Source organism: Necator americanus, chromosome V, assembly GCF_031761385.1.
Source record: "Necator americanus strain Aroian chromosome V, whole genome shotgun sequence".
Taxonomy (NCBI): Eukaryota; Metazoa; Nematoda; class Chromadorea; order Rhabditida; family Ancylostomatidae; genus Necator; species Necator americanus.
This window is the reverse complement of record NC_087375.1, coordinates 2368445-2497935: the sequence shown is the minus strand read 5'-3', so window position 1 is coordinate 2497935 and position 129491 is coordinate 2368445. Positions and strand designations below refer to the sequence as shown.

Here is a 129491-nt window from a genome sequence, read left to right as displayed (position 1 = left end):
TAATATTGTACACTTTATTTCAAACTCATTTCCATCATGTTTCCCATCCGTGTATCACTCTAATGATGTCGTCTAACTTCCACGTGTTTCACCAGACAAATGTTATTGATACACAAGCTCAGCATTCTTCCAGTTTTTCCAAAATAAATGCCATTGCGCGCCATGCACTCTAAGAGTGCATGTCATCCAGTCATTAATATCGAGTTAGGCTTGGTCCACTTCTTGGGGAGCACTTCTTTGCAGTATTTGGGTAACTTTTCCCATATAACTGTGCAAAATTTGTACTACGATATTTTTTTTTTGCAATATTTGGACGAATTTCGTCATAAAACTGTACGAGCATATAGCTTGCACGTGCCCAGAGCGTAGCATCTGAAAAGACTTAGTGCATTTAGTACCAGAAGGGTCGTCGCAATCAGGTGGCAATCAGAATCATATGCGCAGACCCATGCGATTCTCTGCGTAGAAGAGAAAAGATCAAATTTCTTGCGTTAGTCAATCCGCTTGGGATGCGCCAACGCGTTTTACTGCAATTCGTAATCGTTGAGGCTCTGGAGCAGGTGTTGGCCTAAACAATTTGCGGGTGCTAGCCGATGTATATAAGTCAGTGTTTCTATCCTCCCAGACAAGTCTTGTGCCAATTTATTGGCGCCTAAGGGATTAAACGTTTGGCTGTCACTAGGACGGTTTCGAACCGTCGATCAATCGTGCAGTCACAGCAGAACCTCCTACCGATTGCGCTACACCGGCCTCGGTTCTATGCATATAGAGGATTTTGTTCGGCTAAGGTTCCAAACGTGTTTCCTCAGCATCTTTTTACCTTCACCTTATTTCAGTATGCTTGCACCTTGGATGCACTTAAGGAACCGTTCTTGAGAGAAATGAAAGCATGTAGACGAAATCGAAACCCATCTTGTAGGTCATTTGTTCATCATCTTGAAGATATATTTTTGGAATCAAAGGTTCAAACCAACAAAAGACGTTAAATATTGTATACATACACGTGCATCGTACAGATACAGAGGTATTTGTGACTGAATAACATGTTTGTGTTGTTTTACACTGATATTTAGAAGCCTTGGATATGCTTTTATGAGGTTCCCCACGATAATGGTAAAGGATTGTGGTATATAGTAACGGGCTTATTCTGTCACGTGTGTGTGTTAGTCACGAAATTCGAAAAGGGGGATGCGACAGGTCTCGCGGCGTTGGCCTGGTGCGCCGGTGCCAGGTACCTATAGAAGAGGTTGCGAGGTCCACTGGCGTCGAGTTGGTGCGCCGCATCGCGTATCGCGCAGTAAATTCGTGTGCATGTCGCAAAAGCTAAATGGGACCTTGCGAACGTTTCATAGTCGTATCCACTTTCTCCGTTCCTTTTCACCTCTATGGCTCTTCCGTTCTTCAGAAAGTGGAAACACGAATGCTAAATACTGCTTATATAGTAACCACCTGTTTACATGATCTGATATGGACCGGTATCTTTATCAGTACGATGATGTCGTTCACTTCATTTCATGTGAAACATCATTCTGTGATAACGGTTAGGGGAAACAAGAGGAGATCCTACTCTTTGAGTAATGATTCCAAGTCGTGTCTATATTACAATGGCATCGAAGGAGTGCTTAAAGGTTAAGTTTGAATGTTCTCCAAATGTAGAACTGACGCGTTTACAAAGAAAACTATGAAATCTTCAGGCAAAATTTCCTTTCAGAAAAAGAAGAAAACGTTAGGAAAACGCAATTCTAATTTCACAGGAAATGTCACTATTATTAATTTATTTTTATTAATCAGCTATGGCAAGCGGAGCGAACACCACAGCGAGTCTGAGGTTCGGCTTTAGCCGGACGCTCAGACTGCTAAAATAATAAAGTATCTAGGGTTAATCAATCCACTTGGGATGCGCCAGAGCGTTTTACTGCAATTCGTAATCGTTGAAGTTTTTGGAGCAGGTGTTGGCCTAAACAATGACTTGCGGGGGTTGGCCAGCTGTATCAAGTCAGTGCATTTATCCTCCTAGACAAGTCTGGTACCAATTTATCGACGTCAAAGTGATTTAAGGATTGGTCGGCATCAGGTCGGTCTCGAACCATTGATCGTCCGTACAGTCACAGCGGAACCTCTTACCGATTGCGCTACGCCCGTCAACGCAAACAGGGAGAAAAAGAAGGAAATTAATGTAAAGATTAATTCAATGGATTTTTTGCTTGTGTATGACATCATACTATCGACCGAAAAATTCCTGCAACGATCCAAAAGGATGGAATGCCGACATTTGTTGACTGAGAGAGGAAATTATGAAATGCGAGCCGTACTATTCTAGCAAGGCTATATTTTACTTGCTAATAATAGAACAAGCAGCAGCGTTCAAATAATTCCTTTTCTGAAAGAAGCGGAAAAAAAAACGAGGAAATTCCAATGATGTAGGTGGAACCAGCATTATTCGCCTGCTCGTCTTACAATTTGAATTTTTCTGGTTTTCCACAATTCTCAAATCTTTTCAGCACTCGCGCTTTTAAGTTGATGAGAAATTTTGGGGTTTTGAATTTGAGTTTTTTTCCTACCGAATAGGGCTGTCATTTAGATGAATAGATGAGGATACTGAAGATTATTTTATGGTTTTCACTTCTAATTCCCTCCTACCTAACAAAAAGTTCACTGTGGATGTAGGATAAGAGGATTATCAGTAATATTTAGTCAGACCACTACCTGATATCTCAGTTTCATAGTCCAAAAAGTATAGGAATCATTTTGGTAGCCGACATTGCTTGAATATGGTAGAAAATATTAGTTCTCCAAGGTTTTTATATTTTTTTCACAAAGAAAAAGATTTTTCTGGTTTTCCACAATTCCCAAATCTTTTTACTATACACTTCTGAGTTAGCAAGAAAATTTTAAAAATTAGTCGCTAACTTTTTCCTATCTAGTAGAGTTGTCGAGTTGTCATTTAGGGTGATAGATGAGAAGATTGAAAATTATCTAAATGGATGATTTTCGTTTCTATTTTTCCCATTCCCAGCAAGAAGTTCATTAAAGGCGTCACCCCACGAATCTGGAGTTGTACGGATTTCCGGTGCTGTATTCGTATACGGGATTTTAGATTATTGAGAGAAGGATGATTTCGTCCATTTCTTCCCAATTGCCGTAAAAAAACGGCCCGGAAGATGCGGCGCAGCACAAGGCTGGCGCGCTCCAATCGAACTCGTCTTGGAAAAAGCGCGCCGGATCGCTCGAAGCCATTTCGTCGCCGTTTTTTACGGCTATTAGGAAGAAATCAATTAGGAAAACCCTCTCTCCATAATTTACGATCCCGTTTACGAATACTCCACCTGAAATTTGTACCACCTCAGATTCGTGGGGTAATGCCTTTAAGGATGTAAGGTGAAAGGATTACCAGTAATATTTAGCTAGTCTGGTACTAGATATCTCCTGTTCATAGTCCAAGAAGTACATGGATCAACTTCCAGTACAACTTTTTAAGCCGAGTAACTAGTCGATTCGACCAGCCAATATTTGTTTGTTTATATTAGGCTTTGTTTACTCTCAGATTATGCAGTTTTCTTCACCAGCTAGCTACTTTCACTACTAATATCATCATTAACATACATATTCTCACATACTTGATGTGATGTATGTAAGATAGCACCGGTGTGGATCATTAAAAATTTATGAGGTTAAATTATTGGTTTCCCCTCGCAAATAAGCGCGAAGAAGAGCTATGTTATTCACATCCAAATTGTCCCTTCAGGCGATGTCTAGACCACTCGTCAACGTTGGCTCCGCTTTTTTTTTCTTCAAGGAATTCTTCGCAAATAACAAATCTGACTATTTTTCCTATGAACCAGATAATTTTGAATCGCAAACTCTCTGATCGTCTCTTCTAATTTGTTCTTCTAATTTAAAAAAGAACCGTGTATGCTTCCGCTCCTTTTGCTTCTTTAGAAATAGAATTTGATCCAGAAATCTATATTTTTATCTTATCTGTACCTCCATTTTTGTTATATTTATGTAGTGCATTAGCATTTTTTTCAAAAGAGTTCTGTAGAAATACCTTTTAGAGCATTAAAACGACTCACTGTGAATATTTCAGTGCAATAATAGATGATTGACATCTAATAGAGGAACATTTAAAAAAAAAAAACCTTAAGTCATGAGGTAAATTAATGCCTACAAAGCGACCTATCGCTTTTCAATCGTCTACGAGTGGCTTTCTTCTATCGCTGCACTGGTGGCAACATTCATCCGGGGAGAGAAATTAAAGGCATCACCCCACGAATCTGAGGTGGTACGGATTTCCGGTGGAGTGTTCGTATACGGATCGTAGATTATTGAGAGAAGGGTGATTCCGTCCATTTCTTCCTAATTCCCGTGAAAAAACGGCCCGGAACATACCGGTTCGAGCGTTCCGGCGCGCTATTTTCCACAAGGAGTTCGATTGGAGCGCGCCAGCCTTGTGCACGCGCCGCATCTTCCGGACCGTTTTTTTTAAACGGGAATTAGGAAGAAATGGAAGGAATCACCCACCTCTCCATAATCTACGATCCCGTATACGAATACTCCACCTGAAATCCGTACCACCTCAGATTCGTGGGGTGATGCCTTTAACAAGCGTATGTGAAAATACTACAACGACAACGCGACAGCGCGTCCATTTCAACTCAGAAACGTTTCAGGTTTACATGAAACGTTTAGTTGACACAGAGGCGGTTTCGAACCATCAATCGATTGTGCAGTCGCTGTGAAACTGCTTACCGCTAAACCCACCCATTCTTAGGTTACGGATCCTTTTCTCGTTGAGCACAACTCGATGATGGCTACATAAGGTGCTCGCAGAGGGGGTGTACTTTGAAGATCCAGGGGGAGGGGAGGTGGGGGGAGAGAAAGTCCGTTTTGCTTCCGTTCACCTATAGATCTGTTTGAAATCTGTTCTCTGGATTTCTACTACCTAGACAGCCTTATCTAGACGTGTCCATTAAATGAGCCCTCAGTTTTTCTAAATCTACGTGTGTAAGTCAACGAGATGCACATTTGCAAGCTCCAGGACTGCTCAAGGTGTCCCGTATAAGCCAATAATTCGATATTTTCATATATTTGTTTACAAAACTGATCACGGAGGGACCATGTAAGGTGAAAAGCACTGGCTATTTGTTTGTGATCTGCTCCCTCATCTCTCTGTGGGTTTCTCCGACATCCGAGAACGTAAGGAGCTCAACAAAATCCAATCAATATAAAGAATTCCTTGAAATTGTGAAGAGATGAAGGATTGATGGATTCGTTTTTCTTTTTCTAACAAATTCAACTTCTCGAAAGCGTATTGATTTGGTTTCTCGAGTTGGTAATTTTGTAACTGAATTCTGTGCCCGAATTTGAATTTCTGGACCCGTTTTTTTATTGGAAATTTTTGTCTTTCTTTTTTTGAACGAGAGTGATAGCTTCAAAAAAAAGCTCGAATCACTCGTTGAAAGTGAACCACATGCTTGTTTATACCTATTGTGTAGAGCTTGGGATTCGCGAATGCGTTCGAATTCAATTTAAGACGTTACGTTTAAGGTTAATGAACGCTTACGTATACATATATATATATATATATATATATATATATATATATATATATATATATATATATATATATATATATATATGTATATATATATATATATATATATGTATATATATATATATATATATATACAAAGTGTCCTGCGAGCTGATGTTGTATGTTTTCTGTAGTTTTATTGTTATTTTTCAAATCATTACATCATCCATTAATTAAATCGTTACCTTCGTTAGTTTTTTGTAATAAGCAAGTAAATTTTTCATTAGCGACAAAATTTTTTTTTGCTGAAAAAAAGGAATCAATAAAACCTAAAATTTAAAATTAAAAATAGAATAAAATAAATGAAATTGCAAAGGAAGAGAAAAATTTTATTCTATAGTAAAAATTTACATAAAATGTCACTATTTTAATTTCCATTGATCAGTGAAGGCGAGCGACGGGCCCGCCACATCATGTGTGATGCCGGCGGTAAGCCAGAGGTTCGGACTGATATATATATTTGAGTGGATCTATAAACAATTTCCAAGGAATGGAGTTCTATGGAAATGTGGAATCAGATCCTTTCCAAATGCCATTAAAAACTTTGAATTCTCAAGCGGAAATTCCCTTATAAACCAGGAAATCTCTGTAATGCATGTGAACCACTTCTTTTCATTCATTTTCTTGCAAAAACTTTGACTAAACTCTGAGGTAACGAGATTTTTTAGTGCTGAACGCATTAGCGAATCTATTCTGGTACATCTGTTCCTGAAAATTTAACTGACTTATTTTTTTCTGTCATTTCCGGAGGGTTTGGGAAAATTTATCCTCAATCGATTTTATCCTGTACTTTCAGATACACATAACTTATATTTACAACCAAAAAAATAAAGTCTTCTCTACTCTGAGCTTAGAAGTAAACAAATAAATAGAAATATCTCCTTATCCCATGTGCTCTCTGTTATTCCTATGTTATTAGAAATATCTCCTTATCCTATGCTCTAATACGTTCAATCCTCAAAATCCTCTGTTATTCGTTCATCTAGATCCAATTTTTAAGAATAGCACTTTTTTTCTGATATCATGCCCCTCGTATGATGAGAAAATGCTATCACTAAGCAGAGTCGATCACATTTTTTTTTATTTCCATAGGTATACCATGCTGTTTTCTCCACGCCTACGCTTCTTGTGTAAACATTTCATCTACTTTCAATATGTGCGCATAGGCAACGCGTCTCATGGCAATCTTATTAATATCTGCTCATATTGGACTGGATTCGTTGATCTGAATAGGGGTGTAAGCAAATCTGTGAGTTTTGTAAACGTTTACAGTCGGATATGAAAAAACTCGCTTCCAAACTACTGTAAAATCTTTCCCAACAAGGGATCTGGACATTTTCTGAACCTCGATCGATTAGATCGAGCAAGCAAAACAAAATCAATTCTAGTTGATTGTTCTGATTGAAGAAATGCAAATAGCTGAGGAGCAATCCTTTTCTGTTAAAGACATCGCTCCACGAATCTGAGGTGGTACGGATTTCACGGTGGAGTATTCGTATACGGGGTTGTAGATTATGGGGAGGAGGGTGATCCCGTCCATTTCTTCCTAATTGCCGTAGAAAACGGCCCGGAAGATACGGTTTCGGGCGTTCCGGCGCGCTATTTTCTACAGCGAGTTCGATTGGAGCGCGCCGGCCGCGTGCACCCGCCGCATCTTCTGGGCCGTTTTTTTACGGCAATTAGGAAGAAATGGATGGAATCACCCCCTCTCCATAATCTACTATCCCGTATGCGAATACTCCACCGTGAAATCCGTACCCACCTCAGATTCGTGGGGTGATACCTTCAATTTCTCAATGATGTAGATTTTATTGCTGAATGCTTTACAGGCAAAGGAGATAAAGCTGAAGGGACACAATATCTATGCAGTAATTAACAGAAATTCAGTGTAATTTGAGTAACAATAACTACGGAGCACAAAAATTACATTATAAAAACCGTCTGATCCTACTATTTGAAGGAAAAGTTTTTGTTCAGTACTCGGATAAAAAATAGGATTCGGTAACGGTTGGCGGTATGTCCATTCATGGATTGTTCAACATTCATTCAACAACTAAACTTATGGAGTAGAACAAGTTTTCTGGCTTGTTAGGAGGATTATTAGAAAAAAGATGCGTTGGAAACAAAAAAAAGCACGCACCGACGAGATACCCATCCATCTGCACAGCGAGGAACTCGTCACGAGCTTTGTCATACATGCACCGTAATCTTCTTACTACTTCTACTGGGAAGCTGCGGTCTTAGGCAGTATAGAGGATAGAGGATAAAGAATCCGGCACTAATCAATCCGCTTAGGATGCGCCACCGTGTACTCGCTTCAATTCAGAATCGTTTGAGGTTCACGAACCTGTAACTGGCCTATGCAGTGGCTTGCGAGGGCTAGCCGATGTATCAAGTCAGTATGTTTTCCCAGACAATTCCGATACCAATTTAGGATTTGACATCCCTAAGGGAGGAAAAGCTCGGTTGGCACTAGGGCGGATTCGAACCATCTATCGATCGTGCACTCACAGCAGAAGCTCTTACCGATTGCGCCATACCGAACCCCAAATCACGTGCTATTGAAACTAAAAGGGAAGGAAAACTAGTAGCACTCTCCCATTGCCTAATTAATGTTTTTCATAGCGGAAATTTACATTTCTATGAGAATTTGTGATAATTATAGGTTCAATTTTTTTTCTTTTTTTTTTAAATTATGCATGCCATTCCATTCATCGGCCGAACGGGCTTCTGAATGCTTTGTTTTTTCTTGATACTGAATGCTGTTGTTGTTGTTATTTCAGCCAATATTGATTCTCTCGTGAACATATTAAATCTGCATGGGAACAGTTGTTTTCCGTCAATCTATACTTACTGTATTCCATTAACAAGTTCTGTAGAGTAAAGATCTTAACCAGAATTGAAAAAACGTTCGATAAAGGAAAGCCGTACGAGCAAGCAGGATATCGAAGAGGGTTTACGCTGCCCGCAGAGGTCACAACCGCGCAAGAGCAACCTTAGAATTGGTAGAAGAAGATTTAGATGTGGATACTAAGTAGCAGTGAAAGAATGTTTGATAAAGGAGAGCCGTACGGGCAAGCAGGATTCCAAAAAGAATTTAGACGTGGTAGAAGAAGGCTTAAAACCGTATATGGTTATATATAAGAGAGAGGTGTTGTAGCGCAGTCGGTAAAAAGTTCCGCTGTAGCTGCGCAGCATCGATCGATCGGAGGTTCAATTCCGCCAAAGTGCTGAGCAAGCTTTTCATACCTTCGAGCTCGATAAGTTCGAGACCAGACTTTTCAGGGAGGACAAAACCACTGACTTGATACTTCGGTTAGCCGTCGCAAGTCATTGTGTAGAGAAGACACGCGTTCGGAAACCTCAAACTATTCCGAATTGAGGCGACGGAGGTAGTGCATCCTAAGCGAATTGATTAACGCCCCAGAACACTTTAGCCTTCATGTATGACAGAGCTTGTGATGAGTTCCTCCGGAGATTAGTCGATGTGCCAAGCCAGTATTTTTGTCGTCCCATATAGGTCTGGACCCATCTATCGACTGAGAAGGAGGAGAATGAATAGTTTGGTTGGCTTTGGTACGGTTTCGAACCAACAATCGACCCTGCGGTCACAGTAGAACCTCTTACAGGCTGCGCTACCTCCGCCCAAGTGATGTGTACCTCATTGATTTCTCAATGATTCATCTCCCATTACAAAAACTAAATTAATATGGGGTAATAAATTAATACGGGGTGGTAATTAATATGGGGTTCTTTCCGCCAATGCCTCGCCTGTAAACGTAGCCTAATCTCACTGGGTTAGACTTGAAAAATAGTGTAAGCGTGTGTGTTTTGGTTTTTAAAGATAATGAATCCCTCAGAACCCACTTAATTTTGGCCACATTTTCCTTTTCTTTCCTATCCTTTTACTAATTCCGTGTTTTTTGCTGAATTTTTCTTCTTTAGAACTTTTGTAAAGGTTCAGGAACGCATATGTGACATGTAAAATAACGAAAATGATCTGGAAAAGTCATTCGATGTAAATTAATTTAACTTACGATCACTACACTCGACTTTTCTGAATTGGAATTAGTTCCTACTGATGATTTCAGCAATCCCGATGAAAATTTTCCAATCTAGAATCCTAAGGATTACTTGAATCTGGTTGGTAACGAGTATTAACCCTAAATACTGTTGGTTCTTGCACTCTTCCACTATACGGTTTTATCGCAGGGAGCTTTAATTGCAAAAAATGGACCACTCAGCTGATCCTAATCTCGGCAGCGTTCGGGGGAACATTCGAATTTTGTTGAGCAGCACTTTCCAATATTAGGATTGGTCCATGATGTAGTTTCTTTTAGCGGAGAGAATGAAGAAAAACAACAACAGACATAGAAATCAAAAGCCTTTGGAAGAACCGAGGGATTTCCTCGGTCTTCCAGGATATGAGGAGTAGTTTGTACGTTGAGTAGCTATCCCATTCTGATTTGATGATTTTGAAGCCGTTGACAAATCGTGGATTTGTATGTTTTTATTATTATTTATTTTTGATCCTTTTGTGATTTATTTATTGTTTATTTGGATGTTTTTCAAGTTCTTCTTTCTCAGAGTGTTTAGTTTGTCAAAGGATGTGTTTAGGCAGAACCGCTCCTACTTGACACCACTCATTTACCTTTTGTTCGGTTTTTCTCAGAAAGTGAAGATTTAATGGGAAAGGAATAATAGACTGGAATCTTTTCAGATGAATCTCTCCACCACAGGCCATGTAGAACAATGGCAGCATAGTGTGATCAGAGCTACAAACACCTATGTTTTATTCTGCCAAATATGTTTCGGTTGTACGGGAAATGTATTGAATCTCAACGTGCTCCTATCCAGAAACATGAGATCGAGGACCAATCTTGTACGTTTTCGTTTTCTTGTCACTGTTTTCCACCGCAAAACGAAGACACAGATGCTTTTTTTCAGATATTTGCTGTCATGGCCTTTGCTGATCTCTTCTTCTTGTTTACGCATATACCTCAGTTCCTATTCTTCTGCGTACGTGTGTTTATTTTTGGGTACTTTTTTCAAATTAAAACCAACTTTGACCCCCTCATATGAGCGGACTTTTCTGGTAAAACAATCATCTGACCAGAAACTTCAAGGAAAGCGATCAAGTAAACTGCTGGGTATATAGCTAGGCAATATGACGTCAAATAATTAGTAAAGCGCACCACACCAATAAGTGAAACAAGTGCTGAAGAAAAAGAAGAATGAAAATAGCTTCACGAAAATATAGGAGAAATACATAGATAAGAAGAAAACCAGCAATAGGATAAAAGAAGCAAAATAACTATCAGAAAAGAACCAATTATAAGATTTGAAGAAAAAAAAACCATAGATCAGATAGGGTCTCATATCGCTGAGGAATTGTAGGTGCTAAGATCGAATCAGAGTCGGAGGTGTGAATAGAAAAAAAAGAGAAAAAGAACGGTTCCATATCCTACATCAAGCGCTGTTGTTCAGATGCAGAGTTGACAACGGATGCAGAAACTATCGAGCAGGGACCAGTTAATAGATACCGTAACCGATGCGTAATTGTTTGAGGCAGACAGTGATTATTTCTCCAGCATTTTAAAGGCATCACCCCACGAATCACAGATTGCAGATTTCAGGTGAAGTATTCGTATACGGGATGAGAGACTATGAAGAGGGGGGGGGGGGATGATTCCGTCCATTTCTTCCTGATTGCCGTAAAAAACGACCCGGAAGATACGGTTTCGGGTGTTCCGGCGCGCCATTTCCACAAGAAATTCGATTGGAGCGCGCCAGCCTCGTGCACACGCCAGCATCTTCCGGGCCGTTTTTTACGGCAATTAGGAAGAAATGGACAGAATCACCTTCCTCTCCATAATCTACTATCCCTTATAAGAATACTCCACCTGAAATCTGCACCACCTCAGATTCGTGGGGTGATGCCTTTGACAAGCCTATGTGAAAATAATATCAACATAAAATATTCAGCATAACACTTATAGTATTGTATTATAGAACTAATCTAGCAATTCTATTGAAAAACACTAAATCTAGTTATTGACATTCAGGGAGTTCTTCACTCGAGTCAACGATATCGAAATTCTATACATTTGATCAAAGGCGTGCAAAACTGGTTTAGCGCTATCTCCATATGGTATGTTTGTCCTAAATGTCATTTCATTATAAGCGGTGCTAATGCCAATACAAAACCTTTAGAAATATTTTTTCAGCAAAATTCTAACAGTCTGGAGCTTTACCCGCATTAATTTCATCCCATTCTAGGTGCATGATGTATGCAACTATCGAGCGGGTTCAAGTATTGCGCAGTCCATTCCGAACATCACGTCGATCAGTATCACCACGATTTATTGCAGTTATTACTATAATCGTCATAGGAGCTCTTGCTGTCACCGCATTACAGTTCCTGCCACCATCACAAAATATTCCATCTCATGTGGCTGAAACACTTTTAGTGAGTGGTATTTGTTCGTTTTTTTTTTCTTCCAACTACGGAAATTCGTCAGTCCAAGTGTTTTCATTCACAATGCTACATGAAGATCTTTAACCACAACAACAATTATTATTAGTATTTTCGGCATGGATTCAAAGTCTCTTCAGCAATTTTCGAGCTAACCCTTCTGATTCGTGAGCCGAAATTTGAACCCTGATTTCAAAATTGGCGCCGTCGCGTTTTCGTGTTCTAGGGACGCCTAAATGCACTAAATGACTCATTAAACCGCAATAGTGAATATCCGTCTACGTATAACAGTCTAAGAATTAACACAATTAATAACAGGGATAACTAAGAACACTATAGGAGGGAAACTAATGACACGAAATGAACAAGAAAATGTGCAGTTAAAACTTTAAAATAACGAAAAATTCGAAGCAAAATACCTCGAAAACAAGAAAAAAATACCTTTTACTTTCACTATTCTAATGTTCATTTTAGTGCTCCTATTGTTTTTCCCTACCAAATGAGTTGCACTTAGGTTTAAATTTCAAATACGTTTCGTATTAGTTGCAACAACATACCATTATTTGCCTTATTACCAATTTGTTTGTATTGATAGTTTTTTTAATGAAAAGTGAACTTCTCAGAACGTGAGACCTTCTTATATCAAAATAATGCAGGGGTTACATGTCGTCAGCGTCGTATTTGTTCCTTTCGTGGTGCTTACGCTGCTGAGTACACTCTTGGTGTTGGCCCTGAAGAAAAACACGATGCCTGTACACATGCTTAAGGATTCACAAACACAACAGACACTTCTTGTTGCAAGAAATAAGACGGAAAGGAAGGTAACTCTACTAACATCTATCGTATAATACTCTTAAACTTTGTTTAAAGCTACCCTCTAATGTTCATTACAGGTTACAATAATGGTGACAGTGATAATAATTAGCTTCATCATATGCAATGCACCCGGAGCTATTCTATCTTTTCAAAGCAAATTTCAAAAGATCAGAGGTTCCGAAAGGTCAAAGGTTAGTTGTCGCTTATCACGCTTGCCTCAAACATCTAGCATGCGTTTATAGTCGGGTCGAAACGACATGAAGCATGGTGCAGTTGCGGTAAGCGGCTGCGGCGCGGTGGAGGTTGGAGTCGAGGTGGAACCATCGCGAATCGCTGCAATGAACGACGATAGGAAGGGATCCTCACTCGATCCTAACCGCTACGCTCCACCGCACCGCTTCGTGCGCTACTGCTTACGCAGTTGCACCGTGCTTCATGTCGTTTTGATTATACTACATGTGTTTCAGTTGATCAACAACTAATCAACTGTTTATTTAGGATGTCACAATCGCAATGATCAGTTCAATTTCGAATTCACTAGTAATAACTGGCAAGGTATGAAACAGATTTCACATTAATTTCAGGGTAAATGTGAGCTGAAATGACGCAGCCGGAACTTGGGAAATATTGCACAGTGCCTTTACGAAGCTTAAATACCACCATATACAGAAAATATCCAGAGTTCTCTGACACATGGACGCCTAATAGATGAAGGAAATCATTTGTAGATATGAAAAAAGAAAAGGAGAAGGACTGAAAATCAGAAAGTTCGCGAAAGTTCCGACTAGGCGTCAGATATGTTGTTGCGTGTGGTGACTACATACACCGTGCAACCATTTACTTATATTTTCGTATTAGTTTTTATTTCTCCATGTTCTCGATTTTCCAGAACCCTTTAAGTAGGTTTTCTTTCTTGTGATTTCTTTGGTTAAAAGGTTCATATTTTTGTCTCTTATATCCTCGTACTGAGCGCATCTACAGCATATCTGTTGATACACCCTAATCGGAACTTTCGGGAATTCTAGGTAAAAGTGGCTGCGCTTGAAGCGGTGCGGTGGAGCGTAGCGGTTAAGATCGAAGGGGACCTTCGTTAACAGCATTCTTCGCTGCAGTTCGCGATTCGGTCCCACCTCGATTCCATCCGCTACCGCACCGCTTCGAGCGCAGCCGTTTACGCAGCTGCAGCGCATTTATTTATTTCGTTTAACTCTACTATAGTTCTTAACATTATGTTATGATGTCGGATTGGAAGATTTGCTGGACTTTATTCATAAATTTGGTCTTAATGGATTCGTATTCATTTCTCCGCAATGGAATTGTTTCAGGTTCTGAACTTCGTCCTATTTTGTATGTCATCGGAACATTTTCGAGCACTTCTACGTTCACAACTAGTTTCTGCTTTTGATTGCTCCAATATCACTAGAAGGAGCAGTTGTCGATCCGCGACTAAAACATACAGCATTCCATTGCATGATCTATGATCTCCCCCTCGTTTATCGATCCTCATCTTCTGTATTTAGCTGTTTAAATGGAATTATGCACGGAAAATTCAGTCGATCCCTTCATAAGGCTAAGATATGGCTGATCTTACTCGAATTTCTGGAAGAAAATTGTCCTGCCATCAATTATTTCTCGGCAGTTATTAGAAGTCGTTGCTGATGTTTTTTTTTTCCACGTAACATCGGTGGTGTTATCGGTAAAGAGATTTCTTAAAGTCATCACCCCACGAATCTGGAGTGCTACGGATTTCCGGTGGAATATTCGTATACGGAATAGTAGATTATGGAGAGGGGGGTGACTCCGTCCATTTCTTCCTAATTGCCGTAGAAAAAGGGCCCGGAAGATATGTACAGCTTCGAGCGTTCCGGCGCGCTGCTTTCTACAACGAGTTCGATTGGAGCGCGCCAGTCTTGTACGGCGCCGCATCTTCAGGGCCGTTTTTTACGGCATTTAGGAAGAAATGGACGGAATCACCCTTCTTCCCATAAGCTATGATCACGTATACAAATACTCCACCTGATGTTCATAATCGTTGCCGTGACGTCTTACCATATCCCATTCCTCTTTTTACAGTATTTCAATAGTCGATAAAATAAAATCCCTCATTCTCCTTTGCCCCTTCCAGACGTCGAAAAAAATACATCCCTTTCCGAATTAAAACTAGCAGATTAACTTTTACGTCACAATGTCCCATTTCTATTCTTTTTTCTATCTTCGTTTGAAAATGGCTTCCGAATTTGCACTGTGTTCTCCTTTTTTGAAAATCTCACTCCTTCTCGAACATCATGTGGGATCAAGAAATGACAACAAAGAAAAGAAAAGCAGGATCAAGAAAGATTTGAGAGCTTAGAAAGAGATAGAAAGCCGTAAAAGTGACAGAAAAACATGAGAAATGTATTCCGTCGTTTTTTTTTTCTTCGTTAGTGTGGAAAAAAAAATGAACGAGGAGGCGCCATGACTGGGAGTATTTTGGTAGCGGTGACTGAGTGTTTCTTCAGATTGATGGCATAAAATCAAACATTAAAGTGGTCCGGACGAAAAAGTTGTGGAAAAATATTACCAAAGGGCTAAATGAACTAAATAATAGGTTCATAAAATGTTTAAAAATTGCATCATAGCTTAGATAATAGCTTTCTGCTTCCCTAATTGGATATGAAAAACTTATCGCCATTTATACGGGGGAGGGGGTCCTGTCTGGATCATCCGTTGTTAGAACAAATTGAAGTGTAGAAAAGGTGAACCTCGTCCGACATTTTAGACGTTTGATCGGTTCAAAAGATGGGTGACTTAGGATTAACATTTTTATTCCAGAAAAAGAATTTTTTTTTCCAGAATTTTAACACTGTATTTTAAAAATTAATTGGAAAACATCAGCAACAATACAGGAATCTTTGATGGACAGGTATAACGGTTATTAGCAGCAGTTATTTCGTTCTTAGGATCTCGAAAATTGCCTATTTCTCATTAATTTCTTGAGAAAATTCTATATAATCAAGTTGAGTCCATGTCTCATCAATTTCTAGAGAAAATTCTATATAATCAAGATGATTACCAGGTCATATAATCTCTACTTGTTTGAAAAAAAAATGGAGAATACTAATTTATTAACCTGTTTATACGTTCTATTGCGAATTTTCATTCGATTGCTTTATGTATGCATACAGATAGCAGATATTCAAAAATTATTACTTATATATTGTAATAATTAATAATATCGAGGAAAAAAGTAGACAATGTACACTCCTTTATCATACAAACATTCACTTCTCATTCTTAACAATTTATTCATTTTTAAATAATTAAATTAGTGCCATCGGCTTGGGTATTGTTGGCTTCGTCAAGCCTAAATAACAGTATTTATATTAAACAAAACAGGGATGTGTAGACTTTCAATCTGGAATAAATTTACTATTTGACGAATTAACGGAATGTTTTAGTAGTTAGTTAATTCTTTTTTAATTTTTTTTTCTGCACATGACACCAACATTTACATATCTCCGGAACTGCGAGTTTGTTATTGTCTAGCTTTACTTTTTTTTGGCTGTATAGAGTTTGTGTGTGATTTTGTATTGATGTGTATGGCCCGTTAACTTCTGGAATTTCAATAAATCATTGAATATTCGCCTGTTTTTTTTAATGGAAATTTGAGGAAATTAAAGATTTTTGCCTATACTACACTGGAAACACGCAACTTTGAGCGATATGGGCACCAAGAGAACGAAGACAAATCTACAGGTGTCGCAAAACTCTATTTTGAGCCATACCGATCGTTAAGGGGTGAGTGTAGCGCAGTCGGTAAGAGGTTCCGCTGCCTGCACGATCGATAGGAGGTTCGAATCCGCCCCGGTGCTCACCAAGTCTTTCATCCCTTCGAAGTCGATAAATTGGTATCCGAGACTTGTCTGGGAGGATAAAAACACTGACTTGACTTATTGGTTGGCCACCGCAAGTCATTGTGTAGGCCAGATACACGTTCGTAAACCTCAAACGATTCTGAATTGAAGTGAACGTGGTGGGGGATCCCGAGCGGATTGATTAACGCCAGACACCTTATCCTTTATCCTTTACCGATCGTCGCTAAGACGCTGATATGGGCTATCTACCGTCTATTCATTATATTTAAAATGAATCTATGATCTTTGTTCAAGAAGAAGTCAAGGGGGAGACCTTCGAAACTGTAACCCCATAGATCGTGAGAGGGAACCGTGGCAAGAAGGCGCCAATGATCCCACGCCACCTTCCGAAGGGTCCCGAAGGGATCAGGCTGTAACAGAGGGTTAGGAGGACTGTCGACGAACTATGGTATGATATCCTTTACATCATCTTCCTCAATGTGCTCCCATATAATGCTCAGGATTTGAGAGTGAACTAAAAGTGGAACGTGAAACAAACCTTGTGTTAAAAAGAAACAGCACTCCTATGAATACAATATTTAAGAGTTTTTGAGTTAGTTTTTGATTCTTGAAACTGAAATAAAATAAGGTTTCTAAATAAATGATCCGAGACTGGAAAACGAAATCAAAAACCTTCCCATGCTTTTGTAGCTTTTTATTTGTTCACATTTATTCTTGATGACGTCACTGTAGCCTGAAATGTGAAATTAATTAAAAACGTAAAGAAACAACTCGAGACTTTTTACGTCTTAGAATACAGAGGTTCCCATTTTTTCTACAATTTTCAATTTTTCGTTTCCTATTTTGCGTTTAGTATTTTCTCTGAGAGAAAATTGCCATGGAACTATTTTTCAGTTACTTTTTAGTTGCTTTTTCTTTTCTTTATGCTCTTCAAAACTGTGCAGACCAAGATCCGAACATCAAATAACAATAGTCATGAAGTAGAAATCAAATCATAGTTGCTTACTCTATCTTAAATTTCATTAGTCTGACCTTCCTTGACCTTGAAATTGAGTTTCTACGAAACTTTTTTTTATCATAATATACACTATGTCAACTAATGCTTAACACTCCAAACTCACTCTCGTACGCGTTTCGTCAGCGTCTTGAGAAACTTCCGTCTTTTTTGGTCGTTCGTAGTTTTTATTCTTTCTTCGCAAACTTGCAAACGCACGATGTTTTTCGTTTGAGAGAGAAGTTTTTACCATAGACTTATTAGTCGATTTCAGTTTCGGGTCCTGAATAAAATTTACTGAGATTAAGATTACAATTAATCCATGCATAGAATACTCCTTGTCAGCGGGTTGCTTTCATATGAAAATTTGTGCAGAACCGACTGCCAACTGCGAACGATATTTTAGTCAATGAATACTTCTTTACGTCTTCTTTTTGAATGGAAATACGCCCTGTACTCTATAGTGTATAAAAAGTAATCTTGAATGGATCCCAGAACAGTTAAGTTCTAAAAAATTTAAGGTCATTGAGAATGCGATGGGGTGGAAAGGTGTAAGCTGTTGATTTGTTTTCGAAAACAGCTTTTGCGAACCACCTAGAACGTCTGCTCCAAGCAGTCAAAGCCGAACATTTAAAGAACCTAAAAGTTTAAAGACACTCAACAAACAACAATGCACTAGCGAAGCTCCGGGGCGCTATCTCTTGGAATACAAAAATCCCAAGCAGTGGAAGACCAGGAGGTTGTTGTACTGTACAAGAAAGGGGACCCGTAGTAACCGATAGATAGTACACCATCTCCTTGTTGCCTCTCATCTACAAGCTCCTTATAAAAGTGATAATGAGCAGGGTTGAAAAAGAAATATTATGATGAAGTACAGCCAGCAACCAAAGTATCCAGAAAAGTTCTGTACGATTGAAGACTCTTTTCGAATTCGACATCGACTCAAAAACGTGGTAATAGTTTAGGTATCGAGAAAATGAAAACAAAGGTTTAAAGCATCGACTAAGATGATAAGACCATCAAAGTATTTTCACGTTACCTTGGGAGTGCTAAAATCAACATTATCTTTTTGATTTGCAGCAAGACCAGAATATTGTTCGAGCCAATCGACGATCTAAAATCGAATATCGCCTCATATGTGCAAACGGGGAAAGATTTGATCAGTTAAATGTAAATCACTAAACAGAACTTGAAGAAGTTTCAAAAAATCAAAATTTTAGCTGCTTTTTAAATGAAAGAGCAAAAACTTGTTCCTATTATAATAAAAACTACAGCAAGAGGAAAACTAAACGTGCGCTTACTTTCTCCATGTCCGCTCTCTTATCAGGTTCTTTATGCCACATTTTCTCCTTCACAAAATCAACCACCTCCTTAGGCGTCTCCTTAGGAAAATTGTTCGTTTCGCCTTCAATGATCTAGAATGATAGTCAAAGGCATCACTCCACGAATCTGAGGTGGCACGGATTTCAGGTGGAGTATTCGTATACGGGATGGGAGACTATGCAGAGGGGGGTGATTCCGTTGATTTCTTCCTAATTGCCGTAAAAACGGCCCGGAAGATACGGCTTCACTCGGCGTTTTGGCGCACTATTTTCTACAGGGAGTTCGACTGGAGCGCGCCAGCCTTGCGCATCACATGCGCAGTATACGAATACTCCACCTGAAATCTGCATCACCTCAGATTCGTGGGGTGATGCCTTTAATGTGACCGTGGTAGCTGATTCGTGGGTTACGGTGTCTGCGTTCTGTAGTTTAGTTTCCTGCAGTTCCTTCACACCTTTCAAGTCTCCTAATTCCACATTTTCCAAAATTCGCTCCACATTTTTTTTAGGAAACATTAGAACTTCGAAGGTTTGTCTGAGTTGCATTAGTCCGGAATCATAATCCGGACTAGTCAAGTAACAGAGAAGCTAAGCACGGAAGAAGCTGCTGTTTTTTTTTGTTAGAGGACGGATATATAAATGATGACGTCTTCTTTCTAAAATGGAGACTTGTAGCATTCCTTGTACTGTAATAAAGGTGCATTGTCGGATATTATTATTGACCATTGTTGCAAGTGCCAGTAGAGAAAACCAGGCTGAACTATTTTGCACCTCCTGTACTACGTACAAGAAAGAGTGCAAACGGGAATGGATTCTGGCGTCGTGCCAGAACAATAACAAACAGAAGACCAGAAATTCGATGCTGCACTCCTCCGAACCCTGCACCCACCTTTTTCCGGGCCACTGCAGCTGCAACTTCTCCGTATGGGTCCTGAGCAGAAAATATCTCGTAAACAAGTACCTAAATGCCAATAGTCAACTGGAGACTCGTGAAAACAAATAGGAAAGAAGAGTACGGTGGTATAATCTAGCGAAGATCACGAAAAAGGATTAGCGTATAATTTTACGCGAAGAAATCTTACTGCGACACTTTAAAGGCAGCGTATCAGGAAACCGACCAGGTTGGAAAATCTGTGGGAAGTTATGGAGTTTAGTACAGATTACGGCTATGAGCGAGTCCATTCAATCCCCGCCCCCAATCATCCTGAAAAACAACGTGGGAAACGGGGTTTTTTTTCCTACGAGGAACGTGTAAACGCCCTACTCTTTTGCACGCGTCAACGATCGAGCGGTCGAAGATCAGTAATTTCTTCTCACCAACCTATTCATGTGAAAACAATGATTTGACTGCTGAGACATAGACCGGTGCACGTGCAAGAGGCGCGTTCCAACGTAACTCGTAGGAACAAATACCGTTCCCACGCCATTTTTCAGGACGATTAGGAAAAATTGAGTGGGACAACGCTCATAATTGTAATCTACACTCCACACTATATATTTTCCCACGTGTTTCCCAACAATCCGTCATGATATGATCTTTTTCATCATTTTCATGATATGATGCCTTTAATTTCGAGAGATGTATGCGTGATACATGGAATGATGGGCAACAATAGAGTTATTGGTCTGTAAATTCACTCCGAACGAGTACACGTCGCTCTTTTGAGAGAAATTGTACGTTGTTATGCTCTCGGGAGCCATCCAGCGGACAGGCATTTTCTTTGCGGACTTCATTTTGTAAACGACGCCATTACGTGAAAGCCCGAAGTCGGATATTTTCACCTAAAAAGTAATAACATATGTTTGGGAGTAGAATCATAGGTTTGAAGGCAGCATATCGCGAATCTGGGGTGGGACGGATTTCAGATGGAGTATCCGTATACGGGGTCGTAGATTATGGAGACCAGGGTGGTTCCGCTCGGCTCTCCCTGAATCACTGCAAGCAGCCGCTCTCTGTTTTGTACTATGCCTTCCATGGCAGCGCGCCACCTTTGCGCACGTAGCGTCCCTTGTTGCCTATCGGGGCAGTCCGAATTGATTTCCGACGAATCGCAGGGCGGAGGCGGCGCAAGGGGTGGAGCGATGCAATAGATGGTGTCGTACAAAACAGCATTCTGGAGGCGGCTGTTTGCAGTGATTCAGGGAGAGATGAGCGGAACTGCCCCCGTCTCCATATTCTACGACACCGTCTACGGATATTCCACCTGAAATCCGCACCACCTCAGATTCATGGTATGCTGCGTTTAAAAGTAGCAATAATACCGCAGAGTCGTGATCATAGAGACAATTTCTGGCAGCTATATCTCTGTGCAGTATCTTCGCCTTGTGTAAGTAATCTATCCCCCATGCTGCTCCAAGAGCCATTTGAACCCTTTCATCTATGCTGATTGATTGCTTGTTTTTCTTCAGATAAGTTTTTAGAGATCCTCCTAAAAAGTGGATCTTACACGTGCCAGTCAATCTTAAGAATCAAATAATGTTGCAACTTCGATTACCAGCAACGTATTCTAGAAGTATATAAAGGGGACGTTCAAGCACTCCTACTCCATAAAGTTTTACCACATTTGGATGACGAAGACCCCGCATAAGCCTAGCTTCTTTCATCACTTCTTTTATTATCTCTTTCGAAATTTCAGCGTCCGTTTTGATCTGAAGCAGTTTATTAGGTTTTGAATGTATGAATTCGTACGTGAAAGCGTACTACTTGGTACACGAAACGACATCGCAGACAAACTTTCAACCGCCTCTGAAAAATTGTATCGACATCGGCTCAGGGGCAGCACACCAAAAAATTGACAACGTTGGGATCTCTAGACGAACAGAAAGAGCTGGGAAAGCAGGCCATGATTATGAGCGCCATCACGCTGTTCCTGATTTTCTTCAGAAATATCATGAGAAACGGCCTTGCCGATCGAATTTTCCTATAGGGCGCATTTGCGAGCGTAAGCATACGCGCAACGTCCAGCAACAAGCGGTGGAGACAGCATCACCAGCCCAATTACTCTCTGTTTGCTCACGGACGTCACTGTGTCACAGGATTATTTCTAATGCCTTTTCTGATGATAATTGGAGGGAATTACGTATGATCTCGCTCAGACTAGGAATCTGCACTCTGAACCTTGCCCTTTTGTTGAGAGGTCCCAACGCAGCCAATCCCGTTGTACACTGCCTCTAAAATGTTTAGACGTCCAGATTTATTGTGCTAGTCAGTAGAGTTTTGAAAGATAGGTTGCAGTTAATAAATAAACAGTGTAATAAACGGCTTCCTACGAACTAGCACCGCATCGGGTTTTCGAGGAGAAGCTTCTCATGAATGTTTCAGTGAATAATGTCTGTAATTCTTTGTCTTAAATGATTAATGTGCTTATGTGTATATAAGTTTATGTGCTTTTTGAAATTACTAAATTGTCCTCTGCTTTACTGTTCGCTTGACTCATCCCTGCTTATTCTCATTCTACTCTTCTCGTTGCTGGATTTTCTATTGTTTATTTGTATTCATTCCTCGCCTCTTACTCTGGGTACGCCTTTGAGCGTAATAAATAAATAAATAAATAAATGTCGTTGATACGTGATACGTTGCTTCACATAACCCCACAAGTAAAAGTCTAAGTTGATCGTGCTGGCCAGGGGTTGACAGAACCCCTGCCTACCTACCACTGGGGGAATGTTGTATCCGGAAGTTCACGGGCAGTGGCGTAGTGTGGAGGCGCACGTCATCTTAAAAGATGACACTTCCTGGTAGTTCTCACGTATAGCCTCCACAGTCTCGTCACTTACCGATAGCCTACCAAAACGGAATTTCTCCATCAAACTGCCGGTATCCTTCAACTGCTTATCTCCCTTAATAATATTATTCCTACGCGGTTGGTGGCGGTTCGTTGTACGCGATATTCACGTTGTATTTTGGTCCCGGACTCAAACTTTGCAAGCCACAGAACACACTGGACGTTCCTACCGCTCACATTTCGACTGGCACGGACGAGTGGTGATCCGCAGTTCGTGGTGTTGCGTCGTCACCTGTGTGCGCGCACGCTTGCGCATCACACTGCGAAAACTACGAAGGTCTTCTTCCTAATTGGTAAAGATTTCACATTTTCACTTTTCTATCTTGTTTCGTTGCTTTCATGTGATAGTTTAGAAGTGCACCATGACTTTACGGACATCCTCTATAAGTTGATGGATCATAAAAGGCGACCTGGGCGGAAGTGGATGGCGTGGAATATAATGTTGTGTCCGCCCAGGTCGCCTTTTATACGCTTGTGTATAAGATAGTAGCAGTCATTTTTCAAACTATATTTTACATTCCCACATAGTAGCTCATAAATGTTATGAATGCTGTTTGCGTTTTACCTGCTTAGGACAGATATTTCTTAAGTATGTATATAATTTTCAGCATAATTAGCATAACATGCTTAGCATAACTTCACAAACCGATTTGACTGCAGCATTAACGACATTTCCGTTTTTTAGTGTAAGTTTTGCTCTCTTCACCTCTCCATATTGTCCTCTTCCGATGCTTTTTCCAACTTTTACATTCTTGTGTTGAAATTCCCAATTCGTTAAACCGATACCACGAGTCAGTATTAATTCCTAATTGAAATAAGTGGATTAAACTTGAAATAAAACGATTTAAATCTAATCAACCTTATCGTTAACAGTGAAAGTGTTCTTCTGATGATGTTCAAACATATCGGCAACAGATTCAAACTTATGCTTTGGATCAACGTACGTTTTGCCCGATTTCACATGAATCATGAGGTTTCGAATCTAAAAAGTTGGTATAAATACAACGGAATATCTGTAATTCTCAGGAGTTTAGATGTAGGTACGTACAATGTTGGACAAAAGTCGAACGTATTTTACTTCTCCATGTTTCTGCTCTGATATCTCCATTTTTTATATAGTATTTTCATATTTTATATCATATTTTTTTAATATTTTTTACTTATTTTTTGTATATGTATTTGTTATATATTTAGGATATTTGGTTGAGAGTGATGTAAAATGTGCAACTTTGTTAAAGAAAAGACGAATCCGCATAGAAAAAACTTGACGATCCGGACTTATCGATAATATCGTGGATAAAAGTTCAACAATTTCTCGGTTTTTGTGTCGTTTTTATTACTTGAGCCCCCTGTTTTTGCTCTTTTATCATTTATTTATTATTCATCGCTTTCATACCAAATTTCTTTGTTTCATGTATGGGTAAAAGACTCTTAAAGTGGAAGAACTAGTTATCAAAGCTGTTTCTTGGTGTCCAATGAAGAAAGAAGTTAATGGTACGGGTATAGACTACAGAAAGAAAATTTGCAATTTGGAAAAACTTGAAAGTCTGGTTTTGGTTTGTGGAAAGTTTGATGAAGTTATAATATTCATTCAAGCGTTGTCGCTACAATTTGTCAGCGTTTCTAGAAGTAGGAAGTTATTGAAGAAAGTTATCGAAGTTGAAGATTTCTGATAGCAACCGGCTAAAGAAAACCGCTGAAAGTATTCGTGTCTTCCAGAACCGTCCAAAGTTGTTCATTTGGTAGAGGAGTGTTTGCTGGGAGAAAGTCTCGTAAGGGTCCCTTGAGCATCTCACGCTGGATCTAAGAGATCCTCCTAGTATTATCTCCCCGTACTGATACCGTTATATTCGAAAACAAACATTCCAGACAGATATATAATTGGGTCAAAACGACATGGAGCACGGACATCTGCGTAAGCGGCTGCGCTTGTCAGCGGTGCGGTGGAGCGCAGCGGTTGAAATCGAGGTGGGACAATGGTGAACCGCAGAGATGGGTGGCGGTAGTGAGGATCCTCACTCGATCCCAACCGCTACGCTCCACCGCACCGCTTCCAGCGCAACCGCTTACGCAACTCTTCGTGCTTCATGTCGTTTTCATCCAACTGTAGTTAGTATTTATAAGACTCTGATAGAATCACCATTACCATTTCAAGTCGTTCGGACTCTGTCGCTTTCGTGTACGAATCATCTGGATCGAACATTACACAAATTATTGGGGAGATCTTCCGTCGCACTTCGTTTGACTTTGTAGTGTAAAATGTCTGAAATAAAACCATTTATGGCATACATATACATTACGTTACCGTCTATGAAGTTTTTTCTGTAGACTAAAGCACTCTAGCTATAAGAAGATCGCTATTTTACGGTACGATTCGCGTCGAGTCGAAAATGTCTCGTTTTGAATAACATGGGAAGGTGAAAAGGTGGATAAATAAGCGCTGCAAGATGCAAAAAGATCAGAGAAATCGTTTTCTCGGGGTCTTCTTTGTGTTTATTTTGTTCAATAAAAACTACAGTCAACTAGAACGAATTATAACATGCGACAGAAATTCGATCCACAAAGATTATCGTAGATCCATTAAGAGGGGGGGGGGGGAGACCCGAAGCGCCCCAAAATGAATTTTTACAGACCTTTTTTTTTTGAACAGAAGGGTTACGCTGACCCAATGTGTCTTGTTTTGATTTGAGTCATACAGGAGATTGGATCTGACAGAGGACCATTACTTTTGTGATGGTTCCTTTGCACATATAAATTGATCCGCAAAATATTTTAAAGAATTGATCAGGAACATATACTACATTCTACAATCGGTTAAAAGCGGTGAAACCAATGGAGATTTTCAGAAATTTTCATTGGTATCACGAACAGAAAAAAAATTGGAAAAAAATCCAGATAGTTTTCCCAAAGGCAACAAATGGAATATGGATTAACGCTTTACTATGGATTCTGTACATGATGCCACTTCTTTTTTGCATTTTTCTTTTCTTTTTCTCCTTGTTTTCTTTTTTTTGCCGGTCTAAGCTGCTTTTTTATTTAGTGAAACATTATTTTTTTACCTCAGTCGATCGCACTAAAAAATCTCCATGTTTTGTCAATATCGACGGGATGTCTTCACGTGGTAGATATCCATGATAATAGTGCTGCGAAGCAATCCATGGGTCTATTTTATTCTAAATTCAATTGTTCTAGCTGTTTAACTTTGAAAATTCTACTAATTCCGCATTCCGCTTGCCTTCTCTGCTATTGATGATTCTGAATGTGCTGTAGTGGCTGCACGTGGTGAGGTCCCTTCAGCGGAGACGTTTTTGGTGCTTTCCGCCATCGGGTCGAGTCTTGTAGAAATGAACGTCTCCATAATGGTTAGTATCTCCTTTGTTTACGAATTATTGATAACGTCAAAAGCGGAATGGCTGGAGGTGTTGATAGAGTAGTTTCAGAACTAAAATACCTTCCAAGCAGCCTTTAAAGGCAGCATACCACGAATCTGGGGTGGTACGGATTTCAGGTGGAGTATCCGTATACGGGGTCGTAGATTACGGAGACCGGGGTGGTTCCGCTCATCTCTCCCTGAATCACTGCAAGCAGCCGGCCCCTGAATACTGTTTTTGTGCAATGCCTTCTATTGCAGCGCGCCACCCTTGCACACGTAGCGTCCCTTGCTGCCTATCGGGGCAGTCCGAATTGATTTTCGACGAATCGCAGGGCGGAGGCGGCGCAAGGGGTGGAGCGTTGCAATAGATGGCGTCGTACAAAACAGCATTCTGGAGCCGGCTGCTTGCAGTGATGCAGGGAGAGATGAGCGGAACCACCTCGGTCTCCATAATCTACGACACCGTATCCGGATACTCCACCTGAAATCCGTACCACTCCAGATTCGTGGTATGCTGCCTTTAATCCAAAAAATTTTACTTTGAAACCATCTTTACTCGCTTACGTGAATTAATCGGTGGATTGGTACTATTCCCTAGTGGCAAACGTGGTTCCCCGCAGTCGTACTTGAGCACATCTCTACCCAAACCTCAATCTAAAGCATCGGCTAAGAAAGAATCCATCCATTTCTCACTCTCTCATATTCTGCGGGGCTTGACGTCTCGCGTGAACTGCCTATCGACGCTGATTGACCAAGTACCTAGGTCGACAATATCGGGAGCGTAACGAAACGAAAAGGTGTTACCAAAGATTCCCTCCAGGCATTTGACCTATTTGGCCTGGATTTTGGTGCTGTGCTGGAGAACAGCACTTTTTTAACGATAAAATATAAAAAGTCACTGGCGTACCAATCCACTTGGGATACGCCAACTCGTTTTACTGTAATTCGTAATCGTTGAGGTTTTGGAACCCTTGTAGCCTTACTAAATGACTTGCAGGTGCCAACGGATAATCAATTCAGTGTTTCTATCCTCCCAGACGAATCTGGTACCAATTTATCGACCCCGGAAGGATAACAGGCTTGGTTTGCTGTAGGGCGGTTTTGAACCATCGACCGTGTGGATCTCTAACCAAGTGCGCTACACCCGCCATTTTTTTTTAACGATATCTAGGTGAATTTTGTCATATTACCGTGAAAGTTAGTAACTTTACTCAGATGCCTGGTTGCATTTATTATAAGCACAGCCACCGTGAGCTGGTGCCAATCAGACTCGTCTACGCGGCTCCAGACCATCCATATTTTTTTCAGCAAGTTTTGATGACTGCCTTTAATGCGAATTCATATATTGCTCAAATTTAAACTTTTGATTATGCGAGCCTTATTATAGCTGGACCTATTGCTGCTTTTCTTAAAATAAGACATATGCAAAAATTCTAAATCCGACGTTTTGTGGAATCGTCCCTTCAAAGTTTGAGACAGGATGATATCGTCTATAGTTTATTCGAACAAACACAAAGTCTGTTACGAAGATATCTGAGCATATTTTCTTTCCGGAGTAATGTCTCCGTAAATACGAATCTTTACCTTTGGGAGTTATTCGTAGACAGCATGGGGGAGCTCTGGATGTATGTATGATCACAAAGGTGTAAATTAGGTGATGACGTCCTCAGGTGAAGACAAAGGAGAACCTCTCGCGATGATCAACCTCCCGTGCATTTTGCAGCGAATTCAAAGTGCTCTCGATGTTTTGCGAACCTGAGCATCTCGAGGAATGAATGGATGCCTTTTTCTCTAGTATATTTTGGGTATTACCTGACCTTTGCCTTTGCATAAGAAAATTACTTTGAGTAGAATGAATATACACTCCTAAAAGCATACCATTGAGGAATGTCAAAGCTTTCTACGGTTTCCATGAGTGTTTCCGTCTCAACCACAGCGTGAAGAACGGTGCAGTTACGTAAGCGGTTGCGCTCGAAGCGATGCTATGGAGTGTAGCGGTCATGGTGGAACCCTTGCTAGCACTATTCCTCGCGATGGTCCCACCTTGATCCCAACCGCTACGCTCCACCGCGTCGCTTTGAGCGCAGCAGCTTACGCAACCGCACTGCGCTTCATGTCGTTTTGGCCCGACTATAGCATCTTTTCTCTACTGCGATAATTGAATGAGTTTTGAAAAAATGTGCGAGTCATCAGTCCTACTCCGGACTTAGATAAAGGTACTTACACTTGATTATTCTGATCAATGTGCACCTCATACATACTTATCTGTATGGTCATTTCCGTGGTATAGTCTGAGAAATGGCAACATAATTTGTAATTTTTATAATTACTAGAAAAAAAGAATGAAAGAAGAAACAAGAAGAAGCATGGTGTAGTGAAATCGAATTCAAAAGCGAAAAAATAGGCGAAAGAACGTGAAAAAAAGTCATTTAAAAAATAGCCACTAATAGGATAACCTGCATGTTGCTGCCTATTCATGCATTCATAACTACCCGTTCCGAAATATCACATAGATTTGAAGAAGAAATTTTAAAAAAATGGAATGAAAGCGTTTAAAGCGTTAGGAGAATAAAATCTACATCTAAATTTTGAGGTAGAAAATAGAAACCCAAGCTAGAAAAAAATACACATCCCTCTTTCTAGAAGTTTTTAGAAATGTCCTTCAAGAGCTTCTATCTCTATATCTTCAGTGGCCATACCCCATTCATTAATAAAAAGATCTGAAACATTATTCGAAGTGAATACGGAGCACCAGAATAAGCAGAACGACCAGGTGATTGTTTCAAACACATGGTTCACCTGGAAAAAAAAGAATTTCAACTCATCTCACTTGTGCCTGTCCTACTGTATCTGTTCTGTTATCCTCAAGAAATGAGAAAAATCCAAGAACCCACCAAAACATAGTTACGAATTGAATCATCACCGATATGAGCTACTAATAGTACAATTGTACACAAGAACGTAAGCGTAAGACCAGTAAGGTTGAAGGCCATTTCCTTAACAAACTACGTAAAGGATTAAGGATAAAGGATAAAGTGTCTGGCGTTAATCAATCCGCTTGGGACCAGCCATCACCTTCACTTCAATTCAGAATTGTTTGAGGTTTACGAACGTGTAATTGGCCTATACAATGACGTGCGGAGGCTACCCGATGTGTCATATCAGTGTTTTTATCCTCCCAGACAAGTCTGATACCAATTTATCGACCCCGAAGGCTTGGTTGGCACTGGGCGGGGTCGAACCTCTGATCGATCGTGCAGGTAGCGGAACCTAACTCCTTATTATTGGACTTTATCGAAATAAAACGAATTCCTAGAGCCTTATGAGTCACTGATTTGTGATTGCAATGAACTGATAACCATAGAGAAATTATTCTATTCAAAGGAATGCGCAGTCCTGCCTACATCTCAAAAAAACTTTAAAATTAAAAATTAAAATTGGAAATCAAAGAAAGAGCTAGGTGTTCGAAGGAAAATCTTGGAATCTCAAGCGATAAACAGTTGCGAAGCATCAGTTGTTCTCATTAAAATACTAAATTAAATAATTAATTGACGTACTATGTTAAATAATATTAATACTATATTGAAAAATAATTGAAGTACCATATTAAATAGTAAATGACGAGAATATATAACACAAGACGCCTTAAAGCGGTAAGAGAGTCCAGTGGCCCTGGATAAAGCTTGAGCATTTGATTTTTACTTCATAATAGCAATAATCAATAAGATCAATCGTAATCAATAAGATAAGTACAATAAATAAGATTTATTAGAAGAGCAGTTAAAGTCGAACCCTCCTTCCCCCAGCGCATCCCTACAGGGATTGATCAACGCCGTACACTTCATACTTTATAAATAATGAATATATTTATTTTTAAATAATAAAATAATAAGTAATAAATAGTAATAAAATGACGTTTCATTTCATTTGTTTTTCATTTTCACTTTTATTCTTTACTTCATCTTCATTTCTAGTAAATTTTCATTGATTTTCTAACAAACATACCACTTTTTTCCAATAAAATTTCTGTACCATAAACCAAAGCGAGATCGATGCAGCTGCACAACCCAATAGATTAAATATGGGAATAACAAAGAGCACGATACCAATATTGTCTGGATGATGCTTCCATTGCCATACAAATACCGTTAAACTGCTAATAATCTGAAATTACAAAGAAAATAATAAAGAAAAGATCAATTTTTTGTTCATTTAAAGCGAGTTTTGCTTAGTTACTTAATTTTAACTAATAAATAACTTACTAAAATATACGCTTTAGCCACTGATAGCACAGAAAATGGATAATAAATAAGATACTTCAATGGTTGACGACTGGACGGCATTTCATATTCTGTAAAATATTCAAATAAAATCCAAGCGACCCTGTTCTTCCGGAATCTCATAATCAATAATTCGTTGAGAGAATAGGTTAGATTCAAAGAGGTCTTCAGATATGTACACACTATGTTGGATCTTTCTTCTAATAAAATATAAAACCTGCTAAAAACTTACAGTTCACTATCATATTATTGTTTAAAGTGTTTTAGATTTGCTTTTTTCGTTTTTTTTTTTTGTAACTACAGCTATAAAATTGAAAAGAAAGATGATTGATTTAAAGATTTAAAAAGAAAAAGATTTAATTGCAGACATGAAAAATTTAGTTGGAATTAGTTGGAATTTAGTTGAAAAAATTTAGCCTTACCGCTGCGAATGGGACTATAGTCGGCTCAAAACGGCATGAAGCACGGTGCAGTTATGTGGGCGGCCTGCTATCGAGGTGGGACCATCGCAGGCTACACCGATGAGTGGTGCTACCGAAGGTCCCACCAACGATCCTAACCGTCATGCTCCACCGTTCCGCTTCGAGTGCAACCGCCTACGCAACTGCACCGCGCTTCATGTCGTTTTAACCTAACTATTATTATTTTTTATATATTATGTCCTTATATGAAGCGTATAGAATCTATAAAAACTATAAAAACGCGATCCATAACAACGGTTGGATTAGATGAAGCCAATATTTTTAAAGGATTAGGTAAATGTTTCTAAAGGCTTGTACTGGAAAACAAGATAGAATAATAAAATAATAATAATTAATAATAATAATTAATATTTAAATAAGACTTCTCTTCATTTTCTGATGATTCTTTTCATGTCACTTTATTCGTTTTCTGCTGCTGTTGTTAAAAGTTGTTTGCAGCACTCCTCAATGTGTGGATTTTGCAACACAAAAAAGGCAAAAAGTCCAAAATCGGATTCCTCAAAATAAAAATATGGAACTCTAACCATTTGCAATACTACTGAGTAATACTACTTGCATTCCATAAACAAATTATGTTCCATTGCTTTTAAGCTCCTGTTTTTTTTTCTGTTTTTCTTCTCTTTTGTTTTTTTCTTCTCTCTTTTGTTTCTGTACACACCCGTACCGCGTTGTGCTCATCCAATTCGCTGCAGGACCGACGCTCGCCGGTCTCGGAATGTTGTTGCACGTTTAGTCAAAGCATGTATTGGCAAATGTCTATCCTAACAAATTTATGTCCATGTTTACGAGGCAGCTTTCTGCTGCTTCTTTCGTCGAGAAGGACTGCAATGTTTTTTTTTTCCTAACCATTTCCTAACCACCCTTTTCTGCCTCTGTCGAAAAAAAAAAACAAAATCGATTTCACTGGTAGTGTTCCAAAATTTCGGTCTTTCAGTTTTGAGTAACATAATTTAAAGGGAAATTTATGAGTTCCTATTCGGATATGCCACCTAATCGGATTTGCATCGAAAATATCGATCCCAAAAAAGTGGTCTAAAATCGCATTAAGATCATCTAACTCTCATTTTGGGGTGCTATCCTCGTTCAACCTACCTATTCCACCCCGTAATCCTGGCTAATATTTTCTGTAGTCTGTAGTCCAATGAATACAAGCTTCCCAAAAACTTTCGGAGGGGAATGGGGTAAAAATTCCAGTTTGGGAAAATCTTCCATGTTACAGAAAACCTGCTCTTAGTTTACGTTGTAATACTATGCTCTTGAGTGGGATTCCAAAAAAAAAAAGAAATGGTTTAAAATTAGAAAATAAAGAAATTTTAACATAGCCTAGGACAAATTGAATTCATTTTTCCCTTTTTTAAATTTTTCTTAGATAAAACTAGATGCCAAAATAAAATGCTCCTTCTTTCTGGATAACTGCTATCGGATGAATCCGAAATTGTTGCTCGTAGAATTTTCTGGAAGGATCTTGTATAATAACATCATTTTCACTTAATTACAATTATTTTATTATTTTACAAAACGATTATTTTACAAAATGCTGAGGCACTGAACACCGAAAACGAGATTGAAATTTAAAATTTGTCATTTAAAAAAAATCAGACGGCCATAACTATAAATTATGATCCTAATTTACTTCTTTGTAGTTGAACTGTAATTGAACTGTAATTAGGAGGAATTAATAAAAAAAAAACGAAATACAGAAATTTTAGATTAAAAGTAGCTAATAAAGTTAGCATGAACAAAAAAAACTCTCAGATTATTGTGCTTTTCTAAGAAGACATGTTCTCAAAGAAAATGCTTTTGAAAAGGGGAAAATGTGACATTTATGTAAATATTTACGAAATGAGTCAAAATACATTCATCGTTAATGTAAGAGCCTAGAAAATGTAGGCATGCGTCACTACGATTAGAACACGTTTCACTTCACAGAGGTAGCTGAAAAAGAGGTGTTGGAGGACAAAATTTGGAGGAGGTCAAACTCTTTGAGTCGCACAGCAATTGTGCAATTACGGAATAATTCAATGATCCGAGACGATGATCCGCCCAGAGGTTTAAAGACCATGACAAGAAATTGTTTAAAATATTTTAATTCCTTTTGGGGTGACGTAGACGTGGGGTTTTAGGCCTGCCCGTATCCTAAACGAGAGGAAGTGAGAGTTAGGGGAGGGAAATAGCGAAATATGGCAGAGACAACTACAAAAAAAATAAGGTGGAAGAGAGCGAAACAGGTTCCAACTAAGTGTGGATGTTTTTTTTTCACACCAATCTAGTTATTTATATTAGATGCACTTCCGTTTTTCTCACTCCTCGACTCACGAATTGAGGAAATTATTGCACTTTTCTCGCTCATCCTTATCTAAACACTTGGATTGGAAGCTTTGAATCTTTAATAACCGAAATAAATTTTAAAAGAAATCAAATATGATCCAAAATTACACGGGAACGTTCAAAACGGAGGCGAAATCCTTAGAATATTCCGGAGTAGAGGCTTTGCATCTTTAATAACTGAAGTAAATTAACGAAAAATCAAATATGATCTGAAATTATATGGGAGCATTTGAAACGGAAGAGAAATCCTCAGAGTATTCCTTAGTAGAAGCTTTGCATCCTTAATAACTGAAGTAAATTACTGAAAAATCAAATATTATCCAAAATTAAGTAGCAGCGTGTAAAACGAATGAGAAATCCTCAGAATTTTCCGGAATAGAGGCTTTGGATAATTAATAACCGAAGTAATTTGATGAAAAATCAAATATGATCTAAAATTATATGGGAACATTTAAAACGAAGGCGGAGATCCTCAGAATATTCTGGAGTAGAGGCTTTGCATCCTTAATAACTGAAGTAAATTAACGAGAAGTAAATATGGTTTAAAATTAAATGGCAACGACCAAAATGAATGAGAAATCCTCAGAATATTCTGGAATAGAGGCTTTGGATCTATAATAACCGAAGTAGATTAACGAGAAGCTAAATGTGGTTTAAAATTAAATGACAACGATTAAAATGAATGAGAAATCCTCAAAATATTTTTTAGTAGAGGCCTTGCATCCTTGATAACTGAAGTAAATTAAGGAGAAATCAAATATGATCCGAAATTAAATAGCAGTGATTAAAATGAATGAGAAATCCTCAGAATTTTTCGGAATAGAGGTTTTGGATCTTTAATAATCGAAGCAAATTAACGAGAAATCAAATATGATCTAAAATTATATGGGAGCATTTAAAACGGAGGCGAAATCCTTAGAATATTCCGGAGTAGAGGCGTTGCATCTCTAATAACTGAAGTAAATTAACGAAAAATCAAATACGATCTGAAATTAAATGGCAACGATTAAATTGAATGAGAAATCCTCAATATATTCTTTAGTAGAGGTCTTGCATCCTTGATAACTGAAGTAAATTAAGGAAAAATCAAATATTATCCGATTTTAAATGGCAGCGATTAAAATGAATGAGAAATCCTCAAACTATTCTGGAATAGAGAGAGTTGGAAGAGACGAGAAATACTGGGAACGAATGGATGAGCAAGTCGTTCATGTGCAATTCGCCAGGCAATCGGAAATCAGATTTGCCTGCGACAAGCCCTGAAGAGGCCAATGGTTGCTAGTGTCGGGTCTGTTATATTGCTGCCAGCGCACATCCATAATCAGACATGCAAGAAAACTCCTCCGAGACTCAAACAATCGGTCAGTTAGATGTCGCCGAATATGTGGGGAGAGAGAGATTTCGCCATTCGTTGTGATGTTTATTAAAAATTAATATATAAGAGAAAAGTTCTAATTGCAATGACGCAGATTTTTTACGATGGGTTTTTCTAAAACAATGATCTTAAAGAGGCTGAGTCACGGGAATTTATTGCTTTAGTAACAATCTAAAAGTTACAAAAAATACAAACGTATTAAAGAAAACACCAACGTATCTCGCATAACGAAAAAAATCGCAGAAAAATTAAAATTTAAAAAAAAATTCAAAAATTCAAAAATTAAAATTAAAAAATCAAAATTGAATCGAACTGTTGGAACTCGATCCGTAGATTTGAATGGAACTGGGACTTTCGATCGAGATACTACAATCAAAGAACCTAGTTTGAAGATATCGAGAAAAATGAGAGTTTACTACATGAGAAAATGAGAAAATGTAGCAAATTAATACGAGATTAAATCCTTACAAAAAGTAAAAGAATATTACGTGAATTCAAAATAGCTGATCACAGAATTTTCTTCAGAGATAAGAGACAAAACCCACTTAAAGGCATCACCCCACGAATCTGAGGTGGTGCAGATTTCAGGTGGAGTATTCGTATACAGGATGGGAGACTACGGAGAGGGAGGTGATTCCGTTCATTTCTTGCTAATTGCCGTAAAAAAACGGCCCGGAAGATGCGGCGCCGCACAAGACTGCCGCGCTCCAATCGAACCTCTTTTACAAAATGGTGCGCCAAAACGAATGAAGCCGTATCTTCCGGGCCGTTTTTTACGGCAGTTAGGAAGAAATGGACGGAATCACCCCCCTCTTTTACGGCAGTTAGGAAGAAATGGACGGAATCACCCCCCTCTCCGTAGTCTCCCATCCTGTATACGAATACTCCACCTGAAATCTGCACCACCTCAGATTCGTGGGGTGATGTCTTTAATTGATCCTCTAGCAGCCACTTTCTGTTTGTTTGGGTCCCGTGGTGATTTTCTTTTTATCATGATCAATTCCAGAAGTTTGCGTTTTTATATTGAGAACAAATTGAATGTGAAAGTGCTAGTAATTGAGTGCGATGTGTTATCGCAAAGTGAAAATCTAATGGAAGTCCAATACATTTCCAGCAAATTTCTTGTGAGGAATATCCTTCCATCAGCTCCGTTATATGTACTGCCCTTTTCTAAGCCCTTGTGAGGTCTTAAACAGATCCGAGAAATCCTAAATCTGTACACTGACACCCAAATGGGAATGTTGAAAGAAATCTGGAACAATAAAATTCCCAGCAGCAAATTTGATCTGTGGCCGTGTGAAAAACTTACAAATTTCCAAGAAAAAAATCACTACGAACGCTTATGAAAGTACAGAAACAAGACGTTATCTAAAGTTTTGCAACTGTTTTCTCTGATATTTGTAAATTCCTCTTTCATTCGTTTTTTTGACTGAGAAATCCGTTTTTGTAAGAGTTACGGCGTCAACTGTGCACTGCTACGGCTCTATACATTATCACTCATCCTCTGGAGGGGTTAGGTAGAGCTTACTGTTCGGTTACTATTTTTCCCTGTTCACTAGTTTCAAATACATATATAGATTAAAGGCAGCGTAAAATCATGAAATTGACAAGGTACGGAAAAACCCGGGAAAAACGTAGAGTTCGCAGTTGTAGATTATGGAAACAACCGTGACTCCTCTTTTCTCATCTTTTCCTAGTCGTCGTAAAAATAGTAAGGAAATTGGGCGTTCTTTCCTACGAAATCAACTGTGCCGTGTGTACGTTCTGTACGCGCTACTTTCATGAGAGAGCAGTCAAAGATTACCGTGGTCTCCTCAAAATGAAACAAATGAATAGGTTGCTGAGTGGATCGGGAAATACAATAAATAATAATAATAATAATAATAATAATAATAATAATAATAATAATAATAATAATAATAATAATAATAATAATAATAATAATACGTACAATGGTGAGCGTTCTAACGTTAATCGTAGGAAAAAAAAAGCGATTCTCACGCCGTTTATAGGCTGAACAGGGAGATTTGTGCACGATCCACGCTCATTTCCGTAATCTTCAAACTGACCTCTACGTTTTCTCTGCGCTTACCATAAAAGGTCAAATTCGTGGGACGCTGCCATTAAGTTAGTTAAATGAAAATTAAAATAAAAATTATTAATTAAATAAGAGAAATTAAAACAATCAGTTAGTTAAATGTTTTCAATAAATAGGTATTTATCTTTAAGGACGATTTGGCTGAACGATGACGTTTTATTGTCCCAAGGAAGATAAGAGGATGAAGTAAGCTTAGTCTTACTAAGCCTACGAAGGGAACTTTATGAAAACCAACAAATCGATGAGGACAATAGCTTCGAGTAAAGCAGTGGTTAAATTCAGAAGCGTAAAATTATGGATTCGTATTTAAGGAAGATCGTAGCTTTCGACCTTCCTTAAATCTTGGTATAATAACTTCTCGGCTGTTGAAGATAACCAAGAGCCAAAATTTTTAATGCTCTTTCGGCGTCGTTATTTTCGTCAGAGCCAGAAATGAACAGAACATTTGTCACATATCCTCTCAAGCCTACCTTTATTCAGAAAAAACTCTCCTCAACGCTTAAATTTCTACATTAAAACCAAAAAAGTACGAACTGTAGCATGAAACAAAAAAGCACGGACCGAAGTATGAAACAAAAAAAAGCTCAAATCGTTGTGCTTATCTAAGAAGACGCGTTGTTATAATGTTAGCGGACCTCCTTATCATGGGAATGTTCTTGCGATGATAAGAATACTAATTAGGATGCGACCCGAATATGACCACGAAGGTCTTGATAGAGAGCCAGCTCGTTGCTCACGGCCAAGCACTCTTTCTTACTATTCAATTCTGGACCATTAGCGTTTATCCAAGACTCTTAAGATCCGCGAGACACATCTTTGGATTTATACGATGGAAGAAGAGGGATCACTTTGTGTTCGAATGAGAAAACATCTAAAAGGAATGAAGCACACAAACACATTGACCCCTCTCAGAGTTCATTGCTGATAATGTTAAAGGCATCACTCCACGAATCTGAGGTGATGCAGATTTCAGGTGGAGTATTCTTATAAGGGATAGTAGATTATGGACAGGAGGGCGATTCCGTCCATTTCTTCCTAATTGCCGTAAAAAACGGCTCGAAAGATGCGGCGCTGCAAAAGGATGGCGCGCTCCAGTCGAACTTCCTGTAGAAAATAGTGCGCCAGAACGCCTGAAGCCGTATCTTCCGAGCCATTTTTCACGGCAATTAGGAAGAAATGGACGGAATCAACTCCCTCCCCCCTCTCCATCTGCATAGTCTCCCATCCCGTAGTATACGAATACTCCACCTGAAACCCGTACCACCTCAGATTCGTGGAGTGATGCCTTTAAGTGCTTGTTTCTGCATATCTGCCACGGTCCTATCGTATGAACTCCAAATTGTGGCTAGCATAACTTTGGAGAGATCTTGGATAAGCGTTAATGGTCCAGAAATGAATAGGGAAGGAGGAGTGCATATCTGTGACCAACGAGCAAACTCTGCATCAAGAACTTTCGGGGGTTTTGAGTTAAAGGCATCACCCCATGAATCTGAGGTGGTACGAGTTTCAGGTGGGTTATGCGTACACGGGGTCGTAGATTATGGGAAGGAGGGTGATTCCGTCCATTTCTTCCTAATTGACGTAAAAAAACAGCCCGGAGGATGCGGCGCGTGCACAAGGCTGGCTCGCTCCAATCGAACTCGTTGTAGGAAATAGCGCGCCGCAACGCCCGAAGCCGTATCTTGCGGGCCGTTTTTTACGGCAATTAGGAAGAAGTAGGCGGAATCACCTTCTTCTCCACAATCTACGGTCCAGGATATTCGTATACGAATACTCCAATTGAAATTGGAGTATTCGTATACGAATATCCTGAATATCCTGAAATCCGCACCACCTCAGAGTCGTAGGGTGATGCCTTTAAGTCGCATCCTAGCTGGTGTCAGTGCAGCACCTCAACCCGCTTCAGGACCGTTAATAACGGCAACGCGGCCTTTCAGATACCACTCTTCTGATTCTTCTGGTTCCGGATGTTTTATCTTACAGGATAATAACTTGTTCTGGATGGAGCATTTCATGGGATATATTGCAAATGTTCTGACTTTCTAGACTCTTACGAAGGCGACGGCACCGAAACGTTTGCCGTCATGAAGAGTTTTAACTATCTTGACTCCGCTTCACATTTGAAACCAACAAGTTGTATATTATTTATTTATTTATTTACTTATTCACATACACCAATGGTGCACCAGAAAAGAAAGATAAAGAAAATGGAACACACTTTGTTTGAGTCAGAGAATCTTAGGAACAAAAAGAAACTACAAACGTTATTATTATAAGTAATTTTTATATTTATGATTTTTTTTACTATTTTTTAAATGCCAAAACCCAGACATTGGCTGGGGGATTTGGAAAAGCGATCTCTAAGGATCAAATCCCAATCTGGATCTTCGATGACGATGGTACAGGAACGAAATGACTGAAAAAAATGTGTGTTCAGTGGAGACGGGCCATCTAACTATCAAAGTTAATATTTGAATAAAAAGCAAGACCAAGTCAATAAAATCGATATAATCGATGAACACGCATTTCAATGAAAAAAGTAGAAGTAGTTCATAACATGAACTCTTCCTCAAAGTGCCAGCGTGCAATGTTTGCGGACGTAATCGGACAAAGGGATTTTGTGGCCTTAAAATTTTTTCTGAGAATATCCACATCACGCGGTGAAGAAGATTATTTGGATTTTGCTTTGTCAGATTTCATTTTACAGTATCACAATATAGAAAAAATTGAAAATTGAACAAAGCTTTACCTTTTTTTCTTTCTTTAAATGCTGGAAAGACACACAACATTTAAATTTTTCCTTTTCTTTCTTTTTTATTTCCTATGTTTTCTTATTCGTAATCATCGACATTTAAAAGATCAGTTGACAAGGTTTCAGTCGCAAGCGAAGGAAAAAATGCATAGAAATCTTGTGTCGGAGAAACTGAAGAGAATTTTCGCCTAACCTGGTTGTCATATTTGAAATCTTTAAATGTTTAAATCTTTGAATTTAATTTCTAAATGCTATAAAGTTGGTGGAATTACTGTAGTACAAAAGTTTTGTCGCTTTTGGACTGCGAACTTCAAATCATCATTGACTGGGCTCAAACACATCATTATTGATCCGGGTAAGAACCATCACATGCACCATAATTTTCGCAACAATAAACCAGTTTGTTTATTTCAGTACAGTTGAAATCCATGATTTTGTCGACGACGCATTCTTGAAAGACGTATTCTGGATACTGGTGGTTTGTTGAAGTTTTCCTTAGAAGATGTCCAAAAGTTTGAAAAGAAGTGGCTTGGAAAAAAAGTTAAAGTGAGAACGAAGCAAAATTGGAGGGGCAGAAGAAAAAAAAGGAAAACAAAAAGAAAAACGGGCAAAAGGCAGTTGAAAATTTATAGCTCCAGTTTGTTTAATTTTTCTTTATGCAAAATGTGGTTAGACGTTGCGGTTGAACTGGGAGGATTGAGGATTGGACTCTAGGATTGAGGATTGGGGCCCTAATATTGGACAAGGATTGGGCTCTATCTGCTGACCATAGCCGGCCGTAGGTGTACAGTTTTTGGCCGGTTTAAATTTGTTGACCCTACTTCTCTGCCGTAGTATTTTCACCCGATTTCAGGAAGCTGCAGCAACAGCAGACTATCCAAGGGACAAGTGCCGCGATGTTTTTTTTTTGCGAGTTTGATTTTTGGATATTTTTGAAGGCTCAGTCACCTCCGAACTTATAGATGCCTGTTCCCTGTTATGCAATCCACTTTTCATCACACATAACAATCCGATCGATTACTGTTGCGCTCATTTCTGTTGCGTAGAGGATGAAAAGAGGACAATCGGATGAGATAATTTTTTTTCCTCAAACTTTTAGTAAGCTTATCAGCCACCTCACTATCGAGCTTTTTCGCCTTTTCATCTTCTCCGTTTTTCCTCAGATGCCAAACGACCGTAAAATGATGACTTCCAGTATTTATAAAAGAATCCGCTTCGATAAAAGAATAAAACGATTAATCAATCCGCTTGGGACCTGCGCCACCACGGTCACTTCAATCCAGAATCGTTTGAGGTTTACGAACGTGTAACTGGCCTATACAATGACTTACGAGGTCAGCAGATAGGTAATGTCAGTGTTTTTATCCGCTCAGACAAGACTGGTACCAATTTATCGATCCCAAAGAGATGAAGGAAGAATTTCAATTGAAAATCGAGCAATTTCTCATTTTTTTATTTTGATAAAGTGAAATAAGAATCAAAAGACAAAGTGAGGACACATTTGTTTAGGAGTGAAAACTCATAGAAAAGGAATAGCCCTATCCTCCTTTACTCCTACATACACATGGATTATAGTTTTTTATTATACATGCATTTATATTTTATTATTTCTATATCAAACAAACCGCTAGTTCTTTGCTTAGTATCAGGGAGGAATTTGAAAAAAAAGATTTCTTTCAAATTTTCTATTTACTTGAGCTTAACGATCTCCGATCTTAGGATTTGATAGAGTTTGAACGTGAAATCTATCAAAATTACATCCACCCTTATAGAGATTGAAACGAAATCATAAAACTAGCATACTACGTTTTTTGTTACGGAAAAGTTTCCTTAAAGAATGAAGTATAAAGTGCCTGGGGTTAATCAACCAGCTTGCGCCCCCACGTTCACTTCAATCCAGAATCGTTTCAGGTTTACGAACGTGTAACTGGCCTATACGATGACTTGGCTGGGGGCTAGCCGATGTATCAAAAAAAAAAGTCAAAAATGAACAAGAAAGAAGCTGAAATTAAAAAGATGGGTCGTTTTCCCTCAAGTCAGTGTTTTTATCCTCCCAGACAAGTCTGGTACCAATTTATCGACCCCGGCATGAAAGGCTTGGTGATGAGCACTAGGGCGGATTCGATCCTCCGATCGATCGTGCAGGCAGAAGTCAGCGAGATCACTAACAAAATGTGTCCCTACGAACTCAATGGAAAAGAAATTGCCCCTCCATTCCAATGATCACGAAAATCACGAAAATCAAAGAAAAAATCGAAAAAAACACGAAAAAAGTCTTCTCAAAAATTTTGCGTTTAAAAATGACTACTTTTATGATCCGAATAGCCATGAATTCTCGATAGCAACGTTCCTCATTCTTTAAACCGCATCTATGAGCTGAGAAAGAAGTTATGGTGTGAGGTCAGTGCTTGTTTTCTCTACAAAAAAAAAGTAAAAAAAAAGCTGCTGAAATGAAGGCTGAAAAAGAAAAGAAATTGGGAAGAGGGTGAGTGGATTCAAGGAAAAGTAATTTTGTGATTTTTAAAAATTTTTGAAAAAAATCTGCGAAGCATACGTGTCTAACGTCAGCAGCATAAGCACCACCAAAATAGGACTGTGTGAATGGCGATCGGCGGTGACGTGTGGACTATTTCGATTCCATAACAGGGAACAAATCGATAGCGATGTTTGGCAGAATGCGTGCCTAACACCAGCCAGTGGATTCTTCCACATACTAGGCAACGTTCCAATGGTGTATAATCAATTCTCGATATGGATAAAAGATAAATAATAAAGGATAAAGTGTCTGGCGCCAATCAATCCGCTCGGGATCCGTCACCACGTTCACTTCAATTCAGAATCGTTTAAGATTTACGAAGGTGTGACCGACCTATACAATGACTTGCGGTGGCTAGCCGATAGGTCAAATCAGTTATCCTCCCAGGCAAGTCTCTTACCAATCTTTCGACCCCGGATGGATGAAGGACTTTATGACCACTATGGTGGATTCGAACCTCCGATCGATCGTGCAGACACAACGTAACCTCTTATCGACTTCGCTGAAATCGCACATAAAGTACAGTGATAAATAACTAACAAGCTTTATTTAGGCAAAAATCTTAGCAACAGAGAAAATATTAGTTTACAGTCGACTTGATTATGTCTTTCACGGAATATGCAAGATTTAATTTCAATAGTTTCTCGATTACTTTTATTATAAAAGAAGAAGAAGAAGAAGAAGAAGAAGAAGAAGAAGAAGAAGAGGAACCAGCTTACAACTTGCAATGTTAAGGCGGCGATAGTCCTCAAGAGTCAAAATTTATTTTTAGCTCTGCTTGAGAAATCCGATGAAGTTTGGGAAAGTTGTAGTGATCAGCTACCGTTCAAAAGACTACCCGTAGCTAGATGTAGCTGTAACAGTTCGACTCTGGAAGCATCTTCACAGCACCACTAGGAGCTAAACTAGGATCCTATATACACATTGAACAAACCTCATTTCTTCAGAGAAAACCTTTAAAACCATCCACTTTGATTAAGGGTACTGTACATTTAGGTGGTGCAAGAAAATGCACAGATGTATATGTGTACATGAAAAAAATGGATTAATTTCCTTTCCGGTGAAGAAATACCATGAAAAAATCGTAAAATTCCCGATACAAGACTCAAAATCAAATCTTCCAGGAGTTTCAAGAATGAATACGTGGTAAATTTCCACTTGAGGTCCCTATATATTTTCATCCAGAGGGTCTCCAACGAACTCGCTCTGGATCAAACCTTGTCATCCAAACCCTGATAGCTGTCATTGAATCGTTGCGTCCTGGTTTTGAGAAAAGGACCTCGTGTGAGCTGTTCTAACCTGCTGGGTCAGGACTTTATCCTTGCAACACATGGCACGAAAGTGTTCAAAAAATCATTTAATTATTATTTATTTATTTGTTTATTTTATTTATCACCATTATGTCATTCATTTATTCAAAATTCCAAATTCAATTTATTTCATTTATTAATTTATTAATTTTAGTTGTCCCTGTTTCATTTTGTTTCTGTTCATAGTGCTTCTCCGTCTTTTTTTTCGAATGAACAAACAATAAATAAAACACAAATTGTCTTAAAATAATGTACACGAGAGTAAAGAATGACAGTACACAGCCTTTCCTTATTTTTCCACGGATATTTCCTAGTGCCATACAAACCGAAAAACTCAGATTCAACAATTTATTGAAAAGTCATGTGACGTCCCGCTTGAAGACGACATTTAACAATTTACAAAATCACATTAGTAGGAAAAAATACAGCAAGCAAGAAGAATCGCATCGTAAAAATACGAATGTACATAGATTCATTTTTTTTCTGCAAACGATACAGTAAGTACAGTATAAAGCATCAGAATGGTTTATGCCCTAATTTTAACAGAACCTATACCTACAATAATGTTTAAAATCATGAAAAAAAAACACAAACGTAGGCAAGAAAAAATCTGCTCAAAAAACACGAATTCGATCGTTATGAGATCTTCTGCGATACGTACGTGAAAAAATTGGCTCTATCAGCACTATTAGCGAATATTTTCATAAATATTGGGCATTATTGAAATGATAGAAAAAGATTATCGTATGTACCATGTAGTCTACTGTAATGGACTTTTTTTCATTTCATTTTTTCATTCAATCATCCTTTTTCTTATCATTTCCCTATTTTCTCTTCTCAATCGTGCTACATGAAAAAAGAAATAATCGACACACGCTTCAAATCACCTTAAAAATAGATGTTAAACATAAAAGTACAGTACTCTTCCGACTACAGTATAATATCTCGCGACACGATTTCCGGACAGATACGTCACGTCAACAGAACATAGATCACCTTGGAAAACTTGATGAAAAAAGAAGAGACAGAATTTGAAAAAAAGAGAAAGAAAAAATGGAATGATTCTAGCCAGTAATAATTTAAGTTGGCATAAAGAACAGCAGATAATGTGACAATCAGAAGGCATAGTAACATATATTGCAATAAATCGATACCATAGGATTTTTCCCCAAAAGAGATAAAGTACAAAGTGGTGTGAGATCGTATGCAAACGAGCGAGAAAAATCACATAAAAGTAAGTAAAGCAGTAGAAGTTAGTTAGTAAATAACTTGCTTGATAAAAAGCTGATACTGTACAGACGTTTTTTTTATATGTAGTTTTTCTCCACAAACGGAAAGCGCTAGAAAGCTCACGGAAGAAATCAACTTCCAGGATGGCAAAAAAGAAAAGAAAAAAATGCGGTCTGGCATGCCACAGTGCCGCTCACGTACAGTTCAAAACTATCACAATACGTTGTCGCTTTCCTGATCGATCCTTCATCATATGTGTTATGGATCGATAAAATTTTAAAAAGAGGTTTACTGATCTCGTTGATGAGTTGATGATGTCTGTTCACGATTTTAAAGTTTACCTATGAATCCTCTATTGAATTTCTATGTAAAAATTCTGTATTTCTCTTAAAATTACTCATTTATTTCTATTTCTTATTTCTTATTTTTTAAAATTAATTTTTAATTTCAATTTCATATTTTCCATTTCTTATTTCTTATTATTTCTTATTTCTTCTAAATTCATCTAAAAAAAATCCGAAAAATGTCGAGAAAACACAGATTGTCATTTTTGTGTTCTGATTTAAATATTTGTATACAGTTCTAATCGATATCCTGATCCTGATACAGTTACATCAGTAGATGACCATTTCGTGAACAGATTTCATTCATCGCCATATTTTTCATTAAAAAAGAATTAAATTTGTGAAAAAGAGATTTCTTATCGAAAACAACGTCTACAATGGGATTAATAGCATCTTAATTTCACAAAAGTAGACTTTTCAGGATCTAGGGAAACGAATGAACGTATTTTTCAGGTTGGTACTACTATGAACTCACATTTTCATTTTATTTTCATAAACTCTTCGAACTTTCGTACGTGGCTCAACCAGACCAGGTCAGGCTTAACATTTTCTTAGGATTTTGGTAATTGGCTATTATTGTTGTAACGAAGATGTGCGGATCCATAAATTTTTTTCTCTCCTTTCTACAGTATTTTTCTTATGAATTCAACTTCAGACGATTGTTCTAATAACGATTCCTGATGTGGCTGAAAAAAAAAATCAATTATATGTAGGTAAATAGCAATCTCGAAACGAGTACTGTAAGAAATCGAAGGGATTTTTGTGGACTTAAGGTAGAAACTTACTACTTCTCGTCGGTTAGAAATCTTATCACATCGGCACATCGGTGGATCACAACATGGTGTTAGCTGAAAAATTGTGGGAGTGAGGGAAAAACGAGGAGAAAATCAAATTCTCTCGATCGCTTACGGTTTTATCAAAATGACCAAGTTGACTCGTTACTGGAATCAACGTTTCACGATGATTTCGTAGAACTTCAGCGGCAAGAGATCTCATCTGAATGAATTTTAAGAACTTCAGGATTTTTAAACGTTAACTTTTATTTTTCTAAGATTTGCTAAGATAAGATTAATATTACTAACATTTTCAAATGTGAAGATTTTATTAAACAATATTTTATTTTTTAGTCAGAAACTGAGAAAGTTGACCATTCGGAAGAGTTCAAAATTCAAATATTAACTTTCTTGTTTAAAAAAAATCAGGAACGTGTTAAAAATATTATAAAATTGACGAGAATTTGTAGACTTGATAATTGGTTGAGTGATTGATTGATTGATTGATTGATTGATTGAATTGATAACTGATTTGAATTGACGATATTGGAATCCCATAGCTTCACAAATATGAACGTAATCCTGCACAATCACCAGTAGTAATCCAGGAAGAGGCGAGTGAAACAGCCTTGGTTTCAATGGTCCCCAAGATAATGCAATTTTTAATTTTTTAATTTTTTTAAAAAAATAAAACGATGGCAATCCACAAACCGTCCATGATTGAGGACGTTAAAGAGTTTGTGCTATTTATTTGAATGACACTATTTTAATCGCAGACATTGGACGTGGACGACAATAGAATTGCTTGCGTTTATTTGCGTTGCAAGTTGTATCGTAGGGGAGACGTGTGCAACCAAGGCTGTTCATCTCATCTTTTTCATGATTATCTGGGGGAATTAAGCGTGATCACGTTCCGTTACGTGAACTGGACCCTTATCTCTTTGTGGAAGGATTCCAACACCGTAATATAATAATAATATAATAGTCGTAATATACTGCTTTTTGACCACTCTTCTATGGAAAATTTAATTTGTTAGTTCTACAAAAAATGTGTTTCCAATGAGAATAGGTATAAATATAAAAATAATTTCAGGAAAATAGCTGTATAGAAGATCATGGTCTGAATGACGTGAAAATCACTACAAGAATGTGGTGCCAAATTTGCAAGTTGTTGATTTTCCAGGAAACAAACGGTAAACAAAGAGGCAGTCCGTTGCTGTTTTGCATTTTTCCCGTTAAAGACAGCACACCACGAACATCTGACATGGTCTGGATTTCCCATGGAAAGCTTCTATACAGGATCGTAGACTGCAGAAAACCAGGTGGTTCCGCCCATCTCACCGTAATCGCTATAAAAAACGAACCGAAAGCTGCTGAATTTTTTTACGACGATTTGCATTGCAACGCGCCACCCTTGCGTACGCGCCGCATCAACGAGCGAGCCGTCGAGGATTAATAACGTCTCTTCACCAACCTATTCAGATTAAATTAGTAAATAGACTCCTGCGGGGGATAGAACATGTACATAGAGACATAGAGGCGCGTTCTAACGGACTTCGTAGGATTTAAAGCGATTCCCATGTCGCTTATTACGACAATCACGGAGAGATGAGCGGAACTACGTGGTTTTCTGCAGTCTACGACTTCGTATAGAAGCTTTCCGCGAGAAATCCATGACTAATCAGATCTATGGCATGGTCCTTTTAAAAGAAAAGGTTTATCAAGTTGTAAAAGTCACCTGAAGAACGAAATCGCTTCCTTCAAGAGCAAAGCGCTCGTACGGATCTTTGATCAAGTTGAAAACAAGTGGTGGATTGTGCACTGTTAGATGTTCGTCTGGACAAACTTGGGACACGTACCTAAAGCAAATTTTGGAGGAGTCATGGAGTACATGAAAATATGTGCGAAATCCACGACTAGAACAACCTACCAGTCTGCTCTTGGCTTCCCATTGGGACAAAAGTGGGAAAGATTTGGATCAATCGAATTGTTTAGGAAAATTGGTGAAGTTTTGTAGTGTATCTAAAACAATCTATTTAAAATAGGTTTCAACTGCAATGATATAAAGTCCGTAGGTTTTTTTTTCAACAAGAAGAGAAATTTTTCGTTGTATTGTTTTCTTTGTAGTAAACACGGTTTCAGTTTTAGTTTGCTATCACCATCGTGGGAAACGTGAAACACACCCAAAATCGAAGAAACACACCCAAAATCGAGCGCCTGACTGATCAATTTATTCGACGAAACTACTCTGTACACCGCAGTTCATCAAGCTTGGAGAATAGAAGTTAACCTGTGGAGTCAAAAAATGTTTTATATTGAATGTTTTATGTTTTTATTCTACAGTTAGTAGATCAGAGAGGTCCACATCACTCTGAATCTTAAAAGAATTTCTTATAAAGACAGGTCACTTTCAGTGCTAAGCGTGCTTGTTCCATCATCTTCCTCATCTCACTATGTACATCATCTAAACTAGGACTAATTCTGCGGGTGGTAATTTTTATAACTTGAATAAATTCAAAATAACTTGTTTTGAGGATTTTACAGCGGATAACTAATCGATGTTAAATGTCTTGTGTGGTTTAAACTCTAAGGAGAATATTACCTTTATGTTTCCAATTCGAACTGCCATTAGTTTTGTGTTGCAATAATAGATGATCGGTCTTCTCCTTCCCAAATATCCAGGTGGTTCATCACTTATTCCGAGAAGTTCATCCAGTATATTCGTTCCATCTAGATGCAGCTGTGGTTTAGCCTTAAGAAAAGAAAAATTCAACGTTCTCTACTAAAAAAAAAGCTAATTATTGATCTAGCCACATTTTCCGTGCTTTACAGTATCATCATGTTCTGTACGTACGGATTTGTTTTTGTGTACGCGTTCATCCGTCTGTATGCTACGAAGGTGTACGGTTTCATGTAGTGGAACAGTGGCTACATCAGCGCACCGGGGACAGAAATTTGGCACTCGGTCGTTTTGATTGCAGCAGCGCAAATAGGCGTAATCAGAAGATAAGCGAAGATGTGAAGGATCCGTTTAAAGGCATCACCCCACGAATCTGGGTTGGTATGGATTTCCGATGGCTAAGGACTATACGGGACCGAAGATTGCAGAAACGGGTGGGATAACGCTCGTTCCTTCCTAATTGCGGTAGAAAAAACGGCCAGGAAGATGCGACTTAAACACAAGGCTAGCGCGCTCCAATAGAACTCGTCGTAGGAAACAGGGTCCCGGAACGCTCGAAGTTCTATTGGAGCGCGCCATCTCTGTGCACGCGTCGCATCTTTCGGGCTGTTTTCACGACAATTAAGAAGAAATGAGGGTTATCTCACCCGTTTCAGCAATCTAAGATCCCGTAGAGTCATTAGCCATCGAAAATCCATACGATCCCAGATTCGTGGGATGATGCCTTTAATATTAGCGCTGCGTCATAAAGTGTGAACAATTAGTTAAGATTTCAAACTTCGGCATATGTTTTGTTTGTTGCCAAAGATTCCATGTTTCCCTCAGAGATTCGACGGTTCAGGGTATGGGCTCTGGCTCTCTGCTGCTGGACACAACAGCACATTTTGCAGTGTATGGGAACCCTTTGCCACAAAACACTCTAGCCAGTCTGCCACATAACAGTTATATACATAGCTCGTACGCTCCCAAGGCGTATATTCAAGTGCCTGATTGCGGTTAGTAAAAGCAGCGCCACCACTTTGCCCCACAAAATCACTTCAAAATCATTTGGGAGAAAAAATGAGACGTCAATGCATGATTGCGGTTTTAATCGTTTGCTTCTAATATTTAAATTGGAAGACTTGAAATAAATTTCAAATTAATAACTTTTTTCAGTACTACATTAATTTCAAATTTAATTATTCCTATCTTCATATTACATCCTATTCCCTTCCAATTTCCCTAAGCATTTCTATTGCTATTTTGTCATGGTTCTGTTGAAGCGCATTATTTATTCGGCCTACCTTATTTCACTTTCTTTGGTGAATGCTAGGACGTCTCTGATCTTCGATCGATGACAAAGGACTGAACTTCGAATCCCTCCTTCAATTGCGTGAAGGGATACTCTTAGCAACACCTTTTTAGCTGAGCGTTCTAAACCGCTCTTTACTGCTTGTTCGCCTCCGGGATCAGGTCATTCATCATGTTAATTTCTCGACCTGGATGTGTATAGCTGGAAATTTATGCATGAATAGGGCATCAAAGATCCATCCAAACGTCGTCTTGTGCTAAATGAGCTGGAGCACGATCAGATACACGTTTCATGAAATTCGACCAGCATTCTTTGCATCTGATTGATGCTTGATGTTATCAGAACGATGTCATCAGTGAATGAAAGATGGTGTGAATGTAACTGTATCCTTATGCATAGAGTGAAGACCCCTAGATTTCTAGGATCTTCATCATAGTTTCCATCTCAATTAATTTGAATTCGTCCTTATTAAAGTCGACCAAAGTAAGACACATCGGCACTTTTAGTTTCGCTATATTTCTGAGAGTTTTAAAACGTGTGTATCCGCCCTGGCCCCGTGCCCTTCCTCTTGAGGTCCCCCCACTCGGTTCGCCCAGGTTCCCTGACGGATTCTTCCATTCTGGGTTAAGCTCGTCATCCAAAACCTGGTGTCCGTTTGTTTACTGTAGCGTTCTGGGTTTGGGAAAAGGATCTTGCGTGAGGATCTCCCACCTTCTATAGCAGGAGAATGACCTGCTAACCCACCACACGTTATGCTGTGAAGGGCTAACCTTGCTGTGTGAAACTTAGGCGAACTGAGCTCTGTTCCGCCTTGTTTTTTTTATGGGACACTTGTAGGTGTTTGTTTTCAAATAAATAAATAATTAAATAAATATGGTCGTCAACTTTTCGAAACCCTGCTTGTTCGCATAGCTGTCATCCATCTATTTTCTTCCGATCCTATCTTCATTTTCGGATTGGATCAAAGATGAAACTTACTTCTGGTGAAGTCTAATGCAGAGATGATCTGCTAAATCAAATCTAAGCTAACAAATAATATTATTATCTAATATTTACATTCTAATTGTATATTATTATATTCTATTTATATTCTATTCTATATAATTATATTCTATTTGTATTCTATTATTATTTTATATATATATATGTAATATTTCTTCCGTATCAATCACTTATTTTATTCCGTAGAACAGTAGTACAAGGGAAAAAAGCGAACGTACTACCTGGAACTTGCAGTTCTGCATATCCCGGAATGTACGGTAAAGATCCATGCTTGAAATGACTTCATTAGAGACTCGTCCTGCCTTTACAGTTCCAGGTTGCCATGCGATAAAAGGAATACGAAATCCTCCTTCGTATGAGTTGGATTTTCCGCCTATAAAACATAACAAACATAAGATTTAAGCGTATTCATACTGCTAAACGAAGGTAACAGGTTAACTGTCGAAAATTTACGCAGCTTCTGAGAAAAAACGACATTTACAATTTTTCTCCTGTTCTATGTGAAAAAATCCCTTGAACCTTCCAAGAAATTTTATAAAATTTTTTTAGTGTAAATTTAATAAAATTCTCTGTGTAAAGCACAGTTTCTGCTTTCTTTCTCTCTTCTTTTCAGCTTCGCAGATCTATGACTTGATCTTACGTACTGAAATTTAGTAGGACGTTTATTAATTAATCCGTTAATCGGTACTACAAGGCATAGCATCAGCGAAACCTTACCTTCCACAGAACGCTGATCTTAACGGTAATGATGTTTTATTTTTTTATTTGATTGATTTTTGTTTTCTAAAATCATAAAGTGGACCCATAAAATGGACAAAATGGAGCACCTTTTATTTCCTTCTTTTCGACACCTTTTATTTCCTGCCCTCTGATTGAAATGATGAGGTCAATGCGGGTGCTTGTGAAATCCTCAGAGGCAGTTTCAACGCTCTTATCGCTTTAATTAAGTGCAAAAAAAAGACAGAAATTGTCCTGTCTCTGCTCATTGCAATGGCGTTGCAATTTACTTGATTAAAAAAAAAGAAGAAAGGAAATTAGTGGAACACTTAGAAGATCAAAAATCCAGCAGCCAACGAAACCAAATTCTCCGTTAAGAGAATAACATTTTTATAATGTTTTTTATTTCCATATAAATTCTGAAAAAGCTACAAATTCTAATAAAAAAACGCTCACAACTTCTTCCACAATACAATGCTTCGTGCAGTGAGACAATTTATACTTGACGCATTCATCCAGAAATGGATTCCACCATGCCAGACTAGTACAACTACCTCCACAAGGCTGTGAGTTGTCCTCCGATACGGTCCCAGATTGGTTCACGAAAAGCAGAAAACTACGAGAAAGGCAACTATGGTGCCAGAGTTGTTCCAGCTCAAGAAAACACTGATACGGGGTCAGTATCAGTGTTTTCTTGAGCCTTAGACTTGATACATCCTTCTAAGGTAAGAAAGATAGGAGAGAAGAAAGAAGATAAGAAAAAAAGAAAGAAAGATGGAGGTAAGAAGAACGAGACGAGGTGAGACGGGCAGGTGCTAGTCAGAAGCGAGTACAAAGTGTCAGATTAAAGCACTGATGCTTGGAAGTAATAAGATGATAAATAAATTAATTAATAGATAAACAAATAGATAAATAAATAAATAAATAAATTGCGATGGAAAACAATTAAATGAATTTATTACGAATTCCAGTAAAAAGCGTTGGCGTAGGAGGATTGGTAAGCCAGAGCTTTTTTCCTCCTTATATAGATAGACCAGCCTGAACGTCCGGCTAAAGCCGGCTAAAGCCGGACGTTCAGGCTTTTTTTGGTGTTCACTTCGTCTTCACCGATCAATAAGAAATAACAGTAGCGACATTTTTTGTAAAATTAGAATTGCTTCTTTCTATCAACGCTTTCTTCAATCTTTTTACCCGAAATTTTAAGCATAGATGAAAGATTTTATGGTTTCTCCTGTCAGTTCAATATTAGGAGAACAATTATTCTATATTAAGAGAACAATCAAACTTGATTTTACATTTATGTTTCTCTTAAACCTCCACAATTTGGGAACATTATTCGAAGTATGAATTTCCTTCGTTCTCAACTCTCAGCAAAGAACGATGAATACGTGAATATCACTATCGTAATACGATGTTAGCAGCATCATGGAGACATGCTGGGAAATAGATATGCGAAGGAACCATAGAAATCCATTCTACTGTGTTGGGGCTCCCGCGCACCAATCCGACATAGTGGGAACCGTCTCTCCTCATTCTATAACTTTCTGGCACCGGCGCACCATTCCGACCCTATGGGACCTGTCGCACCCCATTTTACAGCTAACTGGCTCCGGGGCACGAATTCGTCGCCGTAGGACCCGTCTCCTTCTCTTTCTGAAATTTCTTGACTGAGACACACATACAAAGACGCACACACTTGACTGAATAAGCCCGTTATTTTACAGCATGATAGTTAGCAAATTTGGAAGCACATATTCATATAAAAATTTATTTACCATCACTAACATATGAGAGAAACTATTTACCATCACTAACATATGAGAGAAACTAACTTGCCCTTATCAAAGCCAACATACATACGTCTATCGCTTTGGACAATGGTGAAAAGGTAGAGTGCTCGCCTATCAGGTGCATGGGAATGGTTTGACACCTCACCGATGCAGCGTTTTGCATCTTTGAGGAGTATTTTCGTGACACACAGACAAACACACACGGACTAAGCGCGTTATTATATAGCATGATTATATAAAGTTTTCGTGCCTTATTTTTTAGTTTTCTCACTTTTCCACGTGACTGCGTCGAATCCTAAACCTACGTTTCAGCGACCATCACTAGAGCCGTATCAGCTAGAGGAAATAATCGGACTTTTCCTACTTTTATCAAGGAACTGCCAATATTTTAAATTTCGAGGAAAACAACTGCTTTTTAACATTTGAAATCGTAGAGTAGTGATGTACTGGTAGAGAACGGTGATTATCGACGAGATTCTAAAAAGAAACATAAACTCCTACCCTTAAGGCCAGCCGTAGAACCACCATTTAAGCACAGTTCAATATGTGGTCCATGATCCGACATAAGAATTACGAGTGTGTTCTCGGCGATCCCTGCGTTCACAAGACTATCCAGAACCTGGCTAACTGCCCATGACATTTCATTGATTGAATCGCCATAAATTCCTGAAATATTAGTATAATACCTCTCTGAGAACCAGAAGAGAACCAGATAAGTAAATAAGTAGAGATGAATTTATTTTTGCATCTATTTGAGAGGATGATTAAGATCGCTGTTAATAGCAAGATTAAAAAGCAATAACCACAACGAGGGAAATCCTGGAGACTCAATAAAAAAATAAACCAAAATAAAATGATTTCCTGGTGAAAATAAAAAATGAATTTTCGATAAAAATAAAATGATTTCTTGGAGAATAAAAAATAAATTTTCCGTTAAAATAAAATGAATTCCTGATGGTGGATTATGGGAACTTTCCTTCTTTGAAACCCATAGGATGTCCCAAGTTGCGGAAGAGTTCCATGGAATTAAAAAAAGAGGCGTTTAAAAAAAATTGTAACTTAATTGGAGTTGACTTATTAGTTCCAGCAAAACAAATTAGCCTAAACACTACACAAATCACAATGGTTCTTGTCCTAACCAGAATTTGAAGATGAATATTTAAAGAAGAACCTGCCCTCAACACACATTTTCCACAACTTTTAGGATAAATAAGGGCCAAACCTACTCCATGTTTATCCGCGGTTTTTTTTTTGTCTTGCGCTAAAAAAAAATAGTGTTTGTCAGTGGTTCAAAAATTTCGCTTTAAAGGAAATTTGTGTAAGAACCAATATCCAGGGAAGTCTTGGCTTAGTGTGCTTTATTTGCTACAAAAAGTACCAAGAAAAGTACAAAAAGTACAAAAAGTGTCACCAACAAACGACATAAATAACGTTAACGGGACAAATTTTGATTTATTTGATTATTTATTTTTTGTATGTTGTATGTTTTTTTGAGGTTTCTGCTAATTTTAATGCTCTTCGAGTTAGAAAAAAATATCCAAGAGAAAAAAAAACAGGGAGCGGGATATCCTTCGAAGTTTGCTTGGGGATAAAGTGAAGTGGTTCTCTGGTAGAAAAGTTTGATTCCAATTAATTGATTTGTTCTCTTATTTTTTAATGATTTATTCCAATATTATCCAGTAATACAATATCCAGTAATAAATATTCCAATATCTTGTAGAGGAACATAATGCAAACGTTCGCTTGAACTAAAGAAGCTTAACTTCAATTCTATCCGGAAATACGGTTAAGGATCAAATATGAATTGATTTTCTACATACCTCGAACAGATGTCCCAAGAAAATTAGGACTCGCAAATTGTGTGCTGTGCACTTGAGGAAAGGAGAAGTAGAAGAAAAAAGGTCGTTCCTTTTGATCCTAGAAGAATTTCCGTGTTTTTGTGTACATAGATTTTTTTCTTTCGAGTTTTTTTCTAATTTCTAGAAAAAAAAATCATATTCGCTTACTAGCTGCATTCTCATTCGTAAAAATCGTCTCCAGTCGTGCACAAGATTTTCCGTCATCCATTCAAAACGTATTGGTTGTTGAACGATTTCATCGCCATCGTATAGAAAACACATTGAAGGATCCGGTCCATTTGTATAGTATTCCTGTAACTGGTATCCTAAGATTTTGTTCATTAGTTCTACTTTCTTACGGTAGATTTATTTTTAGAAGAACTCCAAAAGCTGTTGTTGATATTGGTTCACGTGCATCTTGTAACTTATTAACAGTTATAACTGTAACTGTAAACTGTAACTTATTTTTCTTTATCCTTAAACTTTAACTCATTATCTAAAATGCAATTATTAAGGTACTAGGTACTAAGTATAATTTATTCTTCGTTAACTTTTAACTGTAACTTATTGACTGAAATGCAATTTTTGCTATTTATATTATATTCATATTATGTTATATTAAAATTTTTCACGTGAATAATTTATGCAAATAAATATGCTTTACATTGTCGGTACGAATTCAATTGTATTTATACAAAAAAATCACTTAGTTTAAAAAGGTCAAGGAAAGCTCGCTTTTCCTCCAGACAAAACTGATCACTACAGCTTGGAAGGTCACAACTGTAAATGTATAAAATGTTCTGTTTTCTTAGTAGTTATGCGCTGGGTGTTTACTTATTTATTTATAATATTTATAATAAAGCACGGGTTTCATTGCCAGTTGTGGCGGTGATTCAAGAGCAGCTTCTGCTAAGCGCGGATGTTGATCCGCGGTCCCGGCTATGAATAGGAATTAGCTTGTAGTGTAAGTAAGAGCTTCTTCTAGTGGCTACTCATACTTGTTGTCTTGTTTACCTTCATTCAATGCCGCTTGTGATTAGCATCGCAAGCGGCATCGAAGCCGTTGAAGATCATACAACGTTATTCCCGTGTCCGTGTCCGTGTCCGTGTCCGTCTTGCAAAACACATAAACGCGTGTTTATTCATAATTAAGGCCGGGGACGGAGGAACGTGTAGCGTAGTGGATATGTAATGCAAGGAGGAGGAGGAGGAGGAGGAGGAGGAGAGAAACGACGTCGGCGACCACGGTGCCGACGGTGACGATGACGATGACGTCAGGATGAAGCAGTTCGTGGATTGATTATTCATAGATTGTTGCTGGAGCTCTCCGAGGATTTGCTCTGACTCTGGTTCAGCTAGCTAGCTAGCTCTAGTAGAACCTAACCAAGAGCACGTGACGGTAACGTGACTTGTACGTACGGTAATGTGACGTGTACGTACGGTAACGTGACGTGCACGTAACTGATCGCATGCTTATCCGGATGATTGAAGAAGATTCCCGAGGGGAGATTTTAAAATGAAGCGAGTAATAAAATTTTTTTAAAGGATCATCGATCATTAATTATGAAATGGAAAGTCTATTTATGTATCTATGACGAAGCGGTGGAGTTTGATCATTAAGAACTTGATTTAGGACGCCATTCATTCACTCATTCATCCACTCATTCATTCACTGATTATTGGCGCCAATGATGCGTGTAAATAGCAAAAAATTCGTATTTTGTACACCTCACCTGTGTCGTATCACATTGCCATGCGTTAGTGAACGGTAAATTAAGACCGACAAAATCAAATCCTCTTCGTGATGGCAGGTGGGCACCATCCGTGCGATTATGTTCGTTAATACCTAGATGCCATTTCCCAACCATTCCAGTTACGTAACCTAAAAAAAAAGCACCAAATATTCTGGAAGGAAGCCTAGCAGGGCGTGCAGATGATGTCCTTGTTTATGCATGAAATATGATCTATGATTCGTTCACTGAAAATTTTCCAAGAAAAAAGTCCATAAATGTGCAGCATAAAAATCAAGTAAACTGTCCTGAATAACGTGCTTATGTGCTTTGGAATCCGATAATTTTAAATGTGAAATTTTAGCTTAGGATTCGTGCCGCTTCGCGAAAAAATAAACTGAACGTCATTGAAGCTTCGTTTTGTTTGAAAAGGACCCAGGATTTCCATAGTTCCATTTAAAATGTAAGCCTATACTTCATTCATCGTGCGCTTAGGATTTCTTCTCCTAATGGCCCACTATGATGTCATATCTTCTTTAACCGACATTGAAGACAGCGCGCATTTTTTTTGGGGGGGGGGAGGAGGAGGAATCCGGTGCGTGGGACAAACAAAACGATTTTAATGTGCTATATTCGTATCATATTCGAAGACAATGAATCCGTTAGGTATTAAAAAAAAACTCTTAAAAATTAAGGAGTCAAAAAATGGCAGTTGAAAGGGTCCCGCTGTGTCCCACGATACCTACAAAAAAGCACGGTTCAAAGTTGAGCCGCGCTGTCGCCAAATCTGGTTCCTAAAACTCGACTCCAACAAATTTTTACACAAAAATTCCACACTTTTTAATTTTTTTTTTCTTCAATTTCTTTTTTCATTTGAAATATATTAGTTAGAGATCGTCGCCATCGTATTCCTAATAATTAAATATTAAAAATTATAGAATTTTTAATACGACAATGACAAAGAAAAAAAATGCACGAAGAAGGAAGATCCTAAGCTTATTATCGGAATTTCTTACTTTCTGTGAACTCCAACAATTATTTTAGTCATTTTTCTAAACTTCTTTAGTATTAATTTTTAATATAATTATTACTTATTACTACTATTACTTGTTATTATATAGTGTTATTACATTATATATTAAATTATATTATAATTATTCTATATTATATTATATTACCATATTATATTATCACCTATCTATTATTTTAATTAATTTTATTTATTTATTTCCACTTATTTAGCATTACTTATTAGTATTAGTGTCATTATTACCTGTTACTACTATTACTTACTATTAGTATTACCTATTTATTATTTTATTTATTTTCTTGCTTATTTATTATTATTTATTAGTATTAGCATTAGTATTACTTATTCCAACTAGTAACTTATTATTACTAGTATCACCTGTCTATTATTTTTAGTAATCCTTTTTAGCTTATTTAGCACTACTTATTAGTACTAGTATCAATATTACATATTACTAATATTACTTATTATTGGTGTTGCCTACTTATTATTTTACTCATTATTATTTTTTGTTTATTTAATATTACTCATTAGTAATAACCAATTGGTACAAATTATTATTGCTACTAATTATTAGTGTTACATGCCTACTATTATTTTAATTCTTAGTGATTTTTGCTTTATTTACTATTTATTTACAAACCTATTTCACTACCATTTCGCTAATCTCCCTTAGAATATGAATTAGGGAGAAAAATTCATTCTTACTTATTTTTACTTTATTTACTACTTATTTACAAACCTATTTCACTAACATTTCGCTAATCTCCCTCCTTAGAATTTGAATTAGGTTCCTTGACGTACATACATAGAATCTCCATATAATACCGTATTTTCTCAAGCTGAAAAACATGGCATTATGTTTGTTTTCGTCACAATTAACGTCAATACAGAGGTGTTTGAAATGTTGTGGAAAGCTCTGGAAATCGGAAATTGGTAATCAAAACTACGAATAACCAGGACGATTCCGTCTAATCCGTGAAAAAGAATCCAGATGAGAAAATGTGGAAATTTGAAGGCGCGGAACTAAATATTTCTTATGATTCCTCTTTTCTTTAGTATGTATTTATTTTATTTATTTACTTTAGGATTTTTAGGATTTTTAGGATTTTTGGGATTTTTCAGGACTTAATATCCGAGTACAAAATCTTCCTAGAAGTTCCAGAAATTTGCAGAAATTCTCCAAGCAATATAATATGTAAAGTTTTCGCAGGAAATCTTCTAAAAAGATCGTAGAATTTGCAGAATTTTTGCAGAAATGTTGCAGAACGTTTCCGGAATTCTCCAATCGACTAGAGTCCATTATTCTCTGCAAAAAGTATCTAGTTATACCCCCCGCGTGTTTGTTGTTTACAGTTGAATTTTCTTCACTGCAATCTGAGTGATTTATGATACGAATGCTAACAAAGACATTCTTCCGTCTCCACACATCCGCGGCTACAAATTATGGGAACGAATCCGATGTATAGCAAATTATCCGTGACTCCTATTACTACGGATATGTGGAACCGAACAAAATTAATGCAAATACGAAGTTCGATCTGTTTTTTTTTTCGTGTCATCAAAGAAAAATAAACAGTTATACAAATTACAATTGTAAAATAATATAATTATAAAATAGCAAAATAATAAAATAAAATAAAAACAGTGATCCTGAAAATCCTTGCAGTTTTCTATGATCTATGGACATAGGACAACGAAAAACGTGCTGCAAAGATATCATCGTATATGCGATTACAAACTAGTTCACGAATGGCTGATCTTGTTGTTGTTGTTGTTGTTGTTTTGTTTTCACGGTCAAAACAATGCTGATACGTTGGCGTTGTCATTCTAATCTCTTTGATAAAAAAAAATGGTCACAATATTCCGTTGATGTGAGTGGAAACAGGTCCATTAGTGTGTCATAGCACGACAAATAGAATTTTTTTTCTCCAAAAAGAGGCGAGCTATAGAATTTTTTTCTACAAATTTGTGTAATATAAAGGATAAAGTCCTGGGCGAATTAATCTAATTGGGATCCGCCAACACGTTTTTACTGTAATTCGTAAACGCTGAGGTTTTGCGACGCGTATTGGCCTAAAAAGGAACTTCCGAGGTCCGTCGATGGGTCTGGTCAGTATTTTTCCCCTTCCAGACAGGCCTGGTACCAATTTATTGACGCCGGAGGACACCCGCGCTTTTTCTTTTTCTTTAAGCTGTAATAAAAAAGTTTTTTTTCTGGTATGGTTGGCCCCGGGGCGGTTTCGAACTATCGATTATGAGATAATAGTGGAACTCTTACCGACAGCACTATACCCACCCTTACTTGTATATTTATATATATTTTTATAGTTCTATTTTTATTTTGAATGTTTTTATTATTTATTTATTCATATTTTATTCTTTTATTTCTATTTTATTGTTCTATTTATATTTTTTATTTTGCATATTTTTCGATGTATTTTTTACTTATATTTTGTAATAGATTTGTATAATTTTTTTTATAAAACCAATCAAAGAAAAAACTGTTTTTTCTTTAGGCTGCAACCAAAAATTAATTTTTTTTCTTTTACCTGCTTCTTTCAACATTTCAGCCATAGTGGTTTCATGTTTCGGGAGACCACCAATATCATAAGGCATGAATACTCGACGTCCACCGGTCACTCCAAGACGAATCGGAAGTCGTCCTGTGGAAATTAAACGAATGACCCAAAAAAACTCTTCAAAATCCGTGGAATCATGAAAAAACTTTTTAAAATCCGTGAATAATGTGGAATGTATTCGCTTTATAAACTTTGAAAAAATAACTTAAACTAGTATTTTTCTTATTTACCGGTCATCATTCCGGCTCTACTTGGGCTACACATACTATCCGCCGAATAGGCCTGTGTGAATCTTGTGCCTTCATTCGCCATTCGATCGAGGGATGTGTGTTCTTGTGTCGGATGTCCATAGGATGCAATGTCTCCAAAACCTGTAATATTTCTGTCAAATTCATAGCGTTTCAGTTAAAACATTAAAATTACATTATAGTTACATTGCAATTAATTAAAAAATCCGTCAGTTCATTTCACTAGTTATTTTTCTTGTTATTCTTCCTTTTCTTTGCATTTCTCATTATTTTTATTCTTTTTTTCGTAATCGTTACTTTAGTTCTTTTAGCAAAAAAAGAGCAAGAAAACGGGGAAAAAGAAGAGGAGGAGAAAGAAGATGAAGGAGAAGAGGAGAAGGACGAGGAGGAGGAAGAAGAAGAAGAGTAAGAAAAAGAAAAGAAGAAAAAGTTTAGCTGAGATGCTTCTAAGCCAGAAACTTAAACGTTGAAGTTTCTTGGTGGTAGAAATCGAAAGAAAGATCGAACAATGAGAAAGGAGAAACAGAAAAGAGAGAAGAGAAAAGAGAGAAATTGGGGTTTTTTTCATTGAGACATAAAAATATTCAAAGGTATTTTTTAATTTTAACACTATAATGCTTCCTTCCGTGCATTTCTCTCTGTAGTTAAAGCTTACTGTGAATACTGTACTGTTATACAGTAATACCACTCACCCAAGTCGTCAACCATTAATATCACGATATTCGGGTGCGATGGAGACGGTGGTTGTACACAGGATCGTACCGTACGCAATAACACCAACACCAACAATCCTTTCATCCTCATCCGAGCTCAGATATGGTATTCGAGCCCTTTAGATTGTGTCTTTCCTGTAGAAAATGAAAGAATGACGCACAGCAACGAAAAAAAATCACGAAATTCCCGAACGATGGCGAGATTTACGATCAGAATTTAAGCAAAAATCCAAGGACCATATTTTCGAGCATACGCTTAGGTTTCTGGCTAACTCTGCGTGTTATAAAACGTTCCCTGAAGGACCTGAAGGTGAATGGAAAGAGAAAGGAGCCAAGAATCCGTGACGATTGGAAAATCCAAGAAAATCAGAAAAAGAAGGAAATCCAAGTTTTGCAGGGCACACCTAATAAACTCATTTCGAAAAAAATAAATATTGAAAACATATTGAAAAGAAATATTGAAAAATTCAGAAAAAAAAACTCATTTGTGGTCATTATCACGTTTCATGAAAATCGCTACTCTTTCACAAATTTGGAAATTTATATTAGTATGTAGTAATTATGTATGTAATCATGAATTATTAATATATATAAGGGTAAAAATAAATTTATTGGATATTAAAATAATATATTTATTACATATATATGAATTATTTATTATGCGTATTAGACTTTGCAGCTTCGAAGAAAGCGACATCTTCAAGAACGCTAGGAACCCTGTTGTACTTCCTGACTTTTGAAGATATTTTGAAGATATATCTACTTTTATAGATTTTATAGTTTTTCTATTCAGAAAAAAAAATTGTTGAGGGAATTTTTCAAACGGGAACGGAAAAAAATTCATAGAATTTCTTCGAATTCGATTTAAAAAAATTCCATAAAATTCCATAAAAGGACAAAATTAAAACAACGAAATTGGGAAGACGTGCAAGTCATAAAGAATTTAAAACAAATATAAAACTGCTAAAAAAAATAATATATAAAACATAAAAATAAACTATAAATATAAAATATAAAACATAAAAATAAACTAAATATAAAACTGCTATAAAATTTAAAAAAAGAGAATAACCTCTGAAACAACGCAGTGAGCTCCTTGAGTTTCCGGAAAAAACGATTTCGGAATCATTTTTCACTAGCAAAACTCCAATTTCTATGCTAACTCCTCATTTCATCGAAAGTTTCATGGATAATCACCCTTCATATTCAAAAAAACTTCCTTGTATATGTGCAGAGTACAATTTACTACCCTATTTTCATTAACAAAACTCTAATTTTTAGGATAACACCTCGTTTCATCGAAAGTTTCATGGATAATTCTAATTCATGGACAATTCATGGATAGTTGAATTCTTCTCTATTCAGAGAAAAAAAAAACTTCCTGGTCTATGCATAATACAATTTACTGCCCTAATTAATTTGATTAGCAAGCGGCAGGTGTAACAGCTTTAATTAATTTCTAGCCGTAAGGCCGTACTGACGTGAAGCCGGTGAATGACAGCGAGTAAAAGAACGGGAGTTTTCTCTCTCGTCTGCCTTTTGAATTCATTTTGAATCTCGAGGACGAAAACAGGAGGGTGCGAAAAACATCATCATCATCACCCTAACATGGAAAAACATTAAAAAGACCTCTAAGGTTCTCTTTTATTTTTTTTGGTTCTATTTTATCTTACTATTATTATCTTATCTTTATTTTTACAGCTTATCAAAATCAGTACAATGCCTTATTCTAGCTTTTTCTTTTTGTTTTTATTAAATTCGCCTAAATACCTTTTCATAAATTTACGTTCCTCGTTCACTTTCAGTAAAATTTTAAAAAATATTTCAAATATTGATAATAATAATATAATATAATATAATATAAAATAATTATAATAATAATGGTGAATATCTCAAAAAAAAGGAAAATGGCTCCATTTTTCTTGTAAAGAAGTGGAGAAAATGAAGAAAATTAGCAAAAAAAAGGGGGAGGAGGTGATGATGGTGGTGGATGAGAGGCATCATTGAGTGTTCTGTGAAAAGACAAAAACGATCCATCATGCCCCGTTAAGTGGAATGGGGGGAGGGACGGCGTTAATCGGGGTGTTGATGTTTAATCCCTTAATGTACAATGTACTAGTAGACGGCTAATTTTACCTCGAAGATGCGATGCGGGCGAATTGATGCAAAAGCAAGGATAACATTTAATATTCCATAATCCGGAAAGGAAAATTGGGAAAATCCTCAATAAGACGGCAAATTTAGTATTTGTGCAGTTTGAGAATGCTGTGTCAGAATTCGTATGAGCGTATTCTAATTCCAAAATCAATAGGATGTTTTTTTCTAATTTTTTGTTTTTTGTTTTTTCTTTTCTTTCTCTTCTAAAGTTCTGATCTTGAATAAAAACATAAAAAAAAACAGTAAACGCGAAAAAAAAAGGAAAAGAAGCTAACTGAAGAAAAAAGAAATTAAGGAAAACGTATAAGAGTGCTATTGTTTAAAGAAATGCTTAGCAGAATAGAAAAAAAGGAAATGCAAGCAAAACAAAACTACATTTTCGTGACGATAGAATTTTTTTAGATTTTTTTATAATTAATTTCTAATTATTAAGTTTTGTGATTGTTTGTCACAATGCATCATTTTATTTTTTTCACCAATTTTTCTATATTATTTTATTTTAGTCATTACTATTAAACTAATAAAATAACGTTTATAAATTGGAAGGAGATTATCCTGGATATTCTCATTATTACTTCTTATTTTATGTCATTTTCCTCCGATTTTCTGGCTTTATTTGAGAGCAAAAAAATTATTCTTTATCAACTCCTCATCGTTCCTGGAAACAGTGTTCTTATGTGAATTTAATCCGCTATTAAATGTATGAGGATCCAAAATGAGAGAAAAGATGAGCAGAAACTCACAATGAGTTTGGCTATTAGAATTTTTTTGTGAATAATGGAGTAGATGAGTCGAAATATGCAAAAAAAAGCTTCAAAAAAAAAACAACAAAGTACAGATGTTTATTTCCTCTTGCAAAATTTGGTTCAAGATTTAATTCTAAAATTCTGTAAATTTTGGAGGGCACTCTTATTGAAGGGAAAATTCACAACAAAAAAAAATCTTTCGTTTTTTGTTGTTGTCATCGTTATGTCTCGAAACTGAATTCGAGCAAACCGAACTATTTCAGAAGCTTTTGAGAATGCTTGGATTGAATATTCGTGTCATAAATAACCATGAAAACGAGCAGAGTCGTTGACGCATCATCATCGCGAATGAACGAAGCACCGCCAGTGACGAGGAAGCCAGCCATTCATGCATTTTGTCGACTATTTGAGATTAAATTCGCATATACATAGAGATCCTTCCTGGATGCATTGGTCGATGATTCTTGTTTTGTTTTTTTTTTTATTTTGCTTGCAGCAGCTGCAGATATTTATTTTCTCCCGCAAAATTTGGCTAAAAAATTTAATCCAGAAATCAAAACTACATGTTTTTAGCGTTGGTAACGGTCTTGAACCAATCCCAAAATGCATAGATTTAGAGCAAAACTTGGACCCCCCTTGGACGCCAAATGACCGCCTTTTTCAATTTTTTTTTCAATTTTTTCTCAGTGTGAATGAGCCGGAAATGGACGTGAAGAACGAATGAACACTTATTATTAATTATTGTTAGAAGGTTAAAGTTAAAAAATTGCTATTAGCTTGAGACATTTTTTTTTATTATTTTTTTATTTAGCGAAAGCCTGGAATTCTCTATTTTCAAAATCAACTGTCACCTTCAGTTCGCTCGGCAACAAAACCAGGTTTCCGGTTCATACTTGAGGAATCTATGGATAAAGCCCATTCCCTTCAATTATTTTCAGGAATTGCTGCAAGCGAAGCTTCTGGTCAGAAAAGCCATCCATGTACATGTGTGGGTTAAGATCCGAAAGAGTTTCCGGAATGACATGCGTGAAAAGTCCGCTCGCTCGGCTACTCTTGAAAAATGTCAAATAAATTATTCACAAGCTCAAGCAATGACCGGAAGCGAAAATGTTGTGAACTCGAAGATCGACGTCATGCTGGAACTGCAAAAAATTTGATTGCAAAACCACTTACAAATAAATTTGTGGAGAAAAAGTAAGCAATAAATAAATGAAATAAATGTTCACCTAGGCGCCAGATATAAAAAACTAGCAAAGAGAAAACAATAAACAAATTTTGAAAAAAAAACACACAGTAGATCTAGTAGAAGGCAAAAAGTTTCAAATCCTTTGTGCTGCTATTTTGAATACGATTTCTAATCGTCGAAATTTTGTTTGCATTTTAGAATGGCACTTAATTCCTCGAAGAGGAAGAAACCATACGGTATTTGAATATTTTTTCAAGAATAAATTTCTGTTTTCCCAAGTAAATAGCAATTTGAAAAAAATAGGAGCAGTAATTTGGTTACAACGGATGGTTATGATCAAAGTTCTAAGGTGTAAATAACTATTATTATGCTTTTCTTTTTTTTCTCTTTCTCTCCTACGCTTTTTTTCTTCGCTTTTTCTTTCTTTTTTCTGAAACTCGTTTTCTCGTCTCAGAAACACAATGTAATTTTTTTATATTTAGAAAACCAATCAAGAGCTTTAAAAGATCAAAGATTAATTAAAATTATTAAAAAATTAAGAATAAAAGAAGAAAAAGAAAATTAAGAATTTGAAATTTGAAATTTATATTTAGAAAAAATTAAGTCTCAGTTAGGAACTGAAGTAATTTGCTGAAGGCACACGTCATAACTGTCAAAAATCATTATTCTGCTGCACCACCTGGTGATTGATAGGGTATTGATTGATCGGTTACAGTAACCACTTAGCAAAAATGATGTGCATAACGTGGTTCTGGCAGGCGAACGCCTTCCGATGTACTCAATCCAGCGGTTTTATTTGAACCACGTACTTGAACTCATTGTGTACGTACATACGGCCAATTACTCCATGTTTCGTCCTATAAATCCCATAAATCTGCCATATATAATCCAATAAAAAGGAATTGTTACATATATATTGCTGTTAAATGACCCATTCGTAGATTTCCACTTAGCATTATTAAATTCTAAACCTTAAAGCATTATTAAATTCTAAACCTTAAAGTCTGATTGAAAAAAAACAGCGGTAATAGACATTATATAGTTTTAATATTAAAGAGAAACAAAAAAATAACTGTAACCGATGGTTTTTTTCAAATTCTAATTCATAGCTCTCTAATAGGGTTGGGGTAGCGCAGTTGGGAAGAGGTCCGACTATGGCCACACAATAGATCGGCGGTTCGAATCCGCCCTAGTGTCAACCAAGCCTTTCATTTCACCGGGAACGAATAAATTGGGTACCGGACTTGATTGGGAGGAAAAAAAACGCTGAGTTGGCACAAGAAACTGAAAGTTACTGTTTAGGCTAGTCAGAAGTTCGTAAATTTTAAATTATTCTGAATTGACGCAGAACGCGTTGGGAACAATCCTGAGCGGATTGTTAAGCCGGAGATTTTATCCTTTATCCCTTTATCTTGTAGGTAACATCTTTCCCCAAATTTGAGCTCAAAATAGAGATATTTGATCGTTTTATGATACAATTTCAAGTGTTTCACGATTACAAGTATTAATTTTAAAATTAGTAAATTAAATCAAACATTAGTATCATATTATCACCAGATTAAATAATTAAATTTAGTAAATTTTTGCTTGTAATTTTACAAGTGAAATAAGCGCTTATTAAAACGATGTAAACTGCTCACGTAGATTGACCGATAGTCAACTTAGAATCGCTATAAACTCACAAAAGTAATAAAATTTAACATAAATATAACTTCACAAACAATTTTACTTCCGCAGCTTAACATCTTTTAATTTTTAACAGTTTTACTCCTAAATTATTTGTACGGTAAATGCAGAACGTCACTAAAACTGCGACAGCTCTTCAAATCACTTTTTTTTGGGGAATATTTTTAAGCATAAGACAAAAGTGAAGAAAATAATAAACAAAATTATTCTCTATGAAATTGTGCGTTGAAATCCAGACTCTTCTGACTGACTGGAGTTGCTATCATTTTCTTTCTTCATTTTTTCCAGTAATTTTTCTAGTAATTACCATTCGAATCCGCCTTGAGGCTCACCAAAACTATCATGTGAGAATCATTCGCGGCTGTGCTACTCATAACCGTTACTGTAGATCGATAAGGACGTGGATAATCGATGGTGGTAATTTTTTTTTTTAAATAAACGCAACTACAATGTAGTGTATTCATTTGTTTTTATTTTAAATTTTTATAATTTTATTATTTTTATTTTTACTAGTTTATTTTTATTAATATTTATTTAAAATATATTTATCTATATTTATTATTTAAAATTGTCATCTCCTTATGCTCACAGTAGAAATCCTAATTCACCGTCATGTTTTCCAGGCATTAAAACAAAGTTTGAAGTCTAAACAAAATGGGGAACAACAATAATATGCATAAATAATATGCATAACAAATAAATAATAATATGTATAACAAAAATATGAAGTTTTTGAAATAAATAAGGTTTTTAGAAGGGTATTCTAAGATTATACGAGCGGAAGCATACAGAGAAATTATTTCGAGTTTTTTTGTCATTTCTTAGTGTATTGAGAAAAAAAATTGAACTCAAAAATATTGCTAGAAAAATTCATGGTCGGGTAAATGTCAGCCCGAATTTACTTTAGTTCCAAAAAATGAAGTTCCAAATCATTTTCGATCTCTTCTTACCGTTGTTGTCGGGTGACTTCAGTCGACATTCAACAGATATCACAACTTTTAGTAATTATAGAGGATTTTAGCAGTGTACTACGAAATTAGCTGAGTTGAGATCATTTCATTGAGGAAATGATAAGAAAAAAGAAAAGAAAAGAGGTCTAGTAGTGTAGATTGAGAGTATGACCGTATTTACGCTCGATTCTTCCGAATTGTCCTCATAAATTGTTTTTCCGGGCGCTTTTTTTTTCTCTTACAGAGCTCATTATAACGCCATTTCAATGAACATCAGCTCCTCCGCAACCTATCTATTGGTTTTACTTGAGTAGGCTGTTAGGAAAGCTCACTAATTGTCGTCCGCTTGCACGTAAACGCGGCGCGTGTACGAGTGTGGCACGTTTTAGGTTGACTTGGAGGGGATTTCGTACACGAACGCCGTTTCCCATGCTGTATTTAAGTAAGGTTAGGGGAATTGTTCGTAGTCACGCTCATACTCTTAACTTACACCCCTAACTATATTTTTCCCTGAAGATATCCCAACATCGTCGATTTCGTCGCATGCTGTTCTTAAGTGAGGCATGAAACATATTGTTTTCTTCATTTTTCGGCCTTATTTGCATGATCATCACCACACATGGTCCAGACATCCACAAGAGGGGACCTTCATGATTATGGACTTCACATCAAACTTTAAATTAGTTAACATAATGGGAAGAAAACTTTAAAATTGTTTTTATGCTGTTTTTGGAATTAGCCGTTGTGCCTGCGCACGACATTCCCAGCGCGACGACGGGAAAATCGCCGCAGGCACAGTTTTACGGTAGCATTCGCGCGCCAGCCGGCCTATGCAAAGGCCGTCTCCCAGTGCTCTTAAAGGCATCACCCCACGAACCTGAGGTGGTGCAGATTTCAGGTGGAGTATTCGTATACGGGATGGGAGAATACTGAGAGGGGGGTGATTCCGTCCATTTCTTCCTAATTGCCGTAAAAAACGACCCGGAAGATATGTCTTCATTCGTTTTGGCGCACTATTTTGTACAAGAGGTTCGATTGGAGCGCGCCACTCTTGTGCGGCGCCGCATTTTCCGGGCCATTTTTTACGGCAATTGGGAAGAAATGGGCGGAATCACCTCCCTCTCCGTAGTCTCCCATCCCGTATACGAATACTCCACCTGAAATCTGCACCACCTCAGATTCGTGGTGTGATGCCTTTAATGCCGGTTATTTCATCGACAACTTTGCGTGTTACCCTTTCTCTTGTTCCGCGTTTTTGAGCATTACGCCGCATTTAAATTTTATCTGCCTGTCGAATTTGAATCATTGGTTTTAATGTCATTCAAAAACTTATCACTTTAACACTGGCCGGCCGCACTCCACAGGACAGGATCCGGTAGTCAATTATCCACTTCTCAGCCGAGGGCTACTCTACCACTTGATCACTTGATCAGTATGATCCCCTGCATGTATTGCGTATTTCACTTGCATGCATCCATATATTGCGTTAATCCCATACTAGCTCCCATACTTGTATTGATACTGTTAGGATAAACCACTTCTGTTATCGATCGTATTTCGCAGTGTATCTGCAAACCACTGAGGATAGCGCTGGAACGTTTAGAATAGGGGCAGGTGCGAGGTCCTCGAAAAGGGAGTCGGTGCAGGAGATGCGACCCTAGGCGCGTGCACGCACAATTCCCGAAGGCTAGGCATCCATGCGGTGTCTTAACCCATCGCAGGCCTCTCCGGATCCGGGCACTCTTAACCAGATCCTACCTAGTGATGACCGCTGGTCCTTCTCGGAGTATATACACATATACATATACAGTTAGTCCTCTGACAACTACATAGCTACACCTACAAGGTTGTTTTGTGAGTACGCTGAATACGGACTTAAACACTCAACGAGTGAACTTTTCCTTGTTAAATGTATCAGAGTAGATACTGCATAGCCGAAGTCTCAGCGAGTTATTGGCAAAAATTTGCAGGAATTTTTTTTCAATGCTTACTTGCCTAACGAAACTAACTTTTAAACTAAATTTGATTCCAAGGAGTACCCTGGTATTCATTTAAGTTGTGAATGATGTTTTATGGACTGGCCTTGCGTCAAGCTGGTTTTTTGGTCTCAATAACAGACACATTTTACAAATAGTTGAGGGGTCACAAATGTACGTTAATGGTGAAGGAGACGTTCTTGAAATTTCTTCGTAGCACCTAATGAAACAATATGAAATGTCTAATGGGAAAAGTTATTTATAGCGTTCATGTGGAAGACCGGTTGTAGTGAATTTTGCTCGCTTCGTGTTCAAAGAACGTGAATAATAAGAAAAGATTGAAGACCGTGTCATCGAGATTCCGTTACCAACAATGTCATTTGTTGAGATGAAAAGTAGGCTTACGTTATTTCTAATCAAGGAAAAAAATGAGTGCGAATCTGATGAAGGTAGTGCTTAGAAAAATGCGAACTGTAAAAAAAGGAGAGTATATCCTGTTTCAACTCCCTCAGTCACATCTACCGTCACCATGAAGTTACAAATTACGTTACGAAACGAAGATGTCTACATTTCATTTGTGAGTCCCTAAATGGTAACTTTCACACTAAGTGGAGGAGATGAAGAGCCTCAGCTTTCGCACACGAAGTTAAAGGCATCACTCCACGAATCTGGTATGGTACGGATTTCAATTGGAGTATTCGTATACGGCATAGTAGATTATGGAGAGGGGGTGGTTCCGTCCATTTCTTCCTAATTTCCGTAAGAAACGGCACGGGAGACACGGCTTCGGGCGTTCCGGCGCACAAGGAGTCCACAAGGAGTTCGATTTGAGCGCGCCAGCCTTGTGCGTTGTTTAAGTGAATACTCTCCGCATAAACTATTCAAATAAAAAAAAACACGTAATATGGCATATGTTATACTATTGATACTGTTAATTTCTTTCTGATGAGTTGCAACGAAAAATGGTTCTTCAGAAATTTTTAAGTTCACTGCATATTCTGAATAACAAGGAACGTTCAACGTAGCAATAATGATAATCTGAACAGAAGCTCTGTGCTAAGTGCCACGAGTGACACGAGTGACACGAGTCTCATGAGAGGTATTAGTTGTCGTATATTCACAATTAAAGGATAAAGGACATAATGTCTGGCGTTAATCAATCTGCTTTGGATGTGTCCATGCTTTCACTTCTATTCAGGATCGTTGGAGATCTACCAATGAGTCTGCAGCCTCTAGAATTATTTTCGGGGGCTAGCCGGTGTGTCAAATCAGTGTTCTTCGAAACATCGACGGTGGAATTCGCAGCCACATCTATTTTTTAGTACGGTACAACCGCAGAATGTTCACAATTAATAAAATAACGTTATTGGGGAATTTAAAGTGTGTGGATAAAGTTTCTAGCGGAAATCAATCCGCTTGGGATCCGCCACCACGTTCAATTTAGAACTCAGAATCGTTTGAAGTTCACGAACGTGTAGCTGGCCTAAACAATGATTTGCAGGGGCTAACCGATGGGCCAAATCGGTGTTTTTATCCTCCCCAGACAAGTCTGGTACCGATTTATCGATTCCGGATGGATGAAAGGCTTGGAGAGCACTAGGGCGGATTCGAACCCCCGATCGAACGTGCAGGAAGCGAAACCTCTAACAGCTACACTACACTCGAACTTTTATTGGGGAATTTACAATTCTCTAATGTTGCCTCGTTGGGAAATAATGGGTGCACTGTTTCAAGGATGCCGTTAAATGTAGAGCATACTTGATGGATCACCGATGCTGGGAAAGGCTTGCGATGCTGTACAACATTAAAAATGATGAAAAAAAAGGAAACGAGAAATGAGATGAGAAAATGCTTTCTCGGCTATTCTAGCCAGACAATAAAAGTTCCTGTGATTCATCTTACAACTATGATAATATTGCTTAGATGCTAGGATACCAGGATAGATAAAGAGATCCTAGTACAAATACTAGGATTTCTTTTCCTGACTTTAGAATGCTTATCATTTGGAATGAAGCTTTGATTTCCGCATGTTTCTGTGCCACAGAAATAGTTTAATACACGGTGATAAATTCAGAATTATCAAATTGAAGTGCCGCAGAAGAAAAAAACTGGGAGACAAGTCTAACAAACGTCACAATAGTCCGATGACGTTGAAAATGAATAAGAATGGGACACAGACACGTCCTATTGTGCTATGACACAATAGGACTATAGTGGTTGAAAAACAAATGCGTAAGGCAATTAATATTGTCTCATTGTTCTGTTGATGTCATCCGTAATCCTGCAATACTATGCTCCTCCTCTTAAAGGCATCACCCCACGAATCGGAGGTGATACGGATTTCAGGTGGAGTATTCGTATACGGGATAGTAGACTATGGAGAGGGGAGTGATTCCGTCCATTTCTTCCTAATTGCCGTAAAAAAACGGCTCGGAAGATGCGGCGCGTGCACAAGGCTGGCGCGCTCCAATCCAACTCCTTGTAGAAAGTAGCGCGCCGGAGCGCCCGAAGCCGTATCTTCTGGGTCATTTTTACGGGAATTAGGAAGAAATGGACGGGATCAACCTTCTCTTCATAATCTACGATCCCGTATACGAATACTCCACCGGAAATCCGTACCACCTCAGATTCGTGGGGTGATAGAAAAACTTGCGCCCAAGCACATGGTACCTATTGTTTTTGTTTACGCATAAAATGAGTAAAACAAACAAAGGATTTTTGTCACGCGTTGCACAAGCAGAACTGTTCGGTTCTATATAGTCCTTCGACAGCAGTTACTTAACGCATCTTAATTTTCTTAATGGTTTACAATTTTTAAATGTCATGTACAGATCCATTCCCTCTCTACAGTAGTTTCCATAATAGCAATCAATAATCGTAATTAATCATTCGTAATTGTAATCATAATTTTGAAAAAAAAATATGTTCTATTTAATTCAACAATTTCGAAAATCACTTGTATTTTTTTTCGTCACAGTTTTTTGCTACGTCCTCGCACTTATATAGAAGAAGAGCATCTAGGATATTTATGTGACACGGATAACATCCAGGGTACCATAGTAAAAATCTATCTTAATTATATCTATATATAATATATGAATGAAAAAATGTTTAAAAAATAAATAAATAATAAATAAATAATAAATAATGGAATAAAAATAATAAGAATAATAAATAAAAAATAAAATATAAACATCTAGTAAAAATATAAAATATATAACAATAATAATATAATGAAATAAAATATATAAAATATAAATATCTAATAAATATAAATAAAATATAAATATCTAAATAATATCTTAATCTTATCCCAATAAATATTCACAGAAATCGAAAGCAACCATGGGTACAGTTCTCGGGAGGAAACGAAAAAGATGTCGTGGCGTTCGACAAACGGGAAGGCGGTGATCTTTGACGCTTTCCACCTGTAGTGGAAACAAACGGAACACAAACGATCGCTGTGTGAAGTCTAGACAGCTTTTTAAGGTTAAGTTAACAGCAACAAGCAATTTTTTTACGAGACGATTAAATTTTAACAGGAATTTTTTGGTGGATTTTATCGATTTTATTTGGTGCAAAAATTTCTCGTCCTAAAAAAAAGTGCTGTTTCTTTTTTTTTCTTTGAAATCCACTTCCACTTTGTCTTTTTTTCGGGTTGTTAAAATGAAGTGCCAAGTTGTCAAAGCGGGTTCCATTTGTTTTTTTTTTGTTTGCAATACAATTTGTTCTTTTCAACTGGGACAAAAACGCTGTTAAAGCTGCTTTTTTGAGATTTGTGTGGTGTTAGAGGATGAGGTGTAGAATCTTAAGAAAAAATAACTAGAAAAAGGAAGGAAAACATGGAGAAAAAGGAAGAAAAGTTAAAATACATAAAAATATGAAAAAATAATTTTGTATTAAAGTTGATTGTTAAGTTATTAAGAAGATGTTAATTTGAAAACGGAGCAGATTTTCCACACCTTCAGATTTTTCAATTAATCGAGGTGTTGGACATAGAAGCATCGAATAAAACATGAAAATCTCAGAAAAGAACAAGGAACAGGAAACGACGACTGATCAACCGGTAAGAAGATGGAAAGAACGAAAAAAAAAACATGAAAAAACAATAAAAAGTATCGAAAATACCTATTGAACGATAAAAAGAAAAAAGATGTGTCGATAAGAGGATGAACAGTGAAGAGTGTAATGATGACCAGTTTTTTTTAAGTTTTTTTTTTCTCGTTCAAGATACTGGAAAAAAAGGATTCCTTCCCCGTCAACGACGACTGATCAACCGGTATGTGTGTCAAGGTGAAAAACCACCTTTTTCGGGTGTGCAGAGCTCAAGACTATTTTATTTCTTTTTTTTTAATTTATTCTATTATATTTTTAGTATTTTTTCAAGAATTGCTCTTTTCCACGCGCAGAACTGATCTTAATTTAAACAGCAGACTTATTTTTTCAATTAAATCAATTAAATCCAAAAAAAATCGAAAATTAGCCGTTTTGTGCCCTTGATACTCTTTTTTTTTCAAAACAATTCGAATAAACAAAAATCAATAGAATTAAATCAATAGAATCGATCCAGCACCATCCTGCACAGCGAGAGATCGCTTATCAAATACATAATGTATAGCATTCTGCTTATATCTCTTATTTTTATCTACATTTATGTCTTTATTATTATTATCCTCATTTATTAAATAACGAGTTTTGAAAGGAACGGACACCAATTACAGTAATAGGCAGTAGTAGTTACAGTAGTAGACACGGTAACTCTCCACCATAAAATGAATAAAAATGCAAACATTTCTTGCTTTTTCCTTTTTTCCACCGTAGCTTGATTTATTTTGCTCTAAATCACTACATGTGGACATCAATCGATTCGTGATGATCTGATGAGTCGAGATCTCTTTATCCAGGAAGTTTTGAACTTGAAAAACTTTAAACAAAGCACTTATTTTCTAAATTTAATTAAAATTCGAAATAATTCCGCCATCAGGATATATGAGATCTGGTGTCAAAAAAAAAATGCTAGAAAATTTAAGTCATAGTTAAATAGAAATAAATAAATATAAATAAATAAAGTATGAAGTTTTCATGAAAATCTTGACAACATATTCGCATGAAAAATGAATCAGGTTACTGTGAAAAAAAAAACAAAAAAAAAACTATCGAATAAAAACTATTTTTATTCGTTTTCTGCTGAAGAATTCCCGTGACGTCGTGACCGTTTTTTTTTTCAAGAAGAGATAATACTCGTGTGTATATGAGAAAATTCTAAGACTTCCAGAACTTCGAGAACTTTGTGAACTGCAAATACGAAACTCAATTTTACCAAAGAAAAAAGAGGTTGAAAAGAAAAGAAATATTCTGAAAAGACAAAAAAAACATGGAAACAGAAACATACATTCAGCTGTACTTGAACAAAAATGACAAAAGTGACAGACAAGAAAATTTACCGGTGATTTTTCCACGAACCATTTTTCATTGCAAGTAGAAATATCCTTGAAACCTTTATGACTTAACGTAGTTAACGTCGTTAAATATGTTATATTAACGTCTAAAAGGTGTACTATGTGTAACATGAGCTTGTTTATACTTTATTAGATATATTCTCACTTAGTTCTCAATGAATCACTAAAACTTTAACTTTAACCACACTACATCGTACGTTTAACTCCACTACATCGTTTTATGGCTCCTCCTGTAACAGTGATGATCTATTTTCTGACGAAAATAGCTGAATCTTAAATGTAAACGAGAGAGAACAGCATTTTTATAGCAAGTGATAAACCAAACTACTCGTAAAAATCTTCAAAAGTATCCTTGGATTGGTAGGCAGTAATACTTGCACTTATTCCTGATCTGGACCCTGGAATTGGAAACCTGGAATTGTTGAATGACTTCTCCTATCTAACCCGAAACCCGATAAAGGGCTGAAAGAATGTGAAATTTTAAGATGTTGTGAAGGAAAAAAAGCGAAAAATACGTGTACATCCTGCTTTCTTAGAGGATTCACTCCCTAATGGCCACTATCTGGCAATCAACAGTCATCGTTAAGGCGCATCACGAGTCAGCCCCGCATCAAATCCTTTTTTTTTGCTGTTCTTCTCATAAAATTTGCCAAAATTTCCCTAGTCGTAGGGGGTGTTGACGTGGAAAAGTGCAAAAGTGCGTCCAGCGTTTCTGGCGCACGCAGCTGGAAACGAACGGAAAAGGTGATGGTGAAAGACGTCGAAACGGAGATGTTAAAGAGTTTACAAGAGTTTAGAAGAATTACTGTGTCTACTACTATAACTACTAGTGCCTATTATTGTAATTGGTGTAAAAGAAGAATTTTTTTAGATTAGATTTTTTTTTAGATTTTTTAAATTTTTTTTTAGATCTTTTAAAGACTTTTTAAGATTTTTTTTTTGGAATTTTTTTGGCTTCCTTCATCACATTACCCATTTTAATGGATAATGTGATGAAGGAAGCCAAAAAAAATTCCGAAAAAAAATCCTCATCCTTGATTGATCTCCGAATTGCTCTTTTCCGACTGCTCAACTCTAGATCGTACATATATTTGCAGACATGGATCCAGAACATGCTTGGAGTAAAGCAGACGCTGGACTGTTCTCGAATCTTGGCATGATTTATTTATTTATTTATGATTTAATATGTACTACTTTAATATTTGATTAACTTGCTTGAATAAAGAAGTTAACAAAGGATAAATAGATAAAGAGTCAGGCGTTAACAAATCCGCTTGGGACCTGCGCCACCACGTTCGCTTCAATTCAGAATCATTTGTGGTTCACGAAGGTGTAACTGGCCTATACAGTGACTTGCGGAGGCTAGCCGATGTGTAAAGTCAGGGTTTTTGTCCTCTCAGACAAGTCTGGTACCAATTTATCGACCTGGGAGGGATCAAAGGCTTGGTGTGCACTAGCGAGGTTTCGAACCATCGACCATGTGGCTACAGCGTAGCTCTAACCAATTGCGCCAACCAACCGTCTCTATTTTTATTGAATGTACCAAAATATAGGGATCGGTACAGTGTTTTATTTGAGAAAATATGAAGTACAAATTATTATTATTAATTATTTTGTTAGTAAGCCCCTCTAGAGCGGGTGGTCTCGGAGAAAATTTCAACAGATGAAATTGTGATCTTTTTACCAGCAAGTAGAACATGGCATCACCTTTTTCCTGGATTTGTGGAGGACAGTACGTGTCTAAACTGTAATGATTAAAAATGAGATTCCAACCTTAAAAATTACCACAAAATGTAATATTAGCACAAATTTATCGAAAGAATAAATAGTTAAATAGTTATTTTAATGTGGTAACAGTGCGCCGGTAATGGACAATAAAGGTGATTTTATAGTTTTAAAAAATGAGTCGCAAAATGACGAATATTAGATTTTTCTGCAATTTCACAATAAGGTTTTCCGTGATTACCGATTTAAGAAATTATAAAGAGCATTGTAAACATAAATAACTCGAAATAACTAGAACATAGGCATTCAGAACAGAGTTGGACTCATTTTAACAATAGAGTCATCAGAATCCAGTGTACATATGAATAATCTTCCAAAGAAGATCGTAACATAACAAAAAAACATCTTATAAGCTCTTCATTAAAAAAAAAAACATTTTCTGGAACCTATTGAAACATTTCCTGGACCTGAATTGAAAGCTGATACCTCATTGGTTGGATTTTGAAAAAATTCAAAAATAAAAAAAAGGAATAAAAATTTCAATCTCGAGATCTCTAGCAGGTTTCTCGTGGTACATAGGCCACTAGGAGACTATGAGACCAATTTGTACTGAAAGCATCAGCTCCTTCTCTCTCTCTTCAAAATTATATAAAACAAGGATAGAGGCTAAAGTATAAAAAATGTGGATCGTTTCTCCTCTTCTGAAGACGATTCACTTCTAGATTAGTCTGTCTGGAGGATCCTCAGTGTGCGGAAAAGGAGGTAGTAATCCAAAAACAAAATATTTAATAGTATGTAATAGTAAGAAAAAGTAGGAATGAAGAGATATCAAGATGAAATGAAGAGATGAGTCAGTAAGAAAAAAGGAATGAAAATGATGTGCAGTGAAAATTAATGGTTTTTTTTTCAAATTTAAGACAAAATGTGAAAACATTGGCGACGTTTACAGGCTCTTCGAAGTGCTAAGGAACCAACTTAAAGGCAGCGTACCACGAATCTGAAGTGGTGCGGATTTCAGGTGGAGTATTCGTAAACGGGGTGATGGATTACGGAGACGAGGGTACATAGTTCCGCTGATCTCTCCCTGCATCAATGCAAGCAGCCGGCTCCAGAATGCTCTTTTGTACGACGACATCTGTTGCAACGCTCCGCCCCTTGCGCCGCCTCCGTCCTGCGATTCGTCGAAAATCAATTCGGACCGCCCCGATAGGCAGCAAGGGACGCTACGCGTGCAAAGGTGGCGCGCTGCAATAGAAGGCATCGTACAAAACAGAATTCTGGAGGCGGCTGCCAGGGAGAGATTAGGGGAATCACCCCAGGCTCCGTAATCTACGACCCCGTATATACGGATACTCCACCTCAAATCCGTATCACCTCAGATTCACGGGGTGATGCCTTTAAAGTCCAAATAACACGCTGCGCTATTTTTAGAAAAAAATATCACTAAACTACATGGTTGAGCCTGAAGGTTGTATGGACGTAGTACAACGTCCCGAGATAATCATCGGTGGGCAATTAATCCTAGGAGAGAAATGAAAGGGAACCGCTCAGCGCAGCGATGAATAGAAATGTGATGCACCACATAAGGATATTTGCATTCATCTAATAACTTGAAAAACATGTTGAGAAGTAGGCAGGTTTTAATCAACGATCAGCTCCGCCTCTATATCCATACGATAGGAATAGAACTTTGCCGGATCGGATGAAAAACAGGGAATTATGTGGGTGCAGAAAAATTGTAGCGAGATAGAAATAGAAATATACGTAATTTTTCTAAAATTGAAATTGCACATTTATGGTGGTGATTTTCGAATAGTGCCCTTTCTGGGTACAGCCAACCTTTATTTAGCAACCGACCACGTCAAACAGGTACCAAGAATTCGAAGTACTTTTTCATTTATACGAAATTGATGCTTCCGATTGTGTTATTACGTCAATCCGATAAATTATCCAAGCGAACGAGTCGAAGTATGTAACGCGAATGCACCTAGTACAATAGCAAGGTTGAGAGCTTATAGCCCTGCAAAACTTATAGTAAACTTCATAATTTTTACCGAACTATAGATGTACACTATTGCTTGAAATTCAGGGTGGTAGCAACAGTATTGGTAACAGCAACAGAATTGCAAGTAAACTATATGTTACTGTAATAATATGAATGGAATTTTTGAAAAATATTCTAGCCTTCTACAAAGTTTTTTTCTTTTTTTTCCCCGCAAAACTTGTATTACATTAAACTTCATAAATTATTTTGAATCATAGATGGAAACTGCTGCCTGAAAGTCAGGGTCGTACCAATAGTAGAACTGCAAGTAAGCAATGTGTTACTGTAGTATTATGTATAGAATTTTTGAAAAATATTCTGCCTTACACAAGGTGTTCCTTCTTTTTTCTTTTGGATTTATATTTCTTTCATAGATTTCTTCCATAGATATATGTGAATAAATAAAAATAAACAAATTTCTGGATCAAACTGGCAAGCTTTGGCCATGGGGCCTGGAAAAAATGACAGAGCATTTAAGCATTGATAAGCATTTCATACAACAAAAACCTCCACCAAACCGAAGCGCTAGTCAGAATAAAATTTTGAAAAAAATCCTAGATTTTAGCAGGAACAATTATTTATTTGTTTATTTATTATTCATTAATTATTTAACTACATATTGTTAACTAACTAATTATTTATTTATTATTTAGCTATTTTCAAACGCAGGAACATTTTTCAGGCGTTTTCAGGAACAAAGAAGAGCGTCAGTTTTAGAAAAAAAAACCTGTTTTGACTTAAGAAATGCTTACTGATATATTTTGTATTTGGGTATAAATTTGAATTCTGTTTAGTAGCAAAAAACAAAATTTAAAAAATAAGAAATAAATCTCCAATAAATGGAGATGAGAAGCAAATAAAAAGTAAAATAATAAGCAAATAAAAAGCAAAATAAAAAGTAATAAATAGTAATAAGTATTATAATATTATAGTATAATTACATTATAATAATAAAATAATGTAATAATATAATAATACAGTGATACAAAAATACAATAATACAATAATATAATGTTATAACAATATAATAACATATAATCATAATAATAAAATGAGAAATAGGGTATAAACGGAAATGGTATATAATAAGCAAATGCAAAATAAGCAAAAATAAAATAGAAAGTAATAAATAGTATAATTATATCATAGTAATATAATAATATAATGATATAGTAATATAATGGTATAATAATACATAACCATAATAATAAGTAATAATGATGAAATAATAAATTAATAAAAATTTTAAATAATAATGATGAAATAATAGAATAATGAGAATTGTTTTGATTTTGTTTGAAAGTAGAAGAGCTTCTATGCATTGTATTGCGGTAAAATATCCGATAATTATTATTCAAGCCAACTGTTGTTGTTGACATATGAGCATGAGCATCCATTAGAGAAGATTTGTGATTCCCTACCACCTTACTCATTCAACGGATTACTGTAATAATCGTGTAGAAGCATAATAAAGATGAATCATACGATCGAATACGTAGTGAATTTAAATCATTGATCATTCCACGAATCTGAGGATACGTTCAAGGATAGCAAAGTTAGTGAATCTGTTTGACCAAAGCCCTTAAATGCATCACCCCAAGAATCTGGGGGTTAAGATTATGGAGAGGGGGTGATTCCGTCCATTTCTTCCTGATTCCCGTAGAAAACGGCCCGGAAGAAACAGCTTCGAGCGTTCCGGCGCGCTGCTTTCTACAACGAGTTGGATTGGAGCGCGATAGCGATAGCCTTGTGCACGCGCTGCATTTTCCGGGTCATTTTTCACGGGAATTAGGAAGAAATGGACGTAATCACCCACTTCTCCATAATCTACTATCCCGTATTCACGAATACTCCACTTGAAATCCGTACCACCTCAGATTCGTGGGCTGATGCCTTTAACGGAAAGCTTTTGAAGACGTTGTTCAGCGACGTGAGCTTGATTTTATATACACTTTCCCTATTTACGTTCAACGGTGGTTTCGACGACGAAACTGTTGATTTCGTTGACAAACTTCAGCCCCCGGAAACCGGACCCGAGGTTTTTGCAGCAGAGGAATTTAGAATTTCTGGACTTTTTTGTTGGAAGTGCTCAGGTGTTACGGTTTACTGTTCGGGAACGTAACAAGCAGGTGGGAACCTCTTGAACCGATGTGTCTTTTTCAAGGAGAAAATCCCGTCCTGTTGACAGTAATGTATGTTTTTTTCTATACTTCGTTTTTGATTTTATTTTGTAAACCACAAAATGGCAAACATTTCGCCTACACATTTAATCCGATCTTTGACGTTCGACGAAGTGGAAGTGGATTTGCACCGTTCCACATCTATGTGGCACCGTTTCCTTCTACCAAAAAAAAAACAACAACAACACTTCGTTACTTTTTTTAGAGTTTAATAGTTCAAATATTCTTGGGACCTTGGGACCTGTTCCCTAAGACCTACTAATACAAAAAAAGAGGCCTAAACAACAGTTTTATTGAGGTCCCATCGAAAAAACTTCGTAAGCACCATAATGGAGAACATAGCTCAGTTTAATGTGTTTAATTCGTTGATGTTTTACTTTGTCGCATGAGGTGATAAATAAATAAATAAATAATACGTTGATCTCGAGGATCACAGGATTTTTGACCTTATCTCAGCTGCTGTTAAGGAATGAAGTTGAACTTAAATTCACAAGAGTTCCAAAGACATACTAAGACTCTATAAAGGTAAATGTCGCTTAAAAGACTATATCCATTTGTTTGCTAAAATGACCTATCCTGAATGGGACCATCCGGAAATCAGTGGGATGGTTCAGGATCCCTTGAAAAATCCTGCTTTCATCTTAGTGCTGGATTCCATATAAGAACAAAAGCCTCTTTGGTGGTTTTGTTTTATTACTATCCGTAGTGTCCAACTGATAGCTGAGATTTGCCTCTGGCATAGAAATATGCATCCACGACGTCAACTGATGAAGAGAAAGAATTGATTTGGTTCCTGTTCCATGATGGATTTAAAGGATAAAGTTTCTGGCGTTAATCAATCCGCTTGGGACCTCCGCCACCACTTTACTTCAATTCAGAATCGTTTGAGGTTTACGGACGTGTAACTAGCCTATACAGTGACTTGCAGGGGCTAGCCGATGTGTCAAGTCACTGTTTTTATCGTCCCAGACAAGTCTAGCACCAATTTATCAACTCCGGAGGGATATAGGGCTTGGTTTGCCCTGCGGCGGATTCAAACCTCTGATCGATCATAGACTCGCAGCGGAACCTCTTACCGATTGCGCTACAGCGCTCTATAATAATACACTACTGATATATTATTATTATTAGGGCGGATGTAACGCAGTCGGTACGAGGTCCGCTGTATCCACACACGCGATCATCATACTCGTCCATTTAGTCAGCGCTAGACAACCGGGAGAGGGGTTTTACTAGTTTCCCTTACCTTTTAATATCAATAACATGTGATTTGCGGCTGCTATGGCGCAGTCGGTAAGAGATTCCGCTGTGACTGCACGATCGATCGATGGTTCGATACCGGCCTAGTGCCTACCAAGCGTTTCATCTCTTCATAGTCGATAAAATGATACCAAACTTGTCTGGTAGGATAAAAAAAAAATAAGCCAACACAAAAAAAAACCTTTCTTCCAAAACTTTCCAAAACCTCAACGATTACGAATTGCAGTAAAAACTCGTTGGCGCATCCCAAGTGGGTACACGATAGTGGCTTTTAATAAATATATACATATATATTACAGGATATACGTACATATGTAAACAAATAAACAAATAACATATGAATAACATTTGAATTAACATAACATAACATGCGAATTTATGATTTTTATCTAATTTTTCTCTATTTTTTTTAATTTATAATTTTTATAAGATATGAATTTATGAGAGAGAGACGTCAAAAGGAAGTAGTGACACATGAGCGTTGGAGTTAATGTGCGTAGCAACCAGACCAGATGATCTCCGGTTAGTTATATCCTTGAACATCCGACATATATATAGCAGAGCTAAGCAGTTGGCGATACCGTAGGACCTGGTTGTTTTAATGACCAACTGCAGACATCCCTACAGTATTCTGGTCGTTTTCTGTGCACATCCAGACGTAGAAAAACTAGGGAGCAATTTAGACACAAGCGATTCTCTGTGGAGCTCTTGCTAATGCATTTCTGCGCACTCGAAAAAAATTGTTCTAGGATGAACAGAAAAAAAAAATCATTTACAGAGAATGCTCCATTTCCCGGTGAGAGTGGGTTTTACCAAGGGGAAAAAAGTGAGGGAAACTACTAATCCATCATCAGTATACAAAAAAAAGAGGGAGAAGAAAGAAAAACGTAAATAAATAAAGAAAAGAATATGAGAAAGTGAAACAAAACAATGAAATGAGGCAAAAAAATACTGCAGATGAGAGTTGGGTCCTCTACGACTCTAACGCGCACCGTGCACTGTGGCTGTGGTTGAATCCGACCTCCACTCCGAGAAGTGTCTCCTTCGTTGGTTCTGGAATTCGAGGGGAACATTGTTTCATGAGCTGCTCCCACAAGGCCACACCATCACCACCGGTTCCATACACGCTAGTCAGCTCCAGAAGCTCGCATCGAATTGAGTTCGAGAAAAACTGCCAAGACGAGCTTCGGTGCACCTTCTCCACGACAACGCTAGGCCCCATGTAGCTAAGAAGACATATAAAAAACTGGAGTTAGGCTGGGATACAGTGCCCCATCGCCCCCCGCCTATTCTCCCGACCTTGTACCCTCAGACTTCCACTTATTCCGGGCCCTCAAGGCTTTCGTAGCTAAGAAAATTTTCACCGAAAAAGTTTGAAGAAGTCGAGCGGACGGTCAGCGATTTCTTCCACTCCCGGTCTCCCCAGTCCTGGGAGAAACGGATCACTGACCTTCCCCTCCTTAGGTGGGAGACTGTTGTAATTAATAACGATGATTATATTATTGATCAAAACCTATTGTAAGCTGAGTAAAAAAAAAATAAAGCAGGAAAAATTGTGACAAGTCTTTCTATCCAGCCTAATACATATTTGTTATTAGTATCCTTAGATATCTTTAGATATCTTATTTATTAAGATATTTATAAGTTTATTTACAGTTATTTATTATCTAGGCGATATAGATATCTATACAAAATACTGGATTATCTTTTGTTTGGTGAACACATACATTATTGGCTGATAAGTCTTCATTTTTAAATCAGAAGTAAAAAAGATACAAAATCAGAAGAAACTCATACTGTAGCATAATAATTATGAGGCAGAAAAATGGTAGAAAAGAAAAACACAAAGCCAGAAAAAGAGAATACACGTCATAAATTTAAAAAAATCTGTATTAGCTGCTTTTTTTAAATTGATTTTCTTTCTCTTTTATCGCCTTCGCCGTTATCAAATGTATTATTTGCATTGATGTTTCACAACTCTGGTCGTATACGTAAGGTAAGCTACGAAATTGCCTTTTCTTACCGTTCCATTGGTTTTATTTCCTTTATTTTTGCTAAAAAGAAAAGTATTAGTAGTAATAATAATAATATTAATGATAATAATAATAATAATAATAATAATAATAATAATAATAATAATAATAGTAATAATAATAATAATAATAATAATAATAATAATAATGTTTGGTGTTTGGTGTGCCTTCGAGGTTTTTAGGTGGGACTTTTTATTTGCCTGACGTTAAATAAACCAAAAGCTTTTTTTCCACAATTATTATTATTATTGTATGGTTTTTTCACAAAACCATTTAAAAAACCATACAAAACACAAAACCACTTCAAAAAAAACCATACAAAAGCAATACTCTAAGATATTTACGAGATTCCACAGAATCCCGGCTGTATGGGCTCGTACTTTACATTATTATTATTTATGTTATGGAGATGAATTTTGGGGAAAAAACCAATAATAATAATAATAATAATAATAATAATAATAATAATAATAATAATAATAATAATAATAATAATAATAATAATAATAATAATAATAATAATAACAATAATAATAATAATAATAATAATATTTATGCTATGGAGATGAATTTTGGGGAAAAAAACCAATAATAATAATAATAATGAGAATTACGAGCCCATAAAGCCGGGATTCTGTGGAATCTCGTAAATATTTTAGAGTATTGCTTTTGTATGGTTTTTTAAGTGGTTTTGTGGAAAAAAACCATACAAAAGCAATCCTCTAATAATAATAATATTATAATTAATAATAATAATAATAATAATAATAATAATAATAATAATAATAATAATAATAATAATAATAATAATAATAATAATAATAATAATAATAATAATAATAAGAGGACAAGTTATAATCAAGATTTGATATCCAGAAATCTGTAAAATTCTCCTTCTACAGGCTGTCGATCTGTTTCCAATAACTTTGTCCACGTTATTGGATCTTGAATAGAGGATCAGTTGGAGGAGAAGGAGGAGTAGGGCTATCGTTTATTTGGTTAGGCTACCCGCGCACTCTGTTGTACCGTAACCGTATGGTGTTTGTTGACAGTTGATGTGCACTACCGACCAAGTCATCTACTACGCGACAACATGACCCCTGCCTCACCTGGCGCTGATTAATAATTATTTCCACCCCCTCCTCCTCCCCCTTCCCCATTCAATGCTGATTAATAAATTTAAAATTTAATTTTAGAATCAATTTTTAGCGAATTCTTTCATTACCGTACTCCTCAGTAACAATAACGGGTTAATTTCTCTGCTATGGAAATAAATCCCACTAGATATCTAATTTAAGCCATATATATTATTATATTAAAAAAATTTCAGCTCTAAATTGAAGCAATATTTGCTGTTGCTATTCTTTCTTATATATTATTACATATATTTTATATATATTACTATATTATACATTATTTTATTATTTATTTATGTTACATTATATTATTATTACATATTAATATATATTACGAGTAATAATAAGAAAAAATGGTAACAAGTAGATAATAATAAGTCCTACTTTTAGTAAGTAATTTTGCTTTAAAAGAAATATCGATTTTAAGAAAAAAAAACTGAGAAAGTTACCTGAGGTCGTCTCCTTACTGTACCATTCAGTATCATTACCCTCATTTCTTTTGCTGCTGACTGCCTGGTGAGAGTTTTCGAATATGTTTCAATTAAAGCTGTGCAATTATTTAATCCGTCATTCCGAATTTACGCCCTGTGTCCGAGGCTGAAAGTACATGAAAAGTACATTTTTTTTCTCCATTATCAACTAACTGACGCATAAAATTGATCGATTGAAAGCGAGAGATTCAATAAACAGCCAAAACGTGTAGGTAGGTATTGACCTGATTCGTGGATCTCGAAATATTGCCCCGCATTGGAAAAAAATAGCTACAGCTCTAAGTTGAGCCAATAATTGCTGTTGCTTTTCTTTTTCAAATTAGTTGATTTTTGTTAACAATTACTATTATTATTTCAAAATAACTCTTTCTTTATGCTAAAAATTTCCTCAATTCCCTCATCTTAATACGTTCGAAACTCACTTTACACATAATGAAGTGTTTTTTTTAAATCATTTTTTCCTGAACTTTTTCTGAAAATAACATAACTCTAGGGGTTTTGTAAGAAAACCACCTTACGACACTGACCCCAGAGGGATTATCAACAGTATTTGCGGGTATCCGTACAGAAAAACCTCACTAATCGATTTGTCCCTAATACCTCGTAATGATTCCGCGCAGAAATCTTTAACTACACCTTTGAATGATTTTTTTAGATGGAAGAGAAGTATGTGGCTGGATCCTATAGGGATAGGGCAGTTATAGGTGATGATTCTTCCTTTCCTTCTCATTTTTTTCTCATTTTTCCCTACTCATACCATTTTTCCTTTCTATCAGAAGCAGTAATCACAACGGCGCGGCGCCTATACGGTTTCAATTAGCCTTGTTTCCATGGTCACCAGACCTGATTAAGCAGGTTTTGGTCGGTCGGTTAGCTCGGCAACGGTTACTGTGTGACCTACTTTCATATTTTCATATCATTTTCCTCGTACCTCGTATTTGTGGGACGAATCTTTTTTTCCGGAGAATCCACTATTTTTCTCTCAAAATGCCTGATATCGTAGTGCTGACTCTCGTTTTAAATTTAAAAATCAAATCCACAACCCAAAAAGGTTTGTTTATTTGTTTGATTGATAACAAACACTATTTCTAGTTTTACGCTTCTATATAGAAATCCAAGGCTCGTACTCCTGATCCTCATGGTCCTAGGCTGCGTCGAAGTCAAAAAAAAAAAATCTCGAGAGATTACTTTTGGTTAATTAAACAGTGGGCTGAACTCATTAAGTACAGTAACCTCATCTCTGTGCAAGTGGATTAAAGGAGAACAAAAAATGAAAAAAGGAGCAATTTAGAAATCCCGGGAGAAGGATACGGTACTGTATCCGTGCAATTTATTCACTGGCAAATAGAATAAGGTCAAATTGGCAATCAACGGAGATCTGCGCCCGCAAGCCAAAGCTGCTGAAAATGATTGAATTGTTGGTATCGATTGAAATTATATTATTGATTAAATCTCTGGAATCAGTCATTATTTCTGGGAGGTACTGCTTCCAAGAGAAAATTAACTTTTACTGCTTTCAGGTAAAAATTCCTCTTTCTGGCAGAGTACGATTTATTCGTACTGCAAACGTGATTTAAAAAAAATAAGAAAAAAAATGTGGTAAAAAAATAAGAAGATATATTTCCTCCTAATTTTTTTTTGTGATAAGAGCATAATTAGTAAATCAGACCCCAGCCGAGTTTCGATCTACGAGATTTCGATGCAATGCTGTCTAGATTTATGTAACTACTCGTTTTACAAGTGACCTTCTCTTCCTATATAATCCCTGATCATTTTTATTGATTGATGGTTAAGTGACAAGCAAATTCACGAGGAATTTCTTTCTCTCTGGTGCCCAGCTGTGATCATCAATTTTATTGCCATATTACTCATAGAATTCAGCATTTAAGGACGTTATGTTATGGAAAAAATCCATCATTTCTACAGTTTTTCAAATCATGTTTCTACAATTTTTCTTTTGATAATTTCTGGATGAGTTCGCTATGAACAATTTGAACCATCCTTTACATCTCTCGATATTCTTACACTTATAATTTTTGGTACAATTATAATTTTCAGTTGCCGCCGATGTTCAGAAGTTCATTCATCATCACTCTGATAAATTATATCCTTACGGTAAGTATATGTATTTTTTTTAGCGCTGTTTTTATGGTTCTGGTGTTATTTTTTGCTATTTTTATCGTTTCTTAAAGCTTATTAGTAGATCTATTTCTGGAAAAATCTCCCCACGTTTTGATCTGCAAGGCGCTTCTATTTTATTTCTTTTATTTTCTCCTAAACACCACTATTTCACATGGATCTTAGACATTGTTCTTTTACTGCTCTATAAAAAAAAAGAAAATTAATCCAAGATTTTCACAACACATATTTTTTCTGGTCGTCTTTACCTTCTTTTTCCTCCATATCATATTTCTTATTGCTGCTCATTACAGCCACAATAACTTTACCAACGGGGATCTTATTTTCTATAACTTCGTCACAATTTTTTTAATTGAAATTTTACTCTAAATAGAGTGGTTCCCGAGGTTTTGATCAGCTATGTAGCTTCAAATTTTCCTTTTCTCTTTTTTTTCTTCTTTTTCTTTCCGAATTTCTCTTCATAAAACGTAGAGATTCTTCTCTTAAAAAATGTTCTGCCCACAGACTGATTTCGATAAACTTTAAATAAGTTAAAATTTCTCCTTTCTCTGATCGAAACTTTTGCGACGATTTCTTACATATATTTAAGATTTTTTAAAATGCTTTAGGCAGTGGATTTGATCAGTAATAATCAAGCAATCAATAGATTTGTGAAGAATTTCGTAATTAAAAAAATCTTCTACCAAGGCGAAAAGATACACTAATTAAAAATACAAAAAATACACTAGAAAACATTTATTAGTTTTCCTAATATTTGTGTTTCTAACTGGAACCGAGTTGCGAAATTGTTATAATTCTTTATTATGCATTGTTTAACATTCTGGCGTGTTCTTCGAATTCTTCAGGATGTAATCGAACGTGATTCATCCGATCAAACCCCTACCTGTTTAACAATGAAACTTCTATGGTTACTTTCGCTGAACTGCTAAAATGAGAATTGACGAAAATTTCCCTTAAGTGACTTTTTACTAGTTATCAATTTTTTTTAATCAATTTTATTATTTATTTATATTTATATTATCTATTATTTATTATTCTTTTAATTTTATTATTTTTTTAAATTTTTTTTGTCAATTATTTTATCAACTACATTATCGAATTTTTTTTAGATTTGTGGATTTGCTTCATTATGCCTGACATGTTCAATTTTTGATTTCATTGTGACCAATGAGATGTACTATACGGTACCGGACATGGTAAGATTTCGTTTCAGAAGCTTTTTCACCCTCTCATTGATTGTTCTCCTTCGAATTAATTACTCTGGAAGCATAATTACCGTAACAGGCTTTAAGACACGGCACCAGCATTTCCTAACAATTTAATGTCCTTTTCCAACAAATCCCGAAAATCCGTATTTCTCACCGTTTAGAAACTTCTTATTCGCACGGAGATGTCCGTATGGTTCTACGCAACCTCAATTCTTTGTGTGATTCTCTCATCGTCAACGATTCTCACCAGGAATGGATCGAAATTTGCTCAAAATATTGTCGGATTTAGTCCACAATTGTTTTCCTTTCTTGTAAGTTCTAATGCTTATTTATATGAATAAAGATAGAAATAGGAAAAAGCAATAGGTAAAAAAAAATAGGAAAAATGAAACCACAAATCATAGGGATATAAGAAAAAAGGGAATGAAAGGAGAAAAACAGGAAGAGAACCGCCATTCCTGATTATTTAATTAAAAAATAAATAATGAAAAAGGAATAGAAAAAGAAAAAATGATATAAAATAGGTGAAAGAATTGAATTCAACACCTAATTTTGTTATTTAGCATGGAGTGCTGCTAAGCGCTTCAAGCGTTCTTTGTGGATTCTGCACGTTCCTTGCCATGCAAACGTCGGAAGAAGTGGGGAAATACGCCTTCAATGCTGTGCCACGTCATTTTCAGGACGCTTCCTATTGGTATTTTATTCGGCTCCGAGCGTCAGCTGTAAGTTTCTGGTATCAGTTTCTATTTGGTTTTTTGTTTCTTCATAAGTTTAAAAATGAAAAATCATTGAGAATTACGTTACTCAGAAGAGTATGAGAAAATTTTAGGAAAATTTTAATTTTTAAGCACTTCGAATGTTCTCTTGTCTTGAAACCTCAGCATATTCTGTCTATGTTTTGTGATAGTGTGGCTGCAAGGTTTTTAGATGGAACCATTTATTTATTTACCTGACCTTTCGGCTTTTTTAATTTTTTAATTTTTTTTTTAATTTTCATTTTCGTTTTTTTTTCGTAACTCATTTTATTGCGTCAATAAGATGAGCAAAACCATGCTTTTGCTTATGTTGGTATGATTACTACTGAAACGGATTGAGGATGCAAAGTTAACGCAACTATAAATTTTGAAATTGCAATTGAAATAACCTTTTATAGAACGGTTTTTGGCGCGGAAATCTTCCAATCGGAGATTTTTTTTTTGACCACAGAGCTAATTTATTTCTCCGAATCACTGCTTCTGATTTTGGGTTCACACCACAAATCTGAAATGGTGCGGATTTCAGGTGGAGTATCCGTATACGGGGTCGTAGATTGGGGAGACTGGGGTGGTTCCGCTCATATCTCCCTGAATCACTGCAAGCAGCCGCCTCCAGAATACTGTTTTGTACGAAGCCTACCATTGCACCATCTATTGCAACGCTCCACCCCTTGCGCCGCCTCCGCCTTGCGATTCGTCGAAAATCAATTCGGACTGTCCCGATAGGCAGTGGGGGACGCTACGCGTGCAAGGGTGACGCGCTGCAATAGAAGGCACCGTACAAAACAGCATTCAAGGGCCGGCTGCTTGCAGTGCAGAGAGGGATGAGCGGAACCACCCCCTCTCGATAATCTTCGACCACGTGTACGGATACTCCTCCTGAAATCCGTACCACACCAGATTAAAGGTTAAACTTTAAAGGTATGCTGCCTTTAAAGTGTCGATAAAGTATAAGGTGTCTGGCGTCTGAATCCGTTTGAGATGCAGGAACGCGTTTAACTGCTATTCGAAATGGTAGGGGTTTTATGAACGCTTCTTTGCCTATACAATAAGGGACCCTTTCGGCCTTCTCCTTTCGGGACCCATTCGATCTGCAATGTCAAGTCAGTGTTTTTACGAAGAATTGAGAACTTTAAAGAACTAAGAACTTTTTTTAAACATACGTATTGATAAATATTATATATTAATTTTTATAACATACCACAAGTAGTTTTACATTACGTAATTAATTCCGCAATTACAGACATTGTTCACAATCGAGGCGTTGCTACAACTTACCGTTCTCAGCGTTCTCTATCTGGGGATTCGTTGCCGTCACCATTCGTTCAACCAATTACCGCAGGAGATTGGTGTCATTGTTCACAAGAATTTACTTGTTTAAATTAATCAATGTATTGATCACCCTCGTTTTTTTCCCAACCTCATCATTTTACTGTGTTAAAAACGATGTTAAAAAGATGTTGAAAAGTTTCCACGAAAAGATAATATAGCAGAGGGTAAATTAGGACTATCTGCGTGTTCACATTCAATCTCCTCTAGTCGTCCTGAAAAACAGCGTGGGAGACGGCGTCGTTGCACGAATTTTCCTACGAGGCACCTTTGAACGGCACCTTTCTTCACGATCCTCGCAAAGCTGTTCGCTCAGCAACCTATCCATTGGTTTTCCTTGACTTGGCCTCTGGTCGAATCTCGCAAACTGTCTAGCTCCGCTCGCTTGTAGATGCGGCACGTGTCTTAGTGTGGCGCGCGTTCTAACGTGTCTCGTACGAAAGAACGATCACTAAGGTCGAATCCCACGCTGTTTTTCAAGACAATTAAGAGGAATTGAGCGTGAACACGCTCATTCCCGTGGTCTACTCCTCTAATCCTATCTTTTCTTACTGAAATCCCACATCGTCAATCTCTTTATTTACTGCCTTTAAGCATCGAAAACATGTCATATATGATGGCGAACATGTTATTAAATTAGATCTTAGTCACTTTTTTAAATTAAAATTTGTATTTGTATTAATAATTGTAATAATTTGCGTTTATTTGTATGAATATGAATCTGGTCAATCCATTCTGTAAAGCAACCTCTTTAAAGATACTGGGTTTTGGAACAAATAAACCATTGTCGAACTCTCGTCCGTTACATGATCGTCTCGGTAGAAGAACAACTGGGACCCAAGTCAGTCAGGCTAGCTAAAGTCCCAAGTTGAAGACGGTGTTGAGTTTTAGATACTCTTCCCCTAAAACCGAACGTGGCCATGTTCGACCGCCCTTGGGTCTTGTAGATCTGTGTAGATTAGATCTTAGTCACTTTTTTGAAATGAAAATTTGTATTTGAATTAATAATTGTAATAATTTGTGCACTTTTCTTGTTTTGTTTTTTTTTCCTTTTTTTGGTTTTCCATGTAGGATACGTGGCTTTTTATTGATTTACTTGAACTGTAGCCCAGATAAATATTGATTTTTCTTTATTAATTGCCAGCCAACGTTTCGGCATTATCTCCTTTGTCAGCGCCGGGAAAAATCAAACGTGATTCCATCAGTGATTTGTCCTCTCGAGCGCCTCATCACCCCACAGGAGGCCTTCAAACGATGGGGAAACTCAAAAAACAAAACATCGATCAGCGTTTACCTCATTTGACGAAATTTGGTAACTTAGCAACCACCATTTACCACAACTATGTGTCAAAAAGGTTTTTATAGGGAATTGAGATGAAGGATATAAAACTGTAAGATTTTTCGGAGAGATTTAAACTACGGGAACCTGAATCTTGGAACTTTTCAGGAAATGAAAAGTAGGTTCGATTTCCCAGGATACTGATAGAGAGTGATAAAATATTTTGATGCGGAAGAAAAACGCGGATCAGAAAATCTAACAATCATCATTTTCTGATCTTTTCCAGTGATTTTTCCAGAAAAAAAAGCATATTAATTTTTCTTACCATTCTGCCAGCAACAAATATTTGTATAATGTATTTCTGTGCAAAGTTTAAATCACAGCAACAACAATGTGGACTCCTCCTAAGTGAAGGATTTTTTTATTTTTTAGGCAAAAATTACAAAATAGTACTTATAATTTTATTTCTATAAGATATTTTTTATATGTTTTCTACAAGATATTTTTAATTGACTTTAATTTGCTAATTTTTCAGCCGGCCATGAAGCCGGCACTGACTGAAAATGTGCTCGGATACAGTATCTCAGCGACCTCAACGCTGCTGGATTTGAATCCACCAAATCCTCTTTTTGTTTTTCGATGAATTAGTGGAAAGAGCCTAAGAGATAAATTAGTGAGAAAAAATTCAAAAGATATCACCGAAATTACCTACCTACATAAAGTTTTTTGAAAAATTCAACTTTTTTTTGAAAGAAAAAGAAGAAGCTCTTGCGGATAAATGGTATTTGTTAATGCATGGCTGGGAAATAATTATAGAATATAATTTATTTTATAGAATTTAATAATATTATAGAATTATAATAATAATAATAAAAATAATGAGGTACTATAGAATTATAATAATAGGAATAAAAATAGTAAGATATTACAGAATTTTAATAATAATAACAGTAATTTTAATTAATATAATAATAAACAATTGGATTTAAAAATTTCAATTTTTTATGAAGACAATAAGATTCAAATAAAGTTAAAGATAAGAATAGCTTTATCGTAGACAAAGAAAAATTCTCAATCAAATGTTCTACAATCGTTTTGTGCAACCTTCGTATATTTCTTTTTAAGAAAAAAAAAGAAAAGAAAATTTTTTTCTCACATTGAGCGATTTTTTCCTTGCAGAACCTGACCTGCATAGCATCGTCGTGGATCTCTGTTGACAGTGATTTTTTTTCTAGTACTACAACTCTGATAACTAGTTACCATTATCGATAACTATAGTCAATCTTCCACGGCTTACGATCGTAATGGAGGTCGATGCCCGAATTACACTCGTTTACAGTTTTCGCGGAAATTTTATTTGACCTTCAAAACCTTATAAAGATAGCAGTTTATTCAACGTTCGTTTAAAACTTTGTCCAATTAAAATCCTTTCCGTCGATCCAGACGTCTCCACAAATTCCAGGAAATCCAGGATGAGCTCGACGATTGTCGGAGCTGCATCGCTTGCGGCAGCCGTGGCTACACTCGTCGCTCTTGTCGGTGTGGCGATGATCGTTCGAGATATCGATGACATGAGATCAGAGATCGAAATGAGTATGAAGGAAGTAAAGAAATGTCGTAAGCATACTGTATAATCCAGAAATCCAGAAATCATCCACAAACCACATCCAGAAATCTCCTGGGAAGATCACAGAAAATTTAGGTGGTAGCTGATGATACATGGGAGCGTCTGATGATGACGCAATTCCCTGCAGGCAGCGGACAGAAGGTGGCCACATTCAAAACACTTTTCGGAAGGAACAAAAGACAAGCCCAGTGCCGTTAGTGGATTTTTTTTGCTCCATATCTCTGTAAAATATTGTATCTAGAAAACCTTAATGCAATTTTAGAATGCGGCACACAACAACAAGGCTGTCCAGCAGGACCGCCTGGTCCGCCAGGACAACCTGGTGCACAAGGTCTTGACGGACTTACTGGAGATGACGGAAGACCCGGTGCTCGTGGCATTTCACTGGCGGCCACACAAGACATTCCAGGTGGTTGCATCAAGTGCCCACCCGGTCCTCCCGGACAACCCGGAGGTCCTGGTAGCCAAGGACCACCCGGACAGCCTGGTGGAAAAGGCCCGTTGGGACCTCCTGGAAATGATGGTGGCGCAGGAACGCCTGGTCCGATAGGAGATCCAGGACCAGCTGGGCTGCCAGGATCGCCTGGACAGTCTGGAAGTCCAGGAAAAGATGCTGAGGGACCAGAACCAGGACGTCCGGGCGGCCCTGGTCCACCTGGACCACCTGGGCCACCAGGTTCTCCAGGAAAGAATGGATCCCCAGGAAATGATGGAGCTAATGGAAACGTGAGTATACCGTAATCTACATCCACGATTTCTCGAGTATTCTAAAAACTTAAAACTGGAATTCAGAACGGACTGCCTGGCAGAAATGGCAATCCCGGTGGTCGTGGAAATGATGGCCAGCCAGGATCACCTGGGTCAGACGGCGGTCCCGGACCTGACGCTGGATACTGTCCTTGCCCACCGAGAACCGCTGATGATCCAGGAAGATATGTACAGGTCACATGTTTTTTCTTTTGGGCTTTTAGCTACGAGCCAATTTTCTGTTGTTTTTATTAGGACTTAGCAAATACATTTTTCAGGGTCCCATGTCACAGGAGTACGCGAAGAAGAAAAAGAGAGTGTGATCTTACTTCTTTAATAAATGATGTTTACATTATCGCCTTAATACATGAAGATATTCTTCCCAAAATGATTTTTTTCATGAAATGCGACAAATTTTCGGACTGATTCCGGCCAACGTAAATTTCTAGTTTCGCGAACCTACTCGATGGTCGATGGCATGATCTATTCATGAATTAAAAAAAATGTTAAAGAATTTCAATACATACGTTACTAGGGCTGAATCAGAAAAGAAATAAATCAGAAAAACGTAGGAAAAGGTATACAAAGTAGAAAGTAAAGTCGTATCTTGACCAACAGATAATCCCAGTAACACTGTACACTTTACAGTAACAATTAGTATTTTCAAGCGAGTGAAAGATTTTTGAGATGGTCAAGTTGGTACCTTTGAAATCGTATGGGAGTTCTTGCCTCGGATCGAAATCGACGACAGCCTTCTGTAGTTACTTCTTTTCGTTTATTTCTCCGTCTTCCACGTCTTTAAAGACATCGTCGCCATTCCAGAATCGCTCAAACCAGCGATAACGCTGGACTCCCGAAATAATGTCCTCTCCGAACGCTTCGGAAACCGTTCGATGCCAATCGACCGCATTTTTACTTTGTTTGAAATCGTACAACAAAGAAACGCGCACGATAAATCCCTTGTTCATTCCTTTCTTAATCAAAATTTCCCCTAAAGCTCTAACAAATAAAACAATGAAAAAGATTTAAATGAAAACAACAAAATGGTGAACAAAAAAAAAACACCACACACTACTGTGGAATCGTTCCGAGAAATTTCTTGCCGAGGGGAATTATGAAAGTCCACCTGAACAGCCTAATAACACTCTGATTATGTACATTCCCGGAAACATGGAAATTTTGAAAGAGTAAATGTACATCTCACTCCATTGATCCGTTCAACTCAGTTTAAAGAGAAATACTAGTAACTTAAACTGTGAATAACCACTCTTCTATCGATACCTAAGGATCCTTTGTGACTTATTTTTATCAGATTAACGATCAAACTTTAGCCTTTGTGTGACATCATTGTTGTTCTACAGGGAGGATCTGACTGGCTGGTACAATATCATCCAGGAAGAACGATTGCCTCCACTCACCATGACCACATCTCCCGCGAAGATATCTAAAAGAGACCAGCGTGGATCCTACAGCCGAGAACATACATTCCTACGGTATTCCTACGGTGTGAAAATTAAACACTCCGCAAGACTTCCACAGTCCAAAGTGCACGATCAAAGAGAACGCCAAACAGCGCTGGATTGATCTAAGAAGGATAAAGTCACTGGCGCATCAATCCACTTGGGATACACCAACGCGTTTTTACTCCAACTCCTAATCGTTGAGGTTTTGGAACGTGTGTAGGCCTATACAATACCTTTTAAGGGCCACTCGATGATCAAGTCAGTGTTTTTATCCTCCCGGAGAAGTCTGGTACCGATTTATCGACTCCAAAGGGATAAACGACTTGGTTAGTACTTGTCTGGAACGGTTCCGAACCATCGACCGTGCACCGACTACAGCAGAACCGTAACCGACTGCGCTACATCGATCCTCGCCTGCTTGCCTACAACATAAAAGCGGCAGCCCGGAAGATGTCACACAAGGCTGGCGCGCTCCAATCGAACTCCTTCTAGAAAATAGGGCGCCGGAAGTCGTATCTTCCGGGCTGTTTTTTACGGCAATTAGGAAGAAATGGACGGAATCACCCCCTCTCCATAGTCTCCCATTCCGTATACGAATACTCCACCTGAAAACCGTACCACCTCAGATTCGTGGAGTGATGCTTTTAACCAGGAAATTGAACCTCATCACTAAATAGGACTAAAATTGAGCAAGAATTTTGCTTCACATTCAAATTTCTAATTAGGCTTTATATTATTGCACTCGTATGTTGCACAGGTCAGTTTTCCGCTTAGAAGAGTAAGAAAAGTTCTCGTGCTGCAGCCACCTCATTTCATCGCAGTATTTTTTATGAGGTTTTATGAGGTATGCATCAAAACCTTGAGGAGAGATAACCAACACCACTCTGGATTTCCATTAGTTAACGGAAAAGTTGATTGCTCTTTTAATAACGACAAATTTCTTCACATATTTCCTTCCAATATTGGATAGGAAGAAAAAGCAGTCGTCGCTGGTACTATGAACTTTAAAATGAATAAAATTGAAATTAATCAAAATAAATAAGAGAAATGAAAAAAAATTAGAATTAATCAAAATAAATAAGGGAATGCAGCGTTGTGATGTTGTAATTTGAGCTATGTTTGAAAGCATTGGAAAGAAAAACTGGATAACCTTCTTCTTGCGTCCACTCTATCTACTCCGACCTCGTTCTCCTCTCCTCTCCTCTCCTGCCTCCATAGGATCTTCCAGCGATAAGCCTGAGCAGGTTGCTGAATGCACATTTCAAAGCGGGACCCAGTTAGCCATTTCTTTGTGTTAAAAGGACTGGTGAGCCACTTTGAGTAGTTCTAGTCTAGCTACACATTCCTTAAGGTATCCGATAAGCAGCCGAATGCTAACTAGATTATTTGTTTGTTTGTAACCCAATTACCTCCTCCAATTACGTCCTCCATCACCTAATTTTTAAGTTTGTTACCTTAAGCATCTGAAGAAAACAGGATTGGTCCAGCAAGAGTGAAGAAGAGTTGCACCGATTTTGCTCCCTAAGAATTTTTCTCTTAAAATCCACCCACAAAAATTATGTCACGTATCTTTTTCCATTTGATGTGACTCTAACATTTCTCTATCTTGCTGCTTTGTTGTTGATTATCGAAATATGACTACTATTGACAAACAACAATCTATTGACTATTGACAAGCAACTTATCCCCATTTCTTATAATAAAAGTAATCAAGGTAATTTGGGATTAAATCGCACTAGCACATCCCAAATGGATTGGTACACTTAAAGGATGTGGCTCCGAGCGTTCCGGGGCGCTATTTTCTACTATGAGTTCGATTGGAGCGCACCAGCCTTGTGCACGCGCCGCATCTTCGGAGCCGTTTTTTTACGGGAATTAAGAAGAAATGGACGGAATCACCTTCCCCATAATCTACGATCCCGCATAGGCGTAACCCACCTAAAACACGCACCAGCCCAAATTCGTTTGGTGATGCCTTTAAGGTTTTAACCTCTATTCACACCTTAATCCAGTCAGGTCAGATCTTAAGATTTCTATTTTTATTATAAGAGCAGTAATGAATGAATAACTTAGCTATATGTTCGTAAAATCTATGATAGTTGGAATATTTCTGTTTTAAGAACCACCGTTTCCATTTGCACCACTTTCAAAGGTTATGACGGCTCAAATTTTCCAACTTTATCCTTATCAGATGTTTTATCCTTGGTAATAAGCTTGTAACTGATTTGAGGTTCTCTGATATTATCATACCACGCAAGGTCATAAGTAGCTGTAATCCGTAGCAGCATTATTGGCAACCAACCACATTAGTCGCTGGTCATTGACCGGATTATCAGTTTTGTAGTGTAACGTGTTATTGTAATCGATGACCTTCATTAGAATATAAAAACCAGGACCACAACAAAACGTCTACAGTTGTCTTTATGTAATCAGGAACGAATTCACTTATTTATTTATTTATTTATGATCTACGTCAATTATATTTTTATTTAAATCCATTTTCTCTTAATGAGGAGAAAAAAATAAACGCCCAGTCATTCCCTTAAGATTTTTATTTTTATTATATATATTTTATATTATATATATTTTTTTAATATTATTTTCAAAGATATTTTCTTAAATTATCTGAATCTTATTTTTTTAAGATATTTACCTCGGAAGCAGTGCCTTTCCACCACTTTTTCCGAAAAAATTATATTTTATATATTTTATTTATATTATTATATAATTTTATATATTTTACTTTTTTTATTATGTTTTAAAAAATTTTTTAAAATTATCCGAATCTTATTTCTTGAAGATATTTAGCTCGAAAGCAGTGTTTTTCACTACTTTTTCTCTAAAAAAAAATTCTCCAGGATGACGACGACAGTCGGAGTCGCGTCGGTGGCAGCCGCAGTGGCCGTTGTTGTCGCCCTGGCTGGAGTCGCTGCAATTGTCCGAGATATTGACGATATGAAAAACGAAATTGAATCGAATATGAAAGAAATTAAGGTCCGTACGTGAGAAAAACAGCACCGTTCGACCCTTAGATTCGTTCACCACCGCCGCTATAAATAATTCCTTTCAGGTGGTTGCAGATGACACATGGGAACGTCTACTAATGACACAGTTCTCTAGCAGTAACAGTGGAAGTTCAGCTACTTTAAGATCCCTTTTCGGAAGAGACAAGAGGGCTGCCTCTTGCAGTAAGTGCCTATTTTCTTCCTGGTAGCGCTTATACTCCTATGAATTGATTTTCCAGACTGTGGCACTCAGCCGAGAAACTGCCCCGCTGGTGCACCTGGTCCACCAGGAGCGCCCGGTGAACGAGGAGATGACGGTCTACCAGGACCAGATGCAAAACCTGGACCACCTGGTATCCCTGGAACTACCATGCCCAGTAAGCCGACGGAGTGCATCAAATGCCCACCCGGTCCTCCCGGACAACCTGGAGGTCCTGGTAGCCAGGGCCCACCTGGGCAGCCTGGTGGAAAAGGCCCATTGGGACCTCCTGGAAATGATGGTGGCGCAGGAACGCCTGGTCCGATAGGAGATCCAGGACCAGCTGGACTGCCAGGATCGCCTGGACAGCCTGGAAGTCCGGGCAAAGATGCTGAGGGACCAGAACCAGGACGTCCCGGCGGCCCTGGTCCACCTGGACCACCTGGGCCACCTGGTTCTCCAGGAAAGAATGGATCCCCAGGAAATGATGGAGCTAATGGAAACGTGAGTATACCGTAATCTACATCCACAATTTCACAAGTGTTCTAAAAACTCAAAACTGGCATTTAGAACGGACTGCCTGGCAGAAATGGCAATCCCGGTGGTCGTGGAAATGATGGCCAACCTGGATCACCCGGGTCAGACGGCGCTCCTGGACCTGATGCCGGGTACTGTCCTTGCCCACCGAGAACAGCAGATGATCCAGGGAGATATGTACAGGTCACATGTTTTTTCTTTTCAGGCTTTTGTTACGAGCCAGTTTTCTGTTGTTCTTATTAGGACTTAGCATACACATTTTTCAGGGTCCCATGTCACAGGAGTACGCGAAGAAGAAAAAGAGAGTGTGATGTGTTTCTTTTTTACTATAAACGATTTATGCATCGCTTAAAAATGTGGAAGTTTGTTTCATTTATGAAAGTAACATCTTATGAATTCGCACAAATATTCTGATTGGCTGTGGTTCAGCGAAAGTAAATTTCCAATTATACGAACGTACTGATCGCCGATGACATGCAGACATTCATAAACAAAAAAATGCTAAGAAATTTTTATAGAGACGTCAATCAAGGTAACACCTCATTAGAAATAAATCAGAAAAACGTAGGGAAAGGTGAAAGAAAGCTCAATTAAATTTTCTTCAAAATAAAATATGGTACCTAAGTATGTATCTAACTATTCTTATTATTGCTAGTCTTCCTAGCTACAGAATCCGGAATAATCAGGAAAGACTCTAAAAAGATAGGACACTTAAACCTTTCCTTACTGTTAAACAAAGAGGAGGACTGGAGAAGCGGTTACAGAAATCTTATTGACGAAGTAAATTTATGTGCGACGTATAAATGAATAATAAAATAAAAAATAAAATAAATAAAATAAAAAATAATAAATGATTAATAATTAATAAACGAATAATTTCATGTAGATCAATCCTTGCTCACACAAACAGTTCATTCGAACTTTGGCTTGGGATCTGTCACAACATCCAGTTCAATCCAGAATCCTTGAGAATTGCGAACTCGTCTTTAATCTGTAAAATGACTTTCGGTGGCTAGCCGATGTGTCAAGTCAGTGTTTTTATCCTCCCAGAGAAATCAGGTGCCAATTTATCCACCCCGGTGGGATGAAAGGCTTGGTTGGCTCGGGGGCGGTCTCGAACCGGAGCAGCAGTGCAGCCGCAGGGGAACTTCTTACCGTCTCCGCTGCATTCGCCAAGGTTTTGCTAGTTCCGGAAAAATATTTGCGTACCTTGACGAGTTTCGAAAGGTTTACGGATTGTAGGCTGTTTGTGGAGCCAACTAAGAGCTTGCAGTCGAGATGATGACTCTTTAAATGGGAGCCGTTTAAATTTACGTCCCGAAAAAGTTCTATTCTAGTTGATTTCAAATTTGAATACAAAGGTGGTGAGCCCTTTAACCCTAACTCTGCTCCTCGTCGCTCCTTCTATCTTTATTGCCCATTACCTTAATTTTCGTAAGCGATCAAAAGAAATTATCATTAATTTACCAATTACCATTTAAATGCTGTTCCCTGGACTGATTACATGAGAGCTCGATAATTTGATAAAGCTACCTTTTGACCACATATGAACATCTAGATATTTGAAAAATCTCCAGAAATTTCCAAGTGTTCCTTAAATCTCTTTTGAGAAACCCGTCCTAGAAAAGGATATCATCCATTTTAGGATGAGAAATGTATTCGCTTTGATTCAGAACTTCGGATGTTTATGAACCGGAATGATCCCGGTGAGCGAGTGTAGGGCATTTGGAACTAGGCTTGGCTGCAAATGTACGATCGGTGGCTCGAAACCGCTCTGGTGCCAACCTAATTTTTTATCTTTTCGGGATTGATAAATTCGATCATTAATTCTACCTGTTCCAGACAACTTTTTTTATCCACTTTTTGACCTTAGAAGAGTGAAGGGCCATCTTAACTTCGGGAGTTTCGAGGCGTGGACGTGGGCAGGGACTTTGACAATTCTTGTCCGCTGCGACAGATTATCTCTAGTTTCCACTCTAAAATCTTGAGGAGTAGTTTTATTTTTATTTTTTTTTCAGTAATTTTCTATCGGTGCTGTCAAATTTTTAGTTAAGCTGTTGTATAAAACACCACCAATTAACAATTTTTTCATACAAGAGCCCGAATTTTTCTCCCTATCCGTACTCATAAATTTGAATTTTTTTCAGCACATTTTTTAAGCGATGTCTCAGAGCTGAGCATTTATTAACTTCGAATCAAATGTACAGACAATCACTGTATGGCCAGATAAGTTAATTCTTAGACTTATTACTTCCAATGAAGTAAGGAGTGCGAATGAAAGGTGCATAAGCAGGAATGACAGGAGCTGCAAACGGTGCTGCTGCTACAACTGGAGCTGGAGCGTAAGCTGGAGCAGCCATGACTGGAGCTGGAGCGTAGGCTGGAGCAGCCATGACTGGTGCCGGAGCGTAAGCCGGAGCAGCCATAACTGGTGCCGGAGGTGGAACAGCAACGGAAGGAACAGGAGCAAGAGCTGGTGATGCCATTATGGCCGGGGGCGCAGCAGCAACAAATGGTCGAGCTACTGGTGCAGCCATAGCTACTGGAGCAACAGCTGGAGCGGCAAAGACGGGTCGAACTGGTGCAGCCATAACGGGAGCGCTGTAAACTGGTGCAGCGACTGGAGCAGCAAGCACTGGGGCAGGAGCTGGAACCGGAGCGGAGAAGACGGGAGCAGGAGCTGCGGCTACCATGGGGACTCCAACTTGAGCGAATCCGGGAGTGAGCATTGGCTTCGCAGCTGCGTAGTATCGGCCGAAGAACGGTCCATTCACTGCCACTTGAGCTTGGGATACGGTAAGAACAGAGAGTAGAATGCTGGAAGAAATAGTATAAACGGGATTAGCAGTTATTTCATAAAAAGAAAAGGTTTATTTTAAAAAAACAATCCTAAAAAAATGAATTCGTCATTCTCATCATGTTTTCACTTTTTTATTCTTTCTTTGTCACTTAAAAAAAGTTCATTTAAAAAAAAAAAGTTGATAAAAGCACTCCTAAAAGGAATGAATTTGTCATTCGCATCATTTTTTCGTTGTTTTGTTTTTTTTTTTGCATTGTTTTCAAATTCTTCTCCACGGAAATGTTTCTATTTTCTCACAATTATGAGTAAATATCATTTTATTTTCATATGAATTTATATTTAAACACAAAACTAAAAGTAAAAAAAATTAAAATTAAGCTCTCAGAGGTATAAAAAATGTTACCAACCAGGTGAACACTGAAGCCATTCGAATTTGGATGGTCGTCGGTATGCCGACTGTGTCATCGAGCAGCTCTTTTAAGTCAGTCGCGAGCTCACCGGGAAGACCGGTATGGGCGGATGCTTCTAACGCCCCGTAGGTTCGAACGAGCCGAACGAGCATCCCGGAAGAGATTACGGGAAACATTGGATACAATTTCCGGACATGAAAACCTGCTTCGATCGCGTTGATCCGAGTGATTGCACCGTTCGAATACGAAGTTTACTGTGTTTTGTGTGTTTTTTCCTGAAGGACCTGAAGTTTTCTGAGCTCTTCTCACGTATGTAAGTTCACATCCTGAAAAATCTGAGTAATTACGCCATTTTAATGCAATGTTCATTGTATTTTTGCGTTTTCCATCGCGAACTCAAAGTTTTCTGGACCTCTGTTGAGTTCGTGAACTCAGAAAAGTTTCTTGGCTCTTAGTGAATCATGACAAAATGACAGAAAAATTTATTTTCTGGAAACATTCGGATATCCACTGGAAACGTATAAACTTTCTACAAAAACTAAACTAAAACTAACTATAAACTCTACTTAAACTACTAAACTAACTATAAACTCTACTTAAAAACAATACTCGATGTGAAAAAAAAACCAAAACACTACTGCGTAAATGATAAATAATTGAAATAATTCTGAAATAATTTAATTGAAATAATTTTAACAATAACTTATCGTATCTGCTGAGTCAAATAAACTGATAGTAGAAAAACTACTAATCCAGATTTCCCTGAAAATATCAGTTTAAATTTCAGTGGTGCTCCTCAGTTTATAATTCCCTTTCCTTTACAACGTGTTCAATTGTACAATTGCCGATAAATCGATCAATAATGCAAGAATTGGTTTTTTAAGATTATTTTTTGTAGTGTTATCTCTTGTATAATTTGCTTTCATATTGGTTCGCGTTCTATCATTGGCTCGATCTAGGCGTATATAAGAGGGTCAGTATATGAGGGAGGAGGGGAGGGTGAGGAAGCGAAGGAAGAAGGAGGAGAAGCTCGAGAAATTCTACAGTAGATTTTTGGTTTCGTCTATTGTAACAATTTAAGTATAAAACTCTTATTTAAAAAAATCGAATTTAAAATCGAATTTTAATCTAAACTTATATTCTAACAAGTAAGTAAAGAAACCCTCTTAGGATCCTGACCTAATTCGACATTCCACTACAATTATATCATATCAGCTGACATCAAAAATTTTTCCTCAAAAAAAAAAAAGAATTCCAAGGAACTACGCTTCTCTCATTTGTAACATATTTTTCCTTTATATTTCTTTTCCGCTAGCAACTAGGAAAGATAAAAGCACAATCTTCGAATCTTCGGTCGGAGTTTATATTTATTATATTTATGATATATTTATATATTTACACTCAAAAAAAACCGTTCTGAACCTGTCTCTGTTATGGTAGAGTACAGTATCCAGGAAAATTCCCAAAAATACTAAACAATGAGTCGGAGATGTACTGTAACGTAGTATAAACAAATGCGAGGGTGTCACTCGATTCAACTCACACTCAGATCCTCGTCCATTCATTTACACGGCATCATCGTTTCGTTTGCTCAGCATCACACTCTCGCATTTGTTTATTGCATAACGGCTGGTTATAAAAGCAAACAACATATCTCATCGTATCAAATACGCTCTCATTTCTTACGTCAACACAGTCCTGGAAACTTTATCTCAAATGGTATTCTTGGTTACCGCTTAAAAAAAAAAGCAGCCAACTTCTAAGAGCTGCAGAAAAATTTGTGGAGCAAGTACAGATCAAAGGGAAATTACCGTATCGTAGATAATCACAAAAAGTTTTTCGTAGGATAAATACGAAACCAACCTGTCAGGAATCATCACATTCACCCCACCTCCAATCCTTTTCATAGAAATAAGTCGTTCTTATCCTTTATAGTAATGGTTGGATTATTCGGATAATTTTGTTTATTAGTCTAGTGCTCTTATTTATTTATTTATTTATTCATTACATGGTCATCCGTATGTGTGTATGAATGGAGTATACAAGAAACAGATAACACAAATATACATTACGGTATGAATTATGAATCAAAAATAATTTTTCGCCTAGTTTCAGCGGCAGTCACCCTTGTTTTAGTGGGTTTTTTTTTTGATTGATGAACAAATGATTTTTCTTGAATGTCGATAGCTGATTTTAAAGAAGAAGACGAAGACGGACAGAAATTGTAGTAAAAAGTTTGAAAGCGGAATTATCTGCCTAAATAAATATGTATTTTCCTAGTTTGTGCTCAAAATACAGTCCATATTAATATTGTTGTTATTATTGTTATTTAATAAATATATAATAAGTACAGTTTTGCGGCGTGTATGAACGCAACGACAAGCAAAATATGAGAAAGTTCCCGGATGACCTGGTTGACAGTGGTTGGAAGAAGCAGAATAATCGGTTGAAAACCTTTTTATTAATGAAGTAAAACATAGTTTTACGTCATTAATAAAAATCATCTTAAAAAATCATGAAAATCGATGCAATCATAAAAAATTAAATATTACAGTTGGCAACTGTAACAACAACTGTATTTTTTTCCACTTTTTTACAAGTTCACAACATATTTTTTTAACATTCCATATAAATTTCTCCTTTAATCCGTTAACATCTCTTCTCCAGAGACAGAGACTTCATATTCGAAACAGAACTCTTAGATTTTCGTTGATCTGTGATCCACAGCTGTGAAACTTCCTGCAACTAACTGGAACTGCCGAACAACGAAGAGGGGGGAACTTTGCAACACGCTCGCGTTGTTTGCACTCGTCGGCTCTCCTGCTCGCTGCCTGACGAAAGCAGTTCACCATTTGAAGAACCGGCTTGAAGGCGAGAAAATTTCGGAAGAGGAAACGGCGTCGAATGGTCAGCTATACAAACACAAACAGATAAACAAACAAACACATACTTGCCCATGCTCTTCCGACCAAGCCGACCACGTGATTTTTGGAAGGGGTAAAGGCGGCCACATGTTATATTTATTTATTTATTTATTACACTCAAAGGTGTGCCAAAAAAGATGTGGGAGGGGCTAGTAAGAAACAAATAAATAAAATAAATAATACAAGTAAATAAATACAAAGTAAATGCGTAGTAAAAAGGCAGAGGATAAATAATAAATTATATATTATTAGAAAATATAAAGAATAAAATCAACAAAAATAACAACTATTTTTATTACATTGTAAACTACTCCATTTTTCCTAAAATCCGTAAAATTCCGTAAAATCTATCAGTATTTTTTCTTTGATTTTACATATCAATACAGTATACACCAGCCTTATCAGTTTATCCACTGGCTCACTTAAATGTGGCTTCACTTCACAAAAGAAGAGCAGAACCTATTTTCCCAGACTTTCTTATATGATGTCCCATGTTGTCCCACCCTGGTCGCCGTGAGTTATGTAGCTTCGCCATGGATCTACCAAAAATGCATAATAATAGATATAATATAAACATATAAAAAATTATGCAAATATGTTATGTAAAAATACATATTAATTCATAATTATATTATTTATTATTATATTTATTTTATTTATTATTATTTATTACTTTATATTATACTTGTATTATTCATTATTTATTTGTTATATTTATATTTATTTATACTTTATTTATATTTATTTATTAATTAAAATAATTTGTATAATATAAGCGTAGTAATAATCCTAAACTTTCCTACATTTGAATGCGAAATATTTTATATTGATAGCAAGCGAAGCTTAATTACATTCACACTACGAACTCGCTGCAGTTTGCGTCTTGGGAAAAAGGTGTAATTCTCATAAAATCCCGAAAAAAAAATTAATAAAAAAAAACAAAATGCTTTTCTGGAGTGCAGGGGAATTCTGTGTGGGTTCACGAAAAAAAAAAACTGCAGTGTGTTTTCTTAATTCTGTTCATCTGATTCTTATGGAAGGATTCATCTGATCCCCGAAAATTTATAATTCTGGAAAAAAATCCAAGTTAGAATAACCACGCGAAATACGATAGTATGGACTCAAATCTTTTCTCCTTAGTTCTCCGAGCACATATTTTCACCTTTTTCTGCAGTCTGCTTTTGCTTTTCGTTTGCAGTTTGCAATGTTGAAATCTTCAAACTTTTCAAGTTATTTTTTTTTCTGTACATTTTATGAGGTCCAATGAAAATTCGACGAATTCATACGAATCAGATGAAAAGAATTAAGAAAACACACTGCAGTTTTTTTTTTCGTGAACCCAGATAGACCTCCCCTGCACTCCAAAAAGCATTTGTTATACTTAAATAAATGATGTAATATTAAGAGCGAATTGAAATAATTCTGTTTATTTTTAGATCTCATAAAATACACTAAAAACTCAAGACATCTTGTTTTTTTATTTATTTATTTTTGGGGATTTCATAAGAATTAGACCATTTGCTTAAGACGCGAATTGCAACGAGTTCTAAGCTTCGCTTCCCATCGAAATAAGGTAGTGAGGTGAACATAAAAACAAACAAAAAAGAATAAAGAAAACAAATGAAAAAATAAATAAAGAAAAGGAAATAGGATGCATCGAGATCGAGAAAAATCTATTGGCCGATGAGAAGAAGTTGCTGTGGAGGCGACGGGCGGTGCAACAAAGGAGATCACAGATATTGATCAATTTGTTTCCGTTTGATCAATTTATTGGAGGAGGAAAGTATTTTCAAATATTCCCTCTTTTCCACGTATTCTCAATATCAAAAACATATCCCTGGCACGAATCCAAGCATGAACGGTTCTCCCATCTCGATTAAACGCAAAACAAACAAACAAACAAACCAACAAACAAAAATAGAGTCAAAAATGTTTTGTTTTGTGACCACTTGATATTTAATTCAATTGAACAGAAACAAAATAAGAATCAATGAAAAAAATAATAATCAACTTCTTAAAAATCAAAACAAAACAGTCGCGTAGAGTTAGAAATTCTCTGTTGAACGATATAAATTTCTGCTAATATTTTTTAATTGCAGACTCGTAATATTCAGGTTATTAGGAGTATTTTGCTTAAATAATCACACTTTGCACAGTTTCAACAATGTTCAAACTTTAAAAATAAAAATAAAGAGAAACAATAGGATAGAAATGAAGAGAAAAAGAAACAAACAATATGAAGAAAAGCTAATATGAGACTTTGTCAAAAGATTTAAAATAAATAAACAAATAATAAGTAAACGACTTAAACGATTTATTGAACGGTGAGAAAAAGTTGCTGTGGTAACGATTGGGTGGTGGAACGAAGGGGATCACGTTGTTGATCAATTTGTTTACCGAAGTTTACAAATATTTTTTTAAACTTAATCGTCAAGTTGATGCTTTCGCCTGACGCAGTCTCTCATCCTTGAACAGAGTTCACCCAAACTTTCTTGATCCACACAGCAAGAAAGGGGCTCGTACAGAATCCACATCCATTAGCCAGAGGTCCATGATCTGCGAGGGTTGGGGTCTCGCGTAAACTTCCCTATCGACGTCGAGTGATCCGGATACCTTAGGACGACAATGTCCAGCAGTTTGCCGTAACTAAACGGAGTTTTACCACCAAAGACGGAGAGCGGAATCATCATATGATGATTTCCCACCGCTTTACTCCTAAATTCAATACGGATCTTCCATGGAATTACACTTCATTCGGAATTTGGCTTTAATCCAGCGGAAATTTCGTAGATTCCACTACAAAGGTTTGCTCCCTTACTGGCCATTAAATTCACTTTCAATGGCTTTATTGTGTAGAACAACTCTTAAGATACTTGAATAAAATACTTAAATAATTTAAAAAAACACTTTAAATACTTTACTACTCTTAAAATCTATTAAACTACTTCTTAATGTACAAAACCCTTCATTGAGATCTATTAGAAACGTGTGATTCATTGCCCAATTTTAGATCGGTACTAGAGCCACTGGGCAGGTATGGCCTAGTCGGTAAGAGGTTCCGCTGCGACTGCACCATCGATCGTTGGTTCGAAACCGATCTAGGCGAACCAAGTCTTTCAGCCATCGATAGCTTGATATCGAACTTGACTCGGAAAATGGGTACACTTCCTCGGTACATGGCTTGGGTCTGCAAATTACAAAAATATTATATATGTAGGCTGTTGGCAGGCATCCATAGGCCTCAAACGATTCTGAGTCCAAGGATTAGAATCCATGATCGGATCCTAGAAGAGTTAATGGTAGCACTTTATTTTTCATCCTACTCATATTGTCCGTGCCGAGACTGACGGCTACCTGTTTGTACCGTATCCCTGCAGGCGTTCGAGTATACGTTCTAGGAACTTACGAGCTTGCACAGTTATATGGCATAAATTATTTATTTATTTAATTATTTATTTATTTATTTATTTATTTATTTATTAAGGTCAAAGGGGTGCCCAGAGTAAGAGGCAAGGAATGATTACAAATAAACAATAGAAAATCCAGCAAGGAGAAAAGAGTAGAATGAGAATAAGCAGGGATAAGTCACGCGAACACTAAGCAAGGGACGATTTAGTAAAAGTAAAGTTATCCAGATTTTAAAGGAAGGCGATCTCATCTAGGACACTACCAAAACCCAACACAAATAAGTCAAATGGAATTCCATGTGCCTAGAGGAAATATGGAATCTTTGGTGGAATAACACTCCGTTTAGTTAACTGCTGGACATTATTGTCCTGAGGTATCCGGGTCACTCGACGTCGATAGGGAAGCTCACGCGAGACCCCGAGTCCCGCAGGTCATGGACCCCTGGATAATGGATTTGGATTTTGTACGAGCTCCTCTTGCAGTGTGGATCAAGAAATTTGGGCCAAACTCTGTTTGAGGGCCAAAGGCCTAGTCGAAAATGTGGGTAACTGCGCCGATTAAATTTTGAAAAATGTTTGTAAGTGTAACTATCGGTAAACAAATTGATCAACAATATGATCTCATTTGTTCCACCATCCAGTCGTTACCAGAGCAACGTTTTCTCATCGTTTACTAGATCTTTTAAATCCTTTATTTATTATTTATTTATTTATTTTAAATCTTCTAACAGTTTCTCATATTAGCTTTTCTTCATTGTTTGTTTCTTTTTCTCTTCATTTCTATCCTATTATTTCTCTTTATTTCTATTTTTAAAGTTTGAACATTGTTGAAAATGTGCAAAGTGTGACTATGTAAGCAAAATATTCCTAACAAACTGAATTTAACGAGTCTGCAAATAAAAAATATTGGAAGAAATTTATATCGTTCAACAGAGAATTTCTAACTCTACGCGACTGTTATGTTTTGATTTTTAAGAAGTTGATTATTATTTTTTTCATTGATTCTTATTTTGTTTCTGTTCAATTGAATGAAGTATCAAGTGGTCACAAACAAAACATTCTTGACTCGGTTGATTGACTCTGTTTGTTTGTTTGTTTGTTTGTTTTGCGTTTAATCGGGACGAGACAAATGTTCATGCTTGGATTCGTGCCAGGGATATGTTTTTGATATCGAGAATACGTGGAAGAGAGGGACTGCTTGGAAATACTTCCCTCCTCCTATAAATTGATCAAACGAAAACGAATTGATCAATACTATGATCTCCTATGTTGCACCGCCCGTCGCCTCCACAGCAACTTCTCATCGGTCAATGGATTTTTTCGATGCCTTCTATTTCCTTTCCTTTATTTTTTCTTCATTTGTTTTCTTTATTCTTTTTTGTTTGTTTCTATGTTCACCTCACTCACATTAATTCGATTGTTCTATTCAAGTTTTCGTATTTCGCTTGATTCCCTGGATAAGCTGCAGAAATTTTACGAGCAGCTTTAGTAACCTTATCGCTTTGATCAAAGGTTAGAAAAATAAATAAATGGTACCGAGAAAGCTTCGTTTTGTACACTTGACACTAATCTTGGTTGTTTTTTTTTCAAAGACAAATGTCAATAAAATTCTTTAAAAAAACCAACACAAAACTATCTCATGGACCGAAGAGCATTTTTAAATTAAATATTCTTATTTTTTATTAGAAAATTACTCATTTATCAGTTACTTTATTGTCATGATTTAATTACCATTTTATTATTTTATTATTATTAATATCACTTATTAATATCATTATTATTTTATTATTAATACTTATTATTAGTATTAAGGTTGAACAATGCACTTATGGCTTATTCGTTATAACTGAATAGATGCAGGGAGGGAGGAACTGAGTCCATTACCGTATGATGTTTAGTTAAGTTCCAGAAAAAAATTAACAAAGTTAAAAAAAAGTTTTTAAAGAAAGCAAACAACAATCTATACTTGTAAAAAAGTGAATGAGGCTGAATGAGTGAGAAATAAAATAAATAAAATAAGCGCGTTCCTTTACAAGAACGCTGTTATCTGCTGAGTTTCAATTTCTTCGCCTCCGATTTATTCCTTCCTGATTCTTTATTTATCATTCCCGAAACAACAGCGCCATCCATACGCTCTATATTTCATGATCTGCTGAAGAGAAAACTATTGCTATGGTAAATTTTGTACACAGTTTTTTTTTTTACAATTTTACACTCACCTCAGGACTCTACACTCTTTTAGAATGAAAAATTTTCTATCAAACCAGATATAATTTTCTACGAATAATTTTTAATATTGTATGTATTTTAATTTTTCAACGAAAACGTTTAACAATTATTCCTCAACGGAATAAATGTTGGGTTTTTTTTTTCTTTCGAACATAAACTTGCTTTCAAAAATAATTCGATTATCAACTATTATGTAATCTTTACTGATTTATGTAAAAGAGCACTTTTGTAACACTTCCTAGGAGATCTATTCCGAGATGATTGATAGATCGTGTTTTCACTAAACTATTGATGCGAAAATTCTATAGTAAGGATCAAATTAGGTGTGCATTGGTAAATTTTTGCGCTTTTAAGGAAAATAATGGAAAATCTCTCTTTTATATTCTATTTGATATCCGCTGGAGTTTCCTTTTTACCTCTATTCTTCTGTCTTACGATTCCTTACTCCTTATTCTCTTTATTCCTCCATATCAATAATCGATAATGAAGCAATATCAATAATCTACAACGAATCAATCTGGTTGGCTCGTAAAAGCTGAATTTCATTAGTATCGCTGAAAACTACATATGTTTTTCTTTCATTCATCAGCATATTTCTGGAAGTCGTCCATGACTTAGACGCTCATTTGTCATCGTACTTGTGTCTATCGTTCCAGTCAGTCTAAAATTTTTAAATTTCAACCATTTTTTACTCCTCCTCACTTCAAAAACCGGCGTGGTTTCAGGCCGAAAAAAAGTGAGCGTTTTCGTCCATATTTTATATAAGGATGACATCACTTTGACATCAGTGTTGAAACTTCCGACATTTTCACCAACTCTTCAATAATTTACTACTCCGTTTTGATTTCATCGATGTATAGCAGGCAGGATTAGCGATCAGATAGTCCAGAGCATTTTTTTTAAGAAAAGTTTTCGCTGTATCAGCAGAGAAGCAATCCTCGATTCCTTAGCTTCTTTATTGATTTGCTTCAGCTGTTGTCAAGATTGGTATTGAATTTTCCCTATTCACAGCTAACGTTTCGGCGTTATCCCGTTTGTAAGAGGAGGTAGGTGTAGCGCAGTCGGTGAGAGGTTTCGCAATATATACGATCGATCGGAGGTTCGAATCCGCCCTACTGCTCACCAAGCCTTTCATCCCTCCGGGGGGTCGATAAATTGGTACCAGACTTGTCTGGCAGGATAAAAACATTGAGTTGACCCATCGGCTAGCCCCCGCAAGTCATTGCGTGGGCCAGTTACAGACCTCAAACAATTCTGGATTGAAGTGAACGTGGAGGCGCATCCCAAGCACATTGATTAACGCCGGGAACTTTATCCTTTTCCTTAACAGCAAGAAAAATCAACGTCAGTGATTTGTCCTCTCAAGCACCTCATCATCTTACAGAATTGAAACAATAGGCAAACTCAAACAACAATACATCGGTTAGTGTCTACCTCATTTTAGGAGTCAGCTTAACGAAGCACATTAGCACATACCAGAACTATAAATCACAAGGATTCTTGATCTCTTTCAGGATAAACACGAAAATTCACTTGGAACATCACCACGTCTCCATTTCCCGACGTTTACACCGCTGCTTTTTTTCCGAGGAAAATAGCCTTGAAAAAGAATTCTTCCGGCTTGAAGTCAACGCGGAATCGCGTGAAAACGATGTTCAAACATCTTCTTCCTTACGTTTCATCGTTGTTTGCCGCGTTCCGGAAATCCGTTGCGTGTTTGTTGACGGCGGAGACGTTTCGCACGTAGCAACTAGTCCCAGCTACGTATTCTATTTGCTAACATCACCTGCTATAAAATCTTCGATTACGGTCATCAATGTTGCATCTGGCTGATTTGTCAACAAGATGAAATCTTTTTGGTGAGTACTCACTTAAAGCCGTTTTTCATGGATAAATTGGCTGGATACTTCCACTATTACCGTATACTATTGCTATTTACTATTATTTAAATGGTTTTCTAATCCGATTTACGCTTGTTTTTCTTTTTTGCAGTGCTCTGCTTGCTTTCGTTGGTGTATGTTCGGCACAACTTTTTGCATGGCCTGCTTCTTCGCTGAATCCGTACCTGAACAGATACTATTCGGCAGCTGCAGCTCCAGCACCTGTAGTTGCTGGTTATCCAGCTTTGGCCGCGGCTGCTCCCGTAGCTGCAGCAGCTCCAGCTTACGCAGCAGCTCCGGCTTACGCAGCAGCTCCAGCATACGCAGCAGCTCCAATCGTAGCTGCTGCTGCTCCGCTAAGTCCTCCGATAGCCGCGGAAGCAGCTATAGCAGCAGCAACTGCTAACGGTGCTCCACTACTTACACCACCTATGGGTCCTGCCGCTACAGTAATGGCTGCACCCGCTATGGGACCAGCTCCGATGGCTGCCGCTGCCGTTATTCCCTCTGTTCCTCCTGCTTACGCTCCATTCCAAACAACTGCGTACCTTATTGGATCCAACAAACAATGAACAAGTCCCGATATATGAACGAAACCAATTTTTTCTGTAAATTTCTTGGAAATGAAGAATAAATCGTTTTAATCTAATGTTTATTTACAGTTTTTCTTATACATTTCTGGAATTTTCTTAATAGCAAGTCAACGTTATTCATGGATACTGTACGTATAGTGAGGTTAGAACGACATGGAGCTCTGTGCCATTGCGTAAGAAGCTGTGCCCGAAGCGGTGCAGTGGAGCGTGGCGGTTAGGATCGAGTGAGGACCTTTCCTAACAGCATTCTCGCTGCAATTCGCGGTGGTCCCATTGTGATTCCAACCGCTAGCTCCATCGCGGCGCTTCGAGCGCTGCCGCTTACGGAACTGAACCGTGCTTCATGTTGCTTTGACGCTGCTCTAAGAGAACATCTACATTCATTTCCGCTATCCGGAATCGGAAATGGCTGAAAAAATCCAGTTTCAGAGAAAGGCACTTTAAAAGCCATTCACCGTCCAGGATCGTGAGTCCTGACTCACGTGCACAAAGTTTAATCAACTGAATTCTTGTGCACCCGAAGCACTCTCAACGGCGAGAAAGCGGGCGGTCACATTCCTGAAGATCCACGTTGAAGTTATCACGAGTTCTTTTTTTTCTATTTTGAAGGCTCATTACAATAAAACAAAGGCAGAATTTATGTTTCATTGTTATGACGAGTTTTTGGTGAAACTTTATTTATGGTTTACGTTTCGACAGTCTCCTCTTCATCAAAACTCCGGAAATAGTTCGAGGTCTTTGATGCTATGCATATCCCCTCAAATTTCTTCCCTCTCCTTACAAAGCTTAGTAGATTAAGGAGAGGGGGGTGATTCCGTCCATTTCTTCCTAATTGCCGTAAAAAACGGGCCGGACGATACGGCTTCGAGCGATCCGGCGCACTATTTTCTAGGAGGAGTTCGATTAGAGCGCGCCAGCCCTGTGCGTGCGCATCTTCCAGACCGTTTCTACGGTAATTAGGAAAAAACGGACGGAATCACCCCCTCTCTCCATAATCTACTATGCTGTATACGAATATTCCAACAGAAATCTGTACCATCTCAAATTCGTGGGACCTTTAAGTAGTGGTGTCTGGATAGGGTTATGAAAATGGTTGTGGGACAATCTTATAGCTCACAGAGTGTTATGAATGGCAAAGAGTCATTAGTAGTACGCAAACACTTATTTCTGTCATTCATGGATGGTTTCCTGAAGGGAATCCACAGTGCTTCCAATCCCTTTCTAGCCGATTTCTCTTTCCCTAGGGCTAATATCGACATTTCTTTCTCCTACGGGGCTAATATCACTTTATTTCAAACACATTCCCATTCCATTCATTCATTCATTCATTCGTTTCCCATTCATGTGCTGCATTAATCACGTAATCGAACAAAGACAGTTTGTTTTACGATAAATTTATTCAATGACGGAACGAAATGGAATCGAACAGAACATCTTTAGGTACATCACGTGATCACGTGCGACACTAACAATAATATCCAAAGAGAATCATAGAAATACCCATTCATCGTGAAAAATGAGCACGAAAAAAAATATGAAAATCATAAGTACTTTAAGAAAAAAATAATATCACAATGAATTCGATGAGGTTTGGCCTAGAAAGCTCGTTAAACGTCGCTGCACTCGGCAACGACTAAAAATTTGATGAAAGCTGCCCAAAGCGTACTTTATTACTATAATAATACTCTAATAATGTTCTCTATAAACGATGAGTTTATACTGTATATTTGATGAGCAGCTGAAGAACTCGCGGAGCAGTAGATGAACTCATACAGCTCAACGAACGTCATAAAATACGACAACATGGTTTCCTGAAGCCATCCTTCAGGGTGATTCCAAGACCGGCAAGAAATGCCTCGTCGAATACTTGCTTTAGACCTTTATGAGTCAATGCGGAACATGAAAGAAACTTCACGCAACCCATCTGAAAGTAATGAAAGGTGACTGAACTGAATAAAATATTATTTGATTCACATTTAGAACAAAAATTTGAATCATTCTGTAAGTGATTTTTGTGCAATAGCCCGATTTTTCGAACACGTCAAAATTATTTCCTTGTGCTACTTGGAAGTTTTGGAAGGTACGATATGAATTTACGGTATTTTCGGGTGTTTTTTTTTTCAAATTCTATTAGTATTTAACGTAATAGGTTGATGCATATCTAATGGTGCTTTTTTTTAAATTTGAACTCGGGCGCTGAAAAGTTTAAATTTAGTTTAGTTTATAAGACGTTATGTGAAGAAGTATTTCTTTCTCTATAAGATAGTTTGATTTTTGGTTACTTATGCTGATAAATCTAATATCTATTTTATTGATCTTTGATAATTTTTAGATCAACATTTAGACATTTAGAAATAGATCTTCAGAAATCTAGTGCTATTTACGGTTCGGCAAGAATATTCGGATAATTTGAAAAAAAAGTCCTGCATGCTGGGAACAGGAGCAAAAGTGAAGTCTGAAGAACAATCAACGACCAAAGCGTGAACAGCAGCGTTTGCACGAAGAGAATTTTTGAATAAAAGAAACTTTTCTTATCGATAGGTCTCGGGGGACTCGTTGCAAAACGAATACATGAATAGAAAGTGCTAGCGGATTCGAACACCAAACCAAGTATGAAATCAAATTATCTGTGAATAATTTGCAATCATTTATAGATCCTGGTAGACGTTACGATACCATAATTGGAACTAGTCCCATTTTAAGATCTGTACCTGATTTTTTTTGCGTCCCCTTAGGTCCTTCTCTGCAGAGCCGAGTATCTCTCAGGAGGAAAGCAAGAAAAAAAAATGAGAATAGGTTTTTGAGCATCCGTTATTTGGTTAGGTATAAAATTTTAATATTTGCAGTTCACTTCATGAATTCTGAACTGAAACACTGAAAAAAAGCAAACACCATAATGTACTTGTGCGTACATATGTCCACTTCTATATACGTTACAGTCATCATGATTGACTTATAAGAACCTCTGTGACTCGTAGTTGAGGTACGTGGCGGTCTGTTACGTTGTACAGGACTAGTAGGACTTGGCAAATGAGGTAATCACTCCCCCATGTGTTATCTTTCAAGTTTGTTTGTCGTTCGAATGATTTCTTTGGGGTAACGAGGTGTTTGTGAGGATAGATCACTTATGGCTTTGGATTATTTCCAAGCTCTGAAGAACAGTGATAACGCCGAAACGTTAGCTATTAGTTAATCAAGAAATATCAATACCTATTTTGGCTACAGGTCAAACAAATTAAAGGCATCACCCCACGAATCTGAGGTGGTGCAGATTTCAGGTGGAGTATTCGTATACGGGATGGGAGACTACGGAGAGGGAGGTGATTCCGTCCATTTCTTGCTAATTGCCGTAAAAAACGGCCCGGAAGAAACGGCTTCATTCGTTTTGGCGCACCATTTTGTATAAGAGGTTGGATTGGAGCGCGCCAGTCTTGTGCGGCGCCGCATCTTCCGGGCCGTTTTTTTACGGCAATTAGCAAGAAATGGACGGAATCACCTCCCTCTCCGTAGTCTCCCATCCCGTATACGAATACTCCACCTGAAATCTGCACCACCTCAGATTCGTGAGATGATGCCTTTAATGGAAAAAAGTTGCAACTTCTCGTGATAGTTCCCCTTTCTGGTCCCCATGATGGCCAGACGTAGCTCCTCAGCCTACGCTGCTAATCTGTTTACTTAGACATTCACAAGCGACCACAAACAATACGAAACGATGAGCATTTGATGCTGTACAGCTAGTACAAATGCGGAGCTGTCAAATCCTTCACAAGATTCCTTACTCAACAATTTTTTAATCTAATTTTTGGAATAATGTGCCTACGTGTTTTTAGATGGGACCTTTATCAGCTTGACGTCTGGGGATGCTTTTTCGCCGCCTTCAGAGGCCTTCAGTCACGTCTAGCTAATAAAGGTCCCATCAAAATTATATCTATGTCCCACTGATTGCAAGTATTTAATACTAATTTTTTTATTATTTTTTAATATTAAGTACTTTGGAGTATAGGCACTTGTAATCAAGCTTGTAATACAAAAAAAACATGGACAAATCCTGAGGTTCCACGAGGCACAAGAACCTTAGCACTTTAAACTAAAAACTAAACCGAGTTAGATTTAGTAAGTTAAACTTTAAATTAAATTAACTAGACTTAACTAGGAAAGTTTAACTTTTCTTTTAATTTTAACTTCTGTGGAATGTCTCTAAACCTGTGGATTGCGGCCATGGATCTTTACATGTGGAAAAAATCCACAGATGTTAGTGTAGGACCGAACGTGCCCACCTGAGCGGCAGCCTTCCGTGCCGTATCAAAAGAGACCTTATCCTGTTCCTGGGCAGAATCAAGAAGGTCCTCTTTTGTGCCGATAAGTAACACGGGCACGTTATCACCGACGTATTTACGTATCTCTGGCATCCATACTGTTTGACAAACATCCTAAAAGCGTGGTGGGAATCAGTTCAGAAGACGATAACAAATATTCTTATATACAATATAAATATAAATTCCAATTATAATTTTAATTTAATACTATAAATTAAAATATTCTTATATAAATACAGGAATGTATCAAAAATATCCTTGAAACCTATTTAAAAATCCGTACACCGTAGTCAAAACACCAAAAGTTTTATAAAAGCTTCTCAGAAAAATTCTTATATTTGCAATTTTACAAACTCTCCCCATTCTTATCCTTATAGTTTTTTTTATAAGAGTTCCATATATTCATAAAAGTTTCGTCATTAGTGCATTTCTCGAAAGATGTTTCAGAAAAAACCATGAAAAACTAAATTTAATAAAACGACCGATTTCAAGTTTTGATGAAGAAGATTTCGCTAGGGTTTCAAATATTTAAAAAGCTATAGGATTACCGATCCGTACGAGGTGGAAACTAGATTATTACCGGAAATTACTGCGAAAAATTTTCATGTTTTAAAATTTTTCTCATAATTTCTACAGTCCCTAATTTGCTAAAATTAAAAAGAAATTAATTTGGAATCAAAAGGAGCAAAAATGATTGTTACGTACGTGTGAATCGCTGTATTTGTAGAATTTCAAAATAAAAAGACAACTATCCATCAATCAGAGTTATTCAAGGAATCCTCGAGGACTCGTTCAAGGAATCGACTACCATGGGAGAACTTTTACATCCAGACTGGTCCCACGAAGCAAGAAATCTTCCAGAAAAAAAAGGATAAAATTGTCTTCTTTTTCGAAAGATTATTGCCTCTAACGGAACAGCTTCAGATAAAGAAAGAGGAAAACTTGGAGAAAAAGAAAGTCGAAAAGAAAAAAGAGAAAATATTTAGATATAAAAAAGCAGTTTACACTTACCAAACTCTTTGAGTCGACCATTGAAAAACAAAGCAGGAACACGTCGGTGTTCGGATAACTGAGGCATCGTAAATGGGCGTAGTCCTCCTAAAAAAAATTGTGAGTGAAATATGGAATAAATTTAATCATGAAATTTATTTCATTTCCATTTTTTCAGTTCTTTTTCATTTCATTTCCTTTTCTTTTCAATTCTTTTCCTTCTCCTTATGGAAAAGAGTTCGATTTAAAACTCCTTGACAATGTTTTTTCTTTGTACCCATGAAAGTTCTCCGCTTTTATAACAAAAAATAAACAACTAACTAACAATAAACACCAACTAGAATAAAATAAACATGACATAAACATAAACAAAAATAATATGAACGTAGTAACTTGAACATCCTACTAAGCTCATTTAAAAATCCAAGCAGAAGAAAATAACGGGGATATTCACAATGAAAAATCTGCTTAAATATTAGGTAATATTATTAATTATAAAAAAATTTAATTAAAATTTCGAAAAAAATTGAAAAATTAATTATAAATTAATCAAAAATGCTCATTTAAAAATTCAAGCAGAAGAAAATAAAGGGGATATTCACGATGAGAAACCTTTTTGAAATTTTAGATACTATTATTAATTATAATATTAGGTATTATTATTATTTATTATTATTATTATATTTTTGGGTAATATTTCTGTAGATTTACATTTGCATACAATTCTTCTGATCGTATGCGAATTTTTTCTGGAGGACTACTAATCGGAAATCCTATGTTCATCATAAGATCCGGCTGCCCTCAGCCGAGTTTCTTCGGCACCATCATCGACGATCATCATGTAATAACGATGATGATGCTCAAGTGCTGAGTGCCAATCGTAACGTGCCGAACAGGACCACTTCACGTACCAGAATTGAAGATCTTCACGTTCAATCGATTGACACCCACGCGTCTCACACACACACTTATGTGGACCCGAAAATAATACTATAATTTCATGACATAATCTTAATTTTATGACAGTTTCACGAGACATAATTGTTCAACGAGGAAAAAGAGGTGTGGGAGATTTCGAAGTAAAAAAAAGCGAAAAACGTAGGATATAATTTTTTGCAACTTTTTGTCTCTTGTACGAAATCCTGAAAAATTCTGGCTGCCAACATCTGCTTTAAATTCATTACGCGCTACATGAAATATGTATTCGTCATCAAAATAAGACGAATTAAAATTAATGTACTCGGTAATTTCAGTGTCAAAATCAAAAAAAAAATCCATCAATTTTTCAATTAATCAATCCACAAATTTTTTATTTGACATCCTAACATCTTTTCTGAATTTTCTTTTCTAAAAGAAAAAGCCATTTCTGAAAGAACTCAGGTGGAGGGCAATTTCTGTAGTTTCATCCATCTTTTCCTATCACTTTGGAACAAATTGCAACCACCGTTGATATCAGAAACCATGGGTAGTCGAGAAAAAAAGGAAATATCTATAGGATCTATAAGTGCTATACTTAAAAATTTACAAATAAACATAAACATATATCAAATGATAAACAAATAAATAAGTAAATAATAATAAATGATGATAAATAATAATAAATAAATATAAATCTAAAGGATAGTGCCACACACTGAGAGAAACGAAAAAGCCTCACATACTTACATTTCAGGGAAGCTACACAAGATCCGATATTGACCTTCAAATCAACAGTTTATCAGAAGCACAATGGAATTCTTCAAAAGGAATAAAAATTGCTGTGAATTTCTGCAGAAACGTATCCAGCAGATCCATCCTGACACGTCCATACACAGCTATTTCCAAAGGAGACCAAATGTCTTTCGAGAAATTTTCCGGGAAAATCAAATTTGTAGAGCAATGCTTATCCATGGAAGGAGATTTAATGAGATTTTCTAGTATAGTAGCTTCGGAATGGCGCTATGATAGGACATTTGACTTCTTTCTTTTTCGGATTTTTTTTGACAAGAAACGACTATGAACTAAATCTGACCTAATATTCCCATGAACTACTGTAGTATGACTTTTTCCAAATTCACCGCGGTTTGATATTAAAGAGGATTTGATGGAAATTAAGAATAATAAAAGTTTATGGCTATGAAAATCAAAAATATGTTGCTTAGAGGCTCTCTTCATAACGAATCATCCTCACCAGTAAGATTACGTGCAAGCATTTTTCTCTTTTCTCTTCTTTTTTTTTTGAAAGAGAGATTTTTTCTGAAAGAGAAAAAGAAAAAGAGAATTTTTTTTGCTTCTTACCATGAACTAAAATAAAATATGAAATAAACAAATCGCTAGATATTACTGCTGTTCAAGACGGTAAAGTAAGGGAGATCAAATGGACATTCGGAATTTCTCCCCAACTGTACTGCTATCACTCATACATAAAGCACTCATCTTCACAGTTGAGCGCAGACATTGATTGCCGCCGTGGAAACCGACCAGCCACTGGAACAAGCTGTCATCCTATCAATTTCTTTAGCATTGATTATATTTATTGATCGATCAGCTGATAAAGAACCTTCTTTCCGCGGCTGGTTTATTTCTAAGGAACCCTATCGTTGTTCTTCTGGAATGTACTGCATAGCTTTTGCATGTGTTCAGACGTTTTTGATTCAGTACAAGGATACAAAAAACGGATGCATGGAAACCAGTTTAAATTAATAAAAAATTAGATTAAGAAGGACATCTGATCAATCAATAGTCTATGGGACCTTCTACCAGGAATAGGATGGTTCTTAATGGACTTTTAATGTTTTTTCTTGGTTTTTTCATGGTTTTTTGAGCGCAATATTTCTGTGGAAATATTGAATCATACACCGCCATATCTATAAAGCATTAGGGCATTTCTGGACCCCTACTTATTGCTTTAAAAAATAATCGACAAAAGCGAAATTTAGTTGCAGAACTGAAGAGATAAATTTGCCGAAAAAAAATAGCTATGGGGACCAATTCTATGTAAACACCGATCCTCATCGATATCGGTTTCTGTTTCTTATCGCGCCAGTTTTTTTTTTTTCATTCCAGGAGAATGCGTATTTTTACACAGAATTTCAATCACTAAACAATAAACAGAAAAAATCGTCCCTCTTATGTTCTTTTCAACCGATTTACTATTTTATTTACCAGTAAAAGAGCCCATAACATCAAAGTGCGACGATTGAAAGGAAATAAGTTTTGGACAAAAAAAAATGGCCAAAAAATGGCTCGTCTTTGTCCATCGGTTCTCATACGACGTCCATACCTATGTGCTGCAGACGTAGGAGAACCGATGGACAAAGAAGATCCAACCGAAAAGTGACGATGGAATCTGGAATGGCGGGTAGGTCCGAGGAAAGAGATGTTATCAGTTTACTATTTGTCATTATTATATTTATATTATTATTTATGTTATATATCAGATTATATCAGCATTTGGACTAAAATCTGGGTTTACACCTCTGGATCGGACTGATCAAAAAGAAACAAGGAACGACAAATTTCAACAACGTGCTAATTTTCAATGAATAAATAGGTTACAAGCTAAAAATACGAAAATATTGTCATTTTCGTACCGCAGAGTTCAAATTCACGCTCCATGCGGATCACTGAGTGCAAAGCACTACATTTTCTCATGTACAAAAAATTTATGGCCTATAGGATTCCATGCGGGAGCGTAGAAAAATCCCCCTCGGTGAGATTTGAACTCCATAGCATGAGCTTAGAATGAGATCTACAAGTGGTTCTCGAGTCTGGTACATTCAAACGTAGAAAAAGTGATGGGTCCCGCTGGTTCTAAGCAGGACTGCCGTAGGTCCCGAAGAGCAGGCACCTCTTTACCCTTTCAGGCATGCTGCAGCGAACAATTTCTGGCCGATCCCATTGAGAAAACAACAAGTTTTTCTTTTAAAAAAAATTACAATTTCAGCAAGTTCCAGAGGATCATTCAGGATTTTTGGATTTGGCACATCTTATTATTATTCTTTTATTGTTATTATTATTTCTTATTATGAGAACTACAGAATATTCTGGAAAAGTACGGATCCTATTTGTTTACATAAAATCACATAAAACTACAGAGCAGTACGATCTTTGCTGATCTTTGCTAAAACTTCGTGGTCAGCACGAAAAAAAAAAGAACGAGATGCTCTTTCACTAATTCTTTAGTAATTTCCTACCGTATTTTTAAAATAATTTCCTACTGTGGCGTTTCAGGTTTGAGAAAAGATCTCTCACGAGGATTTCTGACCACCTGGAGCAGCAGGATGACCTATCAACCTACTACATAATCTGTTAAAAAGTCCCAAATTTGCAAAATAAAATAAAACAAAATAAAATAAATAAATAGGTATCGTTTCCCCGAAATTCTAGTGAGCCTATTCTTTCTTTGTTTCTGTTTTATGGCACACCTGTGGATGTTTTTTTTGTTTTTATAAATAAACAAGAAAATAAATTAAATTTTTCTCCATTACATCATTATTTTTACCACATCTTTTTCTTTCTTTTTCTTCCTAATCATCTTTCAAACAATCGAAACGAGCTGTTTCCTGAAAGACCACCTTGAACTCGCAACGAAGAACGCTATTCAATTATGGATGTTCCATCAGTGACACCTGGATGATAAAAAGGAACACAGAACGCACATGGAGAGAGCAATAGATGAATACATACCTATCGTTTTCCAGAAAATTCGAGGTTGTTGGATATGTGGTTGAAACTAGAACGTTTCTAGTAGAAAAGTTCACCATAGAAAATTAGGAAATGATGGAAAAAAATGATGTCGAGAGATCATAGTTACCGGTAAAATCAATTATTAATCACAAATCAGGAAAAAATCAAGAAAACAGAAAAAAAGAAAGAGGATTAGGCTTTGGATGCCTGAAAAAGAAAACACACACACAAAATTCTCAAAATGAACTTTCTTTCAATTTTTTTTTTCAAAATGAATTCGTAAGATGACGTGTCGGTTCTAAGCTTATAATTTATCTTATTTGGACTATGTACAATTCCAGGATACTTTAGTGAAAAGTTAAAGAGAAAAAAAAACTTATATAAAAAGAAAAAGAAAAGAAATAAAAAAAAAGTTTTTTTTCGTGAATGACAGGCGAAGAAGGAAATAAGCTCTTAGATTAAATTAGGATTAGGCTTTGAATGCCTGATATTTTTTTGGTTTGTAACCAACACTTCACCTAGGATTATGTACATAGTTCTTTTTAGGATGACTCATCCGTATCATCCGTTCAGAATTATTATGCAAAATTCAGTTGATTGCAGTGAATACGGGAGAAAAAATTAAACCTACTTGACCAGCCGTGTCGAATAAATTCACCGTATAGCTGCGATTCTCGATATTTACCGATATCGACCAATTATCGAACACTGTTGTCGCGTAAACACTACGAAATTGCTTTTCCGTGTATGCAAACAATAGCCTGAAACAAAACAAGGATGTCACTACTCGGAAACACTCGGAAAATTATATGGAATAAATACAAGATAGAATTTCTCAAAGAAAAAACTTTGAAAAAAATTAAAGACTTAATGTTTTGTTATAGTGTGCCTGAAAATAATATAGATGAAAAATTTTAAAAAATAAATGCATCTTAAAAAAAGTTTAAGTTCGAGGTTTTTAGATGGAACTTTATTTGCCTGACGTTTTTAATTAAAAACTTGATTGAAAAATAAAAAAGGCAGGATAAAATAAAAAAATAATGGATGAAATGGAGACAAAATAAATAACAAGATAAAATTTAAAAGAAAACTTTAAAAAAATCAAAAACTTAATCAAAAAATAAAAAAGGTAAAAGAGAAAGGAAAATTTCAGTTGGAAATTCCCTACTCCTAACAAATATTACTGCTCTTCTCCCAGTGTTTAGTTTGATATTTGATATAGTTTCCTGAATTTTTGCACATTTTTTTTTTGGAAATAATTTTTCGAAATAATTTATCTCATAGTTTTCTAAGCGATTCTAGGTGGTGTTTCAAAAAAATAATATCACAAAATAAAACTCTTCTCTCCTCTGTCTTGAATCACTATTTCACAAAATCCATGAAAAATATTGTCAATAAAAATTTGTTCATCATCATAATATATTACAGGATGACATGCGTATTATTAGTTATGAGCAGGAAAACATTTTTTTCGTTTCCAATCGATTTCCAGAGAATTCGATTACGCCAAACGACAAAATCATCTCGTACGAACGAAAAAGGCCACACAACAATCGGAAAATTTTTCTAATCAATTAGTGCAGGAAGAAAAATAACAATAAAACTAAACTACTTGAGGAAGAATATCTGGATTTGAAAAAAAAAACATAATTACATTTACTATGCTATGAATACTATTATGATGATGAACAAATCCTTAGTGACAATATTTTTTTAATGGATTTTGCGGAAGAGAGATTTAAAACAATGAAATTTTATTTTTTGAAAATTTCCACCTATTTATTCGAAACGTACATGGAACGCAAGCATAGAAAACAATAAGATGAATTATTTCGAAAACCCTTTTCAAGGAACAGACTTACTTCAAACACTGGGTTTAGCTACGAATAGAAATAATGTAAGGAGAGATCAAAAACAGTCCTTATTTATTTAGAAATAAATACAAGGGATTTTGAGCAGAATTTCTCAAAAATAAGGTAATAGTGAAGCGTTTTGGAAAAACTAAGCGAAATTAAGACCTAGACAAAAAGAGCTAGGTGTTTACGACAGTTTACTGTTAGCAAAAAACAAATAGGTGGAAATTTCCAGAAAGAAAATGAGGAAAAGCGTTGGCAAAAGCTGAACGGTGCCTCTCAATTCACTTTATATTCCTTAAATCACTTTTTATACTTATTTATTCTTAATTATTTACATTTTTAGTCATTTATACTTTTTCTAATTACATTTCTTTTCCATTTTCCTGGAATAATTGCTAAAAGATGAAAGTGGACGTATTATAGAGGTTTTGAAATAAATGAGGGATAGGATCATAGGGGAAACTGACGATACTCTATTAAAATAATAAAAAACAGTGGGCTTATTGGAAAATACTCGAGAATATTCGAGAAAAAAATGAAGAATACTTCACCAAGGAAAATATACGTTCATAGAAAGTGTACGAATTCAAAAACAAGGAATAAATGCATGTAGAAAAACTTACGTAGTTTTCCCAACATAACTGTCACCGACGACGACCAGCTTCAGCCTTTTCTCCATGAGCTTACGGCGGCAGCGGCGACGGCGGCGGCGGCGACGACGACGACAGCGGCGGCAGCGGCGGTGGCGGTGGCGGTCAGGCCACCATTCCGCCGCCCGCGACTGATTCACTTGGTCGCACACCGCTGGCGCACTCCCAGTCAGCCACGCTCCCTACCGCTGCCCCACCTCCACCCTCCACCAATTTCTGCCTCACTCATCCCACTATGTGTTCTACCTGTCGAGGTTTTGTCCCCCCCTCTCGACTCCTCCCGCCCCCACTTCTGCGTACAGGCGTCGACAACCGCTCACTTCACTCACTACAACTGTCATTATGATGTTTATTTTGACGTATAACCTATCGACGCTGAAGATGGCTAAAATCTTGAAACGAAAAAAAGAACTCTGATTGGTTCTTCATCGTGGAATCTGATAAATAAGGGAGTCAGGACCATCTCTAGTACTTTTTGTCGCTTTGCTTGAGCTATAGCCAAAATTAGTGGCGTCCTTATTTTTTAAAAACTAACATTTCGGCGTTATCGTCTCCATCACAACGTGGAAAAATCAAATCCATCAGTGATTTATCATCTCAAAAGGCCCCGTCACCCGGCAAAAACCACTTCAGACGATAGATAAACAAGAACACATCGATGACAACATGGAAAACCCCTACTAATTTTTTTTCTGTTAGCATAAAAAATTCCACTTAATGCTGCTTTTAAAATTTATTATTTCGCTAAAAACGTTAGCAAACGTTTGAGCTGCGATATTTCTATTTCTTTGCAAACCACGCCCTAAACGCAATCCATGTACTTGCTGGAGAGAAGCGTCCAGCATGAAAAATTCCATCTAAACTGCTTTTAAAATTTATTGTTCCGCTCTACAAATCCTATCAACTATAAATTCACAGACGTAGACAGAGATATTTTTCTCGGATGACTACCAAAATGCATGGAGTAAACAGAAAAGGATGTAACAAAAATATATGATTTTTCTGTTTGCTTATCTAACATATTTTTCTCTTCCTTACACCTTTTCGTGCTATAAGAATTCATTTAAAGTAAAAAATGGGCACGTATGCTATTTAGCATCCTCACTAAATTTCTGTCCACGATCGGTAACCCCTTAGGGACCAAAACTTTAAAAAAAATATTAAAATAAATAAAATTAAATTTGTAAAAAAATTAAAATTAAATAAAGACTTAAAATAAATAAGTAAAATTTTAAAATATTTACTACTTTAATGCTCATACGGTGCATAAAACTCGACGAATAGAAGAAGAGTTAAGTTCAGGATTACCAACGACGATAACTCTGATTCTGACAGGTGAGGCTTTTTTTTTTCAAATATCTATTGTTCAAAAATAAAAATCTGTACATATACAAAGTTGTTATTTGACCTGTTGTTAAGAACTTGTTGCTGTTTGTTGTTTGTTGTTGTTAAGAATGTGAACCAGTTGGTGCTTTTTGCTTTTTGTTGTTAAAAATGTGCTAATCAAGGATTTATTTTATGTTCTGCCCCTTAATTTCCCTTTAATTCTGAAAAGACTGACCTTTTTATCGAAATAAAACGCACGAACATCAAATATCACCTTTTTCTCCTGTTTTACACATCGTCTGGATGCAGGGATTAATGGAATTCGTAAATCGAAGATCACTTTATACGAGCTGATGCCACGCAGCGATTTGCGATTTTTGTGGTTTTTTTTTAAATTTTTGTTGAGACCGAAAAGAATGAAACGGTAGGACAGAGAGTTAACTTTGATGGACTTCATTGGTAATTAAGTTAATTATTAGTGGAACTTCTCAGTAAATAAAGTTGATTTAAAGTTAAATAAATTCTAAATTAATAACAAATTCGTAAAAAAAAAAAAAAATAAATGTAAATATGGTTAGCAATAGATGTAAATATGGTTAGTAAATGTGGTTGATAAATATTAATTGACAATAAACTAACTAATTGTTTCAATTAATAAACTAATTACATAACTAATTATTGATTTTATTTAACTCTACCGGTCATAACCACTACAAAGACGTTGAAGAACCTGTTTTGTAGTTAGCGTTCCACCATACGACATTTGACCATCTATCTAATTCCA

General features: G+C 36.9%; 10 protein-coding genes across 16 annotated transcripts; 5 read left to right on the top strand and 5 right to left on the bottom strand.

Annotated features, from left to right (window-relative positions):
* Positions 1 to 11876: 11876 nt before the first annotated feature.
* RB195_012734 (uncharacterized protein) lies at positions 11877 to 13366 on the top strand (the record flags this gene model as incomplete). 2 transcript variants are annotated; one of them, XM_013452011.2, is made up of 3 exons in its annotated part: positions 11877 to 12062; positions 12725 to 12889; positions 12962 to 13126. In XM_013452011.2, the coding sequence occupies 3 exons, from the start codon at positions 11877 to 11879 to the stop codon at positions 13124 to 13126; spliced, it is 516 nt and encodes a 171-aa protein (XP_013307465.2). The 2 variants fall into 2 exon arrangements, with proteins under 2 accessions (XP_013307465.2, XP_064058126.1); XM_064202245.1 differs by lacking the exon at positions 11877 to 12062 and adding an exon at positions 13127 to 13366 and having other exon boundaries at positions 12827 to 12889; positions 12962 to 13075.
* Positions 13367 to 16175: 2809 nt separating this feature from the next.
* On the bottom strand, positions 16176 to 27822 carry RB195_012733 (uncharacterized protein; the record flags this gene model as incomplete). 3 transcript variants are annotated; one of them, XM_064202242.1, is made up of 16 exons in its annotated part: positions 16176 to 16227; positions 17277 to 17351; positions 17461 to 17471; positions 17860 to 18015; positions 18772 to 18846; positions 19034 to 19147; positions 19944 to 20015; positions 20693 to 20836; positions 21317 to 21483; positions 21550 to 21703; positions 23486 to 23644; positions 23699 to 23821; positions 24986 to 25102; positions 25899 to 26012; positions 26075 to 26174; positions 27797 to 27822. In XM_064202242.1, the coding sequence occupies 16 exons, from the start codon at positions 27820 to 27822 to the stop codon at positions 16176 to 16178; spliced, it is 1659 nt and encodes a 552-aa protein (XP_064058123.1). The 3 variants fall into 3 exon arrangements, with proteins under 3 accessions (XP_064058123.1, XP_064058124.1, XP_064058125.1); XM_064202243.1 differs by lacking the exons at positions 16176 to 16227; positions 17277 to 17351 and having other exon boundaries at positions 17433 to 17471; XM_064202244.1 differs by lacking the exons at positions 16176 to 16227; positions 17277 to 17351 and having other exon boundaries at positions 17433 to 17471; positions 23546 to 23644.
* A 1039-nt stretch (positions 27823 to 28861) lies between these two features.
* Positions 28862 to 30555, bottom strand: RB195_012732 (uncharacterized protein; the record flags this gene model as incomplete). The annotated part of the gene is made up of 4 exons (XM_064202241.1): positions 28862 to 29011; positions 29107 to 29208; positions 30218 to 30376; positions 30475 to 30555. 4 exons carry the CDS (start codon positions 30553 to 30555, stop codon positions 28862 to 28864), a joined length of 492 nt encoding a protein of 163 aa, XP_064058122.1.
* A 15015-nt stretch (positions 30556 to 45570) lies between these two features.
* RB195_012731 (uncharacterized protein) lies at positions 45571 to 61426 on the bottom strand (the record flags this gene model as incomplete). The annotated part of the gene is made up of 14 exons (XM_064202240.1): positions 45571 to 45633; positions 45733 to 45795; positions 45857 to 45943; positions 47459 to 47579; positions 47651 to 47742; positions 48323 to 48472; positions 50915 to 51066; positions 53702 to 53866; positions 55021 to 55117; positions 55207 to 55350; positions 56772 to 56920; positions 60351 to 60464; positions 60611 to 60751; positions 61321 to 61426. 14 exons carry the CDS (start codon positions 61424 to 61426, stop codon positions 45571 to 45573), a joined length of 1644 nt encoding a protein of 547 aa, XP_064058121.1.
* A 23250-nt stretch (positions 61427 to 84676) lies between these two features.
* Positions 84677 to 91853, top strand: RB195_012730 (uncharacterized protein; the record flags this gene model as incomplete). Of its 2 annotated transcripts, XM_064202239.1 has the most annotated exons (6): positions 84677 to 84706; positions 88429 to 88485; positions 89619 to 89705; positions 89879 to 90028; positions 90281 to 90439; positions 91716 to 91853. In XM_064202239.1, 6 exons carry the CDS (start codon positions 84677 to 84679, stop codon positions 91851 to 91853), a joined length of 621 nt encoding a protein of 206 aa, XP_064058119.1. The 2 variants fall into 2 exon arrangements, with proteins under 2 accessions (XP_064058119.1, XP_064058120.1); XM_064202238.1 differs by lacking the exon at positions 84677 to 84706 and having other exon boundaries at positions 88438 to 88485.
* Positions 91854 to 94552: 2699 nt separating this feature from the next.
* Positions 94553 to 95777, top strand: RB195_012729 (uncharacterized protein; the record flags this gene model as incomplete). The annotated part of the gene is made up of 5 exons (XM_064202237.1): positions 94553 to 94684; positions 94783 to 94900; positions 94970 to 95433; positions 95500 to 95649; positions 95733 to 95777. 5 exons carry the CDS (start codon positions 94553 to 94555, stop codon positions 95775 to 95777), a joined length of 909 nt encoding a protein of 302 aa, XP_064058118.1.
* Positions 95778 to 99776: 3999 nt separating this feature from the next.
* On the top strand, positions 99777 to 100969 carry RB195_012728 (uncharacterized protein; the record flags this gene model as incomplete). 2 transcript variants are annotated; one of them, XM_064202236.1, is made up of 5 exons in its annotated part: positions 99777 to 99911; positions 99988 to 100105; positions 100162 to 100625; positions 100692 to 100789; positions 100864 to 100969. In XM_064202236.1, 5 exons carry the CDS (start codon positions 99777 to 99779, stop codon positions 100967 to 100969), a joined length of 921 nt encoding a protein of 306 aa, XP_064058116.1. The 2 variants fall into 2 exon arrangements, with proteins under 2 accessions (XP_064058116.1, XP_064058117.1); XM_064202235.1 differs by having other exon boundaries at positions 100692 to 100841; positions 100925 to 100969.
* A 1920-nt stretch (positions 100970 to 102889) lies between these two features.
* On the bottom strand, positions 102890 to 104044 carry RB195_012727 (uncharacterized protein; the record flags this gene model as incomplete). 2 transcript variants are annotated; one of them, XM_064202233.1, is made up of 2 exons in its annotated part: positions 102890 to 103475; positions 103866 to 104044. In XM_064202233.1, 2 exons carry the CDS (start codon positions 104042 to 104044, stop codon positions 102890 to 102892), a joined length of 765 nt encoding a protein of 254 aa, XP_064058114.1. The 2 variants fall into 2 exon arrangements, with proteins under 2 accessions (XP_064058114.1, XP_064058115.1); XM_064202234.1 differs by having other exon boundaries at positions 103866 to 104020.
* A 10229-nt stretch (positions 104045 to 114273) lies between these two features.
* RB195_012726 (uncharacterized protein) lies at positions 114274 to 114880 on the top strand (the record flags this gene model as incomplete). The annotated part of the gene is made up of 2 exons (XM_064202232.1): positions 114274 to 114287; positions 114421 to 114880. The coding sequence occupies 2 exons, from the start codon at positions 114274 to 114276 to the stop codon at positions 114878 to 114880; spliced, it is 474 nt and encodes a 157-aa protein (XP_064058113.1).
* Positions 114881 to 116687: 1807 nt separating this feature from the next.
* RB195_012725 (uncharacterized protein) lies at positions 116688 to 127410 on the bottom strand (the record flags this gene model as incomplete). The annotated part of the gene is made up of 5 exons (XM_064202231.1): positions 116688 to 116825; positions 119179 to 119331; positions 120229 to 120315; positions 125507 to 125636; positions 127355 to 127410. The coding sequence occupies 5 exons, from the start codon at positions 127408 to 127410 to the stop codon at positions 116688 to 116690; spliced, it is 564 nt and encodes a 187-aa protein (XP_064058112.1).
* Positions 127411 to 129491: the final 2081 nt, after the last annotated feature.